The 144,179-nt window shown below is 34.4% G+C and overlaps 7 protein-coding genes, 2 long non-coding RNA genes and 1 pseudogene across 12 annotated transcripts; 4 read left to right on the plus strand and 6 right to left on the minus strand.

Moving 5' to 3' along the window:
* The first annotated feature begins 9,540 nt into the window (after positions 1-9,540).
* LOC149492694 (uncharacterized) lies at positions 9,541-11,984 on the plus strand. The gene is made up of 3 exons (XR_016318881.1): positions 9,541-9,970; positions 10,041-10,107; positions 11,748-11,984. It is a non-coding gene; the product is annotated as an uncharacterized LOC149492694 (long non-coding RNA).
* A 3,600-nt stretch (positions 11,985-15,584) lies between these two features.
* Positions 15,585-23,202, plus strand: LOC105640955 (alpha/beta-Hydrolases superfamily protein). 2 transcript variants are annotated; one of them, XM_089716331.1, is made up of 6 exons: positions 15,585-16,278; positions 16,994-17,030; positions 19,220-19,456; positions 19,673-19,720; positions 22,540-22,630; positions 22,785-22,986. In XM_089716331.1, the coding sequence occupies exons 1-6, from the start codon at positions 15,959-15,961 to the stop codon at positions 22,844-22,846; spliced, it is 795 nt and encodes a 264-aa protein (XP_089572457.1). In that variant the 5' UTR covers positions 15,585-15,958; the 3' UTR covers positions 22,847-22,986. The 2 variants fall into 2 exon arrangements, with proteins under 2 accessions (XP_089572457.1, XP_012080769.1); XM_012225379.4 differs by having other exon boundaries at positions 15,592-16,278; positions 22,540-23,202.
* A 24,399-nt stretch (positions 23,203-47,601) lies between these two features.
* LOC149492695 (uncharacterized) lies at positions 47,602-48,350 on the minus strand (annotated as a pseudogene).
* A 1,098-nt stretch (positions 48,351-49,448) lies between these two features.
* Positions 49,449-50,501, minus strand: LOC119370622 (uncharacterized). Its single transcript, XR_005178161.2, has 2 exons — positions 50,226-50,501; positions 49,449-49,860 (listed from the first exon to the last, which is right to left on the minus strand). It is a non-coding gene; the product is annotated as an uncharacterized LOC119370622 (long non-coding RNA).
* A 1,599-nt stretch (positions 50,502-52,100) lies between these two features.
* LOC105640961 (uncharacterized) lies at positions 52,101-52,853 on the plus strand. Its single transcript, XM_012225386.1, has one exon. It carries the CDS (start codon positions 52,101-52,103, stop codon positions 52,851-52,853), a length of 753 nt encoding a protein of 250 aa, XP_012080776.1.
* Positions 52,854-58,135: 5,282 nt separating this feature from the next.
* XTH30 (xyloglucan endotransglucosylase/hydrolase 30) lies at positions 58,136-60,120 on the minus strand. Its single transcript, XM_012225387.4, has 4 exons — positions 59,825-60,120; positions 59,644-59,744; positions 59,326-59,534; positions 58,136-58,719 (listed from the first exon to the last, which is right to left on the minus strand). The coding sequence occupies exons 1-4, from the start codon at positions 60,018-60,020 to the stop codon at positions 58,200-58,202; spliced, it is 1,026 nt and encodes a 341-aa protein (XP_012080777.1). The 5' UTR covers positions 60,021-60,120; the 3' UTR covers positions 58,136-58,199.
* Positions 60,121-63,504: 3,384 nt separating this feature from the next.
* On the minus strand, positions 63,505-70,690 carry LOC105640956 (beta-casein (DUF760)). Its single transcript, XM_089716522.1, has 3 exons — positions 70,461-70,690; positions 69,783-70,057; positions 63,505-64,548 (listed from the first exon to the last, which is right to left on the minus strand). Exons 1-3 carry the CDS (start codon positions 70,581-70,583, stop codon positions 63,729-63,731), a joined length of 1,218 nt encoding a protein of 405 aa, XP_089572648.1. The 5' UTR covers positions 70,584-70,690; the 3' UTR covers positions 63,505-63,728.
* A 13,311-nt stretch (positions 70,691-84,001) lies between these two features.
* Positions 84,002-85,544, minus strand: LOC149492696 (uncharacterized). Its single transcript, XM_089715918.1, has 3 exons — positions 85,332-85,544; positions 84,372-84,682; positions 84,002-84,203 (listed from the first exon to the last, which is right to left on the minus strand). Exons 1-3 carry the CDS (start codon positions 85,542-85,544, stop codon positions 84,002-84,004), a joined length of 726 nt encoding a protein of 241 aa, XP_089572044.1.
* Positions 85,545-104,625: 19,081 nt separating this feature from the next.
* LOC105640957 (bZIP transcription factor 68) lies at positions 104,626-118,092 on the plus strand. Of its 3 annotated transcripts, none has more exons than XM_089716246.1 (13): positions 104,626-104,923; positions 105,416-105,522; positions 105,618-105,674; positions 105,764-105,838; positions 106,658-106,747; positions 106,858-106,917; positions 107,016-107,185; positions 107,594-107,648; positions 112,534-112,576; positions 112,664-112,953; positions 117,085-117,162; positions 117,256-117,381; positions 117,680-118,092. In XM_089716246.1, exons 2-13 carry the CDS (start codon positions 105,451-105,453, stop codon positions 117,800-117,802), a joined length of 1,239 nt encoding a protein of 412 aa, XP_089572372.1. In that variant the 5' UTR covers positions 104,626-104,923; positions 105,416-105,450; the 3' UTR covers positions 117,803-118,092. The 3 variants fall into 3 exon arrangements, with proteins under 3 accessions (XP_089572372.1, XP_089572373.1, XP_012080771.3); XM_089716247.1 differs by having other exon boundaries at positions 104,626-104,912; XM_012225381.4 differs by having other exon boundaries at positions 104,627-104,936.
* A 9,031-nt stretch (positions 118,093-127,123) lies between these two features.
* Positions 127,124-127,966, minus strand: LOC105640964 (uncharacterized). The gene has a single exon (XM_012225390.1). The coding sequence runs from the start codon at positions 127,964-127,966 to the stop codon at positions 127,124-127,126; it is 843 nt and encodes a 280-aa protein (XP_012080780.1).
* Positions 127,967-144,179: the final 16,213 nt, after the last annotated feature.

A 144,179-nucleotide genomic window follows, 5' to 3' on the forward strand; every position in this document is an offset into this window, starting at 1 on the left:
GTCGAACCAGCCAAGGAATTTCAACTTTAGTTTCTTCAAGTTTTAATTGTTTCTTTATGGCTATTTGATAATCCCATTTAATGATCCAAGGAATTTTATAGGCGATGGTGAACGTGAGTCTTGGATTATGAAGTGAACGGTTTGTGTCACAAAAGTGTTCATAAATAGTTCGTACTTTGTCCGGCATAGCTATGGGAAAAAGACCCCAATGGTAAAACCATTCTTGAAACCATAGAGGTAAATCCCAGTCTTCTTTAGCTAGATTAAAAACGATAAACCAACTGAATTTACGTTGTCGGTTATCGTAGCATAAAGCGCCTGACCAAGCTTCCATATAATCAAAATAATTAAAATACCTTGGTCGGCCATGATGCAGTTCTTTCGTCTGAAATGGATCGGTGCCCCAATCTTCGGAAGCAAAAACTCTTTTGATGACGAATTTGCTATACGCCCATTCGCCTTCACCGCGAACAGTGGGAGTAAAGATAACGGATCCTGTTGCTTCTAAAATTGCCTGATAATAGAGATAGTCTTTAGGCAAATAAAGATTAGTGAAATGATTCTTTGTATATAATTTTGCAGCTTCATGGGGAATCATGAGACGATGTTCTTTAGCCATTGGAATTAAGAAATTATGACTTATTGGAATTAATGGAAGACCTTCTTCATTCGAATTGAGGATGCTAGCTTCATAAGCATCGGGCCTAGGCTTTTCAGGATCTTGAGCCTGGCTGGATGTTTCAGCAAGTCTTCGTTTTGAACTCATTTTCGGCGACTGTTCTTGTTCCTGTAAGAAATTCTCTGGTTAGGAAATCAGGTAAAGAATTATTTTCTCCTTTAATGAATTCAATATCAAAATCAAAGACAGATAAAATTGCTTGCCAACGTGCAAATATTTGTTTAGACGCTATATTCTTTACGTCTTTGAATAAAATGTCTTTAGCACTTTTGCAATCAACTCGAATCAGGAATTTTTGATTTAAAAGATCTGATTCAAATTTTTGCACACAAAGCACTATAGATAAGATTTCTTTTTTAACTGTCGAGTAATTAATTCTTGGGCCAGTCCAAATCCCACTAGTAAAGCGCACTAAGCTTTCTTTTCCATTTAAACGCTGTTTTAAGATTCCTCCGTATCCAATGTTGGATGCGTCAGTTTCCACTATCTTAAAAGCATCTGGATGAGGGATGGCCAGACAAGGAATGGTCTTTACTTTTGCTTTTATCCTTTTGACAGCTAATGTATGCTCCGCTGTCCATACAGGTGGCACTTTCTTAAGCCGTTCAAATAATGGCTTTGCATCTTGAGCCAATAAAGGATAAAAATCACTGACATAATTCAGACATCCGAGAAATCGCTGGAGTTGAGTTTTTTCTTTAATTTCATCAGGAAATTTATCTGCAAACTCAAGAGCACGATTAATAGGAATAATGGTTTGATTGGTAATATTATGGCCTAAAAAACGAATATTCGTTTGAAATAGCTTGATTTTCTTGACAGATACTACTAATCCATTGTGTTGAGCTATATTGATGAAAATATTGAGATGCTTAAAATGTTTTTCTAGGTTTTCGGAAAAGATTAAAACATCATCAATATAGACTATTGAAAAAGTAGTATAAGGGGTGAAGATATCATTCATTATTTTCTGAAATTCTGAGGGAGCATTCTTGAGACCGAAGGACATTACATTCCATTCGTATTGCCCAAATGGGACCGTAAATGCCGTTTTATATCGGTCTTGCTCAGCTATTTGGATTTGCCAATAGCCTGACTTCATATCAAATTTTGAAAAGATTTGAGCCTTATAGAGCCGATTTAATAAATCTCGTTTATTAGGCAGTGGATAACGAATCCATCTTAGAGCCTTATTAAGTGGTTTATAATTAATAACGAGTCTTGGAACTCCACGTTCCAATTCTGCATTATTTTCCACATAAAAGGCTGCACAGCTCCATGGGCTCTTACTAGGGCGAATTAGACCCTTTTCTAACAGGCTAGCAATTTCTTTTTTGCAAATTTCGAGATGGCGAGGCCCCATAGCAATGGGCCGGGCCTTTGTTGGTATATTCTTTTCATTAAACTCCGGCTCGTAGGGTAATGTAACAATATGTTTTTTACGGGCCCAGAAAGCATTTGGATGTTCGGAACAAATGGTGGTTTCTATTTTCTTTTGAATTTCATTAATTTGTTCGTGATATTTGGTTTCTATTTTTTCTTGTATATCTTTAGCTTTAATTTCTTGAGCTAGTGATAGTAAGAATTTTTGCTTTGATTCGACTTTTGTTTTAATAATATCAATTTCTTTAACCTTGGGTTGAGTAAGAAATTTAAAAGTAACTTCTTGCCCTTCCAGTTCAGTAGTAATTCCATGCTTCGATATTTTCTTGATCGGATATAACATATGTAAAAAAGGATTACCAAGGATAACAGGATGAGATAATCCTTTTACCATAATAAAGGGTAATTGAAAGCATATACCTTTATTGCAGATAGCAGTATTTTGAAGTTTATAGCGGACTGCCATTTTGCTGCCATCCGCTGTATTAAGTTCTTCCATAGTTTTTTCAAAATATCTTGATGGAACAAGGCCTTCATTAATACAATTCAAGTCAGCACCTGAATCGATTAGGGCAATAGTTTCAAAGATATATTCTTTGTGCACAACAATTGTGACTTTTGTATGCCACTTTTGTGTGATAACTTTATCTACTAGATTCACATATTGCAACTGATTAATTGTGGGTGGCGTTTGAGACTCTTCATATTCTTCTTTATTGATAACTTCCAAAAATGCCACTCTGTCTTTTAACTGTTGGATTTCATGTTTCATTTGATTCATTTCTCCTCTTAATTCTTTAAGAGTAGGTTCTCTATCTGCTTTTGTATTTTTGATTCGTTCAAATATTTCTTGAATATTATAAACAGGTTTTGTTTCTTCTAAATTCTTTAGAAGTGAAGTCTCTTGAGAAGTAGAAGCTCTATCTTCTGATATATTCAAATATGTTTCTAAGTGTATTCTTTTTTGATTTTCCGGAAGTTGATCAATAAGATCAAGGATTAAATTATCTTTCTTAGTGAGGACATATAAACCATTCATAGCACAGAGAGATTTGTAATAGTCACATTGACCATCACAATCAGACTTTGTTTCCGACAGCTCTTCTTGTTCGGATTCATCTGTGTAATCTAAAGCGTTGATTTCATTTTCCTTTTCTGAATCTGTTTCAGTAAGAAATAATTTTGCTAAAGAATTCTTGAGCTCTTCATCTATAGTAAGAGCTTGAATCTGTTGTTTCATACGGCACTTATTTGCATAATGTCCTATACGTCCACAGCGATAACAAGCTATCTGAGATTTATCTTTTCGTTTACTTTTAGGGCTTGTTTTTTGTTTCTTGTGAGGTTTCTTGCGAAATTCCCTATTCTTTTCATAATATTTTTCTTTTCTTTTGGGCCTAAAAGGACGCCTAGTTTTTTCTGTTTTCTTAGAGGATTTCCATAAGGGTTCATACCCAAATTGTTCACAAAAATCACCTAATATTCTTTTTCTTGTTACCTTTTCTTTCTTCATCTGTCTATGTATTTTTATTTCATTACATAGCGCTAACCCTTCAGTGACTATTTCAGATGCTAATTCCCCATACGTATAGGTATGATATGGTATAATACCATTATTTCTTTCTTTAAGTTTATTGCGAACTCTTTCGGCAAAAAGCGAAGGTAATCCCGAAATAAACTTTTCTTTCCAAAAGTCATATTGACTATCTTCTCGAGCTAAGACAGCAGTTAGAAAGACATCTTTATACCATTTAAAATGAGATAAATCTGGGCAGCGTAAATTCATGAGCTGCTCATGAGATCTATCTAAATGCATTGTAGTGGATCCTATAAAGTGTAAGCCTATGGTATATAACAGAGTATTTACTGCTTCTGGGGTTTCTCTAATTTGTCTTTGTTGATTTGGATCAACATATTCTTCTCTTTTCACAGCATTAATGATTTGATTCTTTCCTTCTTGAGTTAGCGAGAAATCCCACCAACCTTTAAGTTGGCCAGCAAATCCCGCAACTATAGCTTGCATTATACCTCTATCATTATTTCCTCTAGTACGACACGCTGTAGCGTACATAGTCATGTATTGTAAAACATTCTTGATCTGATAATCAGATAAACCATCAATATTCCATTCAACTATAGAATTCCCATCATATTGGACATAATTAAACGCAGGTTCTTCATACTGCATATTGATGGGAGAAGGACGAGTATAATAGGGTTTCATTTCTACATGTCCTCTTGCTCGTGGATAAGAAATTTTATTAATTGTATTCGCTTCTTTAAATAGTTGTTCCAGATGTATAATATCTTGATCTGGTGGTTTTTCTTCTTTATCCGATTCTTCTTTATCGGATTCTGTGGGAATAGTTAATGGAACTATATTCTTTTGTTTATTATCAATATTTAATTTCATAAGTCTTTTTGAAATTTCTTCAACTAATTCATCTTGTTGGTTGCTTAATTTAAATTCTTCTGGTTGAACTGGAGGCTTAAATAAGACTGTTTTTTCTTGACTTCCTACTTTGGAAGTAGTGGCTTCTAGGGCTAAAGTAGGTTTTAAATGAATCAATTGATTTTCAATGCGGTTTAATTGATCACCTACAGTAGCTAAGTGGAGATTAGTAAAGTTATGTTGCCGTTGGGTATGAGTGGTTCCTTCCCCCCCGTGAGAAAAAGGAGCACAGTCAACGGACGTGTGCTCATGAACATAGGTAATAGGTTCAAGAGGTGGATGGATACGTTTCAAGGTACCCTGAGGAGTGTGGAAAGTACTATAGGCAGACGTTAGACCGACGAGAAAGGTTTGATCTGTAAAATCAGGAAAGGGTTGCTTCTTGAGATAAAAAACATTTTTTAAAAAAGACTCAAATGTTTGAGAGCCTTGGCGTTGTTTATAGAAAGAATACTTCTTGAGCCAAAAGGCTTGTTCGCTTTCAGTAAAATTCATCGCAAACCATTTTTCAAAAGCAGGTGAGAATATATTAAAGAAGAAAGCCTTGAGCAACGTGAGAATATATTTCACACTAGATGTTTGATTAGTGGGAAAGTGTGTACTCTTATCATTGATGGGGGTAGTTGCACTAATGTTGCTAGTGTAAACATGGTAAACAAATTGAACTTGACTTGTCTCAAGCATCCTAAACCTTATAGGTTGCAATGGTTGAATGATTGTAGGGAAGTGAAAGTGACTAAACAGGTACTTGTGCCATTTTCTATTGGATGGTATGAAGATGAAATCTTGTGTGATATAGTACCTATGCAAGCTGGACATCTATTGTTGGGAAGACCATGGTAATATGATAGAAGAGCACTTCATGATGGATTCCACAATCGATATTCTTTGATTCATAAGGGGAAAAAGGTGGTTCTTGTACCATTATCACCTCAGGAGGTATATGAAGATCAAAGAAAGATAGTTGAGAGAGAAAGAGAGGTTTCGGCCTTGAGAAAACATGAGAGTGAGAATTTGAGATTGAAAGAACAAAAGAGAGAAAAGAGTAAGGATGAGAGAAAAGATGCCACAAAAATAACAAAACAAATTAATGGCCCAATTGTGAGAGAAAAAGAAAGAGAGGAGAAAAAGAAACAGACCTTTTATGCAAGAGCTAGAGAGGTTAAGTGTGCTATTGCCTTGGAGAAGCCCATATTGCTTCTTAGGTACAAGGAAATTTTATTTGCTGAAACTAATGCTAACCTTGATAGTTTGCCTTCTATGTTTGTTTCTATGTTGCAGGAATTTGATGATGTCTTTCCTAGTGAATTACCAAATGGTTTACCACCTTTAAGAGGAATAGAACATCAAATTGATTTCATTCTTGGATCCACCATTCCTAACAGGCCTGCCTATAGAAGCAATCCAATGGAGACAAAGGAGTTGCAAAGGCAAGTTAATGAACTTATGGAGAAAGGTTTGGTGAGAGAAAGCATGAGCCCGTGTGCCGTTCCCGTGCTTCTAGTACCTAAAAAGGATGGAACATGGCGCATGTGTGTTGATTGTAGAGCGGTCAACAAAATCACTGTAAAGTATAGACACCCTATCCCTAGACTTGATGATATGTTAGATGAATTGCATGGGGCAACTTACTTTACTAAAATTGATTTAATGAGTGGTTACCATCATTCTCTCTGAATTTCAAGAACCTATATATGATTGATGATATCAAGAACAAATTTTTTATCTTTAGTGAGAATATTTATCATTTTCTCTAATTCAGATTCTGAAGAGGATAATGAGGACAAGGCAGCAAACTCATCAATTTGAAAGGCTTCATCATCTTTAGAGCATTCTAAAGATGAATTTGAGGAGTCAAAAAGGAGGCTTTGCATTTTTTTTTTCATAAAAAGTTTTAATTTTAAAATTCAAAAGTTTTAAATTATTAATTATTTAAAATTTTATATATATGTTAGATGAGATATTAGATATAAGAAAATAAATGTTTAAAAATTAATTAAAAAAATTAAAAAATTTGTAAAAAAGGAAAAAAGGGAATGTTCAAAGAATAGAGTACCACGCAAGCTTCTTGAAGATTTTTTTTTTTTTACTTTGGAATTATATATATACTAGACTAGATGAAGGCCCGAGCTTTGCGCAGGTATTTTGTTGTCATATTATATATTATATTTTTAATATATACTTAATAGTGCAAAAATGTAAAATTTAAATATATGAATCCATGATATTTAACCAAATTCAAGAGAATCAGTAAAATCTTTGAGTAATAGCATACAGTATTATATTATTTATTATATGATAATTTAAATTTGCATAACAAAAATAATCGTATATTACCATTTTCTAACATAAAAAATTTATTATAACATTTTAAAAATTTTAAATAATTTATTATATAGATAACGAGATGTAGATATATATAGAACATTAAACTAATTTGTTAAATTAGATATTAAAAGGTTTTATAAACAAATCCAAATTATTCAGTTGTGATTGATAATTGTAACCTACCTGCTTTTGTTAATCAAATTTTACACATGGTTAGTTTGGTGGATTATCATTTTTTCTCTCAATAATAATTTTATAAATTTATTTTATTTCTAAGATCAATTTATTAAGACTTATCAAAAATTCTTGATTACATAGAAAAAAAAATACACATAACATTTTTCACTTTTAGAAAATTCATAATTTTCAACCCGATTAATCTTTTATAATTTAAACCTCAACTTCTTAATACCAATTAAAAATATAAAAATAATTGTAAAATATCAAAGTTTTTATATTTGTCTATATGGAAATAGATTGTATCACCAAATAAACTTTTATATCCAAGGTTAGAAAATTTAAACCTAAAATCAATATTACTACAAAAAAAATTTTTTGAATAGTGTTAGGATTTTTACATGGAATTGAAATTGGTTACATTTTCCTAAGTTAGGCTAGTATTTGTGTTATTATATTTATTTTTTATTACTTTTTTTCCAATATGTTTCAATTAATGCTTCAAAGTCACATAAATAAAATTATTTTTACATCCTATCCATAGAAACAACAAACTGAGTGCGTCACTCCTTGATTTCAAAAAACACTGATTGCAATATATATATAAAATATAAAAATAAAATAAATAAATAGATAAAGTTCTATCTTTTGTGATCCAACATTTTCAATCTTGATTACACTTTGAGTTACTAAGAATGCTACGTGATAACCCAATAACGAAGAATTTGCACAAAATATAAAAATAAAATAAATAAATAGACAAAATTTCATCTTTTATGATCCAACGTCTTTAATTTTGATCCTGCTTTGAGTTACTAAGAATGCTAGTTGATAACCCAATAATGAAGAATTTACCTTAAGAAATTGCAAAAAAAAATAATAATAAAAAAAAAAACAGAAAAAGAAAAAGAAGAAAAAAAGGGATCATATCATATCTTTGGCTTAAAAAACTGCAAAAAAAAAAAAAAAAAAAAAAAAAAAGCAAAAGAAAAAAAAAAGATCATACCTCAATTGAAGAAGGGATGAGGTAGTGGTATAATTAGACTAAAGTTGCAATTGTCATATTTCTCTTATTTAAAATCTGAAAAGAACACACACATATAGTAAAATTAAAAAAAAGAAAAAAAAGAATGAAATAACTAAAGAAAATTAAAAAAAAAAAAAACACGAATGTTTACCACTTCATTTTCTCCATCTTTTTTTTTTCTTGTACTTGTAGCCAAGACTCCAACTTTATGTTGTCATGATCTTCTTCAATAAGTACTCCAATTTGAAGGAAATCATCTTTGAGTATTTGAGGGAGAGAGAGAAGTGTCATATATAAAATATGATATCACCTTGAATTTCAAATTTTAAAATCTAACTAATCCCGGATAAAAGTTAAATTTATAATTCAAATAATTCAAAATTTTTTTATATTTATTAATGAGAGTGAATTAAAAAAATAAGGTCCAATCACAACACATAAAAATAAATAAGAAATTCAAAAATTTCTAAAAAAAGATAAAAAAGAATGTTGAATTAACAGAACGCCAAATCAACTTTTTAGAACTTTTTTTTTTTTTTGCTTCAGAATTATATATATATATATATATATATATATATATATATATATATATATATATATATATATATATATATGTGGTGCATATTAAGTGACCAAAAACATAAGTTATCCGAGACTATATATCTAATGGGACAAAAACAAAAATTATATAATTTTGTCACGACCCAAAATCATGAGCCAGATCGGCACTAAGGCCCAGGTAAGCTTAAAGCCCCCGACACCTGTAATAAGTCTATCTCACATGAATCTAGTCCTTTAAACCAACTTTTAGGAATAATAAGCCCATAATATGAAATCATATTGTCAATGTTTACCTCTGGCCCAGCTTCCATAATTCAGTTAATTTATAGCTCGGGCTTATAATTTTTATACCACTAATGTCATCCATAATATGGGTAAATTGGTCCATTCGTAATTTTAGAGAGTCAATTAGAAAATTCACATGTTTATTGAATAGCACACTAATAACTTTTACATCATAAATTGTAACATATGACTCCCTAACTGCGGAGCTCAATGTCAATATGGATACATTTTTATATATAATACTGTAGTTTTAAATATTACCAAAAACTGGAAATTTACTATTATAACTTTGATCTAAATTGGCAAGATGTCTACCTCCTACGAAAAATTTATAGAAGGGGGTGAGTTTTACAAACTCGATGAAAAATAATAAATAATGCATAACCCAAACAATCACACAAGATGCTATTAACATTTATATAATGAACATACCTTTTGTCAAGCGCATGTCACAACATCAGCACCTATAAATAATATCACCTTCAAATAATCACGTCAAATGGCGATTGGTCAATGACACACAAAACCCCTAACAAGCCGTCCTCGTACATGGTCTGTCCTCTTATACATTTGTACCAAGGAGCCGATCCTCATACATGGCCAACCGATTTAATCCTCACTTAACCTGTAACATCCTACTGAATCGAATCGTTGCATAGAGTCGAGTCGAGTTGGGCCGAACAAGAACCCAGTTCGAGCCATTTAAATCCAGAGTGGGGTAGAATGGGATGTAACTTAAATAAGTAAAAGAAGTGGACTTACTTGAATGAAACAAAAAGATCAAAGTATAAGGAGTAGGACTTACTTGCACTAAAATATAAAGTTTAGGTATTAAAATGTAACATATGGAAAATATAGGTACTATTTGGTAATTTTTAACACACAATCAAAGATAAATTTGGACTACACGAGACTTCCATTTCAGTTTGCCTTCTTCATTTTCTTCATCTTCATCTTCAACGTCTTCTTCATCTTCATCTTCCTCTTCATCTCCTTTCATCTTTCTCTTCATCTCCTTCCTTTCTCCATCCATTTTCATGTGATTTAAACACTAAATTCAACCTAGAACTCTATCCAAGTAAGTAGCCCTTCTTGATTTTCATACTTTTGTGATATTTTAGATGATTTCTAAGAGTTATTATGTATAGGAGAGGGGAACTCAAAGTTGGAAGAAAAGGAAGCTAAGAAGAGGATTTAAAGCTCTTTTGGTTGAAGGTTTGATATCTCTTTTAGTTTTTCACATTTTCTTGCATGAAAACTTGTGTAGTGTGTTGATAATGAAAACATATATTGCTGAATGTTGAATTAGAGGTCTGTAAATGGTGATAAAGCATGGGATGAATTGAATGAATGAAGTAGATATTGATTTCATGCTGAACCCAGTTTGTTGGACCATTGACCAGTAACTTCACCCTGATTTTGACTCTGTTTAACGATGGAATTAGGAAGTGGTATAGAAGAGTTATTTGTTCCTCTATGTTTTATCTGTCCATGAGTTTTTGAATCACCTAATTTGGAGTTATAAATTGAGAGATATGACCAAAATAGTACAGACTGTGCAGGCTGGAAATCAACAGTCTGGACGAACTAGAAGTTGCTCATTTCGGTAAATATTTGCCTACCTTACCAACGTAATTAAGAGATGTGGTAGAAGACAAATTTGTAGCCTAATGTGTTAGCTAACCATAGAAGGCAGAATCACCTAAATTGGAGTTATATATTGAGATCTGTGACCAAAATAGTATAACTTGTGCAGGCTGGAACCCAACAGCAGGGCAGACTGACAGTTGCTACTTGAGCTCAATGTTTGACTACCTTACCAACGTAATTAAGAGATGTGGTAGAAGACAAATTTGTAGCCTAATGTGTTAGCTAACCATAGAATGTAGAATCACCTAAATTGGAGTTATAAATTGAGAGATATGACCAAAATAGTATAAACTGGGCAGGCTGGAAACCAACAGCAGGGCAGACTGGCAGTTGCTACTTGAGCTCAATATGTGACTACCTTGCCAACGTAATTAAGAGATGTGATAGAAGAAAACTTTGTACCTTAAGATGTTAGCTAACCATAGAATTTAGAATAACCTAAATTGGACGTATACAGAAAGAGTTATGATAGGATTTGTGAAACATGTACAGGCTGTCTGACAGATTTCAAGAACACATTAGAAATGATGTTGGAATGCATATGTAGATTCATTCACCCGAAAATTATTACTGCATTTTACCTTCTAAGTGAACTTAATTCAAACTAAGAATTTCCTTAATCTGAATGGTAAAATTTAGTTACATAAATATTAGTAAGAATTGCATCGCGGGTGCAATAGCTAGAGTATTTCCATGCAAGTTACTTTATACATTATCAATGGTATGCATTATTCCTCATTAGATATTTTCTAAATAATTCTTGTATTATCACAATACACATAATATGCTCCATTAAGGTTAGGCAGAAACCACGTAGATAAGACTATGTCGCGACATAGGATAGCAGATCTGCGCCCCATACAGTTTGGTACTCCAGCTACAGGCTGTTGAGTGGATATGATTTATATACGGGCCATAACAGCCCAGCCATACAGTATTCATCCAGTTTCATACAGTTCATACAGTTTTTCTTATCACTTTGGTTTCACTATAACCTTATGGAGCCATGCAGTTATGTGATTTATTATTTATAAAGTATACGATGGTTAATAAAAGTTGCAAAATTTATACAGCATCATGAACAGCAGGTAAAATCATGAAAGTATAATGATATGTGTGCTTATATGTTTATTGTTTTATTTCTTATTAAATTGAGATATCCACTGAGCATTATTTGCTCAGCGAGTTATTTATTTAACTCGTAGGTTTCGAGACTGGACCGTAGAGAATCAGCTTACAACTGCTGCAGTTCATCTGTGGAAAACTCAGTCTTCAGGGTAGCTACTCATTTGGATATTTTGATTCTGTCTATCCTTATCATGGCATGTACAGGGCACACAGTTGGGCCCATTTCATTTTGAAAATTAGTATCATGTCTTGTAAAAATATTAAGTACATATCTATATTTTCCTAATGTAAAAAGCAACAGCTTGACATCATAATCAGCATACAACATGATATTAGCATGAAAGGACATAGGTTCAACCAGATTGTAGCGTCTCAGCTCGGTTCATTTGAGTTAACGGGTGGACCGGGAAGGGATGTTACATAACCAGTCCTCTCATTATTTTTCCATTCTCTCTTTCTGTTTTTTGAACAACAGGATGCCACCCTGTGGTGATCCATTTCATCCTAATTTCATATTTCATATCATCCATTTCTTATTTCATCAGATGCACACGAGGGCACCGATCTTCAATAAATGGCAACGGTCCCAGACCATCCTCACAATCCCATGATGACCCATTTCATCCTAATTTCACCTAGAATCAAGACACAATATTATCTCATCACAAGTAATCCAATCAACTCATACAATATAATAAATCGCACAAGAGATCAATATGCACATATGAGTATAATCATATATATATATGATTTTCATATGTTTATAATATTATAATTTATATGATAGATGATACGTGTATAATGTTATTTTTATAATATAGTATTAAAAGAGTGAAGGCTGAGTATCATTCATGTATATGTACATATTTATAAGATGTGAAATGGTCGATGCATGTATACAAATGATGATATGCATAATTTATTATTACTCATAATAATAAAAGAAGAAGCAAGCCTTCATTTGAATTTTGACTAGCAGGAGCGGTAGACAAATTCGAACGATCTAGATAAAATACAAATATAAAGGAAAGATTACATTAAACAGATGACTTTTCTTAAATAAAAAATTACATAATTAATCTAAATCTTATCGATATTTTTGACAGCAATTCCCCTAAAATAGGGCTTTCCTTCTGTTTAAGTATCAACCATTTAGTATACTTATATACTTATACAACGCATCCTTTGGGCAATCAATAATTTTAATATCTAACTGCCATAAACAATAATTTTATAATCAATTAATAGCTTATAGATTAAAATAACCTTCGATCTACTTTCAATAAATGCTCATATATATTTCTGCTTAATCCCAATATGATTTACTTCCTTAACTAGTCACCAAATAATAAGTCTCTTATATATACAAATATAAACAGTCTTTTATTTGATTAACTTTACTCAAAATATTATATCTTCTAAATAACCTAATTCATCACTCATCCAGCAATAAACTGAATCTTAAAAATCGGATTCAAATTCGGGTTCAGTGTATTAATCCCATGTTACTGCCTCCCAGGGTCTTATTGGAGACTTGTCGGCCGGTTGTCGGATCACCGCTGTCTATGGTGGCTGGAAAACCGTGGCTGCTTGGAATCGAGCGCTCTTCACACCACCTAGCTCGGATTTCACTCAAGAGTCCATTTTTTGCATTGGCTACAATAAATCAACCCTCTAACTGGCCGAAACGGGCTTGACTTGTTTGTTGCGCTGACTGGAAACGAACAGAGAGAGAGAAGTAGTGCTGTTCCTCGCTTGAGTTGCAACGCTCCTCGGAGTCGCAAACAAGGAGATGCACAATATTGAGCGGTGATAGGTGGCTGAGATCATGAGCTATGGTGCTGCTGCGTTCACTCGAATGGAAATAGAGGGAGAGAGGAGCTAAGGCGCGACGACGAGGAGTGGTGGCACAATCGTTAGGCCTGTCTTAGGTGGCAGATAACCAGGAGAGAGAGAGAGAGAGAGAGAGAGAGAGAGAGAGAGAGAGAGAGAGAGAGAGAGTGAGAGGCGCTGCCACTAGAACGAAGAAGAAGAAAGGGAAAAGAAGAAAAAAAAATTATAGGGTTGTCTAGACTATTTCATTTGATTTGAATCGATTTGGTCCAACTCAGCGGTTTAGTTCGGTTTTCATCTGATTTACGGATTTTTCATCCTATTTGAGGATTCCAATTGATTTACAAGTCCAGTTAACAATAATAAAATATTCCCTTTAAATTTTATTTTATAATCCTATTGGTTGGAATTTAAATTAAATTTTTAAATAGAAAATCTATGAAATTTTATTTTTGGGTCATTTCATTATAATCCCAGACTGGCCATGCACGCATCTGAAAATTTCCGACTTCATTTCATTAAACAAAGCCTTAAAACATATAAGATAAATTTTAGTTGTAAAAATACAAAATGTTACTGGGCAAACAGAACATGCTTATGAATTATGATAGATATTTGCATGAGTTGATTGAGAATAATGAGTTTAGAATGATTATGTCTAAATTCCAAATTTTCAATTATTAAGGAAAAGGAAATTATCCTCTCAATGAAGGCATTGATGACATCTTAGAAAATAAGGCAGAGAAATCAATGGCAGCTTTACATATTGTCAAAAAGTCCTAATAAGTATTTCAAATTCAATCCTCATTTTCAAAAAGGAAGTTTATATACACAAAAAGAGAATTGAGCACTTGGTTCGATTAATAAAAATATCAAACCATATCGAACAAGTTTAATTTTAATTTGATTCAGTCTTTTGTATAATTGGTTCAATTTTAGTTTTTAAAAGTAATAATTGATTTTTTTTAAATTCAAATTAGATTTTTTTTAACCTTAAGATAAGATCTACCTAAACATAATTAAAATCAAACCAAATGGATTGAATTTGATTTTGTTCTATATATTTGTTGGTTAGTTGGATTTTTATTTTAAAAAAATTATGCTCATCGCATATATAAAGTATGAGTGTTTATGGTTCAGTTTGGTTCAATTTAAAATCTTATTCAAATTAAATCTATAATGACCATTTACAAAAATTTAAATTGAATGAATTTAAACAAACTAAATATGTGATTTTAGTAGTAGTTGAAAGAAAAAAAATATACACTTCAAAATCTAAAAACTTTAGAAGCACTAAAAATCAAAACAAATAAACAAAATTGTAAGAAACAAAAAAATTAAAAATAAAATAATATAATATAAAAATAAAAACAAAAATATTATGTTGTTGAAATATATTACAAACAATAATAATATAAAAAGATATTTAAATTTTTTATTGGATATTCCTCAATAATTGAATTTAGACTTGTAATTTCTACTAATACAATAAAAAAAAAGGTTAAACTTCAATAATTTTTACATCAAATATAAAATTACAATTAAAATAGATAAATAAATTATATTTAATTATCTTGTGCAATTTCTTCAATTTTTCAAAACTATCTAAAATTTTTTGCAATTCAATATATTAAAATTGCTCTTCAATCGATTTTCATGCAGACAAGTGCAAATAAATTACACCTGTAATTTATATAATTAATTACTTTAACACATATAATATGATAAAAAAAGAAATATTGTGAAAACTAATTATTTATGAATGTTTATATTTTTGATTTGATTTTACGTCAAAAATAATTAAAATCCATATTAAACAAAATCATCAATTTGTAAAAACCGCGATTGCAGTTTAATCTGAATTGATTGAAGTCAATTTGGACGGTTTGGGGCGATTTATTAACGCCCACTAACTACAGTGAGTGCATAGGAAAGTGACAAAATAGCCAAAGAGAGAAAAATGTCTTTTTTTTTCTTCGAGAATGAGAAAAATGTCTTTTAGTAGGGGAGAGGAGAGACACTGTGTATTTGTCCTTAGAAGAAAAAAGAACCATATATATAAATAGTGACTCCATCTGTACAAAACTGACACACTATGAAGTCATGCACTTAACTGAACATCTAATGAACTCAGTTTTGAAGTAAGTCCACAGTACCAATACATATACTCTCTCTCCTCCTCCTCTGTATTGCCAACCCACACTTTCCCTGATTTCCCTACTTCAGTACCTGCAACCCTCTCTCTTCGTACAAGACTGCAAATTTTTAATACCCAGAAAGACTTACACGGTCTTAACAGTAATTTAGGTAGACAAACACTGCCCTATCTTTTAAAAACCTTTCCATTACTACCAAAAAAAAAATAAAATTGTTTCTTGCTTTCAAACATCACTTTCAAATATGAACTAAACCAATAACATGTAAGTGTTCTCTACAAAATCTTGTTGGAGGGTGAATGGGGTGCATGTTCTCTGGCTTAGCTGCAAAATTTGCTTTCTTTCCTCCATCTCCACCTACCTACCAGATCAAGAAGAAAGAGAATGGCAAGCTTACAGTCATCTCATCTTCTTCAATGCCACTTCCTCTTGGTGATGATGATTCATTTGATGTACTATTGATTGATACAAAGAGAGGGAATAAGATTGTTGCTTTCTATCTGAAAAATCCATATGCAAGGCTTACTCTGCTCTATTCCCATGGCAATGCTGCTGACCTTGGCCAGCTTTATGACCTCTTTGTTCAGCTCAAGATCAATCTCAGGGTTAATATCATGGGGTTAGTGTTTTCTGTTTTCTATTTTCTTTTACTTTTTTTTAACATTTTGTTCAATCAGATTGGTGTAGCTTTTTGTTTTAAACTTTCTTGTCCAGCATTTGTCGTACTGTGGCTCTGGGGTTTTGTTGGGTTAGATCTGTGATTATTGATTAGGGTTTCATTATTATTCAGTTTTAATTTGTTGGTAATGACCTATCTATCCTCCAGGGCTTCTTTTATTTATTTATTTTATAAAAGTAAAAGGCTGGTTAAATGGTTTCATAAATCATTTTCCACTTTACTTGTTCTTCATCTCTTCTAACTTTTAAAGTTAACCGGATAAACAGCTTTGGTAAAATTTCCTCAGAGTTTGTTTTTTATTTTCTTCAGACTTTTATGCCTTTCGGGCTCTGTTAGATGTAACTTATTGTTTTTCCCCCTATTTGCTTTTACTCGTTATCTCGTCTACAGTCTTTCTATATCGGAGATCTTGAAAAAACCAAAAAAAAAAAAAAAAAAAAAAAAGAAAAGAAAAAAAAAGACAGCTTTAAGCTTTATCACTGGCTTTTTTGCAAATAAATTAGTACTTCTAAATTTTGGCATTATCTAAAATCCTTGAAACTGTAATTTTTGCTGACCCCTTTTGGTTCCGAAGAAGTTTGCTCAATTTTGTAATTCTCTCGCTGTTTTCTTTTTGAAGTGCTCTCGTTTCCCTAATACTATGAATATGATGCAGCTATGATTATTCTGGTTATGGAGCCTCTACTGGTAAGGTAAGCTGTCACTGGCTCAACTTAAGCTTTCTAACTTGAATGGTATTTTATTGAATCTGGAAACATTGAGGCAATCAGTAATGTGGTTTGATTTATGCGTACCAAGTCTAATTTGGGTATACTATGAGAAACTGTGGTGGAAATGGAGAATTTGAAAATTCACATCTACCGTTCAGCTTCCAGCACTATCATCCTATCCCACCATCACTACGTTTAGGCTTGGATTTATAAGTCTTCTCCTTTTAGTTCGTGCCATTTCTATCACATGTCCATACAAAAGTGACAAATTCAAAACTCTCTCGTATTTGAAATCCCAAACTTTACGATTTCTGGGTATTTCTAGTTGGGGGGTGTGGGGCGCAAAGTGTTTTACTAAGATTTGCCAAGTCTTTCAGAGGAGAAGAGTGAAAACAATTGAATCATCACAAATGATATTCTATTAATTTGGGATCGTATGGATTTGAAGGAATGTAACTAGAAAGTGTACTGAATCCTAAATATGTTCATCTTACTCTAGCAGAATGGGAAAAGAAAATCCATTATAGTTCAAGCGTGCTATGGGATCTCAATTAGATCAACTTGGAGGATACAAAAAAAGAAGGGTTATCATGGATCCTGGGAGTTGAGTCTAATTGACTTTGAAAGCTTATGTTGTTGTGCCCATTAGTATCTCATTTTAATTCTTATTGGGGCTCTTTAGTAAATTGTCCTACCTGCCACAATGCCTACCTTGTTGATCACTAATCTGAAATATATGTTTTTCTGAAAGCAGTAATCAACTTTGGGTAAAATATAACTAGGCCAACATTCCTATCGGACACAACTTCATGAACCTAAAATTTGAAAGAACGTTTATTGGACATCAAAGCTAGACCTGTAAGTTTCTAAATAGGCACTTCTGCTCCTCTGCAGACGATAGCTAGGAATTTCGATTCCCCGCTAAACCATCTGTTATCTCTACATGAAAGATGTCCCTGTCTCCTTGTTCCATTAGTTCCTACTATCATTTAACATTTCCTCTTCCTGTTGGTGAATTCTACCAACTTCATGAAACTAGGCATGACCATAGTTCTAAAACCCCGGTTTCGGTTTCAAAACTGCCGGTTTTGGTTATAAAAAAGGTGGAACCGGAACCGAACCACTTTTAAACTGTGCCGGTGTCAATTTCTTCCTAGTTTTGAACCAAAATTAAATAATATATTTTAAACTTTTTAAAATATTTTTTTATGATTTGTAGCTTGAGTAAATAATAATAATAATAATAATAATAATAATAAATATTAATATTGAAAAAAACTAAATTAATTTAATAAAAATTCTTAAAAATTGCTAAACTATAATAAAACAAAAATAATTTGAGAGTTTTTTTAAAAACATAATTTTTCACGGTTTCAAAATGAAACTGCTGGTTTTGGTTTCAAAAAATGAAGAACCGAAACCAAACCTTAAGTTCACAGTTTCAGCTACGGTTTTAGAACCAAAACTTTTGACTACGATTTAGTGCCAGTTTTGACCGTTTCGGTCCGGTTTGAAACCGAACTGTGGTCATCCCTAAATGAAACTGACCCCGCCACTCATCTAAGACAAGCGGTTTCTTAATTCATCTCTTGGTACCTGAGAAATGGAAGATCTGCATTTATATTTATTGGTCTTCATGCTGTCTTTTGGAAACTGAATACAAATTTATTTTTAAAAAAATATAATGAAATATCTCTTTGTTATGAGAAATTGATTTGGATTGAGCTTGGCATTATGGTTAAACTAGTTACTTTGACTAAACTGGTTTCTTAGAATAAAATATCCTAATGTTAGGAAAGGGGGAATCAGTGCAGCTGCATGACTGCATCTGAATCTGCAATAGCAGGTTCAATTGAAATGACTTCATATAGTTTGCTTCCCCTTTATCATCAACAACCAAATAATTATTATATTTTCTCTAAAAACTGAAACACTTTTTATTCCAACAATAAGGTCAGAATCATCTAATTTTATTCACATTGTGGGGCTTTTGAGATCTTCATTGGCCCCCCCATAGAGTTATTATTGCTGCATTCCCTTGATGTAAACACTTTGAATGGTCCTACTAGTTGCAATGGATATATTTTAGTCCCATGTTATTTTAGAAAATCATTACTTTCTAATGTTGATTGCTGAAGAGATTTGCTATTTTTTGTTGTTGTGATATCCAGCCTAGCGAATCTAACACATATACGGATATTGAGGCGGTTTATCAGTGTCTTCAGACAGAGTATGGAGTCGGTCAAGAAGACATAATTTTGTATGGACAGTCAGTTGGTAGTGGTCCAACATTGCACTTGGCAGCTAAGTTGCCTAGGCTGAGAGGTGTAGTTTTGCATAGTGCTATTCTTTCTGGTCTTCGTGTGCTTTGCCATGTAAAGTTTACATTTTGCTTTGACATATACAAGGTATGTGATTTGTCCTGGTTGTTGTTACTTGCTAGATATGCTTGGCCATATGCTGACCACAACACTAAAATTTGTCTGCATGTTGGCATATTAGAGTGCTGCTGGATTAAATCTCATTTTTAGACACTAATATTTCAGCAACTAGCTAGCATTATGCATGTGTTAATGAAATCTCTGCTGTCACTTTAAGACTTCCTACATGTCTTATATATGCAGAATATAAACAAAATTCAAAAGGTGAAGTGTCCTGTTCTAGTGATACATGTAAGTTTCTTTCTCCATTTTACTTCCTTTTGCTTGGTTTCTGCTTAGTTTACTTGTCCTTAATATGCTTGTTTGCTACTATAATCACAAACTTTACAAATATATAAAATGACCCCATTAGAAAGAACGCCACCTCCTTGTTAATGTGTTAAAGGATGGATAAAATATTTAATATTCCTCTTCTTCTATAAGAATTGCTTGATCTGATTCCATTACAAAGCAAAATTTTCTTGCAAAATTGCTACCTTGCCATTCAGCAGCTTGTGAATAATTCTAGAAACAAATATGAGAAGTTATATGAAAATTTCAAAACTGCTGTTCTTTTTCTTTCCACGTTTTTATTTATAGTTCGACACAAATCCGTTACAAGCGCACATTATATATATGAAAATTTACATGTTCCTCTTCAGGTATAGTGGTGTGGTATGTACTGTATCAAAAATGTACACTTTACTCTTGTGTGACCATTAGCACAAACTATAAGGATTGAAGGTACTAAAATTGGTTTACATTATTAAAATTTAGCAACTAAAGAAAGAATATGTATGTGTATAATCAAATTTAGTTCTTAGGAGAGTTCTAATTTTTCCTCCATATATGAGTGAAAATCAAGAGAAACCTATTTGCATGTAAAAGATGATTTGATGAAAGGTTAAAAGGAGAATGTCTATGTCCTATTTATTATTTTACATGTTAATCACAACTCAAATTGTTGACTAAGTAAACAATTGCAACGACAACTGCTAATGTCAAATAGATAGTCATTAATGATAACATCTCTACCAACTGCTGACCATAGTTGCTAATCCAAACATTTATAGGAATTTAGAAAATTGCTTCTACAATCCACCACTACCTACTAACATTAAGAATGAGAAGTCACTCCTATTGGTAGAAAACAAAATGTCTGGAAAGGAACTTCCCTTTCCTCCATAATAGAAAAAATGCAGCTCTACTTTCTTTAATTATCTCTATGTTAAATGCAACATATAATCAAGTTCATTAATGGAAAAGGCCAAATAAAAGATTATGCAAATTGGAAAGGGACTCATTGGATTTATACACTATTGCATATCCCTTTCTTTGTTATGGATCTGATTTTTTTTTATTTTTTTAAATGTCCGTGTATATATACATATTATACTAGCTGTTATGCATCCAAAAACCTTTTTATTATATCATAAGTATCTAATGCCTGTCGAACTTGTATATATGATGTTTTGACCAGTTCTTGTGGCCTTTATTTGGCATGCCTAACGCTGTTGGGTCATTTACTACAAAATCTGACACTGCATACCCTCCTTAGACATGCTTATGGTTCATAGAAAGAATTTTTTAAATGGAACAGAACTCTTCTGACCTATTGAAGGGTGGCTCACAAGCCTTAATCCAATTCGATGTTGGTCTCTATTTCCAAAACAATTTTTAAATGTGTATAAGGTTTCGTGAGACATGTATATGCCTTCTATCTAATATGGAGATTTTATTTGGCCTATTTTCTATTTGTTAGTGGAAATACCTGATAGCATAGAGGATTCTTAGAGTATCTAAGGAAAGAAACAACTCAAGAATTAGATGGTGTGCATGTGTGTTCCATCCTGGTTCTCTTTATTTACCAAATTCTTTCCATGGAAGAGATAAGGTACTATGTGTGACAAATTGCTGATTACTAGTTGATATGACAGATGACCATCCAATCACTAAATCCCCCACTCACCACTCTAGAGCCTAGTAGAGATCTGAAGTTCACTGCCCATCCAATTGCCTGTAGTTCCACAGCTGTCCCACAATACTTCATGATTCTTCAAGTTTGGCCTCTTTTCGGTGCACATTACAGTTAGATCTTTGGCCCTTCCATTATTGGCCTGGACGACCCCTACTCCTGCCGAAAACCCTGGAAAAGAGAGGGGGGGGGGGGGGGTTGTTGGCCTAGAGGCTGTGATAGATGCCATAACAGTGAACTGCACCATTCATTGATGAGGTCAATGCTTAGGTACATAAATTGTTTCTCGTTCAAGTTATTGTTGGATGTACAATTTTCTAGATGAATAGTTCTCGAGAATGATTTATGGTAAGGGGTGGAACTGGACTTCAAGTATACTTTTCATGGTGGTGGGGGGTTGCAGAGCAATGCAAAAAAAAAAAAAAAAAAAAAAAGAAATAACAAGAAACAATTTAATGTTGGGGTGGCATAATTATGTTATAACTATTTATGTGTTTAAAAAGTATACATAAATGGATTGGTAAAATGAAATTTTGGGAAGCTCAGTGTGCCTGCTTTATTTGCGATTATTTGGTGCTTGACCCTCAATTAATTGGTTCCATTCCATCTCTAACATAGGGCCATTGCTAGGGGACTTAATGATGCTGATTGAGTTCTATATATTTGAAATGGTAGTTGATAATGATCAATTCCAATAATTAATAAAATATGCGATTGATGGGAAGGTTCCTTTCATGCTTCATTCTGTTACAACGTGATTTTTTTTCCTTCAAAAAAACTCCTTGAGTTGACAAGAACTACCCGGAGGAGAAAGAGGAGGATTAGAGAGTCGTGTGAATCAGAACTATTAGGAGAACAATAACTCCCTTCGAATCATTTTGTTTTGTTTTATGTTCTTGTCTAACTATATCTTGTGGCTGATTTGGTGTCTAAATTATAAGACACTCAAAAGCTCTAGGATTTTGTTGTTATATCAAGGAAGATATGGTAGTGCATTTTTAGCTCTGTCTCTATAAACACATGCCATAATAATCCTTGTATATGTTTCTGAGGTTGGTGAATGAGTGATCGGCTAAGTTGCATCGTCTTCTTACAGGGTACAGAGGATGATGTTGTGAACTGGTTACATGGCAATGGACTATGGAAATTGGCACGAGAACCGTATGAGCCATTATGGATTAAAGGAGGTGGGCATTGTAACTTAGAATTATATCCTGATTATATCCGGCATCTCTACAAGTTTGTTCAAGAAATGGAAAATATAACCACAAAAATTCGTCTCAAAAAGATCCAGCAGAATCTCAGGTTAAAACCAAGGTTTGGAATTATTAATTCTAACAGGTGCTGTAGATTTAAACTGTGGCGACCGAGGTGCCCTGAATGTGTCAGACCTAGTTGCATAAAATGTTTGTGCACGTACAAATGCCCTGAATGCTGGAGATTCAGGTGTGTTAAATGTTGCTGCCAACCGAAGTGCCAAAAATGTCGGATGCCCAGTTGCTGCTGCGCTATTAAATGTTTACATTGCTGGTGGTGTGGGAACAAGTAGTGGGAGGATTAAACTGGATGCCGTTTTGTATAGATTTTACTGAATTTTCTAACACCCTCTCTAATCTTTGTGCATTTAGTGTACAAAACAAGAGGAAGTAGTAATCCAATTACCTTGTTAGAAATAACATAATTGAATGTTTCTCTAGATGTTACATTCTTTGAATTGGTTTTATTTCTTATGGGATGAATTACTGTTTTATCGATGAAATACACAGGGCAGAGAGCATAGCATAGTTCGGAATAACAGAACCAGTTCCGTTCAGTGTGGTTGTACTTTGGTTTTAATAGAAAGTCAGTTTTTTTCCGGTTTAGTTCTCATTAAATCCAAAACATAAGTTCAAATCTGCCAAAATAGATCAAATTAAACCAAATTGGTCTTGATTTGGGATTTTCATGGAAATATTTTTGATTTTTTGGACTTACAATGGTTCATTATGATTGAACGAATAAATCAAATTAATGCTCCTTCCTAAATTGCTACTGTTAGGATTTTACATATTTTGTCAATGCGCGATGCTGCAGGTGATTGCCGTTTTTTGAAAAATTTTAGTTTATTGAAAATAGATAGGAAAATTTAGTTTCATAAATACTTATAAAATTTTTATAATATCCTTTTTAAAAATTTAGTTTCATAAACACAATTGTTGTATGGTTAAAAGTCAAATGGAAGAGAAATATGATTAAATAAGTGTTATAAACCTCAAATGGATAGAAATAAATGATGAGTAATGGGTTAATTTTTTTTTTAAAAAAAAAAAAAAATTAAAACTTTAGGTTATAAAATAGTAGAAAATTAGGGAGACAATAAAGAGAAGGAATAGAGTGATCTTTATTGATGGGAAGTACATCATGGGTGGTACATAATTGGGAAATAGACTTCTACATTAAATAAACTTCTACATTAAAAAGACTTGTAGACTAATATGAATAAGACTTCTAATTTACATGAGACATCCACTAATTTCATAACACTCCCTCTTAGATATTCATTTTTTAAAGAACATGCGTTGTTAAAATCTTACTAAGAAAAACCCCTTGGGAAAAAAATTTAGTGAAGGAAAAAGAATACACGGTTCCTTTTTGAAAATACGCGAAGAAATACTACATCGTTAAAAACATTTACCAGGAAAAATCCAGTGAGAAAAACCTTGGTTAAAGGAAAAAAGAATGCAGTGCGTATTTTCTCCCCCTCATGAATATATTACTTGAGATCTTTGAGTCTACACTGTGACATCCCGACCCAGTAAAGCGATCTTAAGAGGACGGATAGAGCGAAGCTCCTGGCTAGCTTCTAGGATGGCAGGCTAGCTAGGGTAGTGGAATGCGGGACACAGGAATGAATCGAATTATATATCGAAAAGGGGTAAACTAATCATTAGAAGCGCCTTTTGGTGGAATGGCTGGAGAGTTGGAAAAACTCCAAGGTTAAGCGTGCTCGCTTAATAGAAATCTCAGGATGAGTGACCTCCTGGAAAGTTTCCCATTTCACCTGCGGGGACTCACTGAGGTGTAAGGCGTCCGTGAACTACACCAAAGCGGACAATTCCTCTAGTGATTAGAGTCGGGGCATGACAGTTGGTATCAGAGCCGGACCCCCTCCAGTAGATGTATGGTTCGAGGACGAACCACGCGGAAGCTAGTGGGCCTGTGACATTGACGCGGAACCCAATGGAAATAAATTCCATGAACTCTATGACAAGTTTTGGAAGAGGTCAAAGATCTAAATAAACTCCCCCTCTATGGCACCCAAAGCTTAAAGAAGCAAGAACACCAATAATAGAGTAATAGAATAAGATAAACGCCACAAAGAATTGATAAGTTTACCTTGATTCTTGATGCAATTAGAAGAATGCAATCTCACACCTCTAAAAACATGAACACGCCAAAGGCATGAAAGGAATTCTCTCTTGAAGGTCAGGCCCTAGCACGGTTGTGCTTGAGGTAAAGCACGGGCGTGCTGAGTTAAATCCCTTTTCAATGTATCCCAATTTAGGTAGGATTTTAGATTTGACAAGGATTGTAGTAGATTTGCTTAATCTCAAAAGATATGATCAACTAATTCTTGTTATCTTATCCACAAGTAGTTAAGATTAGATTTTATCACAAGATTATAGTGGATAAACTCAATCCCTTAATATAAGGTCAAATATCTAAAGATTAGGAACTAATCCCACAAAATATGGTAAAATCCCACAAAATAAGGTAAAATTCCTAAGAATTAGGAACAAATCCCTCAAAATATGGTCAAATCCCTGTGAATTAGGATCAAATCCCTTGGATTCAGAAACAAACAAGATCCACACAAGCAAATTTTAATGGTGGACGAAAATTTTTATACTCTTTTTTTTTTTTTAGTCAACAAGATCTAAGATCAAAACTTCCAGATTTGAACAAGAACAAAATTAACAATTTTAATTGAAGCAAATTCGAAATTAACTAAGCAAAGCAAGAAAACACAAACACAAGAACAAGATGAACAACACGAAAACAAGAAGAAACAAGAAAAACAAATAAACACAAACCCTAGAACTAAGATAAATAAGAATTTACCTTAATCTTTGGCTCTGATACCAAACTGACGCGGAACCCAATGGAAATAAATTCCATGAACTCTATGACAAGTTTTGGAAGAGATCAAAGATCTAAATAAACTCCCCCTCTATGGCACCCAAAGCTTAAAGAAGCAAGAACACCAATAATAGAGTAATAGAATAAGATAAACGCCACAAAAAATTGATAAGTTTATCTTGACTCTTGATGCAATTAGAAGAATGCAATCTCACACCCTCTAAAAACATGAACACGCCAAAGGCATGAAAGGAATTCGCTCTTGATTGATTTATTGATTGAATAATAATGAATAATTACAATATAACAAGCTATTTATACTAATCTAAGAGGTCCTGATCCTTAAAGGATTTAGAATAATTAATCTAAATCAGCTAAGGATAAAGATTTAGCTAATCTAAACCAACTAAGGATAAGACTAACAAATCTTAACAACTTAAGGATAAGGATTAACTAATCCAAATCAACTAAAGATTAGCTAAATCTAAACAAATCTAAGATAAGGAATAATTAATCCAAACCAACCAAACCAACTAAGGATAAAAATAAAAGGGTGGCCCAATTTATTGTGGCCCAACCCATTAACAACATTACAACTCAAAACTAACAAAAATGGGCTAACTTATTACGCCAAAGCTAGGCTCTAGTATGGCCAGGGCGTGCTACACCATCAACATATGCCTCCAATAATGTAAGAAGCCTAGGTGTTCTCCATGTTTCCTTGAGCTCTATGGTTGGGTGGTAGCGAATCCGTATCATTCCCCCTTTCCTCAAAAAGATTCGTCCTCGAATCTTAGTTAGAAGTTGAGGTACCCATGCTCCCTTGAGCTCCATGGTTGAGTGGTAGCGAATCCTTATCAGACATCCCGACCCGGCAAAGCGATCCTAAGAGGGCGGGTAAAGCGAAGCTCCTGGCTAGCTTCTAGGATGGCAGGCTAGCTAGGGTAGTGGAATGCGGGACACAGGAATGAATCAAATTATATATCGAAAAGGGGAAACTAATCATTAGAGGCACCTTTTGGTGGAATGGCTGGAGAGTTGGAAGAACTCCAGGGTTAAGCGTGCTCGCTTAATAGAAATCTCAGGATGGGTGACCTCCTGGGAAGTTTCCCATTTCACCTGCGGGACAAAACCGTGAGGTGTAGGGCGTGCGGGGACTACACTGAGGTGTAGGGCGTCCGTGGACTACACCAAAGCGGACAATTCCTCTGGTGATTAGAGTCGGGGCATGACATACACATTCTAATTTGTGTACCAACTTTTCAAAACTTGAAGTAGGAAGTGCTTTGCTGAACAAATCAGCAAGGCTGTCATTTGATCGAATTTGTTGAACATTGGTATCACCATTCTTGTGAAGGTCATGAGTGAAGAAAAAATTTGGTGAAATATGTTGTCCAATCTCCTTTAATGTACCCTTCCTTTAACTAATATATGCATGCAGCACTATCTTCATATAATATTGTGGAAACTTCTTTTTGGAAAGATAGACCGCTTGTACTTCGAATATATTGAATTATGGACCTCAACCAAACACATTCTCGACTTGATTCATGAATTGCTAAAATTTCTGCATGGTTAGAAGAAATAGCTGCTATAGTTTTAAAATAGTTGTACCTCCACATGTAAATAAGTACCCTGATTGAGATCTATCATCATGTGAATCTGATAAATAACCTACATCTACATAGTCAATTAAATCTGATTTTAATATATTAGCATAATATAAACCCATATCCACTGTACCTCGAAGATATCGAAATATATGCTTAACTTCATTCCAATATTTTCGTGTTAGGGAAGAACTATATCTTGCTAATAAATTTACAGCAAATGCTCTATCAGGTTGAGTATGACTAGCAAGATACATCAGTGCCCTTATTGCACTAAGATAAAGTACTTCAGGACCAAGAAGTTCTTCATCATTATCTCAAGGTTGGAAAGGGTCCTTTTTCATATCAAGTGCCCTCACAACCATTGGTATACTTAATGGATGTGCTTTATCCATATAGAACTGTTTTAAGACCTTGGCTATGTATGTGGATTGATGAATAAAAATCCCATTTGGAAAATGCTCGATCTGTAAGCCGAGACAAAACTTTATTTTCCCAAGGTCTCTCATATCAAATTCTTTCTTTAAATAATCCACATGTTGGAAAGCTCTTTAGGAGTTCCAATAATATTTAAATCATCAACATAGACAGTAATAATGGCAAATCTAGATCCAAATTTCTTTATAAACACGCATGGGCATGTAATATCATTTTGATAGCCTTCTTTCAACAAATATTCACTAAGGCGATTGTACCACATACGTCCAGATTGCTTCAAACTATATAGAGCTCTATATAACTTAATTGAATAACTTTCTCGAGAATTTAATTTTTATGCTTCAGACAATTTGAGCTCTTTAGGGATTTTCATATATATATATATATATATATATATATATATATATATATATATATATATATATATATATCTTTATCAAGTGAGCCATACAAAAAGGTAGTCACTACATCCATTAGACGCATATCAAGTTTTTCATAAATTGCCAGATTAATCAAATATCAAAGTGTAATTGCATTCACCATAGGAGAATAAGTATTCTCATAATCAATGTCAGGTCTTTGCGACAAACCTTGTGCAACAAGTCTTGCTTTGTACATCACAATTTCATTATTCTCATTTCATTTTCGTACAAATACCCATTTGTATCCCACCGCTTAACATCTATTGGTCTTTGGACTACTAGTCCAAAAACTTTACTGAAATGACCCGAAAATTCAGTTTCAAAGATTTTCCATTTAAAATTTTAATTGTGAATTTTAACCAATAAAATTTAGCAAAGAAAATATTTTATTATTATTAAATCGGACCCATAGACTAGTTTGAAATCCTTAACTCAACGAGAAACTTTTAAATTAAGAGAAAATCAAACTAAATCGTTGATTTGGATCAAACCAATTCAAATCGAACCGAAATCACCTAGCATGCGCTAGAAGTTTCTTCTTCTCCCTTTTCTTTCTTTCTTTCCTTCTTCTTCTCTTCTCTTTTTCGATCGAGTGGTAGACATGCAACTTCTCTCTCCTCCTCTCTTGTTTCCAGCCACCTAAGCTAAACGAACCCATCCTCTTCTTGTCGTCAAGCCACTAGCCTCTCTCCTCCTCTCCCTCTATTTCTGTTACTGGTGAACGTAGTAGAGGCAAGTGAACGATCTCCTCCTTTGATCGCAGCTTCTCGCGATCCAAGCCTCCAATCGCCACCACTCTACGTCGCTCTCCCTCTCTCTCTTGCTCACGATTCAAGCGAGCTGCGGTCCCTTCCTTCTGGACTGACAGTGACACTAACGGTGGCTTTAGGCTCCTGTCGAGCCATTGCAGCCGATTAGAGGGCCAATCTCACCCAATTGACACCAAATATGGACTCATCGGTGAAATCTGAGCCTGGTGGTGTGAAGAACTCTCAATTTTGAACAACCGCGATTTTTCATCCACTGTAGACAGCGGCAGTCCCGCGGTCGACCGGCGAGACCTTGGGAGGCAGAAAATTGAGACTTCCACATTGAACTCCAATCCAAAATTCGATTTTTAATCGGAATAATTTAAAATTCAGTTTATTAAATTCAATGTAAATTTCAAATTTAGAAATTATTATTACTGGTTTGAATTAATTTTGATCAAAGTAATTAAGGATTAAGTATAAGATATGGATTTGAGCAAATTATAATTGCTACCATAAAAATAATTTTAGAATTTGATAAATATAAAGTTATAACGTGGATTTAAGATAAATCAAGTAAAGAATATAAATTAAATACTTGGTCATAAGAAATATGATAAAAAGGAAAAGAGTTGGAAGTATAATTAAATTATATTAGTTCCTTAATTTAAATTGAGCTAAGGATTATAAACCAAATACGGAAATAAGTTGGATATTTAGTGTTATATGAATCGTTCGGGAGACAAAAAGTAATTTGAGTAAAATGAATTTAGAGCTGAATAGGTACCAGTTATTTGAAATTAGAACTATATGAATTAAGATGTTGATGAAATAGGTTACTTGGAGGATGTAATATTTTGAGTAAAGATTAATCAAATAAAGGATTATTTATATTTGTTTGTATAAAAGATTTATTATTTGGTGACTGGTTAAGGAAGTAAATTATATCGAGATGAACTAAAAATATTTGAGGATGTATTGGGATTAGATCGAAGGTTATTAAATCTATAAGCTATGAGTTGAATGTAAAATTATTATTTGTGATGATTGGATTATTGATTGCCCAATGAATGGGTTGTGTGACTAGTAATCAGTAAGTATATTAAATAGTTACTAATTGAACAAATAGAAAGTTCTATTTAAGGAGAAATATGATTAGTCGATAAGGTTTAGATTAATTAAAGCAGCTAAGCAGATATATGTTAGCTTAAGTATTATTTAAGAAAAGTCATTAGTTTGATGCAGTTTTTCTTTTATATTTGTGTTTTATCTAGATTATCCGAGTTTGTCTATCGCTCCTGCTAGCTAAATCCAAATGAAGGCTTGCTCCTTCTTTTATCACTGTGAGTAATAATAAATTATGCATACCATCATTTGCATACATGCATCAACCATTTCACATCTTATAAATATACATATACAAATGATACTTAGCCTTCATGATACGACCCTAGCCAATTAACAAGTACTCTTGCAAATCAACAAGGAAGATCTAGCGGAAAGCATGCAATTACGGAAGTACCCGACAATCCCTATAACCCCCAAGTACTCTTGAAGAGAGAAAGCAAGGAATTTAGAACAAGAATCAGAAACTTACCTTCAAGTACTCTTGAAAACAACTCTGAAATTCTTGGTGCAATTAATCTTGTAGAACTCACAAGCTTAACTACTAAGGATATTTTGGTTCTATGAAGAACACAATCTGTTCTTGAAAGAACAAGAAGAAAACGTTTTGTTTTGATTTCAATTCAATGGTTGGCTAAAAATTTTGTTTTACATCTTAAGGAGGCTATATATAAGCCCCAAACAAACATAACCCTAAAGAAGAGCATCTAACTAGGCTGCCCTAAGGCCAAAACACATGGGCCTAACTAGTACACACAAAATAGAATCATTTCTAGCCCAAAATAGACAACTTAATATTGGGCAGATTGCATGCATCATAAAATCAACCCAAAACAACTTAAATAAACACTATAGGCCCATATCCCTTACATATTAATTAGACCAAAACAAGCAATAAGGGATAAGACCACATCCAAGCAAAGTCCACTAGAATCCATTAGGAGGCACCAATGGATCCATATCATTCCCCCTTTCCTCAAAAAGATTCGTCCTCGAATCTTAGTTAAAAGTTGAGGTATCCTTTTGCTTGCGAGGATCAGTCCACTTTTCCTTAGAATCCATGCCCTTTTCTTTACTCTTCTTCTCCTTTTTAGATCGTATTGAACTCCATTGGTTGCTGCAACCTGAATATGCCTTTGCAACTCCTTTGTCTCCATTGGATTGCTTCTATTGGCTGGTCGATTTGGAATGTTGGAGCCAAGAATGAAGTCGATTTGATGATCTATCCCTCTCAAAGGTGGCAATCCACTAGGCAACTCTTCAGGAAAGTCATTAGTGAACTCCTCTTTCTCTCTCTCAAACAACTTTTTCTGATCACTATTCACTTCTTGAGGTGTCAATGGTGCAAGAACCACCTCTTTACCGTCAAATGAAGATTGGGCAATCTCTTCTGGAAATGCATGTTCAAAGTCCTGCAAAAGATCAACAAACACACTTGGCAAGGATGGGTTAAGATCATTAGTGGCCAAATAAGCTCCCTTGCACAAAGGTACAAGTATAGGCTGATTGTGGTACAAAGCATGTGTATCCTCACTTGCCCTAGCTATCAAACTCACATTCTTTTCTTTTTCTTTTTCCTCTTTCTCTTTTTTTGCACTCTGTTTATTTTCACTAATTTTATTTTGAATCTCCTTTTCTTTCTTTATAACATCAAATCTCATGGTTTCATTTTTACATTGATCTACATATACTTCCTTTGACCAAACTGGTGTTAGAATGGTCTTCCGCTCATCCTTTGTGATTGAATACCTATTGAGGTAATCCACACTTTTTCTTCCTTGCACCTTTCCTAACTTATTGTTCAAATCCCTAAAGTAATGATCAGGATTATCAACCTCCTCATCTTCAGGAGTTTGAAATCTAATTGGTGTAGTACTAGGACAAGCTCTTGTTGTACCCCTCCTTGTGGCATTGTGGTCATGTCTTTTCGTCTGTTGTTCTTGAAGCTCGAATCTGTCATTAAAGCTCTCCATAAACCTAGTGATTCGTCCCATCTCTCCAGAGAGAGCATCTAGAAAGGCTTGAAGATTTGGATCTTCAATTTTAAGAGGGCTGTCATTCTTATCTCTAGATGAATCAGACATCCTGAAATAGAATACAAACACAAAACTAAAGGAAATGGTTAGTTTATCACTCCCTCACGTGTTTCTCTCCTTATTTGGCTTTTTTTTTTTTTTTTCAATATGTGGGTTTCACTCCAGCCTTTTACCACTCTTTCCACTTGAATAATTGCACTTCAGAATCCCAAAGTTGCTACAAAAGTCAAGAGAAAGTTAGGAAAACAAAGAATATAATTAAGTAATGCACAAACTCTATCAAGAAATCACAATGTTTGAATGGCAATACAAGAATAAGAAAGGTGTATTGCTAGAAATCAATAAACTAAAGTGTAGGAACAAGCAAATAACACTTTAGCAATGTTAAATGAAGCAAAGATAGCACACAAACAAGAAATTGAAACTAGAATTTAAAAGACGATTTAGGGATATAGCGTATGAATTTAGTTCGCTACAAAGCAAACCAAATATGGACCTAATTAATTCTACCCAATCAAAGCAAGCAAACAAAGAAAACTCAAAAAAAAAAAAAAAAAAAAAATTTTTTAAGGTACTGTAGCAAGTTTGCTTCTGAGTTCCTGTAGCAAGTTACTGTAGCAGACGTTTTTGATTTATATCCTCACTTAACCTACAAATGTGACCCAATTTAGGTAGGGTAAGAGCTTAACAAGGTATAAGTGGAGGGTTTGTGTCTCCCAATTCAATTTAGGTAGGTAATGACTTAGTCCAACAATGACTTTTGTGTCTCCCAATTCAATTTTAGGTAGGTAATGACTTTAACAACCAATTCAAATCCAGATTTTTTTTTTTTATCAAGAAATAAGCAAACAACAAGAATGTTCAAAGATAGATCTTGAATTAGTCAAAAGGGTAACTAGAAAATGATGCAAACAATAAGAAGATACAAAGAGAAAACTAGATTCAAGAAGATTTAACAAGAAAATTCTAGATCCAAGAAGATCTAATGAGAAATTGTCTAGACCCAACAAGATCTAAAGAGATAATGTCTAGATCGAACAATATTTAAAGATTTTTTTTTTTTTTTAAGTCCCTAACCCTAGGATAGATTGAAATCCACAACCACAGTGCTCTGATACCAGATGATACGACCCTAGCCAATTAACAAGTACTCTTGCAAATCAACAAGGAAGATCTAGCGGAAAGCATGCAATCTCGGAAGTACCCGACAATCCCTTTAACCCCCAAGTACTCTTGAAGAGAGAAAGCAAGGAATTTAGAACAAGAATCAGAAACTTACCTTCAAGTACTCTTGAAAACAACTCTGAAATTCTTGGTGCAATTAATCTTGTAGAACTCACAAGCTTAACTACTAAGGATATTTTGGTTCTATGAAGAACACAATTTGTTCCTGAAAGAACAAGAAGAAAAGGTTTTGTTTTTGATTTCAATTCAATGGTTGGCTAAAAATTTTGTTTTACATCTTAAGGAGGCTATATATAAGCCCCAAACAAACATAACCCTAAAGAAGAGCATCTAACTAGGCTGCCCTAAGGCCAAAACACATGGGCCTAACTAGTACACACAAAATAGAATCATTTCTAGCCCAAAATAGACAACTTAATATTGGGCAGATTGCATGCATCATAAAATCAACCCAAAACAACTTAAATAAACACTATAGGCCCATATCCCTTACATATTAATTAGACCAAAACAAGCAATAAGGGATAAGACCACATCCAAGCAAAGTCCACTAGAATCCATTAGGAGGCACCAATGGATCCATATCACTTCACTCTTTTAATACTATATTATAAAGAAAACATTATTTACTTTATGACCTATCTTATAAATTATAAAATTTATTAGCATATAAGAGTTATATAGTTATATACATTCCATAATTACACTCATATGTGTTTATTAATCTCCTATGCAATTTACTATAATATATGAGTTGATTAGATTATTTGTGATATGGCTATACTGCGGTTTATGTACTTGTGAAATTGGAATGAAATGGATGTTATGGCAAAACCACAGAATGAACTCCTGTTGGTAATGGAAAAGAAAGAGAGAACAATGTGAAGACTGGTCAAGTGAGGAATAGACCAGTTGGTCGTATGGAGGATTGGCTCCTCGGCTAATATTTAGGGGATGAGCTCCTTAGTCCATAGTGAGGGATGGACTCCTCGTGCCCCGATAAAGGGACGAGCTCCTTTATCGTGAAATATGACTATCAGATTATTTATGAAATGAGAAAATAATGATGCCAATGACCAATCTCTATTTGATGTGATTGTTTGAAAGTAATATCAGTTATTGTTGTTAACGATGTATCATGCTCTTGGTTGAACGAATGATCGCTATATAAGTTGAAAAGCATTTTGCGTGACTGTTTAGGTTATGTATTATTTATTATTATTCACTGAGTTTGTGAAACCCATCTCCCTTTCCTTAAATTTTTTCCAGGAGGTGGATACTGTGCTGGTTCAGATAAGCTCTACTTCTTTCTCCGTAGAGTTAAAGTAGAAATTTCTGGTTTCTAATAACATTTGAGTATACAGTATTGTGTATAAGAATGTATTCATCCTTATAGTGAGCTCCGCAGATAGAGAGTCATGTATCACAATTTACCACGTAAGAATTATCAATATGTTGTTCAATAAAGCTATGAAATTTTCTAATTGACTCTCTAAAAGTACGATTGGCCCAATTTGCCCAAATAGATGACGTAAATGGTATATGAAATTTAGGTCCGAGCTATGAATTATTTGAAAAATGAAAGCTGGGCCAGGAATATTATTCGATAATATGATTTAATATCGTCATATTATGGGCTTATTGTTCCTGGAATCGACTTTAAAGAAATGAATTAAAGTGAGTTAGGCTTACTACGGGCCTTGGGGACCTTAAGCTTACCTAGGCTCTAGTGTCGGTCCGGCCCAAGGTTTTGGGTTGTGACATTTACACTTTTCAAGCAACTTTAATTCTATCTCAATTGCGTCTTTCCATTTAGGCCAATTATCTCTTTGTCTACATTCTTTGATAGATGTAGGTTCAGGATCCTCATCATCTTTCACAATATCAAGTGCTACATTATGTGCAAAAATTTTGTCAACTTTTATCTTATATCGATTCAATCGTTGTCCAGACATGACATAATTTATTGAGACCTCATTATTTTCAATGATTTTAGGTACTTGAATTTCTTTTGGAAACTTATTAGTCATGCCAAGAACTTCTCTCGTAGTTTGCTCTTCTAGAGCTTGGCCATCTTGAATATTTGCTCCTTTCTTTTTTTAGGATTTTTATCCTTGGAACTGACGCGGAACCCAATGAAAATAAATTTCATGAACTCAATGACAAGTTTTGGAAGAAATCCAAGATCAAACTAAACCCCTCTCTATGGCACCCAAAGCTTAAAGAAGCAAGAACACCAATAATAGAGAAAAAGAATAAGATAAACGCGACAATTAGATTGATAAGTTTACCTTGATTCTTGATGCAATTAGAAGAATGCAATCGCACACTCTCTAAAAACATGAACACGCCTAAGCATGAAGTTGAAGAAGAAACTCTCTTTAATTCATTAATTGTCTATCAAAATTTACAAAATAACAAGCTATTTATACTAATCTAAGAGGTCCAGATCCTTAGAGGATTTAGAGTTAGCTAAGGAGTAGGATTTAGCAAATCTAAACCAACTAAGGAGTTGACTAACAAAATCATAACAACTTAAAGATTTGGAGATCTAATCCAAATCCACTAAAGATTGACTAAATCTAATCAAAATAAGGCTAATTATTCAAGGGTGGCCGAAATATTGGAGGCCCAACCCGTTAGCATTGCAAAAACACAAAATAAGCTAACTAATATTTGAGAGGCAGGGAAGTGCACGGCCTGGGCGTGTTGATTAGCACGGGCGTGCGAGCATGTATGAGTGTTCCTCGCGAGAGGCAGAGAAGTGCACGGCCTGGGGCGTGCTGATTGGCACGGGCGTGCGCGCATGTATGTGTGTCCCTCGCAAGAGGCAGAGAAGTGCACAGTTTGGGGCGTGCTAATTGGCACGGGCGTGCTCCAATTCATATGTTGTTCCTTGAGAGGCAGTAGCTTGCACGGTCTGGGGCGTGCCACCTTGCACGGGCGTGCTTACCAACTCAACATGTGCTTCTATTAATGTGAGAAACTTAGGTGTTTCTTCAAGTTCTTCATAGCACTTGTTGAAAGCAAGGTCATGGAGCTCTTGTGTGATTTGCCCTTGAATGTATAAGGACATGGTTGCTCCATACTTGTGACATCCTACCGAGTCGAGTCTTAGCATAGAGTCGAGTAGTCGAGTTGAGTCGAGTTGAACCAAACCCGGTTGGGGTAGAATGGGTTTATAAGTGGAGTCACTTGAGTGAGAGAAAAAGATCAAAGCATATGGGTGAGGATTGATTTGCATTAAAAGATTGAGCTTGGGTATTAAGTTGTAGCCTGTTTACAATTGAGGTACCATTTAGAACTTTTACACACAAAGTCATGGATCTTTTAGAGCCTACCCGTACATACCCATTTCACTTTCCCATTTTCATGTTTATCTTCATCTTCTTCCTTTCCTCTTCCACCTTCCTTTCAATTTTAATGGTAGTTAAGCCTTAACTTCAACTTCTCTTTTATCCAAGTAAGTAAACCTTCTTGAGGTTCATAATTGAATCATTTGGTGTTATTATTTTAGAATTCATAAGAATTCTTATTTATAGGTGAAGGGAGTTCAAGGAGTGTAGAAAAAAAAGAAGCTAAAGAGGAGCTCAAGCTTTTGGAGTAAAGGTTTGATATCTCTTGTTATTTTCCATTTTCTTTGCATGAAAATTGTGTGGTGTGTTGCTAGTGAGACAATATATTGCTTCATGTTGAGTGGGAGGACTGGTAATGGTGAGAAACAGGGGAGAACAGGGGAGGTATTGAATAAATGAAGTAAATATTGAGTTTATGTTGAAACAGGTTTTGCTGGAAATTTTACCAGTAAATTCATCTTGATTGTGACCCCATTTATTGATGGAATTAGGAAGTGTCATAGAAGAGTTATTTGTTCCCCTATGTGTTAGCTTTACATGGGTTTTTGAATCATCCAAATTGGAGTTGTATATTGAGAGATATGCCCAAAGGAGTACAGACAGTGCAGGCTGGAAAACGCGAAGCGCGTTCGCGAATTGCATGAAGAGTTCGCGTTGCACACCTCGCGCTCGCGATTTTCAAATGCGCGCTCGCGACTTTCACCTAAAAACTCTCTGACTCTTATTTGGCACATCTCGCGCTCGCGACTTTCAAGTGCGCGCTCACGACTTGTGCTCGCAACCTCTCTGACTCTCATTTGGCATTTCTCGCGCTCGCGATTTGCAAGTGCGCGCTCGCGTACTTGGCCCTTGGCCTGTAAGTGCTCGCGACCTTCATCGCGCGCTCGCGCATTTGGCCTGGGAACTCACTGTCTCTCATTATGCATTCTACGCGCTCGCGACTTTGAAGTACGCGCTCGCGACTTGTGCCCGATAACTCACTGTCTCTCATCTGATGCTTTACGCGCTCGCGACCTTGCAAGGCGCGCTCGCGACTTATGTTTTCATGCACTTTTGGATTTCTTTTTCAATGCAATTGTATTCCTTGCTTCACTTATATGCCTCCAATCATTTTAACACCAAAATATAACATTAAATCATGTATTAAAACAACATTCAAGCATGCAAATGATGTGAAATCAAATATTACATTATGAATGATGAAGTTATGAACTATTAATATGATGTTGTGTTATATTATTGACATACCAACATTATGCTCCATTGAGGTTAGGTAGAAACCATGTAGATAAGGCTATGTCGCGATATAGGATAGCAGATCTGCACCTCATACAGTTTGATACTCCGGCTACAGGCCGTTGAGTGGATATGATTATATATGGGCCATAGCAGCCAAGCATACAGTATTCATCCAGTTTCATACAGTTTTTCTTATCACTTCGGTTTCACTATAACCTTATGGAGCCATACAGATATCTTGACATAACATTTCATGCATTATACAGTATTATAAATAGTACAAAAGATAATCAAGGTATCATGAAAGTATCATGATGTGTGTGCTTATATGTGCCATATGTGTTTAAATGGTTCTTTCTATACATGTATGTGCTTAATTGTTTCTTTATCTGTTGAGATATCCACTGAGCTTTATTTGCTCAGCGAGTTACCTGTTTAACTCGCAGGTTTTGAGATTGGACCATAGAGAGTCAGCTTACAACTGCTGCAGTTCATCTGTAGAAGACTCAGTCTTCAGGGTAGCTACTCATTTTAATATGTATCTTTGTCTACCCTTTTCATGGCATGTACAGGGCACTTAGTTGGGCCCATTTCATTTTGACATTAGTATCATGTTTTGTAAATATAAATTACATTATTTTTGTATACAACATCAGCACGTTATTATATTCAGTATACATTATGATTTCAGCATATCAGGCCATACAGTCAACCAGTTTGTAACGTCTCGACTCGGTTTATTCGGGTTTACGGGTGGACCGGGAAGGGATGTTACAAATTTTGGTATCAGAGCCCTAGGTTTAGTTGCCCCGGGCTTGCATGCATAAGTCAGTATAGTGTACATGCCATGTCTACCCTGATGAACTAAGCAGTTGTTGTTCTTTTAGGAGGATGTCACAAGAAGGTGAGAGCGAGTCACATGCCTCCAGAGCAGTGGAGGGTGAGGCTCCAAAAGCACCAGGTCAAGAGGTGTTGTTAAAGCAACTTGCAGATATTTTTCGACAGATTGCAGGGGTGATGCCTCAAGCACCAATAGTAGTAGAAAGAGAAAGAAAGCCCCACTAGAGAAGCTTCGAAAATATGGGGCGAAAGAATTCAGTGCTAACAAGGATGATAGTCCAGAAAGAGCTGAGTATTGGTTAGATGGGACATCGAGAGTTCTGGAACAATTACAATGTACACCAGAGGACAAGTTGGTTTGTGCCACATCATTGCTCATAGACGAGGCATATACATGGTGGACTACTGTTCAGCAGAGCAGCGTACATGGCAATTCTTCTTGGATGAATTCAAGAAAAAGTTCATCACAGAGGCTTACCTAGATGCAAGAAGGAAAGAATTCTTATACCTGAGGCAGAACAGAATGTCAGTTGCCGAATATGAACGAGAATTCACCAGGCTCAGCAGGTATGGTAAGGGGATAGTGGCTACAGAAGCCGAGAGGTGTAAAAAGTTTCAGGAAGGTCTGAATGATGAGATTCAGATGGGAGTGGTAGCTTCCAGATTCAGAGAGTTCTCAGCTTTGGTAGAGGCAGCTTAGGAGATAGAGCGAATTTAGGCCAGTCAGCGTACCAGACGCCAGCGGTCTCAGCAGAGGAGAGACCAGACTCAGAGTGCACCCAGTACCTATCAGTCAGAAAGCAAGAGATTTAGAGGTGCTAGTAGTTCAGCTAGTGCTAGACCTTCCTTTAGCCAAGGCTTAGCTAGGGGTGCTAACGTGCCAGCGGTATCAGTTGTGGCTAGTTCTGCCGGTGGTAGTCGAGGTTCAGGCAGAGGAACTGGTAGAGGCACCAGTAGAGGTGCAGAGTCAGCCGGTTATACTTTTCCACCTTGTGACCATTGTGGCAGACGGCATGGTGGAGATTGTTGGTTGGTGACTGGTAAATGTTGGATATGCGGAGCATCAGACCATCAGAAGAAGGATTGTCCGAAGAGGGCAAAAGTTCCTACACAGTTCATAGCAGGCAGAGGTAGAGGTGAGAGCTCCGGAGGGCAGAGACAGCAGTCAGAGACTGTGGACAGACCTGATACAAGAGGTCCAGCCAGGGTCTATGCTATGCGAACCAGGGAAGATGAGGAAGCTCCAGATGTAATAGTTGGTGAGTTTTCCTTATGTGATCATACAGTTTCTGCTTTAATTGATCCTGGCTCATCTCATTCATACATTAGTGTACCTAAAGCTTGGGTTAAAGGGTTAGAAGTTGCATATGTGAGTCAGGGTATGGTAGTTACTAATCCATTAGGAGATGTAGTACAAACTCATACAGTGGTCGAAGGATGTCCAATTGTTATTCATGGAAAAGAGTTTCCAGGAGATCTGATGGAGTTGCCATTTAGAGAATTTGATGTTATTCTGGGTATGGATTGGCTATCCAGACATCAGGCTATAGTTGATTGTGCAAAGAAAAGGGTGACATTATATACAACAGCAGGGGAAGAGATTACAGTAGTCGGGAAGCGGCGAGATTTTCTGGGTAATGTGATATCAGCCATGGCAGTAAAGAGATTAATTCAGAAAGGTTGTGAAGCATACTTGATATGTGCATTACAAGCAAAGAAAGAACAGTCCAAAGTGCAAGATATACCAACAGTGTGTGATTATCCAGATGTATTTCCAGAAGAGTTACCAGGGTTACCACCAAGGAGGAAAGTGGAGTTTACTATAGATGTCTATCCTGGAGCAGCACCAGTATCAATTGCACCTTATAGAATGGCACCAGCAGAGTTAAAAGAGTTAAAGATTCAGCTACAGGAGTTATTGGATAAAGGCTTTATCAGACCTAGTGTATCACCTTGGGGAGCACCGGTATTATTTGTAAAGAAGAAAGATGGATCATTCAGACTGTGCATTGACTACAGGCAACTGAACAAACTGACGATCAAGAATAAGTATCCATTGCCTCGAATCGATGATTTGTTTGATCAGCTAAAAGGTGCAGGTATGTTTTCTAAGATCGACCTTAGGTCGGGATACCATCAGTTGCGGATAAAGGAAGAAGATATCGCAAAGACTGCATTCAGGACCCGATATGGTCACTATGAATTTTTAGTCATGCCATTCGGTCTCACAAATGCACCAGCGGTTTTCATGGATCTCATGAACCGCGTGTTTCATTCATATCTGGATCAGTTTGTGGTGGTGTTTATAGATGACATTTTGGTCTACTCCAAAGATAAGGTCGAACATGATAAACATTTGCGGATTGTACTTCAGACACTGAGGGATAAACAGCTGTATGCCAAGCTCAGTAAGTGTGAGTTTTGGCTGGAAGAAGTTTCTTTCTTAGGACATGTGGTGTCATCGGAGGGTATCAAAGTGGACCCTAAGAAGATTGAAGCTATTGTTGATTGGAGACCACCCAGAAACGTCACAGAAGTTTGAAGTTTTCTGGGTTTAGCCGGCTATTACAGAAGGTTCGTAAAGGGATTCTCCATCATTGCATCACCTTTAACAAGATTATTGAAGAAAGCAGTTGTATTCCAATGGGATGATAGATGTCAGCAGAGTTTTGACACTTTGAAGAAAAAGTTGACTGAAGCACCAGTGTTGACTCAGCCAGTGTCAGGTAAAGACTTTGAGATTTACAGTGATGCCTCTCATACTGGGTTAGGATGTGTACTCATGCAAGACAGGAAAGTGGTAGCTTATGTCTCCAGACAGTTGAAGCCACATGAATTGAATTATCCAACCCATGATTTAGAATTGGCAGCCATTGTTCTAGCATTCAAAGTATGGCGACATTATCTGTACGGTGAAAAGTGTTACATTTACACAGATCATTAGAGTTTAAAGTATTTACCGACATAGAAGGACTTGAATTCAAGACAATGGAAGTGGATGCAGATTCTGGCTAATTATGATTATGTCATTAATTACCATCCGGGCAAAGCTAATGTGGTAGCTGATGCCCTTAGCCGGAAATCATTATTTGCTTTGAAAGCAATGAGAATTAGCATGGAGTTGCAACAGCAGGGAGTTATTCTAGCATAGATGCAAGTACAGCCATCTTGGGTTCAGGAAGTTGCAGAGGCACAGAAGAAAGATGCACAAACAGCATTATGGGTGAAACAAGTACAGGAAGATCATGGTGGGAAATTCAGATTGGATAACAGTGCCAACATGGAAGTGGGATCAGATCACGATGGATTTTGTAACTGGATTACCTCAGACGCAGCGGAAGCATGATGCAGTATGGGTGATCGTGGACAGATTAACTAAGTCCGCACACTTTCTACCAGTTCGGATGGACTATTCTCTGGACAAGTTAGCAGATATTTATGTTAGTGAAATAGTCCGACTACATGGAGTTCCATCATCCATTATATCGGATCGTGATCCAAGGTTTACATCGAAATTTTGGGGTAAACTGCAGGAAGCATTAGGAACGAGATTGCATTTCAGTACTGCATTTCATCCTCAGACAGATGGCCAATCAGAGAGAGTCATTCAGATTCTAGAAGACATGATGAGATCATGTGTTATAGAATTTGAAGGCAGTTGGGACAGATATGTACCTCTCATGGAGTTTGCCTACAACAACAGCTACCAATCAAGCATTAAGATGGCACCATATGAAGCATTGTATGGTAGACCATGTAGAACACCTGTGTGTTGGACAGAACTGAGTGAGAAGAAGATTTTGGGTCCAGATTTGGTTAGAGAAACAGAAGAGAAAGTGGAAATCATCAGAAAACGGCTGAAAGAAGCAAGTGATCGACAGAAGTCTTATGCTGATTTAAAGAGAAAGGATATTGAGCACTCGGTGGGTGATAAGGTATTTCTGAAAGTTTCACCATGGAAAAAGATCCTAAGGTTTGGACGAAAGGGTAAGCTTATCCCTAGGTTCATTGGTCCATACGAGATTGTTGAACGTGTAGGACCATTAGCCTATCGCCTAGCGTTACCTTCAACCTTAGATCGAATTCATAATGTCTTTCACGTATCCATGTTAAGGAGATACAGATCAGACCCATCACATGTGTTATCAGCAGAAGAGATTGAAATTCAGCCGGATCTCACTTATGAAGAAGAACCAGTTCAGATCTTAGCCAGAGAAACTAAGGAATTGCGGAACAAGAAAATAGCATTGGTAAAAGTTCTTTGGAGGAATCATAAGACAGAAGAAGCAACTTGGGAATCTGAAGACATCATGCGACAACAGTATCCGCAGTTGTTTACAACAGGTAAACTTTGAGACGAAGTTTTTATTTAGGAGGGGAGAATTGTGACATCCTACCGAGTCGAGTCTTAGCATAGAGTCGAGTAGTCGAGTTGAGTCGAGTTGAACCAAACCCGGTTGGGGTAGAATGGGTTTATAAGTGGAGTCACTTGAGTGAGAGAAAAAGATCAAAGCATATGGGTGAGGATTGATTTGCATTAAAAGATTGAGCTTGGGTATTAAGTTGTAGCCTGTTTACAATTGAGGTACGATTTAGAACTTTTACACACAAAGTCATGGATCTTTTAGAGCCTACCCGTACATACCCATTTCACTTTCCCATTTTCATGTTTATCTTCATCTTCTTCCTTTCCTCTTCCACCTTCCTTTCAATTTTAATGGTAGTTAAGCCTTAACTTCAACTTCTCTTTTATCCAAGTAAGTAAACCTTCTTGAGTTTCATAATTGAATCATTTGGTGTTATTATTTTAGAATTCATAAGAATTCTTATTTATAGGTGAAGGGAGTTCAAGGAGTGTAGAAAAAAAAGAAGCTAAAGAGGAGCTCAAGCTTTTGGAGTAAAGGTTTGATATCTCTTGTTATTTTCCATTTTCTTTGCATGAAAATTGTGTGGTGTGTTGCTAGTGAGACAATATATTGCTTCATGTTGAGTGGGAGGACTGGTAATGGTGAGAAACAGGGGAGAACAGGGGAGGTATTGAATAAATGAAGTAAATATTGAGTTTATGTTGAAACAGGTTTTGCTGGAAATTTTACCAGTAACTTCATCTTGATTTTGACCCCATTTATGGATGGAATTATGAAGTGTCATAGAAGAGTTATTTGTTCCTCTATGTGTTAGCTTTACATGGGTTTTTGAATCATCCAAATCGGAGTTGTATATTGAGAGATATGCCCAAAAGAGTACAGACAGTGCAGGCTAGAAAACGCGAAGCGCGCGCGCGAATTGCGTGAAGAGTTCGCGTTGCACACCTCGCGCTCGCGATTTTCAAATGCGTGCTCGCGACTTTCACCTGAAAACTCTCTGACTCTTATTTGGCACATCTCGCACTCGTGACTTTCAAGTGCGCGCTCGCGACTTGTGCTCGCAACCTCTCTGACTCTCATTTGGCATTTCTCGCGCTCGCGATTTGCAAGTGCGCGCTCGCGTACTTGGCCCTTGGCCTGTAAGCGCTCGCGACCTTCATCGTGCGCTCGCACATTTGGCCTGGGAACTCACTGTCTCTCATTATGCATTCTACGCGCTCGCGACTTTGAAGTACGCGCTCGCGACTTGTGCCGGATAACTCACTGTCTCTCATCTGATGCTTTACGCGCTCGCGACCTTGCAAGGCGCGCTCGCGACTTATGTTTTCATGCACTTTTGGATTTCTTTTTCAATGCAATTGTATTCCTTGCTTCACTTATATGCCTCCAATCATTTTAACACCAAAATATAACATTAAATCATGTATTAAAACAACATTCAAGCATGCAAATGATGTGAAATCAAATATTACATTATGAATGATGAAGTTATGAACTATTAATATGATGTTGTGTTATATTATTGACATACCAACATTATGCTCCATTGAGGTTAGGTAGAAACCATGTAGATAAGGCTATGTCGCGACATAGGATAGCAGATCTGCACCTCATACAGTTTGATACTCCGGCTACAGGCCGTTGAGTGGATATGATTATATATGGGCCATAGCAGCCAAGCATACAGTATTCATCCAGTTTCATACAGTTTTTCTTATCACTTCGGTTTCACTATAACCTTATGGAGCCATGCAGATATCTTGACATAACATTTCATGCATTATACAGTATTATAAACAGTACAAAAGATAATCAAGGTATCATGAAAGTATCATGATGTGTGTGCTTATATGTGCCATATGTGTTTAAATGGTTCTTTCTATACATGTATGTGCTTAATTGTTTCTTTATCTGTTGAGATATCCACTGAGCTTTATTTGCTCAGCGAGTTACCTGTTTAACTCGCAGGTTTTGAGATTGGACCATAGAGAGTCAGCTTACAACTGCTGCAGTTCATCTGTAGAAGACTCAGTCTTCAGGGTAGCTACTCATTTTAATATGTATCTTTGTCTACCCTTTTCATGGCATGTATAGGGCACTCAGTTGGGCCCATTTCATTTTGACATTAGTATCATGTTTTGTAAATATAAATTACATTATTTTTGTATACAACATCAGCACGTTATTATATTCAGTATACATTATGATTTCAGCATATCAGGTCATACAGTCAACCAGTTTGTAACGTCTCGACTCGGTTTATTCGGGTTTACGGGTGGACCGGGAAGGGATGTTACAATACTTCTTTGCACGGCTCCTTGTAATTGGTCCACTAGGAAGTGCTAATGGATTGCCATTGTTGTGGTCCTTGTTTCCTTGAGCTCCATAGGTGGTTGGTGATAGTGGATCCGTATCAGGAACCTATTGGTATACCATGTTTAAAGCGTGCCTTAGGCTCATTTGCACTGGCAGTTTATCCTTCAGGGACTTCAATCCTAACATGAGCATTTGCAACTGGTACATAAGATTTAATTACTCTTTTTGGGTCAGTAAATGCGTCTGGCAATTGATTTGCAACATTTTACAAATGAATTATCTTTTGTACTTCTATTTCACACTGCATTGTGCGAGGATCTATATATGATAATAATAATTCTTTCCAACTAATTTATTTTTTCAGTTGCTTATTTTCTCCCCCTAATGTTGTAAAACCTAATTTATCAAAATGACAATCAGTAAACCTAGCCATAAATAAATCTCCAATTAAAGGTTCTAAATGTTTAATTATAGATGGAGATTCATACCCAACATATATTCCTAATCTCCTTTGAGGACTCATCTTTGTGCATTGTGGTGGAGCAATTGGTATATATACCGCACATCCAAAAATTCTTAGATGGAATATATTTGGTTATTACCGAAAACCAATTGTAAAGGAGAGTATTTATAATAATTTATTGGCTTGATGCAAACAATTGATGCAACACATAAAATAGCATGTCCCCAAATAGAAATATGGAGTTGTGTTCTCATAAGTAATGGCCTTGTAATTAATTGAAATCTTTTAATAAATGATTCTGCCATACCATTTTGTGTGTGACCATGAGCAACATGATGTTCAACCAATATCCCATTTGCCATGCAATAATCATTAAAAAGCCTGAGATGTAAATTCACTAGTATTATCAAGATGAATTGTTTTAATAGTATAATTTGGAAACTGTGCTCTTAATCGAATTATTCGAGCAAGTAATCTCGCAAACGCCAGGTTTCGAGTTGATAATAAACATACATGTGACCATCTTGTAGCTGCAGCTATCAAAACCATAAAATATCTAAATGGTCTCCATGGTGGATGAATTGGTCTACAAATATCCCCTTGTATACATTCCAGAAATGCAGGTGATTCAATTTGAACTTTTCTTGGCGAAGGCCTAATAATCAATTTGCCTTGAGCACAAGCAGCAGGACATGAAAATTCATTAGTTTGAAGAATCTTCTGGTTCTTCAATGAATGTCCACATGAGAACTCAAGAATTTTTTGCGTCATTATTGATTCGGGGTAACCGATCATGCCAAATTCTAAAAACACTTGGATTTGTAAACTTCTGGTTTATAATCATATTAATTTCAATTGTGTGAATATGCGTGTAATACAAATCAGAGGATAAAGAAGGCAATTCCTCTAACACACATTTTTTATCCAATACAATATTTATAATATAGGGATATTCTATATGATCCACATCTTTTGTCTTAATGTAATATCCGTTCAAGCGAATATCTTTGAAACTCAATAAATTTCTGCAAGACTGAGGGGAGAATAATGCATCATTAATAATAAAATTTGTCCCCTTAAATAGTAATATATTTGCTCTTTCGAATCCCTTAATTATTTCTTTACTATCAGATATTGTATTGACATAAGCCTCACCCATTATCAAATGAGAAAAATACTTTTAAGTATGGTGTGTGTTGTTGCACAATCAACAATACATAAATCTGCATCCCTTTATTGAATCCAACTAAGGATTGAGTTGCATCCATAATTTCTTCACAAAAATAATATATTATAAAGAACAAAATAACGATAATAAAGTAGCAGCAGCAGCAGTACAACAACAACAACAATAACAATAATAATAATAATAATAATCAATTATAAATATAATTGAGTCAAATCAAATATAAATAAATTTAAATATCTATCTCAAAAGAACTAGACATCAATTCAAAAGTAAATGTCTATTAAGAAGTCTAAAATAATAAAATAATAAATAAATAAATAACTCAAATTATTTTGAGGCATTCATATTGCTATCATCAATTAAATGGTCAATTCTCCCATCAGGTTCCTCAAAGAAATCAGCAACGTCAAGATGAGTAACATCAATAGCACCATCTTATAAATCATCATAATTGTGGGCAAAATTTGTCTCCATATTTTTTTCCTCTTTTAAAGAAGCCTGTTAGAGCTCAACAAAATGTTTTGGTGTGCAACAAGTACGTGTCCAATGCCCACTCATGCCACATCGAATATATTTTCTGAATGCTGATTTGATCCATTATTCATATTTGGTTGCCTTTTCTAGTTATTCTTCTACTTCTTGTGGTGGGATGCATAATTTTTATTTTTATCTTTATGACTACCACGACTTCCACGAATATTATTTCAATCATGATTTCCCCCATATTCTCGACAATGAGTATATCTTCGTCTTTGTTCACGCTCATGTCCATTTATTGCATTCGCTTTAGGGAATGCTTTATGTCTAGTTAGGGAAGTTTTATTATCCCCACGCTCATTATTATATGTGGTTCCATTCACTTCAGGGAATGAAGCAGATCCGATTGGACGAGCGTCATGATTTTTCATTAAGAGCTCATTACTTTGCTTATCAATAAGAAGACATGAAATTAATTCAGAATATTTCTTATAGCCCTTTTCTCGATATTGCTGCTATAGGAGCACATTCGAGGCATGAAAAGTAGAAAAAGTCTTCTCTAATAAATCATGATTAGTAATATTTTCTCCATATAATTTTAGTTGAGAACTAATTCGAAAAATTGCAAAATTATAATTACTTACAATTTTAAAATCTTACAATCGTAAATGCATTTATTCATAATGTGCTTTTGGAAGAATCACAGTCTTTGGCGATCATACATTTCTTTCAAATGGTTCCAAAGAACAAGTGGATCTTTAACTGTCATATATTCAATTTTCAATCTTTCATGAAGATGGTGCCAAAGGAAAATTAAAGCTTTAGTGTGATTTTGATTTGTTTCTTGATTTCCTTCCTTAATGGTGTCTCCAAGACCCATAGCATCCAGGTGTATCTCAGTAACAAATATCCATAATAAATAGTTGTTGCTCGTAATATCAAGGGCCACAAACTCAAGTTTTGTAAGATTTGACATTATGGAAGAATACTATAACAATAAAATAATTATATTAGATAATAATATTATGGAAGAATTTAATCAAAATAAAATTATATATAAGATATAAATAAGTTCATAATCAATACACAATAAAATAATTCAAACACTATTAATAATGTGTACCTTAAAAAAAAGGCAAATAAGTTTAATCTTAACTTTTGCGAGCAGAGTGATAGAACGAAATCGTGCTGATAATGTGTTATAAAACAGTAGAAAATTAGGGAGAGAATAAAGAAAAGGAATAAAAAGCAGAAGATAATAGTGATTTTTATTGATGGGAAGACATATATATAGGTACATGGGTGGTACATAATTGGGGGAATAGACTTCTACACTAATAATGAATAAGACTTCTAGCCTACATGAGACATCCACTAATTCCATAACATTTAGCTTATTATTATCATTTTTTTAATTCATTGGAGGCCTTTATGAGCCTAAATAACTTGGCTCACCGAATTGGTGAAAACAACTTTAATCGCGAGGACTCAAACTCGAGACCTCCCACTTCTCAAATAAGTGAGAAGACCAAACAGACTACCACCTGATTGATAGTTTATTGTTACCATTTATTGCATGTAATGCATTTAACATATATGTCTTTGGTGCTCTAGAGACAAAATATTGTAATGCTTGAGTGTTACTATCAATTATATGAAGATATAATTTAATTATAAATAATATGATTGTGTTATATTTGCATCTGTCAACTTAAATCCTTCCATTCAAATTGGCCAAAATTTATGATAACAAATTGAAGACTTAAAATTAATAAACTTGAAATGTTTTTAACCATATAATTGCTTCAATCCAATTAAATTCTTTTTTTCAATTTAGAATTTAAAATTCACTACTAAAAATTTTCAACAAACCCAAATTCATGTGCAACATCATATATTTTTATTATTTCTTTATCAAAATATTCAAGATTAAGTCATTAACATGTAATTTGATTTAGTATATAAACCATATGAATAAATCTATAATAATTTTAGCATATATATATATATATATATATATATATATATATTGAAAAAATATAAAGACAAATTGAATAAATTGCATATAACGGAATTGAGAAAAAAAGAGGATAATTATTTCATCCCTAAGACTTTACAAAATTAATTATCTCGTTATTATATTTTTACATATGAGGTATTTAATCTCCGAAATTTGATTCTATCTAATTAAATTGTCTGTCCAAATCAATTATTTGTCCGCTAAATGAGATAAAAAGTGAGAGGGAGAAAAGACAGATATTTTAAAATTACAATTTTACCCTTAATAAAAAAACATATGTCCAAGAAAAAATTTCACACCGAGAACCATAGAAACATTACTGCAACCATCGCCTTTGCCGATTGGCATGTTAGGAGGCTCATTCTTTGTCGGACTTTGAATATGTTGTACTGTATGAACCTCCCTCTCAAGCTAACCATTAGAAAATATTCTCCACGCCACCAGTTGGAGGCAACTGTTGTTGCTGCTGTTGATGGTAAAATATTGGATTCAATCAGCATACTGGATTTCTTAAAGAGTGGGTAGATGTAGGGTTAATCTACTCATCTCAAAAAGCCCAACTTAGTTTTCTATAACAGATTCAAAAAAAAATTCAAATAAACATAAAAAGATTGCTATCACAAAGAAAGATAGGAATTTGAAAACCCATAACAGACCAACCAATGGAAAAAAATCAGCACAAACAAGAAAACTCAATCTCGCATACAACACAAAATCGTTAATAAAATTGAAAAACCAAAAAGTAAAAGAATAAAAGAGTAGGAAAGAAATCTATATTGAAGAGTTTTGTGAAGGTAAGAGATTTGAGAGAGAGAGAGAGAGAGAGAGGACCTTATGGGTTTTCTTTTTCCTTGTTGTTCAAAACCGTGGTTGTGAAAACTGTTTTTTTTTTTTTTCTTTTCTTTTCTTTTTCTTGTCTGCAGTGGGCATTTCAAAATTCAATTTGCAGATGAGTTTTTGATTATATTATAACTCTCATTTCTTTTAGTTTGTAAGATTTTGTAGAACCATCGTCCAAGCAAGTAGTGTAGGAAAGAAGCAGTTTAAAGCATGGAGAAAGAGAGATTGAAAGGCAATGTTTGGATAAAAAAGTGTACGCTTAGGTAAAGTCAGTGACTATGGAACGCACTAAGACCAAGTTTTTTTAATATTCTTTTTTATTTATTTTTTGTGTTTATGTAAGTTGCACAGATAGAGATTTGGAGAAATAAAGAAGGGTATTGTAGTCTTTTATGAGATATTTAACAGAAAAAATCATTAAAATTAGATGAAAGGACCATTTAATTAGACGGAATCAAACCTCAGGAACCAAATACCTAATATAAAAAATACGAGAATTAGTTAATTAATTTTATAAAACTCCGGGAACAAAATAATTACTTTTTTGAAAAAAATAAAACATTGATAAATTGTGCAATTCAACTTTATGAACTGTGCAACTTATAATTGTCCCTCTGAAAGTGTGTGGCTGGGGTTTCAATGGAGGGGTTATTAGGAACGAGTTGGGTCATTGGGCTTGTGATTTCATGTCGAGAATAAGCTTTTGCTCTGTTCCTAGAGCTGAAATGAGGGTAATTTATTTCTGCTTGTATTATCCATCAGACAAGAAATGGCAAGGTGGGATTGTTCTATCAGTAATATTTTCAGGGATGCTAATAGGCTTCAGACTTGTTAGCAAGCCATAGCCTATTCTAGACTTTGCTTGTAGTTTGTTGTTCTTTGCATTTTAATTACCAAAAGAAAAGTTGAATGTGTCATTAATTTCTAAGGCATCTTAATTTATTCAACTTTTTTTTCTCTCTCTCTCTCTTCTAAAATCACCCCTTATCCAATGTCATCTTCTTCATTCTCTCTTCGCTCTCAGACTTGCAGATACATCTTCAACTAAAGAATAATTTTCATAAAAACTATATATTTTTTCGTTTTTCTTATTTTCATAAAATCACGGTCGATTAACCACCTAATTATTTGAAATCACAGATGTCCATGGGGAGTCAGTGGCCAGAGTTGACCCGCTATCCCTCCTCTGCTTTGTTTTTTATTTTATACAATTTTAATAGATTTGGGTGTTCAACAATGAGTTATATTCCTTTTCTTTTTATTTTTTTATTAATAAATAAAAATAATTTTTTCAAACACTGCAGTTATGAAAATGAAAAACAAGGTTCAAAATTCAAATGACTTAGCATATGTATTTGTCACTCTTATACTTGGATTCTATTTGGCAAAATTAATTGTTTTGATAGTTGTTAGTTATTTTAACAGCGTTTAATTGTTAATTGTTTTAGTAGCTTTTCATAAAATGCCAAAAGATAAATATTATACGAGTTAACTTTTTATGAAATGCTACATTAACTTCTCTCAAAGCTAGTTCAAACGCTATTTTATTGAACATTATAAAAAATAGTGTGTAGCTTTTTAACCAGTCAAAACACTAAAAACTACTTAAAAAATTATTGTCAAACACAACCTTGGTCATGAGTTTGAACCAATGGACCATCAATTTTTTTTATAAATTTATAATAATTAAAATATAAAACTGGAAAAATTGCGTTTTAATTCTCTTACAATTATTGGTTTGGGTTTCATCTCTATCTCTCTCTCTTTCTCATATGAGGAGTTAGGTTGCGTCTTCTCTTGTGACAAGTTTTGTTTCATTCATTATTTATTTTGTATGTCTGATTGTTTTCCTTCCGATGTTCTACTATGGAGGAGAGTAACATCTCAGTGGAAATGGGAAACCTTTCGGTTGATGGAGAAGGGGAAGGAGGGCTGGCATATGGCGAGGAGTTGACAAAAACAAATAGTTACTGTTTATATTTGGTTAGACGATTTTTAGCAAAACAGGTAATTAATTATAATGCAATGACACAAATAATGACATTTCTCTGGACACCTACACTAGGGATACAGCCGAAGGAATTGAATGGTAGGCTTTATATCTATCAATTTTGCCATGAGTATGATCTCAATCATATTATCGAGATGAGTCCTTGGATGTTCGATAATCACCTACTACTTTTGGAAAAAATGGAGGGCCATAACCACCCTATGGAGGTTCCTTTATTTTATACTCGAATATGGGTGCAAGTGCATGATTTGCAGGTTGGCTTTATGTCTGAGAGGGTGATGCGGGATATCGGGGAAGTAATAGGTGAATTTGTTTCTACAAATCTAAATAACTTTACTAGAATGTGGAAATCCTATATGCGAATTCGCGTTCGTCTTGATGTTTGGAAACCTTTCCGAAAAGGTGTTAGGCTTAAACATATGCGTGGTGAATGGTTTTGCGCATCGTTCAAATATGAGAGACTACTAAGTTTATGTTTCATCTGCAGCCTAATGGGACATACTGAGTGTTTTTGCCTAAAACATATTGAGGTTGCTCCGGTTCAGGCAGTTCGAATGTATTCTGTGGATATTCAAGCTCCAAATTGTCATTCACAAATGACTATTTAGAGCCAAATTGTTGCATATTGCATCGATGTCGGTTGGGGATGATGCCGGAAACAGTAGAATGTCCGATATTGGAAATCCCAGATTTTTTAGGATGTCAGTGGGTTTCAAAAATTTCAAATGGAGACAGGTAGAGAAATTGGCAGCATGAATCAAGGCAAGGAATCTAGGGAGATCGCGAAAATGAGTCCCGTTCACACTCTATTTCTTCACAGGGTCTTAAGGATGGGTTGGTCTTTAGTATCCTAAAAGAAAAAGAATATGCCTAGAGCATGATTCAACGGAGGCCAAAATAATAACACTACTATTGAAGTGTCTTTTGATCCAAAAAAAGTTGCAGTGACAGGTATTAGTTCCCAAGTCCGTCAAAAGAAATGAGTTGTCTTAGTTGGAACTGTCGGGGGCTTGGAAATCCCATGCAGTTCAAGCCTTACTAGAAATTATAAGAGAGAAGAGTCCAAACTTTATTTTTCTTATTGAAACATTGTGTTTCCAAAATAAAGTTAATGAAATAAAAAATATTTTGGGTTCTAATTAATGATTGTATTGTGATTGATGTGTGGGGCATAGCAGTGGTTTAGCTCTTTTATGGAGAAACATTAATATGGTTACTCCCTTCAACCTTTCTTCTTAATGCATTGATGTGGAAGTTAAGGTTACTGATCTTGGTAGATGGAGATTAACAAGATTTATGGAAATCCATACCGATCAAGACATAGTGAATATTGGAATCTTTTGCTAAATCTGGCGAGATATAGTTTTGTACCTTGGATTTGCCTAGGGGGCTTTAATGATATTTTGGTAGTACATGAGAAACATGGAGGACAGAGACAAACTTCTTTAATTCAAGGCTTTCGTTAGGCTATTTCTGATGTACAATTATTTGATTTTCCTATGAAGGGGATATAAATTTACATGGAAATATGGTAAAGGATTTGAGAATTAGCTAGAGGAGAAACTTGATCGAGTTCTTTCTTCTCATTCTTGGCATTCTTTATTTCCACATACGCTAGCTTACACCCTAGATCACTCATCTTCAGATCACTTAACAATCTTTATGGAAGTCCTTTCTTACATACCGAGAACCCAAGCTGCTAGGTTTAAGTTTGAGAATTCCTGGATACAAGAGCCTCAAATGTCACCAACTTATTACTGAGTCTTGGTTATTTAATTCTTCTTTAGATATTTTTGATAAGATGACGAGATGTGGTGAAGCACTATATCTCTGGGGATTGGATTTACAAATCTGCACAAGACTCAGCTTCAAAGTTACCACCGTGTTATGAAGGAGCTTCGGAGTTCATGGGTTTTAAAGGATGTTGCTCGATTTAAAGAGGCCAAACATAATTTTCATAATCTTCTTAACGATTGAGATATTAAATGGAAGCAACACGCAAAAGTCTTCTAGTTTAAGGAAGAAGATTCGAATACTCGATTCTTCCATGCCATGGCAACGTCACGTCAACTCGATATCTCGACTGCAAGATGGGGCGGGGGTTTAGAAGGAGGGTAGCAATGGAATGGAGGCAATGATTACAGAGTATTTTTTAGCCCATCTTTACAATGCAACTTGGTAATACCGAACATGTTATCACTCAATGCTCCTTCTTGTGTTTCTAATGCTGATAATGATTTTTTAACTGCTCCTTATATGATGGAAGAGTCCATAGAGCTGTTTTTAGCATGAGGCCGGATAAATCACCAAGTTTTGATGGATTTAATACGGTTTTTATCAAAATTATTAGGATGTTATTGGTGGTGATATAGCACAAGCTTGTATTAATTTTTTGCAAGATGGTCATTTTCGTGCAAGGGTGAAAAAGACAGCCTTTTCTGTTGATTTTGAAAAAGACTACTCCAAAGAGTATGGATGATCTAAGACTGTTTGCACTATGTAATGTGCTTTTATCAAATTATGAGTAAGATGAGTGCTAATAGATTACAAACTTTCCTTCCTCGAATTATTTCATCCACTCAATGTGTGTTTTTTGGAGGCTGTATTATTCATGATAATAGTATTATTGCATTTGAGCTGATGCATTATTTTAATAGAAAGAGAAGAGTTCAGGATGAGTACGCAGCTTTGAAATTAGATATTAGCAAGCTGTATGATCGCATGGAGTGGGGTGCCTTTATTTATGATATTCTTTTAAAGATGAGTTTCTCAGTTCAATGGGTATCTATGATAATGCATTGTATTTCATATGTGCAATATAAAGCAATTCGTCAAGGTAAGGAGTTTGGCCTAATTTTTCCTACCAAAGGACTGCAGCAAGACGATTCTTTATCGCCGTACCTTTTCATTCTTTGCGCGGAGGGTTTTCGTGCCTTATTTCTTTTCATATTGCTACTGGCTCTCTCCATGGTTGTAGTCTAATAAGAGGTCCCCCAAAGATATCTCACCTATTCTTTGCTGACGACATTTCGCTAATCTTTAAAGCAAATTGTAATGCCTTATTTCTAGACATTTATAGATCCATGTCATGGTTGTGAATTGACACATATTTTGACACGGTCCACATACTGTTATCTTGAAGCGCAATATGCACCTCTATTTATGATATTCTTTTAAAGATGAGTTTCTCAGTTCAATGGGTATCTATGATAATGCATTGTATTTCATATGTGCAATATAAAGCAATTCGTCAAGGTAAGGAGCTTGGCCTAATTTTTCCTACCAAAGGACTGCAGCAAGACGATTCTTTATCGCCGTACCTTTTCATTCTTTGCGCGGAGGGTTTTCGTGCCTTATTTCTTTTCATATTGCTACTGGCTCTCTCCATGGTTATAGTATAATAAGAGGTCTCCCAAAGATATCTCACCTATTCTTTGCTGACGACATTTCACTAATCTTTAAAGCAAATTGTAATGCCTTATTTCTAGACATTTATAGATCCATGTCATGGTTGTGAATTGACACATATTTTGACACGGTCCACATACTGTTATCTTGAAGCGCAATATGCACCTTTATTTATGATATTCTTTTAAAGATGAGTTTCTCAGTTCAATGGGTATCTATGATAATGCATTGTATTTCATATGTGCAATATAAAGCAATTCGTCAAGGTAAGGAGCTTGGCCTAATTTTTCCTACCAAAGGACTGCAGCAAGATGATTCTTTATCGCCGTACCTTTTCATTCTTTGCGCGAAGGGTTTTCGTGCCTTATTTCTTTTCATATTGCTACTGGCTCTCTCCATGGTTGTAGTATAATAAGAGGTCCACCAAAGATATCTCACCTATTCTTTGCTGACGACATTTCGCTAATCTTTAAAGCAAATTGTAATGCCTTATTTCTAGACATTTATAGATCCATGTCATGGTTGTGAATTGACACATATTTTGACACGGTCCACATACTGTTATCTTGAAGTGCAATATACACCTTTATTTATGATATTCTTTTAAAGATGAGTTTCTCAGTTCAATGGGTATTTATGATAATGCATTGTATTTCATATGTGCAATATAAAGCAATTCGTCAAGGTAAGGAGCTTGGCCTAATTTTTCCTACCAAAGGACTGCAGCAAGACGATTCTTTATCGCCGTACCTTTTCATTCTTTGCGCGGAGGGTTTTCGTGCCTTATTTCTTTTCATATTGCTACTGGCTCTCTCCATGGTTGTAGTATAATAAGAGGTCCCCCAAAGATATCTCACCTATTCTTTGCTGACGACATTTCGCTAATCTTTAAAGCAAATTGTAATGCCTTATTTCTAGACATTTATAGATCCATGTCATGGTTGTGAATTGACACATATTTTGACACGGTCCACATACTGTTATCTTGAAGCGCAATATGCACCTTTATTTATGATATTCTTTTAAAGATGAGTTTCTCAGTTCAATGGGTATCTATGATAATGCATTGTATTTCATATGTGCAATATAAAGCAATTCGTCAAGGTAAGGAGCTTGGCCTAATTTTTCCTACCAAAGGACTGCAGCAAGACGATTCTTTATCGCCGTACCTTTTCATTCTTTGCGCGGAGGGTTTTCGTGCCTTATTTCTTTTCATATTGCTACTGGCTCTCTCCATGGTTGTAGTATAATAAGAGGTCCCCCAAAGATATCTCACCTATTCTTTGCTGACGACATTTCGCTAATCTTTAAAGCAAATTGTAATGCCTTATTTCTAGACATTTATAGATCCATGTCATGGTTGTGAATTGACACATATTTTGACGCGGTCCACATACTGTTATCTTGAAGCGCAATATGCACACTTGCTGAACAATCAACTCTTATTTAACTTTTATGATTTCGATTTTTATCCTTTGTCACAATAAATAATATGATACCTACATTCACCATCCATATCCTTTCTAGATGATTTTGTTTTTTTGCAATATCAAAACCGTTAATTCTTCTATGCTTCAAGTAAAAATCATATAACCTATTTACTATTGGAAACACCATCTCGACTCTCAATCCCTCCTTGTTATCACTTGAAAATATATCTTCCTCTCTTATTCATTCCATGACATGACCATCATCGGTCTTTCCACTATTACTTACAATATTCGCATCAACAATCATCCATGTCAACACTAAAAATTTCCTCTATGAAAACGTCTCGAGTAATATCATTTACATTCTCCATCACTAGAAGACAGAACCTTCCTAAGTCAAAATACATATTTACCAAGTAAATTACTTTCTAAGTTAATATCATAACAATGCTCAAGCATGAGCATAAACTTTATGCATATCTTCCATCATGAGCTCATGGGCATGCAAAGGGTTTGTTCCCTACATTAAATGCAGCCCCAAAATTGCACTTACAATGGTTGCCCCTTCTCCACGTATCTCAAGTTTATTTTGTTTCCATGCAATCTCATTCTCCATTGCATATATGCCTAGTTGTTAAAGAAGATTTTGCCCCAAAATCATTCTTGCGGCTAATAACAACTGCCATTATTAGTTATAAAAACTGACATTTAATGCCAAGTTTCCCTAGAAAAACAAAACACTGGACCCAATAAACCTTTTCCCATAGGTTATCCTTTCTAATTGTTAAGGGTTATAACTGTCAAATATCACTGCCTTAAAAGAATGAGAAAAATATAACATATATAAATATACCAGTGATTAACTCGCGCGATATGTAAATTATATGATTTTTATATTTTTTAATCGGATATGTTTTTAAAAAAAAAAAATCAATTAGAGTGAAAAATAAAAGATTAAATGCCACATCATCGTTTCTATACTCTAACATATAAAATATATTTATATAGATGGTATCGCATAGCAGATTATTGATGAGAGGATAACACGAATCTAATTGCAATTTAGATTATTATTATTATTATGGTACAAAGAAAGGCCAACACTTGACATTAAAATTAGATAGTACGGTCATCCACATGAGGTCGGCCCCGACGCCTTGACCGGCGTTTGTGACTTTGATGGCTACCGCCGAATTTCAATCTTCCAGTGTCCTTGAATCGTTCCTTCTCAATGGGATCAATTACACATTCCGGTGGCGGCACGGAGTACCTTAATGTATCATAACAGTAAGAATAATACATAAGACGTTGACGAAATCTACGCATAGCCATGCGTTGCCTGCGTGTGATTGTGGCATACTCTGCACTCTCCAGCCTTGCATTGCTCTCGGAGCAGCTCGTAGAAGCTACTGGAAATTGCTGAATTGGATCGACAGGGCAACCTTCTATCACTAGATCCTTGTATTCGGACACAAATGGTGCATATTTATAATTAACCTTGTACCGTCCGCCTGAGGTTGCCCAATTTGAGGCATCCCATATTGTGGCATACAAGGACATTGGCTTTGATGGATATTCGCTGCCCATTTCGCTGGTGCGCAACACTTCTCGGATTGGAACATCATCAATGAAAAATCTGAACATTTACAAATATATTTTATTTTCTAATTAATCGAATATTCATATTTATCACACCAAACCCTCCTATATATTTATGAGATTCAAATCCTAAATAATCAGAAATTAGAATATCCAGATATCATTGCTAGAAATAATAATATATATTTTCTAGAAAGAAAAAAGAAAACTAAGATATGAATATATGTAATTAATTATTATAAAATAATTATATAATTTAATGTGAAATTATAATTTGATTACTACCTAATAAAAAGATTTTAGAATTAAAATCACAAAACCAAACTAATAATTATATAAAAAGATCCAAAAGCAGCCTACCAAGTAGTGAAGTTGAACCTTGTCCATTAGTTCATACAAACATCCCACACGCAACTCCAAACTTTTCTCCCTTTATTTCCGTGTCTCTTGTTTGATCATAATAACACCTCAATACAGAAAACATATATCCTTTTTTCCTATATTCTTTATTTATACCGATTTTTCCTTATTAGATATATATATTGGCCGAAACTGGTAAATTATTTATTTGTTTTTAACAGGTTAATTGGAAATCAATCAATTAGATTAAAAGAGAAAAAAAAAAAAAAAAAAGTTTACTTACATGATTTTGTATTCTGTCCAGAGAATGCTGTATCGGTGGAACTCCTTGGAGGGATCGAACCATAATCGATATCTCTCTTCTCTGCCATGGCTTGTGCTGCCATTTCCATACAAGTTCGTCTGAAACCTCCATGGCTTCCCTTCTACGTTTCCTAAGAACTCAAAGTCTAATTCATCGTGCGTCTTCTCAAACACGTCTTGGTTTGATGTCTATATACCAAATATAAAATTAAGGTTTTATATATTTTTGATTTTAAAATCTGAGTAACAGATATATATATATATATATATATATATACACACACACACATGAACGTACATAAAATGCAACGCATAAGCCGGCTGTGTAATCCGATGGTAACTTGATGTTGGCGCTAAAGAATCCATACTTGTACATTTTTGAAGAAATAAAACCAGAACCTGAATTTCCAAATAGAAATAAATGATTCATATAAAAGAATATATTTGTTGTAATTAGAGAGACAGACAGACAGACAGACCTGTGAAGCGGTCAAGGAGAAGACGGACACTCCTGCCATTGGGAGAGCGAACGAGATTGCCATCGCCGAAGAGAGGAGCGTAACCCTCGTCGAACGATATGGTTGTGAGGTTAAAAGCCTCAATATTCGCAAACCCATAAGAAGAAATTAAAATAAGGAGAGAGAAGAGAGAATGGCATGGCATTGGCAATTCCATTTTATTTTTTTCTTCTTATTATCAGCCCCTTTTCTTTCTTTCTTTCTTTCTTTCTTTCTTTCTTTCCTTCTTTTTGCTCTTCTCTCTCCTCAATCCTAATTTCTACTTGCTTTCCTTCCAAGTTTTTATATACGAATACAACGGTCTTAGTCTGCTGTTTGTACTTCTCGGTATGTACATATTGTTTGGTTTTTTATACGTTAATTTCAGATAAGACATATCTATGTGTATAGTACCACTCATAAACTAAGTCAATTTTCGAATGATATCTTGAAAATTTTTTCATGTTTTATCTTTTATTTTTCCTTAATGAATAATAAAAAATACTATTGTTATAAGTTAAAAATGTATTTTTAATATATAGATGGATTCATAATCGGAATGAAATCCATAAACTAAAAATATGTATTGGCACTAATTTTAATAGAAAAAACTAAAAGTTTATATTTCTGACTCGGCTTTTATTAAGATCAATTAGAAATAACAAAAAAACTATTCTGAATTGATTGAATTGTATCGATTTGATTTTTTTTTTTTTTTTAACACTAATTGGTTAAATTCAATTTTCATCTTAAAAATTTTGGTTTATTCGATTGGCAGTGGTGGTTTAATAGGGACCCAACTACCTTCTAGTAAGGTTGAAACTATATATGTATTAGGTGATGACTGCTACATATATATATATATATAAGACGGTTGTTCCGGTTTGGTTAGTAATAATTGGGGATTATATTAAAAATTATTTTATTTTTTATTTTTAATTTCAATGAATGAGTATCTATCAAGGATTAGACAATAAATAACTGAGAAAATATATATTTTAATATATATTTGAAGCGGTTGCTCATCGGTTTTGTTCTGATGATGTAATATAGATCGTAAGGTGACAACCAAGATGATGAAGATGGGAGTTTTATCTTTAACAACAGATTCCATGCAAAAGGTTTTAACTTTCAGGTTGGACATGGTCTGGCATTACCATGCAAATTTAGAGATGAACTCACAAAAGTTGAGTTCCTGTGATTTTGTAGACAGGGATGAAGCCAAAAATCACAATTAATTGAGAAAGGCAAAAACTGCATATATGCTTGTTGGAACCTCATGATTGTAGGAATCCCAGATTATAAAAAATAAATTAATTTAATTATTTTTTGTAATTTTTTAAATATATATATATATATATATATATATTTTTTTTTTTTTTTTTTTTCTTTCTAGGACTAATCTATGTGTATAAATATGATTTTTCCTCAAAAAATATAAGATACAGAATTTTGTGTCAAACGTGGGAGCTGCATAATAAATACAAAACTTATTTTGGGGTCAAGCTTCTAAGCGGCGCCAATAGGATTAGGAGGGTGTGTTGACTGTTGCCGCCCACGTCAAAAGGCGTACCATCTACCGTTAGTTATTGGACTAGGCCCAAACTTTTTAGGTCCCATCCCGATGCGATTTTCCACCTTCAATCAATCCTATTCCTTCATTTCATTCTTTGCACCCTAAAATGGACCTTATTTCCCTAAAATCACCATCAATTTTTTATTAGTCAGTTTCATGAATTTCTGTGCATAGCTCTTATTTAATTGTCACATTTAAAAAAAAATAGAAAAATTAATATTAATGTCTATTTGATATGTGGTATTAAAAAAATAAATAGATATTATTTAGCCCAACTTCTATTTCTAGATGGTTTGTTAAATAATATGGAGATTTATTACTTTTTTAGTAATTAGTTGAATATTAAATTGTAGGGCCCGACAAAAAAAAAAGAGAGAATGAAAGATGATTCAAAACTAAACCATTGAAGAGATATTTTAAAAATTCAACATCTATAAAGTATCTCCAGTGCTAATGTAAATTGTGATTGATGTGACTTGGAATAAAAGGTGTGACTGGTAATGTGAATTGTAATTGATATGTCATATGTAATAAAAGGTGTGAATGATAATGTGGCTGAATGTCTATCTATAGACGTTGAATTTTAAAAATCTTTCTCCAATGCACTATTTTCACATCCTCTTACATCCTCTTTCTTTTTTTCTTTTATGGGTTCATAATTTGATATACAACCAATTAGGGATGACTACAGTTTGGTTTCAAATTGAAACCTAACCAATCAAAATTGGCAATAAATTGTAATCCATGGTTCTAGTTCTAAAATCGTAATCGGAATCGTAAATTTAAGGTTCGATTTCGGTTTTTCATTTTCTGAAATCGAAATTGGCGGTTTTGGTTTAAAATCAGTAGTTCCGATTTGAAACCATGAAAAATATATTCTTAAAAAAACTCTCAACTTATTTTTTATTTTATCTAGTTTTTCAAAGTAATATTTAAGAATTTTTATTAAATTGATTTAGTTTTTTTTTTCAATAGTAATATTTCTTCTTATTATTTATTCAAGCTACAAATTTAAAAACAATATTTTAAAAAGTTTAAAATATATTATTTAGTTTTGGTTCAAAATCGGAAAGAAACCAAAACCGACAGTTCCAAAATCATCTTAAAAACCATCTAAAAATGGTTCGATTCCGATTCCACCTTTTTAATAAGCAGAATCGGCTGTTTTAAAACCGAAACCGATGGTTCTAGAACCATGGTCATGCTTACAGCCAATCATTATAGAGTAATAAATGCTCACATTGTCTATTTATTTTAAAAATTCAATATTTATAACAGCATCCCCAATGCTGATGTGAATTGTTGCTCATATATCATATAAAATATAAGATGTGAATAGTGATTAGGCTGAATGTCTATTTATAAACATTAAATTTTAAAAGCTCTCCAATGCACTACTTTCAAAACCTTTAGAAATATACTGTCAATCAATATAGATCAATAAATGTCCATATTCTCTGAGAGGCCCTTTAGAAATAGAAGGTAGTAGTAGACAATATCTATTTATTTAAAAAAAAAAAAGATTTTTCTATTTGTCTAATGTGACAGTTAAATAAAAGTAATCCACGTTAGCATTGAAATGCTCTAAATAGACATTTACACATTCAAATGCTCTAAATATACATTTAACTGCATAATCATTCGTACCTTCTATTTTATAGGACAAAATCGCCACCTTCTATACAGCCCCAATTCACATTAGTATTAGCATTGGAGACGGTTTTAGCTCTCAAAATAAATGTCCACATTCCTCGCATTATACAGACTACATAGAATTTGGTGCACGATCACTTTCGATTGCATCCATTGCGCCCACATGCATCAAAGAGAAAAAATGGTATCCTCTTCCATAAACTCCGATTGGGTCTCATTTGGTCCTAATTGGAAGAGTACACTAATTTTCAAAACCCTAATTGGATAAATAATGGAAGTCGTCTTTCAAATTGATCACAGTAAGTTAACCCGTCGGTAGCTTCCATAATCAATCAATAATTTTGCATGAGTGAGAAATTTGTACACAACGCATAATGACATGATCCAATAAAACCCTAATTCGATAAAGAATTCATCCCAACTTTCAGAGATATTTTGCTGCTTGAAGAAAGATTTCTATACTTGCTTTGTAAGTATAAACAAATTAATAGCATTGAGGACCTACTAATACATCATGCCCCCATCATCCATCTCAATTATATATATATATATATATATATATATTGCAATTTACCTGCCAAACAGAAAAAAAATACAAAAAGACCCAGCATCACTAATTTACAAAGCAACAAGAATGCAAAACCAAATAAAACGTCTTCAGCTGTTAAGAAAATGGTATTTTGATTCAACATAGCTTTCTGCATCCCATAGGAATGATCCAAACGCTACCGCTTCCAGAACTAACATAGTCAATCCAGAGAAAGTCATTGAAATCACTTCGTCATTAGCTGTATCAATCGAACCATCCTCCATAACCCTTATGTCAGGCCTGCCAAATAGTGCTTGAGTTTGCTTTTCAATCAAAGACATGACTTCCTTGGATCTTATGGTGGCATATCTTTGAAGTGTCTCTGCATCCAGATACATCACATAGGATCTCAGTCTATTTGACTTTTCTCTACTTGTATCTATGAACCCCTCATCACTATAATCTCCATCATCAGGTTGAATCCTTATCAAAGAATCTGAATCCCAAAACCAGTTAACCGGACTTGGATCATCATCATATATTCTCCGGCTTTCATCAAAACCCTTGGGAAGGGTATTCATGGTTCTCTCTAGCTGAAACCGTTGATCAACTCTTCTGAGGAAATACCCATACATTATAGATGCAGCATACAACTTTCCGAGTTTTATTTTGCTAATTTGAACAATAGTATCAATAGGGCCTACTAATCTATCTCCCAGCACAAGAGTTAAGTGGCTCTGAATCATTTCAAAGGCTTCTGGAGAATGAACAGATTCTAATTTTTGTTCCTGGTTTGGCCAAAAATCCACTCTTCCAGTAGGATCTGAGCTTGCTGATATTTTTGGGATCATTGAAATGCCGTTATCTAAAAATTTTTGCACTATCAAAGAGTAAATGATCTCCTCCAATGCATTCCGCCTTTCCTTCTCCCTCACTTCCGCTATTCTTCTGGAATTTTTATTACCAGATATTCAGTGAATAAATCAAAATGTTAAACTAATTGCAGAAGAATCATCCATATCAATGAATAATATCCAGAATAGGTGAGCTACACTATGTTTTGAAAAGTCTAGCCTTTTAAACAAGTGGACACCTTAAACCTTAAGTTTAGATGCCTAATTAATTTTGATAGGATAATACACTGTTCTTAGTTCAGATTTTCCAATTCTCAATCAACTATCTGTGCAAGTGTGTAAGGGGGTTTGATGATCCTTTCCTGCATTGGAATTTATGGTTCTCTCTCCATATGATAATTTGTGCCTGTCTTTAGCTAGATTTTCACCAACTTATGGCAAAGAAGGAGATTTGTAACTGGAGTTACAATGGCATCGCCATGAGCTCAAGGGCATCACTATAATGATGAAGGCTCACAATCTGCCATGAGAGCTCAGCAGCTCTTACCAATACCACCCTCTCTGTCCCTTTGCCTGCTCATCCACCATCTCCCTCTTGACCTTCTCTCTTATTCACCCACATATATCAAACACTTACACTGTGTACTTGTAAATTTTGTATAATAGTCTAATTTGATTATATTTTGTAAATTTGTGAATGGTGTTTGTTTTTAGTATAATTCATTATTTTTCACAAGTTTCATGCTTATAGTAAAATCTGAAAGGAATGTTCTTATGGTTCAATTCCAATAATGGGAATAACTTGAAAATAAAATTGATTGTCAATACCTAAAATAATATGGGGTTACAATGCTTTTTTATTTTATTTTATTTTTCTATTGATGAGCCAAATTCAAAGTATAATAATTAATTTAAGCATAAATTCCACCACCATGATATTCAATGATGGGTCAAGTTTTTAATATTTGTTGTTATTATTAAAACAGAATAAGCAGCACAAATTATTATATTTTATAATAATTCTGTATATATTAATTATTTAGCATATTGAAACAAATTCAGTGTTATGGTTAAATATAAATATTAGATGGAAACTGTTCGGAAAATTATAAATTAGAATATTTACATTCAAAAAAATTATAACATGTTATTCATATGCACCCTAATTTGATTCAATAAATCAATAACAAAGATTTACTTTTCAGTTTCAAATTGATCTTCCAATTTTTATATTTTCTTTGTACGCTCCTAATGTTGGGAGAGGTCACAATGACTCTGTTAATGAGCAACCTTTGCTCATTAAATTACTACTTTTCTTTTATACTGTCTTCTCTTTTATCATTATTTTTATGTTTCTTTCTTTCTATTGTTTTATTGTATTTTACATGGACACTAAGCTTAGTTAGACATTCATATCGAAAATAATTGCATTCAAGTTTTTTTTTTTTTTTTCACAATTAAGTTCCTGAACGAACAAATTAGTTCTTACCAAATATATTTGGATGGATTTACTTGCGAAAAATACTAAACTAGATTACTTTTACCCCTATAAATAGGGCTGCACACGACATGTTATAACCCGACCTAATTTGAGTGACCCAACCCAACCTGGGTTTGAAATATAATGGGTTGGGTTGGTCAGGTCATCTTTATAATTCATTGATTGAATTGGGTCAAAGGCTCACTAATGAACCTTCAAACCCGACCCAAGCCATAAATAATATCAAATATATATGTGTGTAATTATGAATTATTTCAGTTAACTTAATTTGGTTTATAATTTAAATATAAAGAATAAATAATTCACATATTTATTAGGTCTTGCTTTTAAATTGTTGCTTTTTTCTATAGTAGAATCTTATTTTGAAATGTTATTAATGGAACATATTTGTAGTTTAAAACTTATTATGTAATTAAGTTACTAAATATCTCTAACTTTTTATGTATTTATAATTAGAAAATTTAATTCTCCATTGCTGTTGCTTATTATTATTCCACTGACTTCATTCATCTGTTTCATCTCCATCACCTCCTCCCTTTCTTTGTATTACCTTCTGTCTCTTTTTCACCTTACAATATATTTCTGCTTTAAATCTTTACCACTATCGAAATCACCACTTCTATAACTTCTCTAACACCAAACTACTTTGAAAACGAAAAATCAATCTTCACAAATATCACAACATTTTCCACTTATTTCTATTACATTCATATACAAAAAAAACATTCCGCAATTCTTGCTTGTTCCATTATCAAGAAAATGCAACAAGTTAACATTCCACAAAAGGACCTGATGGGATGCCAAGAAAATGTGAGAAAGAAGTGAATAGAAGATTGTTTGGTGGAAACTCTAGCAATTCGGAACAATGACAAGTTAGCATTCTGAAGTATTGACAGCCACGGGGGGGAGAATTAGGACTTAGGGCCTAGTCTAGTTATTATTTGCTAACCAGAGAATTTAGAGACGGAAAGGAGATGTTTGCATGCTGAGAAAATCAGCAGGTACGACGAGAGAAAAAGAAAAGGTTATAGATCGATAGGAAAAAGAGAGAGACTTAGAACAGAGATAAGAGGAAAAATATCTGATTTGGATTATTCAATTATCTAACAAGCAAATTACAGAAACACATTATTTGTACTGATAAGCTTGTATTTACAATTACAGCAAACACACTTTTAACAAAGCTACAGAAATAGGACTCAAAAAGCCCAATTATAAATAATTATAACAAGAATTCAGTAATGTTAGTGAACACACATCTCAAATAAAATAATTATTGTGCTACTAGTTTTGAGATTCGGTTATTATTTTATAGCATCAAAGCAGTTGACTGAGCATTTTAGGGTTTATATCTAGAGAAGCAGACATTATGCTGATGGAAGTTCATTAGAGTGGAAAAAGAAGTTGATGACTACTTCATGTCATTGTTGTGCAAGAAAATTACTATTGGGGGGTAATCTCTACTCTGTTTTTGGCCCCACCTCTGGTTACCAAGATGATGGGGTAATCAAGAGTGCTCTACAACAGTCTGGAAAGGTCTAACAATGCTCTAGTATAGAACGGTTTGGAAGTTCCAAAATGTTTTAAAAGCTTGAGAAGTTAAGCATAATGGTGTAGAATGGGTAAAATACACAATGGTCACCAAACTATATACTTAGTATCAATAAAATTCTTAAGTTTGATATCTTATGTTATAGTCACTAAACTTTGATTTCAATGAGAATTCACTGGAATAATGTTAGACATAGAATATTTCATAAAAAAAGGATGGCTATGAAAGAATAATGGAGAGAGAGGAAGAAGAAAATTAATACAATGTAGAGTGATTTCGTTTACCCTTTTTCTTTTTCAACTTGTTTCATTTGAGTGGACATTATTTGCTAACAAAATTGATAGGTATATCCCAAATTAGCTTTCGAGAGAAAATGCAATTTTTTTAAAAATCAAAAATTTCATTTTCAGTGTCATGCTAATACTTCCAGTCACCGGATTGCAATAGATAACCTCCCATTGAAAAAATAATCAAAGTTTATACAAATTGAAGTTAAATGACCAAGTAAAAGTTCGGTGTCATTGATGTAATTTACCTACATAGAATATTCTTGGATATGCTATTATGGTGTGAGCTAGTCTAGTGTGCAAGATTCTATACTGATATGGAGAGATATAGATGTCTATATGGATATGAAGAATATGGAACACTGTACAAGTGTATAGAAACTGCTATTGATGTGCACAAAAATCTAAATACTTAATAATGGAAGGTAGATCATACTAATGATCACCTAACTTTGCACTCAATTTTAGTACATCAAGAGATTGGCTATGAGTTTGTGGGAACATATATTGCATTCCTTCACCTCAAGGAAAAGCTCATTAGAAAAAGAAGCCAAAGAAACGAGAGGGTAATATTGGTTGAGAAACTTTATAGAGAAAAATAATTGTGTTTTTAGTCTCCAATTCCAACGACAACTGCTTGCTCTCTTTATATGGTCAAACCCTTACTATCTACTAACGAGTTACAAAACCACATGGTCAACACATTACATAACTTATTACTACATTCCTAACATACCTATCCTGTATTGCTTGGTTGCCCATTTAAAAGAGATGATCTGGTGAAAATTGTTATTGCTTCCCCCTGTAGTCGTCGTGCAGGACAAACGGGCCAACCAACCCACCAATGCTTTTATAGTGTGAAACATCAAGCAATTTGTGATTTTCATATGTAAAATTTAACGCAAGAAGAATGAATTTAGAATTGGACGTTGAACTTTAGCTTGTTAGGGTGAGAAAAGACAAGAATTTTTTTTTTTTTTTTTTTTGGGGGGGGGGGAGGGGTGGTGGTGGAGAGGGGCTGTGAACAGCATCCAAGGTATTGTAACAGCAGAGAAAGAAGTAAATTATAAAAAAAATAAAAAATAAAAAAAAAACAATTATCAATAGAAGGAAAGGAGGAGAAGAGACGAAACAAAGTGTGCAGGGTTTTGAACCAAATCAAAGTACTAAAAATTCATTATCAAAAGACTAAGAAAATAACTAATTAAACAGGCTCTTTATAGAGACTTAATGACCATTCTTGTCCTAAGATTAGGACTTCAGACTCAGAAAATTCCAAAACTTGCTAAATCAGAAACAAACAACTTTCAAAATAGTAAACTTTTCAAGAAAATAATCTAAATTTGTATAATTAAAAATCAAATCAAAATTACTGCATCAAGTCAATCGACCAGATAGATCGCGCATGTCATTATTCAAATGAATTATTTGAGCTCAATTTATTTCAAATTAATTAATTTTTTTTAGTAGGCCAACTCGTGAAGAGTTCAATTGAAATAGTCCAGTATTTTTTTTTTTTTTTTCTAGATGTACTAAGACAATATCAATTGCATAAATGTGATAATAAAGAAAAAATTAAGATAAATAACCAAACACATATATGTAAGTACATGAGATATAATTTTATTTTTTATTTTATTTGTGATTGCTACTTTTATAAAGACCATTATGTACAGTTTTCTGGGTGTAGAAAAGGAGACTAGAACAATCTTATGGTGGAAAATGGTGGTAGGAACAAGCTGTGATGGGAGCATGAAGTTCAAGCTCTATCATTCAGCTTATTATATCTAGTTTTGACATTATTAACTACAATGGATCATTCAAATCCAATTTACTAATATGCATAGTGCCAAACCAGAAAAAAAAAACCAAAAAATTTATACAATTTCCATCCAGGATGACAAAATATAAAAATCGATACTGTTAAAGAATTATAAATTTTGATAAGAATAGAAGACAATTTAGCAGAGAAAGTTGGAAGTACTAACTTGTAAAGGAGGTCTTGAGATGGAGGAGTTTCATCTCTCTTGGTATCTCTATCAGTTTGGAGGTTCTCAAGCTGCTGATCAACGGCTGCAGGGAGTAAATGTGGATGGGTTTGCAAAATTTGTGCCAAAAGCTGGCCAACTGGGGATTCAAACTGAAGAGGGGAGATTGGAACTGAATAATTGCTTGGATCCCCTGAGGCTCTGACAATGAAGCCTCTTTCTCGGAACTTGGTCATTCCATTTCCCAGCTTGGGCATGCCAAATGAAGGATACCTCTAGAAAAGAAAAGATTATGTAAGAGTAATCAAATTTTATGAATTTAAATTTACATGTGTAGTCCTTTGCTTTGCCTGACAAGAAAAGAAATTCCCCTCAACTAAACTTAACTATCACTTAAAGAAGCAGTTAAGCATTACCAACAAGAAAAATGCTGAATTAATAAACTTAAACTTGTGATATGACCATGAAAAAGAAGAATTCTAATATCATCAAACAAAGTATAAAAATATCAAACTTAAAATTTTCCTAGGAAATGAATTACTACATAAAATCACACAAAGAAAATGAAAGAATCAATTCAGTATCAACCAAACAGCAAAGAATTAATATTGAAGTAAATAAACGCAATCAACAATTCCTTAAAAACTTAATTATCCTTAGAGAGAGACAGAAAGATACTCTGGAAGGTGCAGAAGAGAGATAGGAGAAGGAATGCAATTGTTGCCTAAATTCGGGAGACATGAGACTTCCCGACGATGGAAGAGTTACCAAAACCTCGCTTATTGCTCCTGTCATCCGCATTCCTCTTTGCTATTCTTTTTCCCCCTTTCACTGTTATTTTCTATTTTTCGCTTGCTCGCTCGCTGGCGCTCTCAAAATATCCAGCAAGGGGGACGAAAAGTAAGAGAGACTGTGGAAGCGGAGTCTTTGTCTCGTAGAAGCTTCTGTGGTGTTTTCTTTTTTTTTTTTTTTTTTTTTTCTAATTACCAAATTGTTTTTTTTTTTTTATATTTACGAAATTTCAAAATTTTACAAAAATATATACCGTATATAAATGTGAAAATATGGAGAATAATGAAAGTTTCGATAGCGGTCTTAATGAAATTTGAATATTCTAAAATAATCTTAGTCATTATCGATTAAAAAATTATGTTTTATTAATTTTTGTCAACTTGTGTTGCAAGTGTACTCATTTTACATATCTGTGATTTAATTTTTTTTACATAAAATATATTACAAAATTATAAAAATTGATTTAATAAAAGAAAATTATAAGCCTAAATTATAATAATTGAAACTTAAAAGATCAATAAAAAAAATTTATTAAGAAAAATAATTATATTAGTATATTTTTTTTAAAAAAAAATTGTAAACACAAATAATGATAATTAGCAAACTAGAGCTTGTCTTTTATTTTATTATCTTAATATATAGTTTCACATAAAATGAAATATGAAAAATACAACGAAGATAATTATAATTTATTTAACAAAATCAAAGAAAAATATAGAGCATATAATTCAATTAGGAAATTACTATTCAAAACTAAATTACCTTTATTTTTCAACCAATAAAATTAAATTCTTCAATGATATTTTTGTCAATCAATAAAAGGATAATGATATTTTGGTGCATTTACTTGTTATTTTTTTCTATTTTGGTGTATGAATAGAAAATTATGACAATTAAGTGTTCAAACTTGTAATTTTTTTTATTTTGGTGTCTCCTGATAACATGGACTATCGAAAAAGCTAACAGGACTGATTAAGACCCACAAACACCTATATGTCCGCTTACGTGGACTGGCTATTTTTACACGTAGGACATTAGCATGGCAAAACGGTTAAAATGTCTCATTTGCCCCTCTTTAATATCTCCTCAAATACAATCCAACGCCCCCCTTTTTGACTGATCTAAATCATGATTTCATCTCTCAGTGCCTCCCTTTCTTTCTTTCTCCCCCGCTCATCCTATGTCCTTCTTAAAGATGAATTTTTAATTTTGCAAGTGTGAAATCGCATGCCTAGTTCGAACATCATGGATGGAGTTGAATCTTGGAAGGAGATTTTGTTGCTTGCGAGATTAGATTGGTTGGAAGCAGAAGGGATAAATACTTTATCAAACCTAGTAAGGTTTAGAAGCTCACTGCTAAGCAGATGTTACTGTTAAAGCCTCTTCTCTTTTCTGTAATTCTGTTTGCTTTTTTGATCAAAATCTATTTCTCTCTTATCTCTACTTCTGAAAATATATTTATTTACTTATTGTTTGCAATTATTGTTCTTTTTTCCTTTTGAACTTCATCTTCATCTTTAGGGATCCTAAATTTGTCCTTCAAATTGTTTAATTGAACTAAAGCCCTAATTCTCCAAAACCTTCAATTAACTCTGGTTCTAGGTATTAAGCTAAGCTAGCAATATGGATTTGGCATCTTACTACAAGGTGATCGTTCCTCTTTTGGTTTCTCTATCTCTTTTGGGTTTTGGTTCTCAATGTTAGTTGATTTATGGAACTTGATTTATTAATCGATTCTGGAATCGAATTTCTTTTTATATAGTTAAGAATCACTACTCGATTAGGTTACGATGTATGATGCTGTTGTATATTCTTGTTTTTAGATTATAATCTAATGCGCATTTGATGATTTTTTTTTTTAGTTTTTCCCATTTGTTTATGATTCAATTCTAACAATGTGTTGCATTTGTATTTGTGGGTCTAATTTGCAAATTGTTGGTAGTAGGGAATGGTTGGGCTTGTTTTTGGCAATGAGAGTTTTGCTTCAAATGAAGATAGGTATTTAATCAAAAAGGGGGGGTGTTGGATTGTGTTTGGGGAGATATTAAAGAGGGGCAAATAGGACATTTTATCCTTTTTGCTATGCTGGCATCCTATGTGTAAAAATAGTCAGTCCACTTAAGTAGACACGTAGGCATTTTTATGTCCCGATTAGTCCCATTAGATTTTCCAGTAGTTATGTCATCAGGAGACATCAAAATAAAAAAAAATTACAAGTTTAGACACTCAGTTGTCACAATTTTCCATTCAGACTCTAAAATAGAAAAAAAATGACCAGTACAGGCACCAAAATTAATATTATCCCATCCATAAACTTAGCATGGGCGTTTTAGGAACTGAGTTTTCCCCAATTCGTACTTTGCATATATTTAAAACAACAAATTACTTTATTTATTATGAGGATAATAAATTACTAAGGTAATTTCATTTATTAACTACTAAAATATTATTAATTAATTTATTGTAGTCATAATAATAAAAGTTAATTAAAAATTTATCCATAAAATTAAATTAGTATAAAAAGAGCAAAATAATAAATAACCTCACAAACGAAAAAAGAGAGAGAATTATAGACATCAATAAACAGTTATGTGTTATAAAACAATATAAAATTAGGGAGAGAAATAAAGGGAGAACAGAGAGAATATGGTGGAAAATGAGAGTGTATTATTCTTATTGATGAGAAACCACATATATATAGGTACATAAATAGATCTAATAGAGTTATACACAAATTAAGAAGATAGAGTACGCAATCATTATGAATACAGATTACTAGTCCGTATAAGACATTCACTGATTTCATAACACCCCACCTTAGATGTCCATTCTTCAAAGAATATGTCTCATTAAAACCTTACTAAGAAAAAACCTTATGGCAAAAAAATCTTAGTGAAAGAAAAAGAGTCCATTATTCGTTTTTTAAATACGCATTGCAATACTGTCTCATTAAAAACCTTTACCAGAAAAATCCAGTGGAAAAAATCTTGGTTAACAGAAAAAAGAGTGCAGTGCGTATTTACTTCCCCTCACGAAGATATTACTTGATGCGTCCCACATTGCCTGCGGAGTATATCCTGGGCTAGTATATAAGGCTGGGTTCAGTTCTTCCTCTACGAGCTAGCTTTTGAAGCGAAGTTAGGGGTCCAGTCTCTTGCAAGAGTCCCTTATCATTTGGTATCAGAGCTTTGGCTTCGTAAGGTCGGTGTCTCATGGGTTTCGTCAGAACGCCGACTGAGGCAGTCGGGTCTTATGGGGTTGGGGATGATGCGTCCCACATTGCCTGCGGAGTACATCCTGGGCTAGTATATAAGGCTGGATTCAGTCCTTCCTCTACGAGCTAGCTTTTGGAGCGAAGTTAGGGGTTCAGTCTCTTGCAAGAGTGCAAGAGTACTTGCAAGAGTCCCTTATCATTACTTGAGATCTTTAAGTCTACAATTTTGTGCACAAACTTTTCAAAACTTGTAGTAGGAAGTTCTTTAGTGAACAAGTCAGCAAGATTGTCACTTGATCAAATTTTCATAGTTTTCATTCATTTCAGGTACCTTAATTTCTTTGAAAAACTTATTAGTCATGTCTAGGATCTCTTTTAGATTTTACTTTCCTAGAACTTGATCATCTTGAATATTTGCTCCTTTTTCTTTTATTTTTTTTCTTTGGAACCGATCTACCATGCTGCAGACATGTCATAAATTCATTAGCATATACAATTTTTCCTTCAGAGACTTCAATTCTAATAGGAGCATTTGCAGCTAATATGTGAGATTTAATTATCTCATTTTAGATCAGTGAATATATCTGGCAATTGATTTGTAATTGCAAATAAATTATCTTTAAAACTTTTAAATAAACATTGTCTTCTATGAGGATCAAGATATAATAACGATAATTCTTTTTCAACTAATTTATTCTTCTAGCTGTTTATTTTCTCCCCCTAATGTCGAAATCCATACCATTAGCAAATTTGAATATAGCTAACTTTCTTGTTTGAAAGTTCTAAATATTTAATCATAGATCGTGCCCGACATATATTTTGAGGACCCACTTAGTGCGTTGTGGTGGAACAATTAGAACATATTGTGCACGTTTAAAAAATTCTCAATGGATAATATTTGGTTCATAATCTAAAACCAATTATAAAGTGAAGAACATATAATAACTTATTGGCATGATGCAAGTAAATGCTAATATATAAAATAACATATCCATCTATAAAACTAGGGAGTTTTGTTCTCATAATAATTGTCTTGCAATTAATTACAATCATTTAATACTCCCTCTATTTTCTTTATTTAGAGAAATTTTCTTTTTAGGCGTATTTTTTATATAGAGAAAGTTACTCTAAATAGTAACTTTGGGATGCAAGCCAAGTTAAAAAGACTAAAAAGCTCGTGGAGTATATGTATTTTTTTAAGATTGAAGCTTAATAATCAAGAAAAGTGGCAGACACAAATATTATCAGCATTTAATGCACGCGTGTTTCAAATGATAAGTTATCAACTCACTTTTTCATTTTGTTTTATAGTAATAGTGGTCTTTTTTATAAATTTGGCCACATAAATACAAAGTTAGCCCTTATTTGTATGTTTGATGAATATATGTCTACTTTTATCATTGTAGATTTGTCTACAACCATTGACGTCAAGAACGAATATATGTTATGTTCAATTAAGTTTTGAAAACGGCCACGTTTTGTTTTTAAAGGTATGGGTGTATTTTGATTATTCAAAAAAGGAGGAAACTAGGGTTTTTATTAGAAATCATTCTCTTAAAATCCCTAAAATTTGCCCCGCTCTCTCGCTCTCCTAAAATTTTGAAAATTTGTGGCCTTCAATAAATAAGTTCAAAAATTTCGCCTTTAATTTGGCTCCAAAATTTTCATTTTTGTGCATGTATTATGTAAAACGTCCCTGTTCTAATAAAGTCAGATAGAGTTAATAAAGAAGGTTGAAAGTGATGCCCAAATGATGCAAGTAGACAATAAATGCACTTCTTGGGACTACCATTTGTGCCAGCTATTGTTCCCATAATTAATGATGAAACGAAGGACATTTTAGGAAGAAAACTTAATTTAACTAACTTTCTTAATCTAATAGCTTTTTCTGTTTTCTCTAAATAAAGAGAATGGAGGGAGTAAATGATTCTATTAAATCATTTTTGAGCATAAATAAAAGCAACAACAGATTGCCCTATATTATTTCAATTAAAACATACCATAATCATTAAAAGCCGACGTATAAATTTAGTATCATTCTCAAGATAAATTTTTTTAATAACATAATCTAGAAATTATATTCTTCATCAAATTATTTGTGTAAATAATCATGCAAACTTTTAGTTGCATGTTGATAATAATCTTTGCAAACTTTAGGGTGCAAGTTAATAATTGGAGGGATCTCTTTTTTGCTTAAGAAAAATTGGACAGGCTTGGTTGATTTTATTTATGAAATTGATTTTCATTATTAGCCCATTCATTGACCATTAGAAAAAGGTTCTCTTACTTTAGTTAGAGTTTTATTTTGGAGTCATCACCCTCTTTAGGGAAAATTCTCGAATTAGTCGATTCTAAAGAATCGACTAACTCGTTTTTAAACCAGAGATTGGGTAGGGGAGTTAGGTAAGTATCAGGAGTTAGGTAAAAGTTGGCTTTAATGCATTATTTGAAAACCATGTCAATCATGCATGTCATCAATCTCATAAGACATAAAAACTAAATCATCCACAAGAAAGGAGGGAGGAGAAAAGATTACAAACAATTTCCTAATTATACATTCTACCCTTTAACCCTCCAATTTTTCCAAACACTTAATCATTACACATAATCAATAACAGGACCCATTAAGGTCCTTTACATTAAGCTCATAAGAATAAAACCATAATCCCAACATAAGAATCAACACACAAACAATAGAAAACATCCATAGAAATATAAATCAATCCACAGAACATAAATCATACAATCAATCAATAATGATGAAAATGATGAATGTTAAATGTTAGGGAGTTCTAAACTAAAGTTAATTGGGTTAGCTTTGTATAAAATAAAGAGCACAAAAGTAAAATGTAACATTCTGGACTATAAACACCATATCATGATCATACATATGTATTTATGAACATGATATATGTGACATGAATTCATATACACATGCATTTGCAATTGATCTGTGATAAATAATAGGCAATGATATGCCTAAACATGACTTTGCACATAAGCATTTGATAAGGATGTGAATATGCAAATGCATAATGTGAATAAGCTCTGGACTTGAAAAGCTTGGCACTCTGTCTTAGATACAGAGGAGACATACATGTCCTTAAAAACCTCTTAGTACATCTATATATATGGTATTTATGAATGAGTTAACTCAAGTGAGAATAATAAGACTGTTATGGAGAATTATGTCTATTTTGATTATTAAGATTATTAAGACTGCTTTAATATGTTAGTAAGAGATTTTTAATCACAAGATTATGAGTTAATTAAAGTAGAAAATGATTATAGAGACTAATTAGAAGAAGGTTAAACGTGCTCTAGCTACAGCGATGAGAAGCTAGCACACGAAGCACCTCAATTAGTGTTTTGATTAAGTACTAAATGACTTGGTGTTAAATTATCTAAGATGTTTAGTAAAGGTCGAAACAAGATTACTTATGGGTTAATGAGGATTATGGACTAGGTTAACATAAAAGAGAAGTGTTATTACAAGTGAGGGGAAAAACATGAATAACCAAAACCTTAAGGATTTAAAAAGAAAGTAAGAAGTCATGTGACTTGCACATGACTTGTAAGCTTATAAGAAAGCTTACTACTTAACTAAATGAAAGAATAAAAGAAAGAGGAAAAGAGAGAGAGAGAGAGGCCAATGCTAAGGAGAAGAAGAAGAAGGAGAAAAGAGAGATAGGAACTTCAGGAATCAACTTGATTTTCAAAGGGCTTTTGATGGAAATCACCTAATGTAAGTTAATTTCTACTTAGTTTATATTATTTACCTAATATGGAAAAGTTTGGGTTAGGGTTTCAAAGTAAAAAAAATTTGAAGGGAAGATTGATTTTGATTTTAACAAGTGATATAAACATGCTTTAATTTATTAATTAGTTGCTATTGAGTGAATAATATATGAATTGAGTTTTAAATTAGATTGAATTAAGAAAATCATACTCAAGGTTAAAGATGGAGGTTCTGTCAGTTCGAAATGATCAGAGAAATTATCATTTCAAAGAGAAAATCATATTTGAGGCTAAAATGGAGGTTCTGTAAGTTTGAAATGATCGCAGAAATGATCATTTCGAAGAGAAAATCATATCTAAGGCTAAGGTGGAGGTCCGACCAACGCGAGATGATCATTTCATTTTGAATTGATGAGTTTAATTAGTTAATTAAGCATTCTAGTAATGCTGTTAAGTGTTGGTTTGGAAGGAATTATGATTGAATTGAGATTTCCATACTTCTATTATTTATGGAAATTTATGGAACTTAAGAAATATTCATTATCAGTATAATATTTGATGGATTTTTAATGTTATTAATTATTGAGTAGTTGGATGGGTTGAGATTACAAGATTGTTAGTGAGTGTTGGAAAATATGTAGGATTTTCTGGGAGTTCAAAATGCAAGGAGAAATGCATACTAAGTGTTTGATTAAATGCCTAAATGAGTATTGAGGTGCTTGCTTGCTCATATAAGTAAAAGGGTCCTAGAAGGAAGTGAAGGAGGAGGCTCTTCCAGACCTTGATACCACTGCATTATATACTGTAACTAAAAGCATTTAATATTTAATTGTATATAATGAATGAATGCTTTTGACATTTGTTATGGCACCTGCCATACTTGATATTCTACAATGATAAGAACATGATTCTTATCCTAGAAAAAGGCAAGCTAAGCAAAAAGGTATATACTAACTTGAGGCCAATTAGCCTAATATGTGATGAATGTTTATTTGAGATATCTGTTATTGATAAGGATCCGGGATCGGGAATCAAAGGAATGAGATGTAAGTTCGCCTCTATGGCACCCCACGTTTATAATGAAACGGAAACACCAATAATCGAGATTAAACGCTCTATGGCACCCCACGTTTATAATGAAACGGTAACACCAATAATCGAGCAAAGAACAAGATAAACGCCACAAACAAATTGATAAGTTTACCTTAATTCTTGATGCAATTAGAGGATAGCAAATTCTCACAATCACTCTAATTAAGAAGAACATGCAAGAGCATGAACAATCTGTCTTTGATTCAAATTATGCCAAAAATCTCGTTTTACATCTTAAGGAGGCTATTTATATGCCTTAAACAAACATAACCCTAAAGAAGAGCATCTAACTAGGCTGCCCTAGGGCCAAAACACATGGGCTTAACTCTAAAACACAAAATAAAGTCATTTCCAGCCCAAAACAAACAACTTGATATTGGGCAGATTGCATGCATCATAAAACCAACCCAAAACAACTTAAATAAACACTATGAGCCCATATCCCTTACATATTAATTAGACCAAAACAAGCAACAAGGGATAAGAACACGTCCAAGCCCACTAGGAAGCACCAATGGATCCATATCATTCCCCCTTTCCTCAAAAAGATTCGTCCTCGAATCTTAGTTAAAAGTTGAGGTATCCTTTTGCTTGCTAGGATCAGTCCACTTCTCCTTAGAATCCATGCCCTTTTCTTTACTCTTCTTCTCCTTTTTAGACCGTATTGAACTCCATTCGTTGCTACAACCTGAATATGCCTTTGCAACACCTTTGTCTCCATTGGATTGCTTCTATTGACTGGTTGATTTGGAATGGTGGAGCCAAGAATGAAATCGATTTGATGTTCTATCCCTCTCAAAGGTGGCAATCCACTAGGCAACTCTTCAAGAAAGACATCAGTGAACTCCTCTTTCTCTCTCTCAAGCAACTTTTTCTGATCAATATTCACTTCTTGAGGTGTCAATGGTGCAAGAACCACCTTTTCACCCTCACATGAAGATTGGGCAATCTCTTCTGGAACCACATGTTCAAAGTCCTGCAAAAGATCAACAAACACACTTGGCAAGGATGGATTAAGATCATTAGTGGCCAAATAAGCTCCCTTGCACAAAGGTACAAGTATAGGCAGATTGTTGTACAAAGCATGTTTATCCTCACTTGTCCTAGCTATCAAACTCACATTCTTTTCTTTTTCTTGTCCCTCTTTCTTTTTATATGCACTCTGTGTATTTTCACTCTCCTTTTCTTTCTTTACAACATGAAGTCTCATACTTTCATTTTTACATTGATCTACATATACTTCCTTTGACCAAACTGGTGTTAGAATGGTCTTCCGCTCTTCCTTTGTGGATGAATATCTATTGAGGTAATCCACATTCTTCCTTCCCTGCACCCTTCCTTAACTCATTGTTCAAATCCTTAAAGTAACGATCAGGATTATCGACCTTCTTCTCTTCATGAGTTTGAAATCTAGTTGGTGTACCACTAGGTCGAACTCTTCTTGTATTAGAGCATTGGGCAGCTTTAAACTCCTGCAACTCCTTTCTCATATCTTGGACAGAATTGTTGAAAGTTCTAAACTGTCCTAGGATTGACTCCATTACAAGTTTCAACTGGGGATCCTCCATTTGACTTCCCTCCCCACTATTATCTCCAAATGTGCCTGCACTCATGGTTAGTGTTCAAAATAGAAATCACAAAAACATTTGAGTCAGTGATAAAGCACTCCCTCACGTGTTTACACTCTTTAATCACTCCATGCAAATCCTCCAATTGTACTTCAGAATTTCAGGCCAACCAATCAATCTCAAAGCAAGTTTAGAACACAAGGAAAATAAACCTTAACAAAAGAAACGTAAGCACAATTCTAGAATGAAAACTCAAACGAAATGAATGGTAGCACAAGAACAAAACAATGTACTACTTGATTATTAATTAGAGTGTTGGAACAAGCAAATACACCCTAACAATATAAATGAAGCAAAGATAGCACAAAAACAAGAAATAGAAACTAGAATTTAAAAGACAATTTCTGGATATAATGCATGAATTTAGTTCACTACAAAGCAAACCAAATATGGACCTAATTAATTCTACCCAATCAAAGCAAGCAAACAAAGAAAACCCAAAAAAAAAAAAATTTTTTTAAAGGTACTGTAGCAAGTTTGCTTTTGAGTTCCTGTAGCAAGTTACTGTAGCAGACGTTTTAAGGTACTGTAGCAAGTTTGCTTCTGAGTTCCTGTAGCACAACGTTTTTGACTTATATCCTCACTTAACCTACAAATGAGACCCAATTTAGGTAGGGTAAGGGCTTAACAAGGTATAAGTGGATGGTTTGTGTCTCACAATTCAATTTAGGTAGGTAATGAATTAATATTTAGGTGGTCCAACAATGAATTTTGTGTTTTCTCAAGATAAGATCCCAAATCAAGTCAAAATATAATATCCTTCAATTGAATTGTAAGATAGACTATCAATAAATTCCCAAATCAAGTCAAAATGCCTTTAGGTTGTCCAGCAATTGTGTCTTCCAATTTCAATCTAGGTAGATATTGACTTAGTATGTAGGTTGTCCAACAATTTTGTGTCTCCCAATTCAACTTAAGTAGGTAATGACCTTAACAAATTCTGACTTATCTCTCTTTATCAATGACCTTTTTTTTTTTTTTTTTTAATCAAGAAACAAGCAAACAACAAGAATATTCAAAGATAGATCTTGAATTAGTCAAAAGGGTAACTAGAAAATGATGCAAACAATAAGAAGATACAAAAAGAAAACTAGATTCAAGAAGATTTAAAGAGAAATTATCTAAATCCAACAAAATCTAAAGAGAAATTGTCTAGATCCAACAAGATCTAAAGAGATAATGTCTAGATCCAACAAGATCTAAAGAGATAATGTCTAGATCCAACAAGATCTAAAGAGATAATGTAACACGAAGATAAACAACAATGAATCCAACAACAAGAAAACTCAAATTCCTAACTAAGATAACAGAACTTACCCCAAAACTTTGATTTGGCTCTGATACCAAATGATAAGGATCCGGGATCGGGAATCAAAGGAATGAGATGTAAGTTCGCCTCTATGGCACCCCACGTTTATAATGAAACGGAAACACCAATAATCGAGATTAAACGCTCTATGGCACCCCACGTTTATAATGAAACGGTAATACCAATAATCGAGCAAAGAACAAGATAAACGCCACAAACAAATTGATAAGTTTACCTTAATTCTTGATGCAATTAGAGGATAGCAAATTCTCACAATCACTCTAATTAAGAAGAACATGCAAGAGCATGAACAATCTGTCTTTGATTCAAATTATGCCAAAAATCTCGTTTTACATCTTAAGGAGGCTATTTATATGCCTTAAACAAACATAACCCTAAAGAAGAGCATCTAACTAGGCTGCCCTAGGGCCAAAACACATGGGCTTAACTCTAAAACACAAAATAAAGTCATTTCCAGCCCAAAACAAACAACTTGATATTGGGCAGATTGCATGCATCATAAAACCAACCCAAAACAACTTAAATAAACACTATGAGCCCATATCCCTTACATATTAATTAGACCAAAACAAGCAAGAAAGAATAAGAACACGTCCAAGCCCACTAGGAAGCACCAATGGATCCATATCAGTTATGACAATACATTGTATTTTATATTCTACTTTGAAAGGAGCATGATGTGATACCAAAAGGTGATAAATTAAGCAAAAGGTATGTATTACCTTGAGGCCTGTGAGCCTAATCTGAGAGTGCAATTCTATTAATTCTGCACTTGAGATAAACGAAAGTTATGACTGTCATTATCAACTCATAAATATGATCTATATCTGGAGCTGTGTGCTTATAATCTAAATCTGGAGTTGCGTGCTCATAATCAAAATCTAGAGCTGCATGCTAATAATCTGAATCTGGAGCTACATGCTCATAATTTGTATCTGGAGCTGCATGCTCATAAATCTATTATTTAGAGTAGTGGCTACAGTGGCTGTTGGCGCTGAGATCGGATCAGATTCTATAAGGATATGATTGGTATGAGATCAGGAGGTTTCTGGTTCGGTCGGCTGGGTACTAGATGGCTTATCTGCTTGGTCTGGATAGTATCACATTTTGTCCTAGTTTCAGGCTAATGAGACAGATGGGGCATGTTCAGGTGTTGCCGCCAGTTGGAGCTCTTTTCTGAGACATACTGGTTTCTCCTCGGGTTACTGTGGCTATACTGGATAGTTGGTCGAAAGGGCTTCATGTGGTTGAGGCTTGAGCTTCTGGGGGCAGTACTGCTGCTTATGAGGCTTGGTGGATGACTGAGTATGGTGACTAGGAGAGAGAGCGTATAGCGACTCTGAATCGGGAGATGGACGCTAGACACCAAGCGATGATTGAGATGACCCTAGACTCTACCCAACGCATTGACCCAGAGGATTTTGATGACTCTAGGGAGATCCTCCGAGGCAGCACAGAAGGTTTGCCTAGTCCCTCGGTGCATGCCGACCTTATGTTGATAGGGTAGGATTTTTGTTCTCTTGATTTTTCGCTTGGCCCGTATTTTTTATGAGGGCTTCGAGATATGGCGCTAACCCATGTATAAAGGGTTCAGTTGATACGTATTTTGACTTTTGACACTCTGGACAGTGGGTACGTTTAGACAGCTGACGCAGATGAATGACAGAGATAGACGATATGGATAGATGCCTAAGTGATAGGGCTTTTGTGATTTTCTTTTTACATGACCTGTACTGATTAGAGATATGTAAAAAGGGAATCATACTAATAGTCTTGGAAAGGAAATTTAGTCTTATCCTTCATGAGATTGCTGCCTAAGCTGCCCTTGCGGGTTTTCGACTTAGTAAGCTGCCCTAACTTTTGCCTCAGCCGCGCTTTTAGGGTTTTCGACTTAGCGGGCTTTTACTGATTTTGCCTAAGATGCCTGCCCTTATAGGTTTCCAACTTAGCTCATTGATTATTTCTTATTTCGATTGATTTCTTTCTTAGATTGGCACAGACAATCTAGAATTTTCATGAAAAGAGCAAAATGTATTTTTGTTATTGTTGTGATCACAGCCACAGGCTAGGCTACCTATGTATCCCATACTTTTGGAATATATTTTCGAAAGTCAAGTCATCGTAGTTCGGTTGTACAGTTACATGAAAAATGGGCAATATTTCTGGTGCTAATGCCTAAATGCATTCACACAACGTATCTTTTGAGTTGATCCAAATTGCATGGATTGGTGAATTCATCATCATCTATGTCTGATAAGATGACACCACCTCTGAAGAGAATCTTCTTCAGTATGTAGGGGCTTGCCCAGTTTGGCCTAAATTTGCCCCGAGGATCATTTATGAGAGCTCTGATTTCCTTGAGTACAAGATAACCTTCTTTAAGTCTTCGATCTCGGATTCTTCTATTGAAGTGCCTAGCTATTCTCTATTGGTAGTTCTGAATCTGGTTGAGAGCCTCTAGTCTTTTTTCATCAATAGCATTCAACTGGTTGTGGTAATTTTGTGCCCATTCTGCTTCGAGCAACTGGATTTCTTGCATAACCTTGGCTGATCTAATATGAACTTTGATAGGGAGGACTGCTTCCACCCCATATATGAGTGAGTAAAATGTCGCCCCAATTGGCATTCTGATGGAGGTTTTGTATCCCCATAAGGTAAAAGACAGATGTTCATGCTAATTTCTGTGATTGTGAATCATCTTCTGGAGCATGTTCTTAATGGACTTGTTGGCTGCTTCCACTGCTTCATTCGTCTAGGGCCTATACAGTGAAGATCGGTGGTGCTAAATTTTATACTTCATCATTAGAGTGGAGAGCTCTTTCTGGAAGTGAGACTCGTTGTCTGACATGATCTCAAAAGGAACTCTGTATCTGCAAATGATGTTTGTCTGGATGAATTGAGCTCCTTTCTTAGAATTCAGGACATGGTATGAGGCAGCTTCTACCCATTTGGTGAAATAGTCAATGACTCCCAAGATATACTCATGCTGGTTGGAAGATTTGGGAGTGATTTTACCAATCAAATCAATTCCCCAAGTTGCGAAGGGCCAAGGCGTAGGAACCGGGTGAAGTGCTACTGGGGGTAATTTCTGGAGCTTGGCATAAACCTGACACTTGTGACATTTTTAGACAAACTTCAAGCAAGCTGATCGCATGGTGAGCCAGTAATAACCCTAATTGGTGATTTTATGGGCTAGAGCCATTCCATCCATATGGGGGCCTTCTTCTCCGCCATGCACCCACTCCATTGTCTATTGAGCTTCTTCTTCGATGACGCACCTGAGATGTGCCTGATTCCACATTAATTTGTATAAGATGCCATCCTTTGTAGAGATAACCTTTGGACAACTCCCGGAGGATTAAATAAATATGCTTTGATTTGTTCAAAGGCTTTTTGACACTGGTCATCCCAAGTCTTTGGGGCATCCTTTCTCAATTTCTTGAAGATCAGTCCACAAGTATTTGCTAACTGTGAAATGAATTGGCTGATGTATTGAAGGTGGCCTAAGAACCCCAAATCTCCTTTTCTCTCTTAGGAGGCTGCATCTCAAGGATAGCTTTAGATTTTCATAGGTCGATCTTAATCCCTCTTTTGGAGACCATGTAGCCTAGGAAGATACTAGATGGAGCTCCGAAGAGACATTTAGTAGGATTAAGCTTCAGATTATACTGGCAGAGCCTGGAGAAGAATTGTTCGAGGCTAACTAAATGGCTTGGCCCGTCCCTGGTGTGGACAACCATGTCATCAACATATACCTCTATGTTCTTGTGCATCAGGTCATGAAAAATTAATATAACCATCCTCTGGTAGGTGGCGCCAGCATTCTTCAGCCCAAATGGCATCATTTTGTAGCAAAAGGTACCCCATTCGGTGATGAACGAAGTCTTTGGTCTATCCGATGGATTGACTAGTATCTGATTATACCCTACATACAAGTCTGTGACTGAAATCGTACTAGATACCGCCATCCTATCAATAAGCAAGTCAATGTAAGGTAAGGGGAAATCATCCTTGGGGCATGCCTAGTTCAAATCCCGATAATCAATGCAAATTCTGATCTTGCCATCTTTCTTGGGAACTAGCACTATGTTGGCTAGCCACGTCAGGTAATCAATGGCTTTAATAAAGTTATTTTCCAATAGCTTGGCTATTTCTTCTTTAATTCTGAGGGAAATCTCCAGTTTCTGCCTTCAAAACTTCTACTTTACTGGCCCAATGTGATCGTATGTGGGGATCTTATGAACGGCAATGTCAGGGTCTATACCGGTTATGTCACTAACTGTCCATACGAAGCAATCTGAATACTCCTTGATGAGGCCTATCAACTCATGTTTACAATCACATTCCTGCACAATAAATGTATGTTTTGGTTCATTTTCTGTTCCAATGTTTATTTGTTCTTTTGTTATTTTTATTTCTTTTTCTTTTTTATTTTCCATTTTTCCAGTAATCTCGTTCAGGGTAGAGAGAGGGTAACACAAAAACTGAAACTTTTCATTAGTGATAAAAGTGCCATGGTCGACATCCACATTGAGCTCAACAAAAAGATCCTCTAACTCAGAGAGGAAAGACAAGAAAGACTCAGAGGACTCAAAAGACTGAGCTGGACTCTGAACGAGACTCTGACTCAGGTTCTGCTTATGACTCAGACTCAGGTTCAGGTAGAAGAAGGGTGAACTACTCTACGCGCTCCTCCAAGTACCAGTTCTGAAGGGGTGCTTCGATAGGCTGGATGAAGTTTGTGGGGTCTGCTTCCACTTGATTGGTGATCATGCATAGGTCAAAGAGGGATGTCTCCATATTGTCCTCCCAGTCTATTTAGAGCTTGAAAAGAGGCTCACGATCTTCTACTGAGAGCCTGACATTAAAGAGAAGTTTAAAACCAGGGATTAGTGTTTTGGTCAGAGGACAATACCAAGGTTCTTGAAAGAAATAGTATGGCTCAGATTCCCCCTCTTTGATAAAGTAGCCATTAAGGGTTTTGAAATATGGACGCATCGAAGGGTCCTTTATTTCACCTCTTATTCTTACCAACCATTTGGTATCCTCTAACTCTGTCGCTCTTCATCTATCGGTTTGAATCCGAGACCAAAGGGGAGTTTAGCAATTGGATATTCGGTAAAGAAGGTCATACCCTACTAGTTACGACCGAGTCCTATTCCTGGAAAATAACACATGGCTCTCAACATGTTAGCCACCAGTGGGTTACTGTAGGGGTCAAAATCCATCGAAAAGATTTGTTTACCCGGTTCTGCTTCAATAAACTAAACTGAATCGAAAGAGCAGCCGAATAAAGGGTAGACTGTTGGTTCTGTCTGAATTTCCAAGAGTGGGGCCAAGGAAGGAATTTCAAATTTTCTCGCCTAGTCCCCTTTTATTGTTACCATTGCATTCTCATAGGGGAATTTCAACTTTTAGTGTAGAGAGGAGGCTATTGCTTTAGCGTTATGGATCCACGGCCTTCCCAGAAGGAGATTAAAGCAAGCCAGGGCATCCACCACCTGAAAGGGGATAGTCATAACTACAGGCCCAATTGTGACCTCTAGATCGGCGATGCCCAATACTTCATGCCTAGTGTTGTCATATGCCCTCACTATCTACTCAGATGGCATAAAGTCTTCAGCAGTTAGGGCCAAGTAGCTGACTATTTTCAGAGGGCAGACATTCGGAGCTGACCCGTTATCTATCAGAACCATAGGTACTGTCTTACCCCTAGCCTGGACTGTGATGTATAAAGCATGATTATGGTCCCCTCCTCTAACTTGATCTCATGATCAACAAAATAGAGAGCTAGTGCAAGGGGTTTCCTTGTGATAGATGCATCAATGCCTTCGGGGTGAAATCAGTGGAAGTCTGACACTGATTCATAGCCCTTACCAGAGATTGACGGGTGCATATAGGAGGATTGAATCAACCCCCATATAGAGATATTAGCCTTTGGTCATCTTCAATTGCTCCAAGACTAAATTTTCAAGTGGGATCCAGAGCTAGAACTGGGCATATCCTTGGCTAGGGTGGTTGGGTTGGGTAGAGCTTCTAGAGGAGGATACGAATGTTGTCTCCCGATCTGGATCATGGCATTGATTTCCTCAAGTACATCATTCAGGTCTATGACGCAGCATGAGTTGTCTAGGATGGGGTGGATCAGAGAGACCGAGTCAAAATCTAGCACTTGGTGAATCATGTGGATATTATTTTGGTGATAAGGGAGAGGGTTGGTGTTTATGTTCGGTCGGGATCGAATTGGAAGTATTTAGCTGCTTTCTACCAAGTCCTAGATCTTTTGCCTTAAAGTCTTACACTCATCAGTTTTATGTCCAGGCCCTTGGTGGAAAGAGCAAAAGGAGTTGAGGTTGAAATGCTTTGGGATGGGGTTAGGTAGAGGTCTAGGTTCCAAAGGCTATATCAACTTATCATCCACAGCTTTTTGGAAAATGAAAGAAAGAGGAACCCCGAGATCCGTAAAGTTGTGTCTGTCTGTTCGAGCAACTGGTCTTAGTGGTAGAGGAGGAGGAAGTTTTCTTTGGCCATTCAGGTTGGCCACCTCATTGCCTTCTGAGTGGTGGGAGGAACTACATGATAGCTGACTTGGGGCTTCTCATATCTAACCTTATATCTCGCCTCATCGCCTTCTTATAGCTTAATCCTCTTTTAATTTGGCTTGACCAGATCAGGTCCTCAATCTTTATGGCAGTAGCGATGAGGGCTCAGAAGTCCAGGAGGTACCGCATCCTCAAGTGATTCTGGTAAGAGGGGAGGAGATTCTTGACAACGCTGTTAATCTGTTCCTGCTCAAAAGGATGATTTAGCATTTGGGCGGCTTTGCCTCTCCACCTCATAAAGAACGGGGAGAAGGATTCTCTGGCTCCCTGTTTGATAGTCTCTAGATCCCTCCTAGTAAGGTCAACCTCCACATTATAGTGGTATTGCTGGTTGAAGGCATTATAGATCGCATCCAAGGTTCTCTTCTCAGCATCGTCCAAGGCGACAAACCAGAGGAGAGCAGCTCCAGTGAGAGAATGCTGGAACAACTGAGTAAAGAGCTCATTGTTTACACTAAGAGGAGTGAGGACACCCATATACATCTTCAGATGAGTCTTGGGGCAAGTGGTACCATCAAATTTTTCCACGGCGAGCATCTTGAACTTAGCGGGCAGCCTGGCCTCTGGAAAGAGCTGGAGAGAATCAACATCGATAAGATCCTCATATTTCTTAATGCTCTTAAGGAACTTCTCAAAGGAGTCCATCTTCTCCATCATCCTCTTTACCTCAGGAGAGGCAGAGTCATCCCCTATCTGGCTCGAGGTAGCAATGGCATTTAAAGTGATCCCAATTTCAGGAATGGAACCTCTGGCAGTTTGGTCGCCGTTAGGTTGAGCAGTTGGTTGTTCATTAGATCCTCTAGTATGATTTGGAGGGACATTACCATTTTGGCTGGTAGTTACCAGAGTTCTTACTTCCCCCAAAATAGTCTATTGCTAAGCGGTGATAGTATTCTGAAGGGAGTTATTCTATTTAGTTAGCATAGTCCGAAAGTGGGTGTCTAATACCTGGAGCATTTCTTCCATCATAGCCCTGAGATCAATAGGTGAAGCCATTGTTATTGTTATTCTCTAGAAGAAGCAAACAAAAGAAGGTATCAGTATACAGTTATGGGTCAAGTTTCAAAAGCATGCATGATTTAAGGTTTTGGTAACTCAGGTTAGTGTTTTGGGGTTCTGGTAAAAGGAAGCAATGTACAAGCCAAGATTTGAGGACGTGACTCAAGAATTGCCCCCCAGTTTGGGATAACGAGTGCCTAGGTCTAGTTTAAGGCTTTTGGCAAATAAGGGTGCTCAAGTCAGTGTTTGAGGCTTTTGGTATTTTAAGGTTGCTCAGGTCAGTGTTTAAGGGTTAGGATAGTGGAAAGCAATGCACAAGTCAAGATTTGAAGGCATGACTCGGGCATTGCCCCCAGTTTAGGGGTTGTGAATGCTTAGGTTTGAATTAAGGCTTTTTGGTAAATAAGGGTGCTCAAGTCGGTGTTTGAGGCTTTGGTAAAAAGAAGCAATGCACGAGCCGAGATTTGAGGGCATGACTTAGGCATTGCCCCCAGTTTGAGGATAATGAGTGCTTAGGTTTGATTTAAGGCATTTGTCAAATAACGGTGCTCAAGTTGGTCTTTGAAGCTTATGAGATAATGAGGTAGTTTTAGTCGGGTACATCTCCTTGAGTAGGGATTGGTGTTTAAGTTTGACCATGGGTTGGTATTTAGGTTTGACCACTAGTTGGTGTTTAGGTTGACCACTGGTTGGTGTTTTAGGTTGACCATTTAGACGGGCCTATTAGACAGTTCGTCACGGAAATTGGGAGGAACTCCTTACGGTTCCTTTTGTTTGATTAGGTCAGATTGTGGCTCGGTTTAGCACTTATGTGATGTCGGGTTAGCTCTTTGGAGTGCTTTGACTGTGCGCAAGGTGTTAGAGTCACCACCTTAATTTGTTTTTGTTTTTGGGAAAAGAATTAAGGAAAAAACCCCGTGTAGGACTCCATTTTCAGTTTGCCTTTTAGGATAAAATGCACTAGCCTAGAATCATTGGTTTCGGGGGCTAGGTTTTCAGTTTCTTTCAATTTGAATCAACAGTTTGGGTCATAGTTAAAAAATCAAAAATTAATGTTTTACATGAATGTCAGATTTTCGATGCATGGTTATACTAATAATGCATGGTAATTATAAACAAAGCATAAATTATTGAAAAGTGTGTAATTAGGAGGGGAGCCCGACTCTAGCCTCATTTATCAAGAATTCTAGGTCGTGCGACACATTTTCCAAAATCTCAGCCGGTCAATTTTGTCACGGCCCACTACCTAGGCTGAAATCTATAGGTATGCCTTCATACCTCGTTTGTATAAGGATCAGGGCACACGAAATTCTACCATCAATTAGGATGGTAAGGTTTTGGTTTGAAAATTAGTTTTGTAGTTTTACCAGATGGACCGGGCTTATGCAGAGTGCTGGACGGACTGGGCTTGACAATTTATAAGATGCTGGACGGACTGGGCTTAATTTGATAAAGTTTTGAGTTTGAGTGATTATACCCTCATGCTTGGGGTACGGCCGAATCGGACCTCCACGGTTGGTAATCAACCAAAGAGGTCAAGTCTCTCTCCAAAAATAAGCTAATGTAGGGCGCGAGGACCCAAATTATAGTCTTATATTTACTAGTGTTAATTGACAGATTATTAATTAATTATGAAATTAATTAATAATAAATCAACTAACTGATAGCTCTTGTCTAAGAAAGACAAAAGTGCGAGTGAAAATCGAAAGGATCGACTTTTGAGTACCAAGTTGGGCTTTAACTCAACTAAAGAAGAATAGTAAAGTTAGACTATATTGCCTTGGAATCATTAAAAGGGAGAATGATAGTTGTGATGCTTGAGAAGTGCTCGATCAAGCAACAAGAGGTGAGGTGAAAATGAGGGAGGTGGGCCATATTTATAGGCCAAGGGGGTTGTGCTAGGGAGGAATCGATGTCGATGTCCTCCTGATCGGCGTCGATGTGCCCCTAATCGGTGCCGATTAGGGGTCCCAGCACACTATGGATCGATCCGATCAAGAGGAGATCGGCTCCGATGCTTGGCTCCCCGATGCCGACCAAGGTTTTTTACCAAAGTGCCCTTGCCCTTTGATTTCACGATTTTCAAGCTTCCAAAGGTCCGTTCAAGACCCAAACGACGTCCAATCGAGTTGATTCTCATGCCGTTGGAACTATGACAAAATTTCCTAAAGCCTAGTGCTGAAATCATGTCAACAATTCAATGTCAAATTCTGACAATAGGATTAGCCATCTTGTTAACTTGCCCACTAGTGCTGGTGTTCTATACAAATATCTAATCGGATTCATTCTTGATATTGCTATTACTTTATAAGACTAAAGATAGTGTAGAAGTTTTCTAGTAGCCCATACCATTGTTAAGCAAGTTCTTTCAATCAAGTTATATTTCTGTTCATTTGGAAGAAGCTTTTTGCTCAAGTAATACACTACCATCTTAACACTGGTTTTATCAGCTTGTGCTAACATGGCTTCAATTCCAGCATCTTCCACTATCAAGTACAGGTTTAAGGGTTTCCCTGGCTTTGGTGGGCATAAAACTGACAGCTTATCATATATTCCTTGATTTCATCGAAAGCTGTTTGGTAGTGATCGTTCCACTTTACTGGCTAATCTTTCCTTAAAAGCTTGAAGATTGGATCACATATTATAGAAAACTTCGATATGAACTTATTGATATACTCAATTTTTTCCAGAAAGCTTCTCACATGTTTTTCCATCTTGGCTGCTCTATCTCTTAGATCGCCTTGATCTTATTTTGATCAATCTCTATTCCTTTAGGTCCTACTATGAACCCTAGCACTTTTTCAGAAGTCACCTTGAACACACACTTCTTCGGGTTCAGTCGTAGCTTGTATTTAATCACTCTATACATGAACTTTTCCAAGGCTGCTGGATGCTTTTCTAGTGTCTTCATCATGACAATCATATCGTTAATATACACATCTAACTTCTTGTGGATCATGTCATGAAATAATGTAGTTGTCATCCTTTGATAAGTAGCCCCGGCATTCTTTAAGCCAAAGGCATTACCTAGTAGCAGAAAGTACCAAACCTCCATCATAAATGTTGTCTTGACCTTGTCCATCAATGCCATAAGAATTTGGTTATATCCTGCAAACCCATCTATGATAGAGTAGCATCCATCATTGCCATGCTATCGATTAGGATATCGATATGAGGGAGAGGAAAATCATCCTTCGGTGATGCTTTATTCAAATCCCTGTAGTCTACACACATTCTGACCCTTCCATCTTTCTTAGGAACTAGGACTATGTTCGCCAACCATTCTGGATCGTGAACCACTTCTAAAAATCTTGCATTATCTGCTTGGTCACTTCCTCTTTAATCTTCTCAGCCCGTTCTGGTCTCAACCTTCTTCTTTTCTATTTCACTGGCTTGGCTCCAGGATACAAGAAAATTGTATGCCCAACTAAAAATATGTCTATCCCTGGCATTTCCTCATAACTCCATGCAAAGGCTTCCTTTTTTTCCATGAGTAGACCTTGAAATTTTGTGTTTAACTCTGGCATTAGGTTTGGCCCAATTAATAGAATTCGAGGATTATCTTTTGTGCCAATATTAAATTCAATCATGCATGATGAGTTAATGTCAAATGTGCACATGTGCTTATCTATTCGATGAATGGAATCATCAAGAAAGACATCAAACAAGTAAGCAAAATTAAAGTTCATTTCATTAAACAATAAAGATAGTTCATTACAATCAGGAAAGACATCAATCAAGTAAGCAAAATTAAAGTTCATTTCATTAACCAATAAAGATAGTTCATTACAATCAGACTCGTTACTAATAGAAATAGACACATCAGTAGAGGCTTTAGCTTCTTTAAAGCTTTCTTCTATGTAGGCCCGGATCGCCTTCAGTACTTGATCCACGGGGTTCTCTTCTCCTTCGGTACTCACCTTCCCTTTATTCTTCTTTTCCTTCTCCTCTTCTTGGGCAACTTGTCCCTTTTCTTGTTTCTCTTTCTTTCCTTCTTCCTCTGCCGCTTGTGGCCCTTCAACCACCTCTTTATCAGGTGTCTTCTCTTCTTCTTTTTATTCTTTCTCTTCCACAGGCTTCTTAGGCTCAACTGCCAAGATATCAATAACATCTGCAAAGATCTCTAGATCGGGGTATATCTTTTCCTTGTATTCAAAAGGTTCTATTGGCAGACATGGAGAGGAATGCTCACTCGAACGGATGAAACGTCCATCTATGTCTAACCAACCGTATGTTTTCTTCGGTGTGCTTCCAAATTTATACCCCAAGCCTAGTCTGTCCGTTTGAGTGCGGATTTTTGGTAGCTCCGTAATGCCCTGTTGATCCTTTCCAAGTCCTTTCCCTTCTTCATAATTCATCCTCTTTATGAAGTTGGAGATAATGGGCCCCATATCAATGCTCAGCACAGTAATCTGAAAACCAGTCTATGGAAGGATAACCTGCTTATCCACATTTAACGTAGCTAAGCTTCTTTCATTAGCGGCAGGTATGGTGATGATTTTCCCATTAAATGGAAACTTGATTTTCTGATGTAACATTGAAGGCACTCCTCTCAAGGAATGGTACCATGAGCACCCAAGTAGCAAGGCAAAAGTTGGGGGATATCAATCACAATGAACTCGGTCTCCTTTTTAATCGCCCCTACCTTGATCACGGTTTTGAAGATGCCCTCCACTTGTCTCTTAGAGTCATCATATGCTCTAATCACCACATCAAAAGGTTCCAAATCAAATAATTCTATCTTGATCTTGGAAAGTAGCTTTAACGGACACACATTCAGGGCAAAGCCATCGTCTATCATTACATTTCCAGTAACTCTCCCTTTAATCTCGGCTTTTATGAAAAGTGTCTTGGTGTGATTCCTTCCTTCGGGAGGAAGCTCAGCATAAGAAAAGGTGATAGTGAGGGGATCATGTTGGACTATCCCCATAAAATCGACCAAAGAGATGGATGATGAAACCAGAATCTCCACCATGGCTTTTAGCAAAGCTTCTCGGTGTTGCTTTGATGATACTAATAGGTCCTACATGCTTACATTTGCATTGGTTCTCTTCATTTGTTTGATCAGAGTGTCATCTTCTGTTTCGGTCTTCAGCTCATCCGACGAGCTTGCTTTTTCTTTCTCCTCTCGAGGATTAATCATATCTGACTGATAGATCCAACCACTTTGGGTATATGGCTTACAGTTTTGGCTTCTTCCTCTTCCTCACTACTCCATACATCTAGAGAAACGAGATGTACCTCCACCTCGTCATCACTGCCAACCCAAACTTGCTCACTCTGCTCCATCCATTGCTCATCATTGTCCCATACGTCAAGCACCATAACTTAAATCTGCTCTAACAGCATCTCCCTCTCTCTTTTCTCTTCCTCTTCTTCAAACTCGGCTAGCATCTCCTCGGGAGTCTTTCCAGACTCAACCATATATAAGTTCTTAAGAGGCGGCACGTTTCTAAAATTAGGGAGTGGATTAGTCCTCGTGCTAGGCCTTGATTTCTCAGGATTAGTAACTTTGCCATTATTGATCAGATCTTGGATCTCGTGCCTTAATCATAATCAATTATCAATTATGTGGCCCTTACTCTAATGGAAGTGACAATAAGCATTCTGATCGAAATTCCTTGGCAAATTTCCGGGAGGAGGTCTTGGCTCAAGTGATGATCATAACAGACCCATTGCTTTTACTTTCTCGAACACTCTAGAGAGAGGAGTGTCAAAGTTAGAGAATCTCCTTTGCAGCACATTGTTAGCTCTCAAATTTAGAGCGGTGGTTGTTGTTCTTATTGGTGCTTGGAGTCTTGGTGAACTGACTGGACCCATGGAACCCAGATTTATTGAAGTTTTTGGCACGATTCCTATACTTCTTATCCTCTTTGATCTTGTCTTCAACATCGGTACCCACTGCGTAAACTTGAGAAAACTCAGCCAGAGGCATATAGTACAGCTTCTCACGGAAGGTCGGCAAAGTCCTCTTGATGAATATCTTGATCTGCTCCTTGGTATTCGGACGGTTCCTCATTTGCGTGACCTTGGCTCTCCATCTAGCTATATAATCCATAAAGGTCTCGTCTTGTTTTTGCACAGTCGCTTCCAAAAAGGCTCGATGCCCATTTCATGGATCAATTATATAAAACGAGGATAGCTAAGCACTTCAACAAGAGAGTTCATCCAAAGCAACTTTGAGTAGGGATTTGGTTCTAAAACATATGCGGTCGAACATTCATGACCCGAGGGGAAAGTTCAAGTCTAACTAGGAGGGCCCATTCTTGATCAAGAAGATGTTTTCCAAGGGTGCAATGAAGCTATCAGACATGGAAGGCAATGAGTTTACCGAAACAATCAATATGGATAAATTGAAGAAATTTTATGTGTTGCTTGAAACATTTATGGCGAAGCCCAATTAATAAATTAACCTTTTGTGTTCTTATTAACTTTAAAGCGTGTTGTGATAAGTTTATGTTAATATGCAAATGTTGTGAATTTACCTTGATGATATAGAATAGCAGGAAATATATCAAACATTTTAAAGCAAAAGTCATTTCATAATAATTGCATACATTACATAAGTTGCACATTGGTTAGTACATTTCATTAGAAATCAGGATAAAATCATCTACATGTCAGGTCCTAACAGAAATCTAGCTGTCAGCAGATAAGCCAACTCTGAATCAGCATCAACTCTGGAATAAGCATGCAGTAAAGTGCAGTACAAATCTGAGGAAGAGGTACCGGCCATATCAGAAATGAGTACAATCGTGTGATTAGGCCAGGTGGAAAAGAGATAAGAATTGTTGTGTAAGAAGGCCACCCTCGAACCGCGTGTAATCAGGGACCGCTTGATGGCAACCGTACTGCCTGGCTACGCGGCTGAGATAATAAGCAAGTGTCATAGACAACCCACATAAGGGAGCACAAAGCATATAAGAGGAAACTATAACTCACTCTATGTACCACCTGGGGCAAGTCCATCTGACTCCCTCGGAAGTAAGATCCTGAAAAATAGTAGTCTAGTCTTCTACAGTCTCGCTAGTCAAACGACGTTGATGTCCGACATAAACTCATGGCTTCGAGTTGTGCTTGCTTTATTTCAAGCATGAGTTGATGAGCCTCTTCTAATTGGTCTTTTTTTGTTGGAGTTGGGATCAGAGGAGAGTTTTGGCCTCGTAGTCACTATTGGAAAGAACTCTTTTAGCTCGTTTTGCTTCCAACACCTCTCTTAAGTCTTTCGCCCTTTAGCGCTTTGAACGTCAGAATCGAGCCATGATAGAATATACCAAAATGGCTACAAGGAAATAGGTTAAATGATGCATGAATGAAATACAACACAATCATAGTAATTATATACAAACAAAGCGAACGGGAGTTGGGAAATCAATGATCTCCACCCTTATATCTCCCACTCACGATTCAAAGTCAAAGTCTTTTCTGAACCCTATGACATATTGGTTGGGCCCATAAACCATCATGGGGTTTTGGACCGATGCCTCTCGCATTTCATTATATGAATGCAACAATCATAAGTTATTAAGGAATTCCTAAAGGAAGGAGCTAGGGTCAACTACATGAGCTTTGGTCGGGTTTATTAAGTCTTGGGTTCCATAAGTGAGAACTGATTGTTTCCTCCCTCTACTTTGGGTCTAAGCAAAAGGTGATAACGGTTTGTGCCAATTCTTTTGATATACCAAATGGTACTTAACTTATGGGTGGTGTATATTAGTGGCAGATCCAAACAGTCGAGTAGAGTGAAAGGATCACAACCCCCAATATCACCTTTTAGGTTTAGGGTAGAAATGAGGTAAAGAAGAGATAAATGCACGAGTGATAGTTATAAGTACAAAAAAGTAATCTCAATTTGGAGTTAATATCATTATTAAAGATTGTGAACAAATGGACAACTTTTGGAGTCAACTCTCTTATTCGAACCAAAAATCGAAAATCAAAGATTCTGGGTTCGATTCCCAGTGGAGTCGTCAGGTTGAGGATGTGTGATTTTTCCAAAAAGGAAAGAATAGAGTCAAACAGGTTTAGTTGATTTTATTTAATAAAATGGTTTTCTTTATTTAACCCATTTGTTTATCCTCGGAAAATGGTTATCTTACTTTGATAAGAGTTTTATTAATTTTGGAGTCGCCACCCTTATTAGGGAAAATTCTCGAATAAGTTGATTCTTTAGAATCGACTAACTCGATTTTAAACCAGAGAAAGGGTCCGGGAGTTAGGTACGATGATGGAAAGATATTAGACACCCATATCGCCCGGTTAAATTGGCCTCCTCGTTGTCCAAAGATTCACAAGAACTTAAATAATGCAATTAACTACAAATGAGGTGAAAATACTTTTTCATGCATTTTTAGAAACCTATGTCAATCACGCATTTAGATAAACCATAAAGCATGAAAACATAATGCAAAACATTCACAAAGAAAGAGGAAGGAGAAAAGAGTTACAAATCATCCCTAATTATTAAAATCTACTCATTACCCTCCAAATTTCCTAAATCCCAAACCAATTATTACATATAAGCATTGATAGGAATCCTTTAAGGACCCTTTACACTTTGCAATAATATCACAATAAAGCATAATAACACATACAAACCTAAAATAATCACTATTCACAGAATAATAAATCGTACATCCCAACCATCATCATTCACACATTCATAAACTGAAGATATGATGCATGTTAGAGATACAAGATTAATGAATAAAGGGGTTAGCATAATAATAAGCATAAAGCATTAAACTAAAAGTCATAGAATAAAGGGCAGAATGATAAAGTGCTTGAACTGTAAAAATAGTAATTAAAAGACATGAATTTAAATGGTTAATCAAGATTTAATTAAAGCTCATGGTCTTGATGTTCATCTTTGAAGGATGAACAAATTCACCAATCACGACTCTTAATCTTGTTTTATTATTTATTTGATCCATTTGTGATCGAATACGCATCCCAGTCCATTAAGGTTGGAGCTTGGCCACTGGATCTTCGAATCGGGACATTTATTGGATTTTTATACATGCAGAGCTTCTGAATCGAAGGGCCTTGAGCCGCAGGGAGTTATGGCATGCGCCACATGCTTATGGCACATGCCACACGTAATGGCGTAGGGCCTTTCCCAGATCAGGAAAGCTTCCGGCATGAGCAAGGTAAAAACAGGGCAATCAAGGCTCATGTGGAGCGAGCCACATGCCTATGGCGCATGCCACACGTAGTGGCTTGCGCCACTAGCTTAGGCCACGCGCCACAGAGGCACAGAAACTCCTTTGTGGTTGATCCTAAGTTTCTCTCACAACCAGACCTAGAACAGCTGTAAACAAACACCGAAAAGGAAAAGAAAAGGACGAAGAAATAAATTTAAGGTTCTCAAAAATTACCTTTGAAGATTTCTTTGAAGACTAGTTCAAAGTGGATGAAGAAACTCAACTCTTTGACCCTTGATCCAATAGTCCGAGATTCAAGATTAAAGTATGTGTTTTTAAGATTTCTAGAATATGCTTAAGAGTTTTTGATTAAAAAAAATCAATGGATCATAATCTTATAACAAAGGGAAACAATGGTTTCCTTTGATTTCTTAGATTAAGTTTTAAAATTTCAAGAGTTTCCTTAAGCTATCCAAAAAGTCCTCCTTTTGCTCATCCGTCAATCTCTATTTATAGGCATTTTAGGGTGAGGTGGCCCCATTTAGGGCTAACGTGGGAAAAATACCACTGATAGCCCCTACAGTAGGGTCGGGCCCACTTCTATCAAATCGGACCAAGAGGCACGCAGAATGAGGCGGTGCACCGAAAAGTGTGCCAGGTGAGCCCGACGCACTTCTCGAGCCCGATTTCGTCGCGTAACACCCAGTAACCTAAAAATGTAAAATTAGTTAAACACATAGATAATCTCAGTTATGGACCATTAGTCCGAAAATCAAGGTGATTGGGAATCCCAATCCAGTTTTATATAAAAAATAATATATTATCACTGAACCTTTTAGCGATAAAATTTGAGCGTCTATAATGTCTATCTTAGTGAAGCAATTCATGATGATAAAGAAGGTTTTGGTATCTTAAAATGGTGGAAGATTAATTGTGAGAGATTTCCGATCCTAGGAAGAATGGCTAGAGATATATTCACCAACAGTGGCTTTAAAGAGTGCTTTTAGCAGCGGAGGAAGAGTGATCAACTTGTTTAAGAGTTCTTTGACTCCTAAAATAGTGGAGGGACTGATATGTGCATGAGATTGGCTTCAATCATCTTACTTAAACATTAAAAAGATATAGAAGAACTCGAAAAACTTGAACAAGGTATGTAATAAAATCAAAAAAATATTGTTTGTCTTATCTTATTCAATATTTTCGTTTGAGCATATATATTGATAATTGTTTGATTTTAATTTTCAGCTTTACCTTCGATTAGAGTCACACTTGGTGCTGTGACATCAAATGCGACTAGTTAGAATTTTTTTTTTTTTTAAAAGGTTGGCTGATATTTAATAAGTTGTGATCATAGTTTCATTATGTATATAGGCTCCATAATTATATATGATGAGTGCTAAATTATTCTTTTTCTAGTTAATAATTAATTTATGTTTCTATCCTTTTTTTAGGTTTGGAGAAAATGATGAAATTATAAACTTTTGGATTGTGGACATGTCACATGGATGTGATTTGATGATCAAGCTTGGAGTCATTATTGGCTTTTTGTTTTATCTTGTGAACTTGTTTACTTGTTAATTTATTGTCTTTTCTAGACTTTAATTATTAACGTATTTAATTTCTGGATTTAAAATTATTAATTTGTTATTGTTTACCAAATGCTTATGGATTTGAATTGTTAATTTATTATTATAGGTTATTGTTAATTTATTATTATAGGTTGTCGATTTTAATTTGAAGTAATGATTGAAATTATTTTATTAGGGAATTTGCAGCTTCTAAATTGGATGTGAAATTATATATTTTGGTTAACATTTAAAAAAATTGAGTCAAAAGAAAATTCAGATATTTGGTAACCGAACCAAACGGCAATTTGTGGTTCGGTCAAATTCGGTTACCAAATAATTTTGGTTTTTGAATCTGTTACTTTAAAGAACAATTTTGGTTTTTAATTTTTCGGTTTGGAACCGAACCGCCTGATTGCTCACCCTAGGCATATAAGTGGTCCATTGGAGGTGTGGTTGTGATTATTGAACCTTGATTTGTTGCGCACCTATGTATTATTTTAGGAAGGAGGCATTGTTGCTATTTGAGTATTGGTGGTATAACAGCCAACACAGAATCAGATTCATTTTTCAGCTAATTTTCTTTGCTCAATAAAAGAGCATACAATTCATCAAAATTGATTGAAGCATTTATGGCTTCAATCGCCCTTGTAAAAGAACAATATTCAGAACCTAATCCTTTCAAAATATCATTAATTAAACAATCTTCAGTGATGGAAGACTGAAGGACAGCCAGCTAATCAAAAATAAGTTTGGCTCAGCTGGTATAAGAGTTGATTGACTTAGATCCTTTTTTTCAAGTGCTTCATTTGTTTCCTAAGTTGCGTGATTTGCGTGTGTGTGTTCCAGAGAAGAATATAGTCTCTAATTTTATGTGACATCCCGACCCGGCAAAGCGATCCTAAGAGGGTGGGTAGTGGAGCGAAGCTCCTGGCTAGCTTCTAGGATGGCAGGCTAGCTAAGGTAGTGGAATGCGGGACACAAGAATGAATCAAATCATATATCGAAAAGGGAGAAATTAATCATTAGAGGCGCCTTTTGGTGGAATGGTTGGAGAGGTGGAAGAACTCCAGGGTTAAGCGTGCTCGCTTAACGGAAATTCTAAGATGGGTGACCTCCTGGGAAGTTTCCCATTTTACCTGCGAGACAAAACCGTGAGGGCGGGTGTATGTGTTGGCCGGATTAGGCCGGGGCATAACCCCGTGGCCAAAGCGGACAATTACTCTGGTAATTAGAGTCGGGGCGTGACAGTTGGTATCAGAGCCGAACCCCCTCTAGTAGATGTATGGTTCGAGGACGAATCACGCGAAAGCTGGTGGGCCTGTGACATCCCGACCCGGCAAAGCGATCCTAAGAGGGCGGGTAGAGCGAAGCTCCTGGCTAGCTTTTAGGATGGCAGGCTAGCTAGGGTAGTGGAATGCGGGACACAGGAATGAATCAAATCATATATCGAAAAGGGAGAAATTAATCATTAGAGGCGCCTTTTGGTGGAATGGCTAGAGAGTTGGAAGAACTCTAGGGTTAAGCGTGCTCGCTTAACGGAAATCCTAGGATGAGTGACCTCCTGGGAAGTTTCCCATGTCACCTGCGGGACAAAATCATGAGGGCGGTTGTATGTGTTGGCCGGATTAGGCCGGGGCACAACCCCGTTGCCAAAGCGGACAATTCCTCTGGTGATTAGAGTCGGGGCATGACATTTTACCCATCCATCTTTTGTTGTAGGCGAGCCGATCACTTGCGGCTAATTGCTTAGAGATTGGGGCAAATAACCAAGTTAGAACTAATTGATCTTGACAATACCAACGTTGATAGTTAGGATTAGCCTCATAATTGGAATGCTGGATAGATCTCAAAAAAATCTTGATATTGACCATTGAGAAGCTGCAAAGAAAATTTTAAGATATCTTCAAGAAACAAAAGATTTCATGCTCATGTATAAAGCATCTTATCCATTAGAAGTGATTGAATATTCGGATTCAGATTTTGCTGGATGCATCGATAGTAGAAAGTTAATGTTTGGCTATTTATTTCTCCTATTAGAAGGGGCTATATAATGGAAAAGCGTAAAACAAACTGCTGTTGCTTCATCCACAGTGGAAGTAGAATCTATATCTTGTTTTGAGGCTACAATTCATGCATTATGATTGTGGAACTTTATTTTAGGGCTTAAAATTGTCAACACCATTTCTAAGCCGCTAAAAATTTATTATGATAATTCCGCAGAAGTTTTCTTCTCCAATAATGATAAGTTTTCTAAAGGAGCCAAAAATATAGAGTTAAATATTTTTCCATAAAGGACGAATTTGAAAAACAAAGAGTGAGTATAGAACATATTAGTATAGATCTTATGATTGTTGATCCTTTGACTAAAAGATTACAACCAAAGGCATTTATGGAACATGTTCAAAGAATGAGTCTTGGTTGTATAGACGTTTGATTTTATGATATTTATTTTGACACTCTTGAGCTCAATAAAGTTTTCTGGATTATTTTGATATTTTCTTGTTTATTATAATTGTGTACACCTAATTGTTTTTAAACAAGAAATAAGAGTCTCTAATAAGACATTAAGTGGACCTTTATGATATTTTACATATCGCTTATAGTATCTATGGAAGGGAGAATGCGACTTAATAGTGTATGACCTATATAACTCGCATTATGTGGTTTATTATATTTATATAAATTATGATGATATTATGAGATTTATTTATGTTCACTTAATGTTTATATTATTAAATAAAGTTTTGGAATATTGGGCCAAGTGGGAGAATGTTGGGACGTGGCTCGAATATGTTGGCCATTATTCTAAATCCTATTTGGTTTTTAATTCCAATTAATAGTAAACTAAATCTCAACCATTTATTGGTTACTTGATGGATACACCAGATTAAACTTGTAGATACATATAAGTTGGTCATCTCTCCACCTATTAGGATTACAAAAAATAGTTATATCAAAAACTCTCAGTAACATAAAGTGGGCTTAGGAGAGAGAAATCAATTTTGTTAACAAAAGAAGGGTCTCAAGCAACTATGACATCTTTTGCTTCAGGTACACATTAACTCTTATACCTAATTACTTGTCATAGTTGTTTATTCATGATCCTAAAGTTTATATGCATCATAATCATTTTAGTTAATGTTTACGTCATGATTAAGAAAATTTAACAGATGCCTCATGCAGTCGCATTTGCAAGACTACAAACATACCCAGGTAATTTTACCCACATAAATTACAAGGCATGCCAGTTCAAATGGATGAATGCCTTGTTATTGAATTATAATGTTTTTCATTACATTGTACTCTATCAAATTGGATGTTCACTATTCTATGACTTATCCAAACTCAGTTTTTGACTCATATAAATTATATTATAAAACTTTATTATTCATTGGCCCCTGATAATTGTTATATTTTTTTTTATCCAAAATATGTTACTAGGAATGACGAAACAATTAACTTTTACGAATCTTTCTGCAACTAAGTGATTTTTGCACTGAACAAAAGCTCTCACTTTTGCACTCAATATGATTATATTTTGTTGTAAATAGTCATAGATTCATTGATCTTATATTAATGCATCCACAATGAGACTTCATATATTGATCTTAGTACTCTAAATAAAATAAGAGTTTTTTTTATTAAAAAAACATAGTCTTTTAGTTTGTGTTTTTGAAATAATAGTTTTTTTTTTTTTTTTGACAAAGTTTATTAATCAAAAGAAAGATATTTTAGATGGTTAAGTTTTGGATAAGTAAAAATATAAAATTGATAACTATTATTATTATCAATTAAGATTTTACCCTGAAGCATTTCTAATTATTTTAATTATGAAGTTAAAGCTTTTCAAAATAACAACATAATTCTCTCTAAAAAAAAATATAATTTAATAGTAAAAAATTATTCAAAAAAATATATAAATCCTGCTTGTGAAGCATAGAATTACAACTAATTAATCTATCTATATTTATATCTATCTATCTATAGAAATATATAATTTTTAAAGCTTAAATACTTATGTGGCAGTATGTTAAAATATAAAAGTGATGATGTGACATTTTATTTTTTTATTATAATAAATAATGGAGTTTCAAACTAATAAATCTAATTATAATTAATATATTTTTACATTTAATAAATATTAAGTTTTTATTAAATAGTTTTTATTCTATAAAAAAACTAATGGAGCTATAAAATAATTAATGGAGTTAATAAAAAAATAATTAAATAATGTAGTTAGATTAACACACTCACTCCTCATTTAATTTGAATATATGAGAATTTCAAAGAAAAAAACTAAATAATTAACTAAATATATCAATTGAACTATAATAATTTGTTTACAATAATTAATTGTGCTAATTGATATTTTAATATATTATTTGAGAATTTAAAAAAAGACGTATAATTTTATCTTTCATAATTTAATAAAAAGAATGCATAAGTAAATTATTTAAATTGAAGCAATATAAATATAAATTATAATAATTTTTAAAAATTATTTTCAATTTAATTTAAAAATAGAAAAATATATAATCCGCACGTCCCGATCCGTATCTATATGATTAGTTTTTATAATAAAGTCAATTAACACGAGATTACATGATATAATAAAAGGTGGCCTTTCCCAATAAAATTTAATTACACGATTGGACTAATAGCCACCATGCGATTATCACAAAAGATAGTCAATTTGCCTATTATTAGGGACTAAATGGAGATTTTCCAAGCATGCATATGAGGGAATGAAATTTTTTCCTCTGCATCAGTGACTCCCGTACGACGACCCACAGAATGTGAATCGTGAACCTCCAACATCTACACCAATAACTAACCCATAAACCAAAAAACCCTAATTTCTGATCTCTCCTCAAATTTTCACGTTAATTTTCTTTTTTTAAATGCATAAATTATTCTCTTCCTCTAATCTATTCTAAATTGACCTCTGAATCCTCCATTAGCGTTTCTGGTTTTCGATTTCTTAGATATTTCTCCCTCTTTCAGTGGATCAGGATCGATTTTTGGTATATTAGAGGTTTTAACAAGTGGTAACTGAAAGCTTTTGTTTTATTTGCTTGTCTGTGTGTGTTTAGCTGTTAATTTGCTTGCTAAATCCGAATTATTTTGGTTAACTAGTTTTCTATAAATGTTTTTATTTTTGTTGCTTTGGATTAATTGATATGCTTTCGAGGCTATATGTAATTCTGTCTCTATATGTCTGAGACGCCTGTTATATTCCTTTCTGCAATCCGTAGTGTCGGTCCTCAGTTATTAGGTTCATGGAATTATGGTTTATACAAGTAATGTTCATTTCTATGCATAAGGGCTTGTGCAATCTATGGAAATTATTTAAAAAAACAAAAAATTGCCATTCATTGGCAGATATATTTGCTGCAAATTTTGGTAATGCTGGTCTTTTTTTTTTTTGCCCCCCGTAGAAAGTTCACTGTAGTATCCTTTGAGTTGATTATCTGTGTGTAATGGGTGTGTAGTTCTTATTGTAACGTGAATGGTGGTCATTATGTAGGATGGTTTGAATAATTATTGGAAGGTCATATAACTATGGGCAGCAGTGATATGGATAAACCAGTAAAGGAGAAAGAGGCAAAGACCCCGGCTGCCACTACTGCACAGGTCTATTTCTGTGTTTGTTGAAGTTATTACTTTTCGTTTTAAATTATGTATGTTTACCTGTCCAAAGTGAACAAGTTTAATTCTTTGTTCTTCAGGAGCCATCTTCGACCCCCAGCACTGCCACAGTAAATCCTGACTGGACAGGTTTTCAGGTTGTGTAAATAAGGATCTTCTAGAAAGTAGAAATTTCTGGGTTAATGTAGTACTGATATTCTTACATGTGCTGGTTTTTCTATGACAGGCATATTCTCCTATACCTCCTCATGGGTTCTTGGCATCAAGTCCCCAAGCTCACCCATATATGTGGGGGGTCCAGGTATTGACGGCTTCATATTGAAATTTAAGGTTTAGGCATCAATTATCATTAAAACTAAGGCATGAAACCATAAAGTTACTAAATTTGGATGGTTATAGCTGATGTTAAATACCCAATTTTTGACACTCAAAGAATAGTGATTAATGTAACAAAGCTTTATAAATATTTTATTTTCAAATGGAATGAGTTTGACTAAGGCATTGGCGACCAAATGACATTCTTTACAGCCAAAGTATTTGTGAGTGTCTTTCGATGAGCTTCAGCATCACTTTTTCACTGACTGAAATTGTTAATAAACCTAGCTCAATGTTTTTTTTAATGAAGATCATATTACTCACTATAGTTTGTTGCAAAAACCTTTGCAGTTCATTCTTTCACTAGTTTAGGGTTACTTTGATAGATAAATTTATCTACGTTTCCATGTGTGCTGCAGCATAATGCCTATTCAATTTGGACCCTTTGCCAGGCATGTCTGACTCTACATTGATTTGCATAACATGAGATTGAAACTCAATCTTTAGCTTTTTCAAATGGTTTGAGCTAGATGCAATTCATAGCTTGAATTAACCTGGCCATCTTCTGAAGTTTCATTGGTTAGCTAGTGTGTCACATGTCCTTGCCAGAAAACCATCCTTGAATTGAAGAAAACATCTATTGTATAAGATGATTTACTTATTTTCAGTGTTGGTCTTATTGTATCTTTCAAGATTAATTTTTTTTTTTTTTTTTTTATTTATTTATTTATTTTTTTTTAGGATTCTGTAATTTCACCTTCTTGTTGGAAATTGGTGCAGTTCTAATATAAATTTTTTGTTGCAGCATATTATGCCTCCCTATGGCACCCCACCACATCCATACGTTGCCATGTATCCCCATGGCGGCATATATGCTCATCCGTCGATTCCTCCAGTATGTTTTCCTCTAATTTTTTACTCCCCCCCCCAAAAAAAAAAAAAAAAGTTGCTGCTTTTTGTTCAATTTCTGGATTAATTCAAAGTTAACCTTCTTGTCTTGTATAGGGGTCTTATCCTTTTAGTCCTTTTGCAATGCCTTCTCCAAACGGTATTGCTGAGGCGTCTGTAAGTTTTCTGAACCAAATTTGTCTTTCGGTTATTGCTATTGACAGGAATTCTCTAAATGCCTACTTAGAAATTAACTCAAAATAAGTTTGGTGTAGGGATATACTCCTGGGAGCACAGAAGCAGATGGAAAGCCATCTGATGTGAAGGAAAAATTACCCATTAAAAGGTCCAAAGGAAGTTTAGGCAGTTTAAACATGATTACAGGGAAGAATAATGAGCTTGGTAAAACAACCGGAGCTTCTGCTAATGGAGTTTATTCGAAAAGGTAATGTTGTTGGACTTGCAGATGATTGGAATACTTGGTTGGTGAGATAATCGTAATATTCAGTGGTAGTTTGTGCCTACTATTTCATGGGCCGTAAAGGTTACAAAACTTAGTGTTCCAAGCTACTGATTCATCCACCTTTAGTTGGAATTTTGGATGCATAGATAGAATGGAGGAGTAAGATGAAGTATATTGCAACTACAATATATTTGTTATGTAATGAAATGCTACTTGTTGAAGGAGTTGACTCCTTCCACCTGTCTAAATCTTGTGAGATCCTTTTTAATTAATTTAAACTGCGAAAACAGTGGGGACAAGCTGATCCATGTTTCCTTATTTTCTAATTGTATTGACTTATTGGTATTTCCAAATACATCAATTAACATTGGAATTATTCTTGATATGTAGTGCCGAGAGTGCAAGTGAAGGCACAAGTGAAGGAAGTGATGCAAATTCTCAAAACGTAAGTGCTATGCAGCTGTGTTATATATCTTGAATTATATTTACTACCTTTGGCTCCATTCTATTTGCTTCAGACACTTCAAAGGTGGATTTTATGGTTTATGAACTTTTATAACTCATCTTAGAGCCTTAGTTATGCTGGAGGCTGCGGTTGTTTTTGCATGAACTTTCTTATTGTTTTGATTAAATAACATAGTTTATGTTCCTCAAAAATACTTGTGGTGTGGTTTTGCAACTAAATGTACAGTTACAATGACTTCTGAGCATAAAAATTCAGTAGGAGTCAAGGGCTATCCCCCTCCTCTTCCCCCTTCTTTTTTCTGTCAGTTGTATCTTTTCTCCTCATGAAACCTTTCTTTTTCATATCATTTTATCTTTTCTAACCAAGAAACACGTATATTAATGTGATGATAATATTTTTTACATGTAGCCTTGTTATTTTCCTGTTAACGTTCTCATTTAGCACAATGTATGGTATAACTTAATATTGCAGCAGTGAATGAAAGACTTATTCTTATGTGAAGAGGAAAATGTTATATTCTGCAATAAGGGGCATAGCTAAAAGTTATGTTGTGCAAGATTAAGCAATAAGTTGTGCCAATATGTCAAGATTAGGAAAGTGAAACTAATTTATGTCCAACTTAGTCTTAAATTTACCAATCATGGTTAAGTCTAGTCTAATTTCATCTATTTGGTTTGGCCTTTCTAAAGCATTATGCTTTGGAGTTATGTTTGTCTATGTCATCATACTTCATTAAATGACGTCTTTTCTAGTAGGACCAACCTAACTTGAGTGATTGGGAGGATGAGAAAGAGAAATGAAGTAAAATTAGATACAGGAAGAGGAATGAGAAATATAGCAAGAGAGATTTCTCTGGAATAACCCAAGATTTAATATGTTCCTTATACAGCTTGTACATGCTTTTTAAACAAGAAAGTAATTGATTAGTCACATTGCCACTGCCAGTTGCCTAGCTCATTAATCTACCGCTTTGCTATCTCATCACAGTCTACCATAAGCTCCTGCTTTACATTCCTAATATTACTCCTTGTAGAACAACCTTGTCCTCAAGGATGAATTGTTGTGCTTGAAGTAGCTGTTAATGTAATTTGAATTTCCATGCCATGGTTATGTGTGCGCTCTTATGATTTCCCACAAGCCATATACTTGCATATCCTAATTAGTCTAGAACTAGTAGTCATTAAAACAAAAATGGTGATATGTCCTGCACACCAACAGCCCTCTAGATTTACAATCAAGAAAGAAGCAAGAACAAACTTCGGCCACTGATTACAAATTTTGTCAATTCTGCGAACATCTTATTGGAAAATACTTTGCCATTTGAGAGAAAAGTGCATTTTGTTCCCTTGTCGCATCCACATCCTAAAGTTTAGGAATTCCAAACTTCCCTCAAGGACAAAAAAATATCCAAAATCACTAGCTGCCACCGTAATTTCATGATCACTATGCCCTTATAAGTATGTCTTTTTGCTTAATTATCATTTTTCTTTCTTACCTGCCTAATGCCTCATTTGTCAAAAGTGTTTTCAACTATAAAAATCAACCATATTTGTTCCATGTTATACCATCAAATATCGTCAGGAGTTTCCACAAATTTAGCATAGGAATTTTACCATCAACATCTCAAAGTGAATAGTTTTGGGTTGACTGTGGAGTCTTGATCACTATTATCACCTTCAATTGATAGATTCAATATGAATTTACGGTTTTCAATTCCTATTGGATTCGTTTTTCGGTTCAGATCCTTGAAATGAGAGAATTTCTTGCGTGTGGAATAGGCAGGAATTTCTTTTTTATTTTGCTTTTTCTAAAACGCCAAAAACTGATTGCTGATCGCAATTCATCCATTTTCTGTGTTTTTGTGAAATGTTGTGTAAACCTAGCTTCAAGCATCAAGTTACTGCTCCATATCCTCGAGTCAATTCTCAATTTGTATGGCTTACGTCTTCATTATCCATTGTTGATTTTGATTTTAGAATGAATGGGTTCGGAAGAAACCATGGAGTTGTATGAAACAAGGAGAGGGCAGAGGAGAGGGACTAGAGGAGAGGAAGAACAACAGAATGTAGAGAAGCTGTAATATAGGATCGAGTCCTGTGGTATTAGGACCTCACTTGACTTGAGTGATTAGGATATGACAAATAAAGGGAAAAATAAAGAAAAATTAGAGACAGGAAGAACAGGAGGAAATAATGAGAGATATTCTGATAACAGAAGCCATAATTAGTTATTATCATTTAGCCTTTACATGTTATTTAGATAACAGAAGCAATAAATTATTGACAGCTGCCAGCTTAGTAATCCACCACTCTACCATCAATTTATCCAAAGTCTTTTCTATATTCCTAGCATTTTTGTTCTCAAGATATCAAAAAAATTCTGTTTAAAAAAAAATATATATTTCGCAAAAGATAGTTTAGAGCAATATATTTATGGGTTACTTGAATTTTATTCAAATATGAAGATATTTTCTATTTTTCTTGATCCTTCAAATAATCGATGTGAAGAGAGGTTAAGGGCATTAAGAACCTCCCATAAGAGAACATCTTTATCTTGCTTCCAAACTAGTATATCCTTTTAGGCTTCCTTTTCTTCTTCTTCTCCTTTTTTTTTTTTTTTTTTTTTTTTTTTTTTTTTTTTGTGAAAATAACTTTTCTAAGTAAAATAGTTTTTAAGAAAATCACTTTTTTTTTTGTTGTTTGGTTGTAACATTGGAATCAAGTAGAAATTATTTATTTTTGATTTGAAATACTTTCTAAGAATGTTTGACCCAACAAGAGTGTCTGTTTTCCTATTTATCGTGGCAAAATTATCATTTTCAATTGACCATTGCAACAAAGGATTCTTGGTGGTGGTTGATAAAGTGACGGGTCTATGTCTTTATCGTTCTCTAAAAGATTCCAATTTTATGAGTTTGTGAAAGTCTGGAAAATGATTTAGTATCGTGTTAGTTTCCTTTTTTTTTTTCTTCCCTTTTTCTGTCTTTAAGATAACCCAAATTATTTCACAGTCAATGAGTTTATTTTACTGGTTTTCTTGAAAGTATTTAAAGAACAAAAAACTGAGATAATGAAAACCATAAACTTGTTTAACTTATAATCGCAGATGGTTTTTTTTTTTTGTTTTTCTCTCCCAAAGTTTAAAAAGACTTGCCGTAGTTTCTGTCTCCTACCTTTGTTCTTAAATCAATGATTTTGAGGCCAAGAAATTCTCTTAATTGATTGTTCTCTTGTAATCTTAATATCTGCTTCCATTAAATCAGTTATCAAATTGTGGATTTCAATCAGGTCTCTTCCACAAACTCATCACCCTTTCTCTCTTTCCTACTCTGTCTTTTTTCCTCTCTCTCTCTCTCTCTCACTTCTTTTTTAATCTAGAATAGATTTATTATATAATTTCTTGATCTTTCTCTAAAAATCACATATACCAACTACAAAAGGGACAATTTAGTTTTGGTGAAGATGGGTGTGTCTAATGTCTTGATTCGTCCCTTGATCTCAAGAAGACAGCAAAATATGAGAAGATTGGTCCATGGTTTACTTTCATGGTGGGCAGTGGTGATTGATGATAATAGCATTGTTCAGGAGAAAAGAGGGGATGAAAAGGATATGGAAGGAAAAAAAAGATATGAAGGGTTTTGATTGAACACAAGTAAAAGGAACAAGAAAGATTAGAAAATTGTTCTTTAAGAAAACAAAATCTAATGTTTTAAATGGTTGGCAGTTCTTTGAAGGCTAAAAACAAAGAAACAGCAGAGTTACTGAACACCCTTAATGTATTGGCAAATTGTTAGGACTTGATGTGCTTCCACAGTGGTAGGCACTTATTTCACAACTGAGATCTCAAAGGCTAGAAGGGAAAACGATAATATTAACTGTCAAAGAAGAAAAAGAGATAACGGGTTCTAAATCTGTGGTGTCTTAGGAGTCACTTCTGTAGCTTTTTGACATTTCTTTGTTTTTTAGTAGAGCTAGTTTGTACTTTGTAGGTTTTGGATTGAAAGGAATTTTAGTGACTGTGTGATTCACATGTAGCAGGATGATGTGGCAATTGTTCAAGAGTAGGAAGTTTGTTTTTGCCATTAACTAATGTCATTGCTGAAATGTGAAGCTCCCACTTTTTCTTTTTTCAATTGAATGAAATGCTATTGTAGAAACTCTATGTGCCCTTTGGAGGATTTGGGGGTTGTCTTTCCAGTGGAGACTATTGAAGTACTAATTTTCAACAAAGTGGCTTCCTTGTTTTTGAATAAGATAGTCCCTTTGGCTTTTAGATGAGAGTGTTTAAGCACTATTCAATATGATAAGAGGGAGTTCTCTGCAATTTTTTGTTTCTTTATTTCTTCTTTGATTTTAGGAGGTTACCGTATTCTCCAAGTTATTAACCTCATTCTTTGTACTTAATAACATTTTTTTTTCTTAAGAGTGAAAGAAAGATCACTTTGGGGAAAGAGAGAGCGAGAGAGGGAGAGAGATAGAGATCACTTTGGAGTCGTAGAAACAAGAGAGAGTGCACCATTTTCTAATAGGGACGAAGGCATAAGGTTTTTTTTTTTTTTTTTTTTTTGTAAAGATAGTTAATATACATTTGATATGTGTGCATGAGAGATGTCTTGGCTTATGTTGCATGAGCCTACTGGGACTTTGCCGATTTTCCTAGAGTCAAGTGTTTTTTAAACATTTTTCCAGATCTAGGCATATATCAGAGATAGCATGCTACTTATCCCAAGTAAATTTTTTGCCTTTCAGCATCATATGGGGACAAGTTTTTAGTTATGGGTACGAGGCACTTTTTTCTTATTTCATTTTCTTATTTTTACTGATGATAATATTTTCATATGTTCTGATTTCCTTGATCTTTCTAGGACTCACAAATGAAGTCAGGCGGGAGGCAAGATTCTCTAGAAGGTTAAATTGTTATACTTTTCTTTTACCCTGAGTTAATTGGTTTTTCTTGTTTATTATTGAAGAATTTCTATTTCTTCTATATTACAGGTGATGCATCTCAGAATGGTGGGTCTGTGCATGGTCCTCAGAATGTAGGACAAGGTGCACCTAATACAATCATGAATCAGACTATGTCTATCATGCCAATACCTGCTACTGGTGCTCCAGGAGCTATACCCGGTCCCACAACCAACTTAAATATTGGAATGGAGTATTGGGGAGCCCCACCTTCATCTACTATCCCTGCAATCCGCGGGAAGGTTCCTTCTACTCCAGTTGCTGGAGGGATAGTTACTACCGGATCTCGAGATACTGTTCAATCGCAGATTTGGCTGCAGGTTAATCTATGTTCATGATTTTTTCTTTTTCATTGTTTTCCACCATCTTTTATAAATTTTATGCTCCTGAACTTGCTTAAACGTGATTGTGCTAATTAACCATGCAATAACATGTCCTTGCTGTTTGGGATTTTGATGGGAAAGATAAATCAGTTGTTTTTGAATTGGAGTTTAAAAAAATAGATCTTCTGTGAGCATAAGGCTTTCAACTTTCTTTCCTTTTTTTTTTTTTTTATTTTTTTTTATTTTTTGAGGGTGGGGTGGGGTGGGGAGGGGAGGGTTAGTCAACTAAGTTTTTGTCAACTTTTCTCAGTCCTTACTCCATAGCATGGTATATTCATGTTTATATAGACTATCTTGTGTTGTGTTATGATCACCAACCTAGTGCTTAAATCAGTTTTTTGGATTGCCAACCTTGAATAACTAGATTTCAGGTTGTGTTGTGCTGATCGATAATCGAAACAACATGGTCATGAAGCAATTTCAGATTTTGTCATTTTAAGAATTTGAATTTCATTTTGAACAATTGGAAAGCACCTTCTTATGGACAGTTGATTAAAAATAACAAGCATTTGGGAAGCTGTAACGTAGAAATTGAGCCTTTGATTTTGTTAGATGTTTTTGTCCCGCTCAATTGATGTCTATGATGTTATTGCAGTACATAACCATGTTTATTGCCGTTTTCTATTGATATGTGACTTTGCGAAAAAATAGTTTTTGGTGTCTTTCTTTTCATGTTTCAGCTTTTGTACTTTTTTGGTGTCTTTTAGACTTCATCTGCCATGATATATTTATGTTGTGAAATTGGTAAAGGGTATGTAATATGTTAACGCTTGCAATGATTGGTGACTTGTGGTACAATGCACTAAAACTTTCATTTGCGTCTAAGATTCTCATCTTTTGTTAGAAACCTCTCTTCATAATTTCGCTGCAATTCCATATTGTTTTTCAAATGTACACCCTCTCGCCTTGGAAATGCTAGTGCAAGAATGTTGTTTTGAAGAATTATACATGCTCGACCCTTTGAAAAAGAATTTGAAGTTTCTATTGAAAAGATTGAAAGTGGAAAAGAAGCTAAAAATATTATGCAATTATAAAAAATTGGTTCTAAGTTCATGAAAGTAACTGCACTAGGAGAAAAAACTAGAGCGACTTTTGGAGAATCCTATGGAATGGGAAAAAAAATCTAAAAATATAATGACAGCCTAGAATACAGATGGAGGCAAATAAGTCAGATAAGCTAACAAAAGCTAGAAGTTGGCGATCGGAGGGAATGCAACAATATTGAAATGACAAAAAAGTTTTGTAATTTCTTTGGGAAGAGAAGGTTAAACTTGAAAGCAAAGAATTACGTGTTGACAATGCTATTACTAGAAAGTTAAAAGAAATATTGTTTGTAAATTTTAATGATTCATTTCAGATCCTGAATTAATTGTCATGCTAGTTGAGATTTTTCTCAACTTGCTACAATTTAACTGGCATGAATATGGTTCCTCTAAAATAATGTTGCCCTCATTTCTGTTGAGTTGATTGGCACTTTGGTGAAAGAAAATTTTCAAACTACTGAACTTTCAAAAACAGTTGCCAATATGAGAATAAGTGTTGCAGAATAGAAATTTGGTCCCATAGGTTAAAAGAAAGGGACGAAGAAGTTTGTATTGATAGAGGGAAAACCCACTAAAATGCCCCAGGTCATTTTAATGGTTAGGCCCGTGAGTAAGGAATTGAAAGAAAAGCTTATCTTATGAAGGCTTAAGGGCAAAAAATAATACTTCAATTAAAAATTCTCTGTAATTTCATCACAAACTCTTAATTTTGGCAATTTTATACTACAACTTTCAATTTTTGCAATTTTATCACTGGGCGAAATTAGAAAAATTTGTTGACATTGCAGTTCCAAATTTCTTACTTTATTGATTTTTGTTACCATGTCCAAACTTGTGTGTGTGTGTGTGTGTGTGTGTGTGTGTGTATTCTTTTATATATTGATTTGAGCAAATTCCAATGTGCCATATCAGCAAATCCTGATTTTTGTTACTTCATTGATTTTTGTTACCATGTCCAAACTTTTGTGTGTGTGTGTGTGTGTGTGTGTGTATTCTTTATATATTGATTTGAGCAAATTCAAATGTGCCATATCAGCAAATCCTGACATAATTTCACCTGAAAAATTGGATCGGAGATGGAATTTTAAAAATTTTAAAGGGTGCTACATGAAATTGCCAAAATTAGAAGTATGTGGTAGAGTTATAAAAACTAAAGTTGAAACATTCTTTTGTAGTTAAGCCTTTTACGATTTAAAGAACTCTCTCGCAGTCAGGTCCAAAAAGTCAACATAAAAAATAAATAAATAAACCTCTGCAAAAAATAGATTGGAGTGTTGCTAAGTAAGATGTCAAGCAAGTTAAGTTTGAGTTGTTGTTAGATGATTGCCAAGGAATTAATTTTATTGTTCCAAATAAAATCAACATTTGAAGTGACTTTTCAAGCATTGTAATTGTTACCTTCAACTAAAATGACATGTGCAGAAAATGGTTTTCCAATCTAAGAATGGAACTGGAGAAATTGTAACAACACTTCAAAACTTGATGTCTAGTTTTCTCCTACTGGGGGAGAATAATACAAAAATGAAAGAAGTCCATTTGAGAAATTAGATTAACAGGTTTGTTTGGTTTAATCCTTACAATATAGTAATTGGGTAATCTTAATAAGAAGTAAGAGAAATTACTAATGTTACAATTTTCTTGGACCAGTTGGGTGGTAATGATGAGTAGGTAAACGAGTGGCAATTGTTCCTTTCCATATTAGCTTAATCATCATGAGGCTGGTGATACTGGATTTGGCAATACAGTTTTGCAATTGCTAGATCATGGCTGCTTTGGGCATAACAGAGATATCATTGTGATGCATCTGATATGTAGCAATACAAGGTGGTACACACTGTGCGTCACCAATAAATTATGGATAATCTGGAATGTGGATAACTTGAAGTTTAGAAAAAAAAAAAGGGTTTCCTCAATTTAGAATTTGTAGAGATTTTGGAAATAAAACTACTAAACTTTTATTTCTTACGAATTTGGTTAATTTGAGAGTATTTAAGTTTTCCCAAATGCTTTTTCATAATTTTTTATTTTCATATTTATTTTGTTTACTAATTTTATAGATAGATATAATACACATTTTTTACTCGTCATTTCCCTTTTAGCTAATAATAGCACATTGTATTTACTTAACTTGTTTTAATATTGATTTAAGTTGTATTATGAACTCTAAAAATGTATTGCTCCCCAATATGATTCCATGCTTTCAGATATGGTTTGATATAATGGCACTATGTCCATTACTGATGCTGTTGTTCAAAACCCTGTTGCTGGGTCTATACATGGTGATTTGAAGAAGTCTTCTAGTTTTAGTTTTGCATTTGGAGTTCTTTCCTGTAAAGGATTCAGGATTAAGAGTAAAGTACTTGGCAAGTTAAATGGTTGGGTCATCTTGGAATGGAATAGGAATAAAAAGGGATGTCTAAATCCAGAAAACTTATTCCAAGGTAGTTGGTTGTGTTAAGAATTATACTTGGAAAGTAAATGTAAATTCAAATATAAATTGAAGTTATTAAATTGCAAAAATATCAAGAAACATTTCGAATTTTTCATGATTCAAAACAAAAATTGGAATCCTATTTCAAGAATTGTATTCCATTCCAATTCTAACTAAACGTGACCTTAGAGGCTTAAGATTGCTTTTGATTCTATAAATACCTACACTTGCATTTTTTTTATTTTTATTTTTATTATTCAGTTCACCCAGTGAATAAAATCCTGTTATAATGTTTTCTGAGTTGTGTGATGCAATTCTGATCCCAGAAAATGCGAGGTTTTCTTGAAAGGTTTATCAAGAGGCTTATAGGTTTATTTTCTTTGGTTTATGAATATAATCAGGAGGATTATCATTTTATCTTCCAATCTTTAATTTTCTTTACTTTCATTTACTGCAACCGTAGTTTCCAAAAAGTTATTTTCATTGGACATACCATACCACATCATAGCGTCTTGTAGGCTGCACTTATATCATACGACAGTGATCATATACTAGTTTTTTTTTTTTTTTTTTTTTTTTTTTTTTTTTTTTTAGGATGAAAGGGAGCTAAAGAGACAGAGGAGGAAGCAGTCAAACAGAGAATCTGCTCGCCGTTCTAGGTTGCGGAAGCAGGTAATGAAGTGTAACTCATAATCTGATGTCTATCTATTTTCCAATATATGTCTGTTATTGATTTCATTGCGGCAATGCATGCTTTTGAATCAGGCTGAATGCGATGAGCTGGCCCAACGTGCTGAAGCCTTAAAAGAAGAAAATGCCAATTTGAGATTGGAAGTAAATCAGATCAAGAGCGAGTATGAGCAACTTCTTGCAGAAAATGCATCTCTCAAGGTGATGTTCTGTTCCTCCTTGGGTCTTTTAAATTTGATGAGTTCATGATTATCTGGCCACTATGAATATGATCCATGGACAACAAAGAATACCTTGCAATGGAAAATGTTATTGTTTATTTCTAGTTTGCACTCCATTTTGGCATTTGATTTATGATGAGTTTCATGAGTCATGACATCAAGACAAAGCAAGAAGTCTTTCGGCCATTAAACTTATTCCAACATTGTTATGAGATTGGTCCAAAATATAGTTTAAAGTATTATTGCTATTATGACATAATTTTGGTTGTTAACTGCAGGAGAGACTAGGGGAATTTCCTGGGCATGAAGAATGTAAGGCTGGTAGGAATGACCAACAATTGAGCAACGATACACAAAAGAACGGACAAACAGAGGTTGTACAGGGTGGTGGTGGTCACTAGGATTAGCTACTCTGTTTGATTCTGCATTTTCAGGAGCTTACCCTAACCAATTAGCAACAGGAATTTCTTATTTTACATAGCTTGTAGTTTAAATTATCAAAAGCTGATGTTTAAAGTTGTAGGACCTGTGCCTCTCATACCCTCCTAAATTTCATATTCAGTCTCTACCTGTAACGGTTCCAACTAGGATAAGGATGGTAAGCAGAGTGATATTTGGGTCATACCCCGCCTTTTGAAGGGCTGTATTTAACTCCACTTCTTACTCTTATACATAAACTTGCTTTCTTGAATTTCGCTTTGGCGATGTGATGGGACTCTTTTGTTAATGATAAAGCAAAACTTACTTAATGATGTAAAGGTGTACTAGATGATCAGGCCACTACACCAATTCCCAATTGATTCTTTGCTTCAAATCGGGTTAAGAAAATTTAACGAACTTAAATAAATTTTTCATGACTGCCAATTAACCTAGGCGTTCCTGTAGCTAACTATATGTTGCTGATTTTATAGCACATTGTTCTGGTTCTCTTTTTAAACGTTTACAGATTTCCTTCCCCTTCCATTTTAGTGCATGATGTGTCCATCTGCACTACAATAGGGTTCAATTTGGAAGATGCCTCCTATGTTGGTTACGGCCGATCCCAACATAGGAGTCTCAAATGGGTGTTCCGAAGTTCCAGAATTGACTCTTAAGGCCTAACTTTTGCTTTTATATCATCTTTGTCACGACTGTCACCTTGAACTGGATTGGCACTAGCATTTGGGTAGGTTTAAGGTCGTCAAAGTCCGTAGTAAGCTTGAAACGTCTCATGCATATTCATCTCACATTATGCATATTCCTATTCACATAATTTGCCTCAAGCCCATTATAATCATCACATCGTTTTAATTTGGGTTCACGAGGCCCATCTCATTTCAATAAATAATTCATATTAACATCATTATGGGCCCATTTTATGATATCACATAATATTAAATTATGGTTGAAGATCTTGAGTTATAAATCGCGAGTGAGTTTCTAAGATTTTGAATTACTTTTTGGTCGCCAAATTTTTAGCTGGGATGAAAAGCACACAACATTGTGAAGGTATGAGTGCATATTTAAATCGTCTCTTACAAAGTCCTTTGAAATCATGAGTTTGTGCAACAATAGGAACGAGGCCTCGAAGAATGAGAAATAAAGAATTGAAATTAGATTGTGGTGGTAATAACATAGTTTCAGTTTTGCTAGTATATATACTAGAGCTTTATTTTTAAGCTATGTAAGCAATTAAAATATGAAGCTTACAGGTTTCTATTAATTATGGAAGACTACTGGTATTTCTTGTTGTCACCGTTTTTGAGTAATGAAATCTGAACACTTAGTGACAATTCCCTCCACTTTGATACTCGAGCGATAAAATAAGGAAGCAAAGGCCTACTCTCATATAATGACATCCATATCATAAGATAGTTCAACTATTACTTCATTTATTAGATGTGGTGCTCTAAATATGTATCGAAATAAGTTAAGATAGATTAAGGATATCAAAGTGCAAAAGGTGATTTAGAAAAATTAACTAGTGCAGTTGAAGAACTCTGGATTAACCAAAAGGTAATGGTGAATTATGAAGTTAACCTAGAGTTTCTACAAGAGTAATTATTCATGCCCACAAAGTGTAAAGACCAAGGGTAGTAAAGGTGAATTACCATATAATGGTAAGAGAATTAGGTGATATGGTCATTGTAAGAATGTAGATCACAAACTCGCATAGGCTTATAGTTTATTAATAATTCAGTGTATATTGCACATGGAAGTAATAATGAATTAGAAAATAAGAAAGAATCATCATCCTCTTTGAATATATAGGTCTTGGATGTATTCATCTTCTCCGGTTTTAATGCAACAAGAAAATGATGAATTACCGACTAAATGGTCTCTATGGGTATTTGCTAATAAAATCAACTGAAATTCAATCGGTCATCTAAGTTATTAAAATTATTAAAATTAGGGATTTCAGTCGCTTAACATATTCCTTCTTCTTTCTATTAGTTCTCTATCTTCTCCCGTTTCCTATAGTTGTGATGTAGGTAGAGCCCAAACTCAAGTATCCCACTGCCGATTATACTTCCATTTCCATCGTCTAACGCGATGAGTTGGTTCAGGGATTAGGTTGCCGATTACACCTCCATCGATTTCTTCCTCTTAACTGAAGTTGCAGGTACTGTGACTGCTCTTTCCTTTTAGTTTCTAACTTTTTTCTCTTTGTTTTGTTTATTGTTTAAATATGCTCTCCAACTTCTAAGTCTCTCCATTTATCTTTCTATGTTTGCATTTTTGAACAAAATATAAAAATGACAGGTCTGAATAATGGTTTAATGTATTACAAATGTGATTTGAGATTTTGATTTTTCAGCTAGTTTTCCCTAAATAATTGAACTCCAACTTCTGAAATCTCTCCATTTGTTTAGATTTATTATTCCAAAGAACTCCAAATTGTTTATATCTATGATTTATGGTTCTGAAACTTACTGCATATTATAATAGTTTTTATTACTTAAAATTTAAGAAGAAAATGTCTCCAAACTCGAAATTGGAAATTTTCTCAATTCTACATGCACCAAAATCTTCAAAGTTTGGTATTAGGGACCATATTCTTATCTTAATAGATGGCAAAGTGAAACGTGTTTGTCAAAATTCGAACTTGTGCTTTTTGTTTGTCAAAATGTGAATGAGTGTAGGTTTCAATTTTCATGGAAACTGTGTAACTGTATATATTTTATTGTCTGTTTTTAGTTAACTATTAATCAGTGTCAAATTAAGGCCAAAAGAGCGAAATGATTATGTATGACTCTGATTATATGTATCAAAAATCGAATATAGTTGTATTAGTTTTTGTCTAATTATCTACATCCTTAGGCCTTGAAAATGAGAGATTAAGAAAATGAAAGATATAAAAATGCTGCCAACAACAAGTCACTTGTAACATCTGCATCAGATGAGGTGTTAGCTTACCTTAGTTGAATCCCACTTCAGCTAAGCACAGGTTAGAACTGATGGGGCAAGTCTTAGACTAGCAGAGGGCTCTTTGAGGGTGATGGATAGTCATTATCAGGAATAAATCCGTGCGGATTGGACCCAAAGCGAACAATATTTTGCTAGGTTTAGGATATTACAGAGTCACTAATCTAATTTTAAAAATAATACCGATAAAGTGGCTAACTTGTTTCCATTATTTTTAGATTTGCCTAACCCATATTTCATTTACCAAATAAAGTAACTAATTTATTTTCATTTGTAGTGCAGGACACCTAACCTTTTGAGGAACTTGCTTTTTGTGATTAATGGGTTTAGGTTCAAATCTTTTACTAATTATTCTTGTTTAACTTACTAACATTGATTGCATGCACAGATTTGGTTTATTTGAATCCACTCCTTGTTTATTTGTTTATTCATTTATAATATGCACATGTTATTTATTTAACTTTTTGTCTATATTCAGAGGACAGTATTGCAGAGAATTGTTTGGATTTTGGTAATCCTAGATTTCTTTATTTTGCCTCAGACTATAAATCAAATGGCTTCAACATTGTGGTCGTAAGGAGTAAGAATTAGAAATCAAATGCTTTCGACATTTATAATATGCACATGTTATTTAATATTCAACATGAAAGGTTTAATGAGAATGTGACAAAGTAGCTACATCCCTTATTCTACAACACCTTATTCATTAATCATAATCTTATATGCAGTCAACATAATCTTATCCAGATCCTACTGCTTCTGTTGCAATCAAAATAAGCAAAAGTCCCTAAAGCAAGAGAAAGGGCACCGGATGATGCCTTGAAATTGTGGAAGGAAAATGGGTTTTCAAGGTAGCGAAACTGCGGAAGGCAAGGCGGAGCAAACAATAAGATAGAAAGATATAATTTTTTAGAAAGATGAGAGGAGAAATCTCTACATATTTCATTTAGAATTCAGCTTTATATAATAGCTGAATAATACAAAATTACATGATTGAGTTTTACAAACTCCTAACACGACGATACTCTTACAAGACTAAACTTACAAGTAATGATTTACCATCTAAAACAAGTTAAGAACTGGTTAAACTAATATATAAGTAAACACAAAACTACAAGCAATATATCAAAAGATAATTATTAGATTTCCAAGGTCAATCTCAGTAGGTCTAACACTCCTTGATATTTTTCTTGGACACCTTGAGTTTGCATCTCAAGTCTTCAAATCTTGGCATGGGCAAGGCTTTTGTCAAGATATCTGCTAATTGAATTTTAGAATTGCAATGAACAAGCTTGATTTCTTGATTTAGCTTGATTTCTTGATTTCTTTCGGTTTCTCTAGTGGAATGATATTTAACTTTGGTGTGCTTTGTTCTCCCATGTTGAGTTGGATTATGAGATATGGCTATGGCCGATTTGTTATCACAATATATGATAGTTGGCTCCATTTGCTCCATCATCAAATCTTGTAAAATTTTTCTAAGCCATAAAGCTTGATTTGTTGCCGTAGCTAGGGATGGCCAAAATTCGATTTTCGGAACTAGAACCGTCAGTTCCGAATCGGTTCGATTTCAGTTCCACTAGTTATGGAACCGTGAACCGACAGTTTCCAAAACCAGTCGGAACCGACAATTCCAGTTTCGGTTGGAACCGTCTGGAATCGGTCGGAACCGTTCCAAACCGTTCAGAATCGGTCGGAACCGATCGGAGAACCGGCCAGAACCTTCAATTTTGGAACCGTTAAAAAACCGGAATCATTCAGTTTCAAACTGTAACCGGAACAGTTAATTTTCGATTCAGTTCCAGTTCTAAAAAATTTGGAATCGAAACCGTCAGTTCTGGAACCTGGCCACGTAGCATCTGCAACATACTCAGCTTTTGCTATGGATTGAGCAACTACTTCTTGCTTCTTTGAATTCTAGCAACAAGGATTGGAGCCAACAGAGAACAATCAACCTAATGTGCTCCTCATATCGTCCAAACAACTGGCCCAATCATTGTCAACATACCCTTCACGCTTTAAATTTGACATTTTCAAATACCAAACACCAAGATCAATTGTACCCTTAATGTATTTCAAGACTTTCTTTGCTGCTGCCATATGAAATTCACTAGGAGAATTCATAAATCTTGAAAGTAAACTTGCTGAAGACAGTAAGTCAGGCCATGTAGCAGTCAAATAAAGCAAGCTACCAATTAGACTTTTATAAAGAGATGCATTAGCAGGTTTTCCACCATCATCTTTAGATAATTTTTCATTTGAGGATAATAGAATAGCTAAAGACTTGGAATTTTTTTTAAAACATTGAAAGCCTATTTTTATTGAGAAATGAAGATACCAGCCTTGCATTGATGAACCATCATTCCCAAAAAATAATTCATCAAGCCTAAATCTAAATCTCATATTCTTGCTCCATATCTGACTTGAATAGCCACAGCAAGTCTAAATCACTTCCCTTAACAAGAAGATAATCCACATACAAAGAGACAACCAAGATTTTCATTTGAACAAACTTTCACATAAAGTGTAGCTTCATTTTCACTCTTCCTAAAACCTTGACGTAGTAGATAATTGTCAATTTTGCTATACCAAGCTTTAGGAGCCTGCTTTAAGCCATAGAGTGCTTTCTTAAATTTGTAGAATTTTTCTTCTTGTCCTTTAACCAAGAACCCTTTGATGAACATAAATCTCCTCATGAAGTAAATCATTTAGAAAAGCTGATTAACATCAAGATGAAACACTTTCCAGCCATGTTGAGCTATAATTGCTGAGAGTAATAAGATTGTGTCATGTCTAGCCACTAGAGCAAAAGTATCTCCATATTAAGAATAACCCTTTACCAACAATCTTGCTTTGTGCTTGAATATAAAACCATTAGGATTTAATTTTGTTCTATAAACCCATTTAACGCCAATCACATTTTTACCTTTGGGTTTGGAGGTGAGATTCCCAGTCTGATTTTTCTCAATCATAAAGATCTCATCTTTCATAGCATGCTGCCATTCTTCAAATTGTGAAGCTTCATCATAAGTGACAAGTTCTGATTTTGCAAAGCTATTTCTTTCACAAATTTCGACTATAGGCTTGGTTTTCAAGATCGATGAATCATGTTCTGAATCATCAAATCTTCATTAGCAATTGGGAACTTGGGTTTTCAGCTTCTTCCAAAATTCCTGGTTTGGAGATTTCTTGAGATAGAATTGAATCTTTCTCAATTTTTTTTGATTCTAGATTCTGTGGGTCTCGTATACGTATGACACAACTCAAGAGGGGGGGGGTGGATTGGGTTTTCTAAAAATAAAAATTTACTTTTCAAAAACAAAATCAGAGTTCTGTTGCAGCGGAAATAGAATGCATTTGTGAGAGTAAGTTATTAAGATTATAACTTCCTCACAAAGCTCTATGCAGAAAATAAAAAGACTGTGTAAAGAGCAGCTATTGATTAGAACTGCTTCACAATATCTTTAAACAAACTTAGAAAATTGATTAGAAATCCAAATTGTGAAATATACTGAATATAGAAGAACAGATTAGAATTTGATATATTTATAATGTAGAAGTCTAGAGTTCTAATGTTCAATAAAGATAAAGCTTATTAACAATAAAACAATTAACAACTTAGCATTTCTAAAAGATTAACGGAAGTGTAAATAAAATGGTATCAAGCAGAACTTCAGAAAATAAAAAGAATAACACAGCGATTTATAGTGGTTCGGCACTAACTCGCCTACATCCACTCCCCAAGACTCATATTGAGATCATCCACTATGTTATCTCTTTTTAAGGATAAGAGACAAACCAACAATACAAGACAATAGATCAACACCTAGATCTACCCTTTGTCCCACTAGATTTTCCAAAGGTTCTAGTCAACCTTAACCTTTTCTGTTTTTGCAGAGAACAGAAACTCAAATCAAGACATTAGAATCCCACATAAGGAGAAGGTCGCTTGATAACCTATTTCACAATAGCTTTTAACCTAAGCTATTACATAAATGTTTTTCAAATAAAAACTTGTCTACAATAGACTACAAAATTTATATAGACAGAGAGAAATGCAAATATAAGCACAGGAAAAATAGAAATCAAGATTAGAAAACCGTTTTAAAGAACAGAACTGTTTTTCAAAAGATGTTATAAAATTTTCTTTTCTCTTAAAAGTATTTTGTGAAGCAATAAGATGAAAAGAAATAAGGGGGTTAAGAGCAAGTTTTGAGAGATTAAAATATTTGATCAATGGACTTATACTCTTAAAACAAAAACCCACGTTTTTACAAGGGAAAGACACCTTTTATAGAGAGGGATGTAAATTCCATTTTAGAAAGTAAAATCTCTACTTTTAAATAAGAATAGTGACTTTCCAAAATTATAAGATACGGAGATCTTGTTGCCAAAAATTCTTTGAGTCAAAATATTTTCTTTTAAGGTAAGCGAATAAGAGTAAGATTTTAGACTTTCCTTAAAAATAGTTTTCGAAGATAAAAATCTTTTTTGAAATATTTTATTACTAAAAATGATTGAGACAAAATCTCTTTCATTTAGTTAATCAAATAAAAGCAAGATTTTTATAGAGATAGTTTCTGAAAATGAATAAATCTTTTTCAAAAATTTGTTACCAAAAATGATTGAGACAAAATCTCTTTCATTTAGGTAAGTGAATTTAAAATCGAGATTTTTGACTTTTCAAGGATATTTTTTAGAAAAATATTTTTGAGGAAGAGAGAGGAAATGTTTTTGTACTTATAAATGAATATTCTCTCTATCCTACAAAAATCCTAAAATGCTAACCACTAAAATCTTCAATGGTCTTCATGATCTTCAATTATCCTTAGTTTTATAGGAATTTGCCCTTGTTTATTATTTTCTATATTTAAACATAAATAAATCTGCATAAAATAATATTAGCACAAATAATTAAATTTATTTATTTTGCTTAGTCATCAAAATCTCAAGATAAAATTGACCCTTGAGCCAATAGATTCCACAAAGCATCTTCATCAGGCTTGATATCTCTACAAACCATCATTTTCTTAGTTTGAACATTAAAAATTCTGTAGCCTTTGGATTGAATAGCATATCCAAGAAAAATGCAAATTTCAGCTTTTTTTTTTTTTTTTTATCTATCTTGCTTCTTTTTGTAGCTTGTACAAGCACATAACGAAGGGAACCAAACACCTTTAGATGATTTGCTGAAGGTTTTGAACCGCTCCATGCTCCAATTGGAGTTTTATCTTTACCAGACCTTGTAGGAAGTTTATTAAAAAATAAATAGCTGTATAAGTAGCTTTAAACCAAAAATTCTTTGGTAATTTTTTCTCAAACAACATGCATCTTGCCATTTCAACTACGGTTCTGTTTCTTCTTTCACTCACCCCATTCTGTTATGGAGTGTAACTCACTGTAAGTTGGTGATTGCATGCCTAATTCTTCATAAAATTTATCAAATTCTTGTGAAGTATACTCCTTCACGCTGTCAGATCTCAAAGTTTTGATTTTATAGCCACTTTGAGTTTCTACAAGAGCTTTAAACTTCTCAAAATTAGAAAGAACTTTTGATTTGTTATTGAGAAAATAAACCGAGCACATTCTTTGTAAAAATCATCAATGAACAAAATAAAATATTATTTTTTGATTGAGTGAGGGAACACTCATAAGGTCACAAACATCAATATGAATCAGCTCTAATTTTTCATTTGCTCTCTGAGAGTGATTTTTAGGAAAAGAATCTCTATGCATCTTCCCTAGTTAACAAGCACCACACACCTCACTTCTCAAGTTAACTTCAAGAATGTCTCTTATCATTTCCTTAGATTGCAGAAATTTAACAGACTTGAGGTTATAATGACCAAATCTCTTATGCCAAGTCCAAGTATAATTAGTTTTCACATTATAAGAACATTTTGAAATTGAATCCCAAGGAAAACTATTGCCTATCATATTAACTTTTGCAATTTCAACATCATCAGGATCATAAATGTTGCATATTTTGTTTCTAAAGAGCAAAGCATAATTCTTGTTCAACATTTGAGCAACACTCAACAGATTCTGATCTAAGCTAGGAATGAAAAACACATCAGCAAGAAGCTTAGTACCTTTGTTGGTGTGGAAAGCAACAGAACCTTTCCCTTGAGTTTCAACTAGGTCACCATTTGCTCGCTTTATTTTAATTTTGAAAGATTTGTCCAAAGTGCTAAATAAGTTTGCATCTTTAGCCATATGATTGGTAGCACCGGTATGAAGAAACCAAGTATCGGTTGAATATGAGCTTTAAGTGTGAGAAGCCATAAAGAAGTGTTCTTCATGCTCTTTTCCATCTTCTACAAATTTTGAATGCTGGTTGTGTTGTTGATGCCATTTTTTTCTACAATATTTATCGATATGCCCAATTTTGCTATAATTACTGCACTTGGCCTTCTTCTAACAATTTTTTCTCCAAGCGAGTTGTTTTTTTGGCAAGTTGAACAAGGTAGAAATCTGCCTCTTTTTTCATTTTCTTTGTTGTCACCTTCTCTTCTATTTTGATCCCTTTTATCATGAAAATTCTGTCCTTCATTACTTGTAGAAGCTTGCCCTTTGTTTTTATATTTGGCATAAAAAGCACCTTCAATGGCATCTTCTTGTCTAATAGCTCTTCTTTGCTCCAAAGCTTGAAAAATGTTAACAAGTTCTAAAATGGTGAGTTGAATGAGGTCCTTGGAGCCTTCAATAGAGGAGATTTTAGCTTCAAACCTCTTGGGTAGACTCACAAGAACTTTTTCAATAATTTTATTGTCGATGAGGTCTTCTCCAAGCAATTGAATTTGATTTACAACGTTCATAAGTCTGTCAGTATACTCTTTGACAGTTTCAGATTCTTCCATTCTTAAAATCTCAAACTCTCTTCTCAAGTTTAGGACTTGCATTTGCCTAGTCCTATCACTTCCTTGAAACTCTTCTTTGATCTTAACCCATGCTTCCTTGGTTGTATCACAAACCATGATTCTTGCAAAGATGGTTTTTGAAGTACTCGAATGAATACAAGAGAGAGCCTTGCATTTTTTTACAAGTTCTTCGCTATGATTGTTCATTTGAGCAAGTGTTGGATTATTGGGTAAAGGAGGAGGATCTCTACCCATCTCAACAACTTCCCAAAGATCATATGCCTTAGTATAAGCCTTCATTTTTACATCCTAAATTAGGTAATTCTCACCTGAAAATACAAGTGGTAATTGAGCTGATGGTAAAAGCCATTAAAGGAAATTTGAGGTGTTTAAGGTCTTTTGGTGAGGTTTTCTTACTTGTTTTCTCTCACTTTATTAGACTCTCATAGCTCCTCAAAGGATTGAATGCTCTGATATTAATTGTGGAAGACAATGGCAGAGCAAGCAATAAGAAATCGAGATATAATTTTTTAAAAAGATGAGATGAGAAATCTCTGCATATTTCATTTAGAATTCAACTTTATATAATAGCTGAATAATACAAAATTACATGATTGAGTTTTACCAACTCCCAATACAACCATACTCTTACAAGACTAAACTTACAAGCAATGATTTACCATCTAAAACAAGTTAACAACTGATTAAACTAATATTGAAGTAAACCCAAAACTACAAGCAATATATCAAAAGATAATTATTAGATTTCCAAGATAAATCTCAACAAGTCTAACATAAACATGCATAGTTGGTGTTAATCTATCATTTCACATCAAATTTCTGCTTTGAGCAGTTTTTGCACATAATCATTAACTCTAATTGTAAAATTATACAGCCAAATAATTGCTGCTCTAGATCTGAATCCTGGATCTTAGTCAAAGAAATTTTGCCACTACTATCATCTTCAAATTCGTTTGCTATCTACCCCCATTATCTTCGAGTCATTTTCTTAAGAAATTCTTGTGCTTTCTTTCTATTTCAGGTGGCAGTCTTGTTGGTTAATGTCTAATTTATCAGTGCCTTCCTCTCTTTCCTAAATTCCTTAAGCCTCGCTTTATCTATTATTTTTTCACCGTCAATAATGATGTTAGATGGATAAACTTTCATTTGGATTTGCTAGGGTAACTTGGAAATCCTTTTTAATGCAGCCTTTTGCAACCTGCATGCACAATCTACAACTTAGGAAAATGGCAATTGGCTTGCAAATTTCAGGACCTTGGCTACGTGAATTCCATGTTTGAATCTTTCATTGGAAAATTATTATTGAGCCATTTTATGGTTTGTATTTTAGACCTTTAATGTGTTTTGTGGGAAGATGGATGCAATTGTCTTTATATGGTACGTTTTGAGTCTACAGTTGTGTTTGTGCGAACAAGTGGGATCTAACTTCTTTCCGGGAGTCTAAGATACGACATCTAGATATTACCTTACTTTTTTCTTCGAACAATTCAGGTTCTTCCTTCAAGAACTCATCCATGCATGCAGATGAGTGCATTTGTAGGTCACATCTTAAGTGGAAAAAGAATAAGTAGTAGCTAGACTTTGTTTCAAAAGAATAACTCGATAACACCATGCTCTTTCATGCATGTAGGTTGTTTGTTGGCAAGCAAGGCAAGGCCTATGGAGTATATAATATTATGACATTACAATATTATTATGGATATTAATGTATAAAGCTATTATAGTGCATGTTTGTGATATATGGAATGACTTTTTTGAAATACAAATAAATGTTATCATGGGTTTTAATTAGCTTTTTAAACTGAAAGTGTGAAATTCTACCTTTGCATGCTTTATAAAACATGTGTAAATAAAGGATTTTTATAGGTTTTAATTATCATTTTAAAGGGTAAAATTTTCAATTATACCTAAGAACTATTTTCTGACAAAGTACTGACTAAATTACTAATACAATAACGACTAAATATAGACAAAATATTACCGACTAAATGTCACGACCAGTTACCTAGGGCCGGATCGGCACTATGACCTTGGTAGGCTTAAAGCCACCGAGGCCCGTAGTAAGCCAAAAATATACCGAATAGATTTTCTGTTGAATAGAAATGGCCTCAGGCCAATATTATCACCAGTCAAATATCATAAGTCTTGGGCTCATTTGGCTCGTATCATCATATTCAATAGTAATTCAATTTCCAAAGTTCTTTAGGCCCATATTAATATTTACATAATAGGATAAGTAATACATCAATAATTTCTAAATTAATTATATATGACTATCGTAATTGCAGAACAATCTAAGAACTTGAATTTTCAAAATATTTATCGAGGTATCTTCTGGACATTTGATGACAGAGGACAACGAGATATTAGAAGACTTGTAACCTAAAAAAAATATTAAGGCAAGAGTGAGTGCCTAAACTCAATGAATAGGGTTAGATAACCCTCTCACCCCCACACAGTCACACAAATGCGTATATAAATAAATCTAGTCATCCGACTAGTTATATAATCATGCAATCATTCACACAAATGACAGAACAACAACAATTACAAATATTAAGACCTTCACATAATCACATCAAGTGGAAATTGATCAGTGATGTCACCAAAACCCCCCGACGAGCCGTCCCACACATGGCCTGCCCTCTCATCATGTGTGCACCAGGGAGTTGATCTCCCATACATGACCGACCGGTCTCAACCTCACTTGACCAGCCCTCTCATTTTTTCTACTCTCTTTTCTTTTCCATACCAACAGGAGGCCACCTTGCGGTTTTCCATATCATATTTCATCAGATGCACACGGGGGCACCGATCTGCCCTCACAAACCTGTGGTGACCCATTTCATCCCAATTCCACACAAGCAAAGCATTCATGAAGTACATCACAACTAATCAAACCATATTCAATAGCAACAAATAATGCAACACAAATTAACAATTTACTAAGTAAATGTCTAGCATTTAGCCGTATATGCATGGATGCAAATGCAGGTGGATGATACGAATTATCCAACACTACTCACTGTTCTTCATTGTCCTTAAAAGGACTATCTTTATTATTGCACTCTTCCAACTTTTGTCTTGACATTTTGGAACTTTATAAACATCTAAAAAAAAAAAGAAAATTCTAAATAAGAGTTATAATTCGAGCTCGTATTCATTTATTAATTTTGGTTACTAGTCGCTTAGCTTAACTTATTGAACTAAACACCACACACACACACACACACACACACACACACACACACACATATATATATATATATATACAGTTCCTTTATTTATTTATTTACTTTAATTTATAACTTTTAATAAAGCTTCTAGTTATTTGGTAAGTAATGTTTTATAATAATAATAATAATAATAATAATAATAATGGAAATAGTAATACTAAAATTTTTAGTCGTTACGACCTATTAAGAATATAACTAATTTTGTTCTTTAATAAGTGTTTTGCCAAAAATCCAGCAGCATTTCCTCTATAAATTGGACTATCCAAATTTTATATATCGCACATATCAACACATAGCCCATCCATCGGGCAAATTCTTAATCAAAGCCCATCCTCCGTTATGTCATCATTAAATCAATTTAAATCAATTTATCCACACCAGTAATTAATCCCAACTCAAAGCAAATGTATTTTCACGAATTCAGTTCATACCATGATAATATATATCTAATTAACAATTTCTATTAAAATACTAGCTTCCCATTAATCTCTTACTAGCACTTAAGGTACCAAACATGATATTCTTACCCCATAGCAATCTAGGTTCGTAAATTTCTGACTTGGATTAACCAAGTTAAACAATTTTCTAACTAATCACGACTTTTACTTAATCTCATCAAATAATTGTAAAATAAGGAAATAAATTTAAATTGATTTCTAAAGGAAAAATGCAGAATTGGGTTATAAGGTTTACGAATACAAAATTGGATTACATATTCAGAATCAACGTGAAAAGGAGAAGATTCTGCCTTTTGGAGCCTAGTCGGAGCGTCGACGGCCGGTCACTAGACCGCCATGCACGATGGTCTGAAAATCCAACTAACCATCTTTGTCACAACTCGTTACCTAGGGCCGAACCGGCATTAGAAAACGGATCATGAGAAAGATGGTATCAAAGCAAAAGTTAGGGCCTTAGCAAGTAATTGCGAACATAGGGCTTCCATATTGTCTAACACAATTTTCCTTCTGCTTTTGAGCTAGCATAAAGGACTTAAAATTCAAATATAAAAGAATTAAGATTCTGCAGTTTTCTAATCCCCTCTTGATGTTGGGATTGGCCATAACCAACAAGGGAGAGGTTCCTTGGATTGAATTCTGTTTTGGTGCAGTGGACGCACTGTGCACTAAAATGGTTGCAGATCCATAATTCAATATAATAAGAAAAATGAAATTGTGAAACTTAATTGTATTTGTAAATATTGATATTTTAAGATTCCCTCATAAAGCTTCGGAAACACAGGAGGAATTGGAAGGAAGTGCAGTGACCTGATCAACTAGTGCACTCTTTCCAATGAGGGCTGTGTCCTTAACTTGATGGACTTAGAAAAAGGGATGGTTTAAGCAAAAGTCCTTTCATAGAAGAAATAACACAAGTGTTATTATCATTGGATAGGGAGAAAGAACAAATGAGTAGACGGACAATAGGGATTTTGATAAACTACTGAATACATTTTGAATATTATAATAAACAACTAGAACTAAATAAGTGCTTAAGGTTCCTTATGATGACACAAATGTCCAAAAATTTAGAATTAATGAATATGTCGATGATTTAAAGCATCTAAGACTTTATTTTATCATATGAACAAAACTTGAAATTCTAGAATTATTTCTCTTTGGCTCGTTGAGTTTCTACAGTTGGATGTGCCCTAAATCTTAGTTTAATGGACATGATATCTTTAAATTATAATTGTTTAGTTTAAGAAAGAATTCTTTGTCTAATTACTAATGGAGAAAATGTTTGCTTGAGTTTCCTAGCTAAATGAATTAGCATTTGTGATTTAGAAATTTTGATTGATGGCATCTGCCACAAAGACCTAATGTTTGAAAAAGTCATACTTAATCTATTTTGCATCATATGTTGTCTACATTTATCACATAAACTAGAGTCATGGGTGGACCTAAAAGAGTAAATGAAATTTTAGACAATAGACGATCAATTTACAAAGGATTAGAACTAAAGGTGAAGTGAAACAACAAGAAATGGATTAATAATGAGAAAGGAAAATTCTAAGGTGAATAATGCTGGAAAGTAAGAAAGTGATGATTGAATCAAACAAAACTTTCTTTGGACTGTCTTCGTATATAAAATGAAGGATCAAAGACATAATTAGAATTTTGATACCTAATGAAATTAGAAGAGAATTAGATATTAAAAGTTAATATAAGGGTTAACAAATGAAGAAAATTAATGATTTTGGGGTTTGAAACGCTATTATATTTGGCAGTAATCTGAATATAATAAAGGATAGAGGAGGATAATATTTGTACAATTGAAAAGTTACTTGTCAATTTAGTTATATCTCTTAGAGAATAGAAATAAGGTGGATATTAAGAGTTCAAATGTTCATAAATAATAATTTTACACTGCATTTTAATTTAAGTTCTGTGAAATTTTTAGAAAATTATAGAATGCCTTAGAATAAGTAGTTAAAAATATATAGTTAGATAAAAAGAAATAAAATATTATTGAAGGTAAAGTGATGGAATACATATATTATTGGAGATAAGAAAATCATTTTTAGGTTTAAAATAGTTATTACTGCTAGTGATAACTCTAATAGAATATTGAATGGATAATTGATGACTTTATAATAAAACCTATTGGTTGATTTAATTGGGCCTTTGAAGGATGAATGGAAGGTGAGTTTGGAGAATCCAATGATTCATAAGTAGTAAATTTAGGATTTAGAAAGATCAAATGTAGGAAGCTACTGAATATCTTGTGATAATCAAATGGATGACTGATTCAAAGATTGTGATTGTCATGATGAAAGAACTTAGTACTTATATTCAGAAAGGGAGATAAATTCTCTACTTGAAAGAAAGAGGGGGAGGTAGAGTCGGTGATCGGGAGGAGGGAAATGGGGAGAGAAATGAAATTTTCTCTCTTCTTCTGATCGGTTATAAGTCCTAGTTCGGTCGAAATCAGATTTTTCTTTGGTTTTTTAATGATTTGATTCTATTTCTTGATGGTTTATATGTGGATTTTGATTTATTCCTATGATTCAATTTGAGATGATAAATTTTAATCATTATTTAAAATTGTTCTCGATTAAATTTAATTTAAAACCTTATGAAATTAAAATTTCAGGTCATTTCACTAAATTAACGATAAATTTTATAATAAATGAATACACATTTGTTGATAGAATTATCGGTAAGTAAACTACCAATAGACTAAAATTTAGTAGGAAAATTTTTGCGACAACTTTACCTATAGAAAAATTCTATCAGCATTCAGTAGGTAATCTAAATTACCAACTGATATTCAGGATTTACCTACTGAATTTTTAGTTGGTAATCCTAAGTTTTTTTTGTCGTGGATATATGCATTCAATCAGGATGCTCAAAGTACTCAATCTTTTGGAGGAAACTTTAATGAATATGATCAACACTAAAGGGGAAACCCATTGATAGGAAGCAAAAAAGAGATGTCTACCGAAAGGATTGGTATGCATACCATATAATATTTTGTTGCTTAGATATTTTCGTTATTTTGATTGTTAATAATCATATTACTCTAATTTAAGTTTTTCTAGTGCAACTTGTGACTATCCAAAGCATTTTGTTGATGCCTAATTAAGAATGGTAATCACTTTTTATATCACTTTGTTTGTAAAATACATTAAATTTTGCAGCATGTATATTTGATTCATTTCTTATAGTAGTTTTTGTTTCACGTGTTTCATTTCAGATGGTGTTTTAGCTTATATCAAGTTTGGAAATGTTGTGACATGTAGGGGACTCTTGTTAAATGTCTTTAAGAATTATCGGTGTTGGAACTAATGGACGAATACGCCCATAACTAGTGTTTTAACTCAAGTCCATTAATAATAATTAATGTATTTAATTATTAATAATATTTAAATAAGTTTAAATATTATTCTAATTGGTTACAGTAAGAGAGTTTGAGTTGTCAGATTACACTAACTGGTAGCAATCCAACTAAACAAAAAGGCAGGAGAAGACGCTCTCCATTACACTTTGAAAAACAAAATAGAAAAAACTCCCTCTCTCTCTCTCTCTCTCTCTCTCTTTGTTCTCTTGTTTGTGTTGCGAAGACAAAAATGCTTTTAGATTGTGGACAAGGGGACCAGTTCGTTAATTTGTGATTGCTTCTACAGTCAGCAAACTGGTAACATAAGGGTAGAAGTTTTTCATCTGTTGCAGTATCAAAGGTAGGTATTCGACCCATCCACTTTTACATATCATGTATGAGTATATGATCATGTGATTCTAACATTGGTATCAGAGCCTTAATGCCTTTATGTTCTTGTTTGTATATCAATTGAATTGTTAGAATTGGATATTAGACATATTTAGGTGTAAATATGTTTAAATTAATTGTATAGATTACAATCTTTTTTATGTATATACTGTCGTTTTTTTTATATATGAAAAATTTAGTGAATATACTATCATAAAATATTTAGATCTGTTCTAAATGTTTTTCTAGAATTTTTCCAATTTTATTTTGTTTCTAATCCATACTACATATAAATATGAGAATAGGGGGAGAATATGGGATTTTCAATATCGCGCTTAATGAAATTTGGAATATCTTAAAATAACCTTAGGCGTAGCCAATTAAAAAAATTACATTTTATTAGTTAGTTGAATATAATTTATTAAAATTATCTATATATATATATATATATATATATATATATGGGAATAGGAGGGAGGGGGATAACGAGATCGTTTTACGTGCCACTAGGACTATTTTAGTAAAAATAAGCCCAACTTGATTTTGGGGCCCACCAGTGGCACTTGCCACCTAAGCCCTCAAAGATCACCTCATCTCCCCATTTGCCTATAAATAGGGCAAGAGTTTAAGAGATGGGAGGAGTTTTTTTTATCATAGAGGGGAAACTCTACCATTTTCATTTGTCAACCTTTGATTCAAAGCTACACTCTATAGTTCTAGCTTGAATCAAAAGTTCATTTATTTTTATTAAAATCCCCTTGTATTTTGTGATCAAATACCCATAAACAATCTCATTTAAACAAAAACTCGAATTATTCAATAAGTATTAGAACATTTGGATTTCTTGGTTCATTCTTGCCAAAGTTTTTGGATATTCTCCATAACCAAATAACCCCTAAGAGTTCTTGATACGAAATGGCTACCACTCAAACATAAAGCTCAAGGAAGCATGGAGAACATCTAAGTTTCTCACATCAATAGAAGCACATGTTGAATGGGAACATGAATTGGTTAGCACGCCCGTGCTAGATGGCACACCCCAGGCCGTGCTTCCCTCTGACTTTGAAGCACCCCCGTGCCAAATAGCACACCCAGGCCGTGCTTATCCCTGACTCTCACGAGGGAACTCCTACATTGAAGCACGCCCGTGCCAAATAGCACACCCAGGCCGTGCTTATCCCTGCCTCTCAAATATTAGTTAGTTATTTTTGAGTTTTTGCTTTGCTAATGGGTTGGGCCTCCAATATTTTGGCCACCCTTGAATAATTAGCCTTATTTTGTTTAGATTTAGTCAATCTTTAGTAGATTTGGATTAGATATCCAAATCCTTAAGTTGTTATAATTTTGTTAGTCTTATCCTTAGTTGGTTTAGATTTGCTAAATCCTACTCCTTAGCTAACTCTAAATCCTTTAAGGATCTGGACCTCTTAGATTAGTATAAATAACTTGTTATTTTGTAATTATAAACAATTATTCAATGAATTAAAGACTACTTCTTCATGCTTAGGCGTGTTCATGTTTTTAGAGAGTGTGAGATTGCATTCTTCTAATTGCATCAAGAATCAAGGTAAACTTATCAATTCTTTGTGGCGTTTATCTTATTCTTTTACTCTATTATTGGTGTTCTTGCTTCTTTAAGCTTTGGGTGCCATAGAGGGGAGTTTATTCTAGATCTTTGATCTCTTCCAAAACTTGTCATTGAGTTCATGAAATTTATTTTCATTGGGTTCCGCGTCAGTTCTAACTCTTCTTCTTCATCTTTTTCATCCTTTTGAGCATTGAAAATGCCTCCTTTTCATTGGTTGTGAGTAAGGTCCTGTGATCAGACAAGTTGTGTGGCCTGAACTGCAGTGGCGTATGCCACACGATGGAGGCGCCATACCACTACATGTGGCGCACACCATTGTGGTCAGCTAGACAAAACAAAATTATTTTCTAGGCTTCTAATCTAGGCAAGACTCCCGCACGCCACTTCTAGTGGCACATAGGTCTTCAATTCATGCCCCAAAATCAACCTTCAATTCCCCCACTATTGAGTTGTTTTCTTTTCTCAATGGTCCAAAAAAAAAAAAAAAATCATATCTCTCCTATTTGGACTCTCTTGAAATCATACTATCCACTCTCATATGGAAGGACTAACTATTGAGATTTATAGAAAGAGAGCCACTGATCCATTCCAATATTAATCCACGTATTACTATCATTTATTCTTATATATATATATATATATATATATATATATATATATATATATATGTATATGTATATATATAGCCGTATTTGTGGTATCCTCAACCTAGAAGTGTGAACCTAAGAACAAAGCATTTAAATGGAAAATGATATCGATAACTTTGATATTTGAGGTGATGAAATGGTCTTTAAAGAATGAATTATGAGAACTTAATGGATTCAATGGAAATATGGTTCAGAGAAATAATACTTTATTTGCTCTGTTCAAACTTGAACTCTTCATTCTCTCACCCAAATCCGATAAAAAAAAAAAAAACTCAGCCTCTATACCATATATGTTATAGGTGTAAACCTCAAAGGGGAAAGATATTTTTCAAAATCATAAGAGTTTTCCGGGAGGATGCCCTTGCCCTGAATACAAATGGCATACAAGGTGAAGTTAAGTCTATTAGCAGGGACTATTAAAATTTTAATTCTTGGAAGGAACATCAGTAGCCTCAAGTTTCATAGGATGTGCCTAAAATATTATAACTAAACTTGCTCCCAAGCACATTTAGAATTTCCTCTTAAGTTTCCTTTCTTCTTTGTTTGTTTGTTAGGCTTGATAATTCCTGATACGCAAGTATCTCATGATATTTACAATAAATCTACCTTTAGTATCATAAAACTAACTTAACCACCCCTAAATTCTTAAATAATTTTTCTATGCAAAGGTAGAGATCTTTAATCTTGTATCTGTGTCGAGATATTTAATTTTATATCTGTGAGCAACAGAATTTTCAAACTGATGGTTGAAGTACAAGGAACATTTACGCTTTGTTACTCCTTAGTTAGTTCCTTTAAATTTTGAAGATACTAAAACTAAAGGTCATTCTTTAGGACAAAACCTTTAATTTCTTGTAAACCCTATTTTCCTTTAAGACTAAATGGGAAAGACTAGCCAAGATCAAAATAGTTAAGGAATCAGACGTCAAACCAAATAAAGTTTTCATCGCTAGTATCTTATAATAAATACCTTTTTGATAGAAGGGAAAATATTCGAACTAGTGATCTAAATGCAGAAGCAATGCTCGCATCTATCTTTTTGGTCTAGTCGATATTGTAAACACTTTGTGGTTTTCTTAGATAATGTGATAATTGAACTTTGTTTGTATACTCTATGAGTATGTGTTTTGTTCTCTTTCCTTAAGCAATTTTCAATTCGAGGACGAATTGTCTTAAGGAGGGGAGAATTGAAATAACCCAAGAATTAATTTTCAGCGATTTCTCATTTAAAAACTAAATTTTAATATCAAACAATGAGATTGTACAATAAAATATTTTATTATTGCTAAATCGGACCAGTAAACTAGTTTGAAATCTTTAAACCAAGTTAAAATTGAATTAAATCTTGATTTGGACTAAATTCGGTTCAGATCGAGCCGGATTACCCTAGAAAGACCTATAAGATTTTTTTTACCTTCTTCTTCTTGTTCTAGCGGCAGACCCCCTCTCTCTCTAACTCTCTCTCTCCTTAGTTCTTCCGGCCAAACTCCATGTAAAGGAGTGATTCAAAGCTTCAAGATTTTCTACTCATCATAAGAAGTTGAATTTAAGCTTTGATTTGCAGGATCAGGACTGAAGCGCTACACAGTGTTTGATTCCAGTCTCCAGCGATTTCATGTTGTTTCTGGCGGTTCCAATGTTGAGGATGGCATCAATCAATTTCTTTCCTCCCTGCGAACACTTACCCTCTGGAAATCGCGAGGTTCATGGCTGATTTGTGAAACCACCATGAATAGCGGCTCTAGGGTCCTGTCGAGCCCGTTTCGACCAATTAGAGGGTCGATCTCACTAAACCAACACCAAAAATGGACTCCTCAATGAAATCCGAGTCAGATGCATGAAGAGCGCTCAGTTCTAAATCACCGCGAATTTCCAACCACCGTAGACGGCAGCGCCGGTGGCGGTCTGGCCACTGGCCAGTGAGTCTCCGGCGAGGCCCCCGAAGTCAGAAACTTGGGATTTATGCACTAAACCTGAATCTGAAATTTGATTTTTAATTGGTGTATTTTAAGACTCAATTTGTTAAATTTAATTAAATTTCAAGTTTAGAAATTGCTGTTATTGGGTTAAATTGATTGTGATTAAAATAATTAAGGATTCAGAATAAAATAAGGATCTTAATAAATTAAAGCAAGTTATAATTGCTGTCATATAAATAAATTGAGAACTTTGATAAATATGGATTTGTAGTATGAATTTTAAATAAAATAAATAAAGCATATAAATTAAAATGCTCGGTCATAAGGAATATAATTACTTAAAAATTTAGAAGTACAATTAAATATTTTGGACCTCAATTCATTATATATATATATATATATATATATATATATATATATATATATATATATATATTCGTTCTTTAAAGAAAAATTCGTTGCTTAATTTAATTGAAGCTAATGACCATTAAGGGTTAAAAACCAAATAAGGAAATAAATTGAATATTTAAGTGTTATACGAATTGTTCAAGAGATAGAAAGTAATTTAAGTAAAAGGAATCTTATTGCTAGGTTGGTGTTAATTATTTTGAAATTAGGACTATGTTGTATAAACTAAGATGTGATGAATTAGGTTATTTAGAAGTGTGAATACTCAAATTTTGAGGCTCAAAAAGCCTGTTTTCCCGAACTGCAAACAGTCCGGCCGGACTGGAGGCCATTCGAAAAAGTTCACCGAAAGTATGCCAATATGGTACTTGAAACGTCCGGAAAATTACGAGGATCGCAGAACTGGTCCCGGAATATTTTTTAGAGGCATGGAACTCTCGAACGAGGCTTTTGAACGAGAGACCCACAAGGCTGCCGGACAAGGCGGCTCCGGCAGCCGGACACGGCGGCGAATGCCGCCGTCCACGGTGGCACCGGCCGCCAGACACGGCGGCAGTGGCCGCCCTCCACGGCAACTCCGGCCGCCGGACACGGTGGCAGCGGCCGCCCTCCAGTCCGAATTTTCCTATAAATACAGCCCCAAGCACTCAGTTTTACTCACTCAGTCTGTGTTGACGGACGCTCCTTCTCCCCTACACTCCTTGCGATTCTTTTTACTGCTTTTCTGCATTTAGTATAGGCTTTTATTATTCTGTTGTTGTGATACTTGGTCACTTAAATTGAATTAATTCTAATTAATATTCCCTAAACGAGGAGCTTAATTTGGAATTTTCAAGTTGAAGCTAAGAAGCGGCCGCCAATTAACTCAGGTAAATAAACGAAACTCTACCTATTTAATTTTAGCATTTCATGCATATTCTTCTTCTACTCCAATTTTGAATTAAACTGTTGCATAAATGCATTCACGTCATCAGTTTGGCAAATAAACTGCCTTAATTAAATATGATTAAGCTAAAATGCCCGGTTAATTAATAATCGTGGTATTAAAGCCTAAATCCGACAATATTGGCTAAAGTATCTAGTCAATTAATGACTATGGTATAATCGCCTTTATTTCGAACAGTCCGGCTTAAGTCCAATTAATCAATAATTGTGGCTAAATAGCCTTAATTAAACACTTTTTTTTTTTGGCAATAAATTGCCTATATTGCAATTCAATTGATCACTTTTGGCAAACAAATTGCCTATAAGTAGATTAATCATTTTGGCGACAATCGCCCAATCAACACTTTTTGGCAAACAAATTGCCTAAATCAACTCATTTTGGCTAAAAGCCTTCAAATAATCAATTTTGGCAACAATCGCCTAAATCACATCAACTTTTGGCAACAATTGCCTAAATCAATCTTTTTTGGCTAAAAGCCTTAAATCAACACTTTTGGCAACAAACGCCTAATCAAATCAATCAATTCTTTGGCAAAATGCCTAAACAAAATGCACAAAGCATACACACACTCATGCATTAAGCATACCCATTCAAAGCCCTTTTAAAAAGGCCTATCAAACTACGTTGACTTTGATCTTCCATTCAAACGGAAGTACGTAGGCACGTTCGGGATTTAACCCCGAGCGGCAAGTCGAAATCACTTAAACATTTTCATTGGTCCGATTGCATCAATTTACCTTGCAAAGCATTCATTTCATCGGTTAGTTCATAACATGACATGGTCTCGGGATCCACCTCGGGTTCGCAAACCATGCCTTAAACATTGGGATAATTAATCTAGTAATTAGGTTAATTAAAATTAGAGCAACTTAGGGTTTTTTCCTAGTTTACCCTAAAATAATTAAACAAGGTGGCGACTCACACATTCACGTGCATTTTTGCTCCTTAGTCATATGCATTATATGCCTGTTTTCGGGGGAGGGGTTCACAAGAAGATATTATAGCCTAATAAAAGTACTAATCTTAGTAACTAATCCAGGATTTCATTAAAGGATATTATATTTCGAGTAATGTTAATTAAATAAAGAATTGTTTGTAATTGTATATGTAAAGGATTTATTGTTTGGTAACTGATTAAGGAAGTGAATCATATGGAAATAAAGCAGAAATATATGAGGATTTATTGGGATTAGATTCAGGTTATCTTAATTTATAAGCTAAGAGTTGATTACAAAATTACTATTTATTGCAGTTGGATATTTGAATTGATTGATTGCTCGAAATATGGATGGGCTATGTAAGTAATAATTGATAATTATATTAAATTATTAGTATTTGGACAAATGGAAAGCCCTATTTTAAGGGAAATGCTATCGAAAGTATTGATAAGATTTAAATTAATTTTGTAATTTCTTATTTAAGGAAAGTAATCTATTTAACGCGATCTTTCCGTTATATTTATGTTTTATCTAGATCGTCCAAGTTCGTCTACTGCTTTTGCTAGTCAAGATCCAAGATAAAGCTTACTCTTTCTTTAATCACTATGAGTAATAATAAATGATGCATACCATCAGTTGCATACATGCATCGACCATTTCATATCTTATGAATATATATGTACAAATGTTATTCAGCCTTCACTCTTTTAATACTATATTATAAAAATATAATTACTTACATTATGACCCACCATATAAATTATAATATTATAAGCATATGAGAATTATATATATTTATGTATGTTCCATAATTATACTCATACGTGCTTATTGATCTCCTATGTCATCTACTATATTATATGAGTTTATTGGATTACGTGTGATGTGATAATGATGTGCCTTATTCCGGGTGAATTTAGATGAAGTGGGTCACCATGGGATTGTGAGAATGGTCCGGGACTGTTGGCCATGTATGGGAGATCGGCACCCCCGTCTGCACCTAATGAAATATGATATGATTGATATGGCAAAACCACAGGGTGGCCTCTTGTTGGTAATGGAAAAGAAAGAGAGAATGGAAAAATAACGTGAGGACTGGTCAAGTGAGGAATAGACCGATTGGCCATGTATGGGGGATTGGCTCCCTGGTGCACACGTATGAGAGGACAGGCCATGTGTAAGGACAACTTGTCGAAGGTTTTGTGACACCACTGACCAATCTCTAATTGATGTGATTACTTGAAGGTGATATTGTTTATGGATGTTGATGTTGTGACATGTGCTTGATTGAACAAGTGTTTATCATAATAACTATGGAAAACATATTGTATGACCGTGTGGGCTATACATTATTTATTATTATTCACTGAATTTGTGAAACTCACCCCCTTCCTTAAATTTTTCCTTGGAGGTAGACATATTGCTGATCCAGATAAGCTATCTTTCTCCGCAAAGTTATAATATAAATTTCCAATTTTTGATAATATTTGAATATACGGTATTGTGTATAAAATGTATCCATTTCTGTTGTTGAGCTCCGCAGTTAGGGAGTCAAGTATTACGATTTATCATGTAAAGTTGTTAATGTGTTATCCAATAAATTTATAGAATGTTCTAATTGTTTGTCCAAGAGTACGAATGGACCAGTTTGCTCATATTATGGACGACGTGAATGGTATATGAAATAAGGCTCGAGCTATGAATTATTTGAATATTGAAGCTGGGCTAGAGATATGAATTGACAGTATGACTTAATAACATTGTATTATAGGCTTATTGTTCCAAAAAAAATCGATTTAAAGGATTAGATGCAAGTGAGCTAGGCTTACTACGGGCCTCGAGGCCCTTAAGCTTACCTGGGCCTAGTGCCAATTCAGCTCACGGTTTTGGATTGTGATAATTTAGTATAATATAAATCATTTTGTAAATGTATTTTACACATTTACTTTGTAAATTATTATAAGTTCACTAATGTTCTATGTTAATTATTACAAATTTAATGTAAATTTACAAAATTATTTATTATATAAATTCACTTACTGCAAAAAAAAAAAAAAAAAAATCACTTACAACATCATGGAAGCCCATAAACCTAGTCTTGAACTAAACTACAAATTAAAGTTATAAACTAAGTTTGCTAGATGATAATGGGTACTTTAGAGGCTTCATTATGAAATTTGGTAAAGGAATTAACCCTTTAAGATGGCAGTAGGTAGATGGTAATTTGCTTGAGTTTTTATTATGATAGGAAGGAAATGATGTCTTACATCAAATTCTTGATAGGAAATTGCATATAAGTTATGAGTTTTAAATAAAGACCTCTGATTTTCTTCGATATGATAGCAAACAATCATCTATTTTTATTTATTTATTTTTTTAATAATGAGATGGAATATGAAGTTGCATATCTATTACTTCATGGAAATGAATAAGTTTTAATTATAAACATGAGAGGTCTTGAAATGGCAACAACCATTTTTTTTTTTTTGGAAGTTTGGAAATATTAAGATGAAAACTAATGTTGTATACCTGTAGCTTGGTGGAAAATGAATAATTAAGCATGTTTAGGATAATTTTAACCCAGAAACTGAGATGTATGTT

This window comes from Jatropha curcas, chromosome 11, assembly GCF_041381405.1.
Source record: "Jatropha curcas cultivar XTBG-Jc1 chromosome 11, XTBG_Jcur_1.0, whole genome shotgun sequence".
In the NCBI taxonomy this organism is placed as follows: Eukaryota; Viridiplantae; Streptophyta; class Magnoliopsida; order Malpighiales; family Euphorbiaceae; genus Jatropha; species Jatropha curcas.

Excerpts from the sequence above, each read along its gene's own strand:
- LOC105640961 (XM_012225386.1), top strand. The coding sequence starts at position 52,101 with ATGGAGGAGAGTAACATCTCAGTGGAAATGGGAAACCTTTCGGTTGAT.
- LOC105640956 (XM_089716522.1), bottom strand. The coding sequence starts at position 70,583 with ATGCGGATGACAGGAGCAATAAGCGAGGTTTTGGTAACTCTTCCATCG. Across the intron at positions 70,058-70,460 it reads TCTCTTCTGCACCTTCCAGA|AGGTATCCTTCATTTGGCAT; the intron begins GTATCTTTCTGT and ends TTTCTTTTCTAG. Across the intron at positions 64,549-69,782 it reads TCTCAAGACCTCCTTTACAA|AAGAATAGCGGAAGTGAGGG; the intron begins GTTAGTACTTCC and ends TAAAAATTCCAG.
- LOC105640955 (XM_012225379.4), top strand. The coding sequence starts at position 15,959 with ATGGGGTGCATGTTCTCTGGCTTAGCTGCAAAATTTGCTTTCTTTCCT. Across the intron at positions 17,031-19,219 it reads ATGGAGCCTCTACTGGTAAG|CCTAGCGAATCTAACACATA; the intron begins GTAAGCTGTCAC and ends TGTGATATCCAG. Across the intron at positions 19,457-19,672 it reads TTTGCTTTGACATATACAAG|AATATAAACAAAATTCAAAA; the intron begins GTATGTGATTTG and ends TTATATATGCAG.
- LOC105640957 (XM_089716246.1), top strand. The coding sequence starts at position 105,451 with ATGGGCAGCAGTGATATGGATAAACCAGTAAAGGAGAAAGAGGCAAAG. Across the intron at positions 105,675-105,763 it reads CTGACTGGACAGGTTTTCAG|GCATATTCTCCTATACCTCC; the intron begins GTTGTGTAAATA and ends TTTCTATGACAG. Across the intron at positions 112,577-112,663 it reads GAGGCAAGATTCTCTAGAAG|GTGATGCATCTCAGAATGGT; the intron begins GTTAAATTGTTA and ends TCTATATTACAG.
- XTH30 (XM_012225387.4), bottom strand. The coding sequence starts at position 60,020 with ATGGAATTGCCAATGCCATGCCATTCTCTCTTCTCTCTCCTTATTTTA. Across the intron at positions 59,745-59,824 it reads TCTCCTTGACCGCTTCACAG|GTTCTGGTTTTATTTCTTCA; the intron begins GTCTGTCTGTCT and ends TTGGAAATTCAG. Across the intron at positions 59,535-59,643 it reads GCTTATGCGTTGCATTTTAT|ACATCAAACCAAGACGTGTT; the intron begins GTACGTTCATGT and ends TTTGGTATATAG.
- LOC105640964 (XM_012225390.1), bottom strand. The coding sequence starts at position 127,966 with ATGAAGGCTTATACTAAGGCATATGATCTTTGGGAAGTTGTTGAGATG.
- LOC149492696 (XM_089715918.1), bottom strand. The coding sequence starts at position 85,544 with ATGGCGGTATCTAGTACGATTTCAGTCACAGACTTGTATGTAGGGTAT. Across the intron at positions 84,683-85,331 it reads TGATGCACAAGAACATAGAG|GTTTATGCCAAGCTCCAGAA; the intron begins GTATATGTTGAT and ends CACAAGTGTCAG. Across the intron at positions 84,204-84,371 it reads CTCTCCACTCTAATGATGAA|AATGCCAATTGGGGCGACAT; the intron begins GTATAAAATTTA and ends AACCTCCATCAG.